The sequence below is a fragment of the Schistocerca serialis genome, chromosome 5, assembly GCF_023864345.2.
Source record: "Schistocerca serialis cubense isolate TAMUIC-IGC-003099 chromosome 5, iqSchSeri2.2, whole genome shotgun sequence".
Lineage (NCBI taxonomy): Eukaryota > Metazoa > Arthropoda > Insecta > Orthoptera > Acrididae > Schistocerca > Schistocerca serialis.
This window is the reverse complement of record NC_064642.1, coordinates 511,045,802-511,189,980: the sequence shown is the minus strand read 5'-3', so window position 1 is coordinate 511,189,980 and position 144,179 is coordinate 511,045,802. Positions and strand designations below refer to the sequence as shown.

Sequence of the window (144,179 nt, the reverse complement as noted above, 5' to 3'; positions counted from 1 at the left end):
TGAAGTAACAACTTTGCTGACTGACATGTTACACCATCAAAAAGTACACAACTTTTCTATCCCTCACACTAGCCTTTAAGAAGGCAATATACTAAAAACTAAACAGAGGTAACTAGGCACATATCTGAGATGACAACCGGTAACAAGATGGAAGGAGTCAACAGCAAACAAGTCTGAGAATTTATTATTGCGATGGTTTGCAGCTTTAAGGAAATGTTGGACACTCATGATTGCACGCTATTGTATTACTACAGGATTTATTACACAAATGGTGTCAGTCGTTCACAGCCACCTTCTGGTGTATTTCAGCACCTGACCACGATGTAAAAGTACACCATCTTCTGGAGTACAGGACTCAAACTCTAAGGACGAATCAACGTAAGGAGATCCCTGACAGCTAGCACTGCTGATGCCAGCTTTCAAATGCGGAGCGCCAGCGGTGGCAAGAGAATAATAGTCATCTACAGAGCAGCAAGAACAATGGGGCATTAAGATTGCTTTCCTGGCACCTTCTGTTCTCTAAAACTGCTGAATTTAGTACTCGGCTAGAAGGAAGCCATTTTGACAGTTGCCGGCCTCGGTTGCCATGCGGTTCTAGGCGCTACAGTCTGGAGCCGACCGACCGCTACGGTCGCAGATTCGATTCCTGCCTAGGGCATGGATGTGTGTGATGTCCTTAGGTTAGTTAGGATTCATTAGTTCTAAGTTCTAGGCGACTGATGACCTCAGAAGTTAAGTCCCATAGTGCTCAGAGCCATTTGAACCATTTTTGACGGTTAACTGCCACACTAAAGCAACTTTTTGTGTGTGCGAAACAACTGGGACTTGAAGAGATGAACTTTTTGATACCTCATTTGCCTTCCCAGGGTCTTCTATCTTGAAATATCCTAAATTTAGTATTCAATTCCAAGAAATGCTACTTTACAATGAAATATCTCAGCAATACAATTTCTTATGTGCATAGCGGACAGGTCTAGAAGAGATGAAGACCCTGACATCTCACTGACAGAGGTAACAGCACATGTTCATGAAATACTTCAATTTTCCCTCAAATCACTAATTAAGTTTTTCTCAATCATCTTGATTTCTTTGAAGCAATTAAATCTTCTTTTTCGGAAGTAGGTCTCAAGCTGGTCAATTTGATACCCCACTTGACAATTTATCACTCTTCTTTTAGTTTCGGACAAAAAATTTTACTTCAAATACTTAATTACGTTTTTCTTAATTAGCCTTATTATTTTCAAATACTTATACTCTGTTTTCAAAACTAGAGGTCACACTGGTAAATTTGATATCCTATTTGTCATTTTCCCCTCTCTTCGTTTGCTAACGATAATTAGGACAAACGCCAGTACTGTAATTTATAGGGAAAGATGATTTCGTTATACTCAAATATTTGGGCAAAAAGTGTCAGCAGCATTACACATTCTCGACAATATTTCACTACTTCGAGACTACGTACACATTTCTTTATTGTCACGATATTTTATTTGTCAAAAAATGTCAAATGCGTGTTAAATCTTATGAGACTTAACTGCTAAGGTCATCAGTCCCTAAGTTTACACACTACTTAACCTAAATTATCCTAAGGACAAACACACACACCCATGCTCGAGGGAGGACTCGAACCTCCGCCGGGACCAGCCGCACAGTCCATGAGTGCAGCGTCTGAGACCGCTCGGCTAATCCCGCGCGGCAGCTGTCCTTTGGATAGGACTCATGTAGGGCGATCTGAGTGGCCATATAATTCGCTCGAACTATCCAGAATATTCTACAAACCATAGTGAACAATTGTGGCCCGGTGACATGGCGCATTGTCATCCATAAAAATCCCATCGTTGTTTGGGATCATGAAGTCCGAACATAATTATTTCCAGTCAGTAATCTGTTCACTTGGACCAAGGGATCCACTCCATTACGTGCAAACAGAGCCCATGCCATTACGGAACCACAACCAGCTTTTATAGTGCCTTGTTGAGAACTTGGGTCCATGGCTTCACGGGTTCTGCACCATACTTGGACCCTAGCATAAGTTCTTACCATCTGGAATCTAGACTCATCTGACCATTCCACCGTTTCCCAGTCGTCTACGGTCCAATCGATATGGTTACGAGCGCAGGAGAGGCGCTGTAGGCGATGTCATGTGGTTAGAAAAGGAACCCGCTTCGGTCGTATGTTGCCATAGCCATCAACGCCAAACTTCGTCGCACTGTCCTAACGGATACCTTCGTCGTACGTCCCACATTGATTTCTGCGGCTATTTCACGCAGTGTTGTTTGTCTGTTAGCACTGACAACTCTACGCAAACGACGTTGCTCTCGGTCGTTAAGTGAAGGCCCTAAGCCACTGCGTTGTCCGAGGTGAAAGTTAAAGCCTCTTGACACTGTGGATCTTGGAATACTGAATTCCCTAGCTATTTCCAAAATGAAATGCCCCATGGATCTAGCGCGATCTACCACGCCGGATTCAAAGTCTGTTAATTTCCGTCGTGCGGCTATAATTACGTCGTAAATCTTTTCACATGAAGCACCTGAGTAGAAATGACAGCTCCACGAATGCAAAGACCTTATGTGCGGGATACTACCACCATTTGTATACACTAATCAACCTGAATACTATGACACCGACCTACTATCGATATAAGCCCGCCGAGACGACAGCAGCGTCACCTGGCGAGGAATGACTGCTAGTCAGGCACACACACTGTGCATGTAGTAGCAATGAGTGTGCTGTCCGTGTGTAGTACGGGAAAGGCACGTAATCTGTCTGGGTTTGACCGAGAACAGATTGTGATGGCCCAGAGGCTCGTCACGAGCATTTCGGAAATTGCGCGACTTGTCGGGTGTTGGAGAAGTGCTATGCAGATTGTCTTCAACACGTGGCGAAAGTAAGGTGAAATCACGTCCAGACATCGTGGGGTTGGGGGACCACACCTCATTACAGATGTCGCGGGTCGCAGGCTGGGCAGACTATTAAAACAGGAAAGGAGGCGAATTGTGGCGGAGTTAACATCAGGCTTTAATGCTGGCCAGAGTACAAGTGTGTCTGAACATACAGTAAACCGAACAGTTCTAATGATGGGCCTCCACAGCTGTCGATCAGTGCATGTGCCAGTCTTAACACCACCACATCGGAAATTACGACTGAAATGGGCACGCGACCATCGGCACTGGCCGCTGGCGTAGTGGCAGAGCGTTGCATGCTCGTATGAATCCTCATACCTTCTTCAACACACCGATGGGAGGGCACGAGTTCATTATCTTCCAGGGGAACAACTCTTTGTCACCTGTACTGCGGGACGGAGACAGGCTAGCGGCGGCTCCATTATGCTCTGGGAAACATTGACGTGGGTATGCATGGGTCAAGCGGAGCTCGTTTAAGGCACTTTCACAGCCAAGAAGTATCATCATACACTGTTTGCAGATCACGTACACCCCTTCATGACAATCACGTTTCCCGACGCACTGGCGTTTTCCAACAAGATTATGCGCCATGTCACAAGGTCGCAAATGTATGGCGTGTTTCGAGGAACATAGTGGCGAGTTCCAGTTGATGTGCTGGCTTCCCCATCTCGCCAGATGTGAAACCTACCGAACGCATCTGGGATGTGATCTTACGTGGCGTCAGAGCTCATCGCCGCCCCCTCCCTCCCGGAACTAACCAAAATTTGATGACTTGTGTGAGCAGGTGTGGTGCCAACTGCATCCAACGACCTACCAACGCCTCATTTCTCCCACGTTATGACGTGTCGCCGCTGTTATCCGTGCCAAAGGGGTACATATCGGCTATTAGGTAGGTAGTCATAATGTTCTGACTGCACTGTGTATGGGCATATTGCTATCCCATGACTTTTGTCCCCTCAGTGTGTATTGAGACTTCATTCTTACTTTATTACATCTTTTGCAGTAAACTATTCTTTAAATACATTAACAATATTGTAGCTCAAGATTCGAATAAAACTACAGCCTTCATAAATCATTCAAACCTGCATGACATTCCATCCTTGCGGATTAGTGTTCAATAATGTTTCGACACAGCAGCGTAAAATTCAGTACACTAGTTCGACATATTTGGTATATTTCGTCCGACTGAGTATTCATGACGGACCACATCTTGAGCCTCCTCTTTGCAACGCAATTCACTATCTTTTGGTCTCTAAGTTGATGTAAAGCTTATGCTTGATCTGTATAAAATATTGACTATTGCTTACTACGATGATGCAGTACTTCGTTTCTGACTTTACAAAAGTGTCTATTTCCGCTAATGAAGACTGGGGGTGGGGTGGCGGGGGGGGGGGGGGGGGGGTAGCGGGATGCACAAGAGGAGGCACTTTCCCCCTCCTTGCATTAGGGGTTTAGAATTCTGACAAGGTCTGCTCACTCGACATTATGGCTTTTCTTCGGCGCAGTGTTGATTTCGGCGTTGTCCTGTGTTTAAGGCAGATGTGACGATTTACACTACATCTCCGAAAGTACGCTTTGTCAATTCTTCATTTAGTCGTTATCTACGCCCAGAAAGGGCCAATCCAACACAGCATCAATTCCAGTGCCTATTGTTAGCATATCATAGATGTGGCTGCAGTATGTCTGCCCAATATTCTTCCCCAATTCCCACAAGGACACTCCCCCTACAGACGTTCACCTATTTCTGTGTGGTCAAAGACGACCTGCCACGGCTTGCTGAGACGACATTCAGTTTTTGATCTGCAAAATGTTCTGAAGAACCCTAGATATGTTCATCTGTACCTCTTCTACGAGCAGAATGTATCAATCCAAAATAAGAAACACAATTTTCTATGCTAGAAGAGAGGAAAAGATGTGTGAAAAAAATCTTCGAGAAACTGGATCTTCTCAAATTTCATGCATAAGATGCAGTCATAGAATTACGAATTAGCTGTGCAGTTGGCATGACTGCACGGTAGTTTGTCAAACTGGAGGAACAGGGGTAGAAGGAAGAGTAAGACTTACGTTAGTTCAATCGTAGGCTGTTAATTCTCGATTGTATGGGCCAGTTTGTCATTGTTTTGGGATGTTTCCCACGTTCTTCTGGTCGAATGATGGCCAGAGTTTTACTTTCCCCAAATAACACTAATATGTAGCTTTCAAAATACATCTAAATAATCTGGACTTAAGACACTCAAATTTAAAAAATTGAAGGCATGAGAATAATGGAAGAAAATACGGTAACATGATCAATTGTAAACTATTGTAAGCAGACGGTGATGGCGTTAAGATGAATAGGCGTTTTAATGTTTGTTTTCGGTTTCTTTACTTTGAGCAAGCAATGGCATATTTGCTGTTTATCTTTTTTAATAATGATTAGTAATTTCTATAGTTTTGTGGTATAAAAATGGAAATTTTAGAACATTTTTTCCTCCTCCATAAATTTCTGCGGACGCCCGTGAGCTCCATTCAGAGTATTGAACAATTACCTGTACTACGGTATAGCGGTGAGTACAAACAGCAAAGACACGGTCGTGAAAGGTGACGAGGTGGCAGCTGCTGGATGGTCCCGGAATATGTGACAAAATGGAAGACGTGGTGGCGACCAGACCTTTAACAGGCTGACTAGCGCCTCACGCCTGTATGCTTCCGACTTTAAAACATGGCGCCGGTGTCAACTTTGCGGGGAGGGCCGGCGGCTGACGGTCACCTGCTGAGGCACAGAAACTACACGCTCCCTTTTTGTCCAACGGATGGCATTTTTGAATATCTATGCGGTTCTTGAACAAGAAGACGCACCTTTTAAACTTGAATCGTTTTTAATGGTTCCCGGCGTCTTGAGCAAAGTATTAACTCCTCTGAAAATGATGGCAGCCTCAATCTGTTTCCAGCTTACTGTTCTCCTTATGTCAGGAATTATTATTTGTAATTTATGTCCCGTAAGCCAGATGAAATTATTTTGTCAATATAAATTGCTAAATTGCTCGCTGAAGGGACATATTACAAGAGCTGCGGCAGGAGTCAAATGATTGATAAAAATATTTAAAATGAGGTAGGCTTTAAACAAGACTGCCTCTGCAGCTGGTTCTGCGCTTATTATTGTCACCTCCTGTGTTTGAACTATTATATGCTGGTGCAGAGATAGCTGTCGAATAGCAATAAGTCGAGTGATGTGGACCGTGTGAAACTACGGTACAATGCCATGAAATATATCGCAGTGCACAGCAAGAAAAATCGGACTTCCGTTCAGAAAAAAATCAGACTGCAGGTTCTAAAGTGAACGGAGTAATGATTTGTGTAATAGTACGCGGATAGCAGGTGCCCTCATCACATCACCTAACTTACGCTTCATAGTAATTACGGCTAGATGAAACATAAAATCCATACATATATGTAATTATTGACATGGGACAGTTATGTTCATACGCAAAAATTATAACTTTTTCTTTCAGTTTAAGACAACTACAACAGACATCTTACATGCTGAAATGCAGGAGAGAGAGGCAGTTTGAAAGTCTCTAAGTTTCATTTATTAGCGATCATCTGATAAGCGAATCGATAAAAAACTAATTTTGTGCATACTATACAGTTTCTTTCGTCTCTGAAAATCCTTTAATCGTTTAATTTGTGATTGAATTTCTTGGTATTTCGAAATTAAATTCACGTATAAAATATGAATGTACCGGTAGGTTGATTACCATCAATGCGTCCTGAATCTGTCACCTGATGTATTACTTACTGATGTGTACTCGACTCTTCCTTTATTATCGGTCTCGTGCGGTCGCTCACATTCGTATCATGGCACGTGGTGGTCTTGGGAGCGTTTGTAACACATGCTGCTACAACCGCCCTCTCAAGAACTCTACGTCTGAGACTGGTATGTGAACTATCGTTCAGTCATTAACTTCGCTGTTGAAAACGCATTAGCTTTTGAAAATGTATGTAGCCTAAGACATGAATGTATCAACAGAATCCATGCACACGGTTGTTAAACCTGCACGTAACAAGAAATCTGACAAACATACTCTACTGGCCATTACAATTGCTACACCACGAAGATGACGTGCTACGGACGCGAAATTTAACCAACAGGAAGAAGATGCTGTGATATGCAAATGGTTAGCTTTTCAGAGCATTCACAAAAGGTTGGCGCCGGTGGCGACACCTACAACATGCTGACATGAGGAAAGTATCCAACCGATTTCTCATACACAAACAGCAGTTGACCAGCGTTGCCTGGGGAAACGTTGTTGTGATGCCATCACGTTTCCGACTTTGATAAAGGTCGGATTGTAGCCTATCGCGATTGCGGTTTATCGTATCGTGACATTGCCACTCGCGTTAGTCGAGATCCAATGACTGTTAGCAGAATATGGAATCGGTGGGTTCAGGAGGGTAATACGGAACGCCGTGCTGGATCCCAACGGCCCCGTATCACTAGCAGTCGAGATGACAGGCATCTTATCCGCATGGCTGTAACGGATCATCCAGCCACATCTCGATCCCTGAGTGAACAGATGGGGACGTTTCCAAGACAACAACCATCTGCACGAAAAGTTCGACGACGTTTGCAGCAGCACGGACTATCAACTCGGAGACCATGGCTGCGGTTACCCTTGACACTGCATCACAGACAGGAGCGCCTGCGATGGTGTATTCAACGACGCACCTGGGTGCACGAATGGCAAAACGTCATTTTTTCGGATGAATCCCGGTTCTGTTTACAGCATCATGATGGTCGCATTCGTGTTTGTCGACACCGCGGTGAACGCACATTAGAAGCGTGTATTCGTCATCGCCATACTGGCGTATCTCCCGGCGTGATGGTATGGGGTGCCATTGGTTACACGTCTCGGTCACCTCTTGTTCGCATTGACGGCACTTTGAACAGTGGACGTTACATTTCAGATGTGTTACAACCCGTGGTTCTACCCTTCATTCGATCCCTGCGAAACCCTATATTTCAGCAGGATAATGCACGACCGCCTGTTGCACGTCCTGTACGGGCCATTCTGGATACAGAAAATGTTCTACTGCTGCCCTGGCCAGCACATTCTCCAGATCTCTCACCAATTGAAAACGTCTGGTCAGTGGTGGCCGAGCAACTGGCTCATCACAATGCGCCGGTCACTACTCTTGATGAACTGTGGTATCGTGTTGAAGCTGCATGGGCAGCTGTACCTGTACACGCCAGCCAAGCTCTGTTTGACTCAATGCCCAGGCGTATCAAGGCCGTTATTACGGCCAGAAGTGTTTGCTCTGGGTACCGATTTCTCAGGATCTATGCACCCAAATTGTGTGAAAATGTAATCACATGTCGGTTCTAGTATAATATATTTGTCCAATGAATACCCGTTTATCATCTGCATTTTTTCTTGGTGTAGCAGTTTTAATGGCCAGTAGTGTACATAGAAGAATCAGTCAGAAGAATCAGTCAGTCACCTGTACACAGAACAAAGAATAACTTTTTCAGAACAATAGTGATTCACACTCTTTTCGTTCAGACTTGCTGATAGAGATACAAAGACCAAAAAAGAAATCATACATATCCATCAAAGCTGTCTTGGTCTAAAGACAATACACATTGTCTTGTACATTATACAATATTTACAATATGTTTGTATTGTTCTTGGATCTCCGGCTGGGTGCAGTCGTCTTCGTAACACGGCCGACGGGCTGATAAACAGAGATCATGGTTACACTATAAGCAAACCTAGTGCCCCAACGCTTAACCAACTAAAATCACTGCCGCAGCCGAGAGCCACTTCCGCGCACGAGGACTACAGCGTCACTGAGGGATCAGTGTTCACGCCCAGCATTCGGCAAGCCGTCCAACGCTCCACCTGACACGTCGTGCGGGTGGCTATTGGGGGAAGATGTGGGGAGAGATCAGTATAAAAGAAGCAGGACAGGGCCAAGACGCGCAGTATGCTGGTATCACCCGAAGATGAGGGCTAAGTACTATGTCGAAATATATTGTTACGGCTGGACACACGAGAATAGTATGAATAGTCGATTCCCTGGGAAACCCTAAGATCACACATTTAGAACATGAGTTAATACAAAGTACGGTTAAGAAAATCTCTGACCCCTACATTTATACTGAGACTTGAGAGTAGTTAGCAGAAACTCAAGTCGAAGATGAAGAGTTCTTAAAAAATAACTTTTTAGTGGAATAAGAGAAAAAATAACGACACTTGACCGACCCATCCCTTATAGCTGGTTTAGCGTGGGGGGGGGGGGGCAGAAGGCAGAATAAAAACTGCATTACCCGCTCACTTACAGAGCATAATGTGGCCTATGGATGTGCTCAGCACAGCATTACACAAATAGACGGAAGTGGGCATGGAGGCAGTCAGCCTTGGTGGGTATCATCTGGGGTTGTTTACATCACAGCGCTCCCCATTGAGTCAGGGTTCTCGCCGATGACGCAGGAGGGTGACACAGATGGCAGGTAGCCCTACTCATGTTGCCCACTCACAGCCCAACTGGTTGGGCCACCTGTTCACCGACCCGCATGACGCCCCGTCCGACATTGTAAGGAATTCTTTATTTGGTCTTCTATGTTGCAGCTCCAACTGCCACAGATAATGGTGGTTTACCATCTGATTCCTTAACTTCACTTCAAGGACAAGATATTTCACATTTACTCTAAGTTTCACACATTAATACATACTCATCACATTAGTAAACACTACAGTCTTGTGTCCAAGGAATTCTTGGTTCTTGGATTTCCAGTCACACTCACCGACTCCAAACTTCTAACGAATTCGGAAGACATATTTAAACAAATTGAATTTAAAAGTAAAATTACCCTCCAGTCTTGTAGGTGCTTGCGAAGGTCTGCTGCTTCTCTTCTTCCTTCTTAATGCTTAAAGTAAACATTAGGTCTTGTGTCTCTGAACTAATGTACACCCTGACAGCTTACGCTGGGTAGCATGACTGTACTTAAAATTTAGCAGAAGCAGGTATGAGCTCTATCACCCTCAGAGACGTTATTTGTATCTAATTATCTTACACATTCAGTGATAAGATGGCATGTAAACCTTCGATAACTGAGAAGTGTGGCTTAGAATACAAAGAAATTTTAATGCAATCTTGTTCTCTCGTCATACCGACTTAGCAGTACCCGATACTAAGACACGTGGCGCTGGAGGTTTTATGGGTTTTGTAAGTTTCTGGGGAGCAGCAGCAAGTGTATTCTTGTCGCAATGAAAGTTTGCTCTCTTCCTTATTGGTTTTCAAAAGCTATCAGTTGAGCGAGACTCCATTTCAACACAAGTAAAAGCTATATATCATAACTTCCTACATCAGCAAAACACTTTCACAATGTGTCAGTTACTTTACTGACGAGAACATATATTTCTCCAGTTCTACGGGATAGTTAACGTCTGACATCAGCCAAGTCCTACAGACCCTCTTGATCTTGTTGAAATGGAGTCTCACTCAACTGCTAGCTTTTGAAAACCAATACGGAAGAGAGGAAACTTTCATTGTCACTAGAATCATATCTGAGAGAGACACAATAACTTCAGTTATATAACTTTGTTGGTCTGTTTGCCGAATCTGAACTGTAACTTGCAAGCAAGGACCTATAGGGTCAATATTGCGAGAGTTTTCCAGTACTCTGCCTACTATGACTAAGAAACAAAAGCAGTCTGTTTGGAAGATTAGCTCTTATATGACTGGAGTTAATGGGTCTAAATTTGGATCTGCAGGACCAGCAATGGTATGTGACGGCATATTGGATAAAATTCAAGATTCAGTCTCGCAGAATACTTATTCTGGCTATAGTAATACAAGAAAAACTAAAAAAAATGATATGAAACACTAAGTTGATAACACTGTTATTCAAATAACACCTAGAAAAATAAACACATCTTTAAACAACCTACAATTCTGATGTGACACAGCTATAGAATAAAATGGGATCTCTAGTTGATTCTTTCTCTATCGAAATGAAAAATTTTTCAGGTTGCTTATGTCCCGGAAATTTTGCTTCAGAACCGTTCTCTGGATCTTCCACTATGTATGAATGGTCACCTACGATTTTCTTGATTTTATAAAGACCAAGAAACAAAAGATACATTTCACTATTGTTTCCTCAGTCACATAGAATTGTGAATGGTACTCAAAAGAACATAGTTCCCTACTTTTAAAGAATGAGCTTTAACTTGGCTGTGATAGCACTTGTTCTATTCTATTTCCTTTTTGTGTGCCTTATGAAGCTGTACCACCATCTTCATCCCAGGCTGAATTTGGTGGCTGGGATAAGCCCACAATTTCATTGATCGGCACTGTAACCTGAGTGTCATACATTAATCTGATGGCAGGATATCATGTTCAAGCATGTACCAGTTTGTTAATTAAGTATTCAGACTGTGGTGTAAACTCCAGCGGTGTAAAGTATCGTACATAAGAATGTGTCCTGGCTAATTTCCTTACTTCTCGTAAACACCGTTCTAAAGAATTTCCTGTAAGGTGGTAGAATCCAGTCCTGTGTACTGTGAAGTTCGGTTGTCGCACGTTGCCAGTCCAGAAGTGGGAGCTGAACTGAATGGAAAGCCTAGGCATTTCCTGTACTACCGACGGCACTTTGCTCTGCCAGAGCGACAAGTTAAACAATTATTGGGGGCTGACTAATATCGCCGGCATGATTTCGTTGTCACATCCGCTTTCTGTTCCTCTGTGAGTCTCCATTACCATTATCCGGTTCCTCTGCCGGTACTGCTGACGATTTTTAAGCAGCAGAGTGTTTTGTGTGGGTTGACTATTAGGACGTGAAATGTGGTGTGTACTGGGTTGGCTGTTGTCAGAAGACTGCTGCTGTGGCACTCGTGAGTCAACTGTCGTTAGATGTCTCTTTTCCCTTTCTGCTTGAAACCTGCCCAAACCGGAAAGGACTTCGAGAAAGTTCTTTATAGTTAAAGCAGGCACTGTCAGCAATCGCCTCTGAGCCCACTCAGACATTCCGTAATGGATTAGTGGAACCAATTCTTCCAGCTCCATAGGTGGCTCTAAGTGGTGCTGAAAATCTGCTGCTCTCGCAACAAGTCTACAAGGATTGTGAGACTTGTTGCGAGAATTCTTCTCACAAGCAGGTTTTGAGAATAATTCCATTCCTGAACTAGGAACTCCTTCATCAATTGGAGAAAGGTGCCATGTGTCTGGCTGGCTGTATCCCACCAGATGCGAGCCTCTAATGCAAGGTGATGATCAAACATGTTAGTTTCCTATCTCCGTGACAGTGGGAAAGAATCGGACAAATCTCCGAAGATGTTGACAGAATCCGCAAGGGGGATGTTTAAGTTTAATCCTTGAGATTTCTTCCAAGAAGGGTTTGGTATATGCGAAGCAATTTGTTAGGTCTTGCCCACATGTCTTGTATAGGGTGCCTAAGCGAAGTTGCGTTCTCGGAATCCTATACAACAATTCAAGCAAATAACATTAGCAGTTTTGTTTCTATAAAGCAGATTGACAATACTTAACTTTAATGTACAAAGGTGTCACAAGCAATGGGCGACATGCAAACAGTAAATGATCTTCACTATACACAAAGTCCAAGTAAACACTTGATATGGATCACACAATCTAATATGATATGTTGAGTGGCACTTAAGTAAATAAATTAGTGAAATCAAAGTGAAGTAGAAATTAGAATATAAATGAAAAACTTGGTTTAGTTTAGAGAGTTACATGCTGCCAAACAGCGGGCAGAACAGCAGATCAGAAGAGACAATGACTGTGAAGTCAGCAAGTTCCACATAAGCGGACGCTGTCGATTCAGCCGTCAGGGCATCGCCCGACCGGCTCACATGTTTCTAAGTTGTCACATGTGAGCAAAGGCCCTCGCCTACATTCCAAGAGCCAATGACCGACGTTAAGATGATTCTTTGAGAAGCTTTTCAACGTGACAGAAGAGGCAATGACCGGTTCACGTGTTTCTCAGTCGTCACATGTGATCAAAGGCCCTCGCCTACATTCCAAGAGCCAATGACCGACGCTAAGAAGATTCTTCTAGAAGCTTTTCAACGTGACAAAAAAAAAATGTTGCTCATGTCGGCACCAATGACTCCTGCCGTCTGGGTTCAGAGGTCATCCTCAGTTCGTACAGGCGGTTGGCGGAATTGGTGAAGGCGGAATGCCTCGCTCGCGGGGTGAAATCAGAGCTAACTATTTGTAGTATCGTTCCCAGAATCGATCGCGGTCCTCTGGTTTGGAGCCGAGTGGAAGGCTTAAACCAGAGGCTCAGACGATTCTGCGGAGATCTGGGGTGCAAATTTCTCGACCTCCGCTATCGGGTGGAGAAATGTAGGGTCCCCCTGAATAGGTCAGGCGTGCACTACACGCCGGAAGCGGCTACAAGGGTAGCGGAGTACGTGTGGAGTGCACATGGGGTTTTTTAGGTTAGAGAATCCCCTCCCTAGGCCCGACAAGACGCCTTCTGAGACGCAACAAGGTAGGAGTAGGCAAAATGCAACAGGGAATAACAATATTAATGTGCTAATAGTAAACTGCAGGAGCGTCTACAGAAAGGTCGCAGAACTGCTCTCATTAGTAAACGGTCACAACGCTCATATAGTACTAGGGACAGAAAGTTGGCTGAAACCAGACGTAAATAGTAATGAAATCCTAAACTCAGATTGGAATCTGTACCGCAGAGACAGGCTGGACAGTGAAGGGGGAGGCGTGTTTATAGCGATAAGAAGTGCAATAGTATCGAAGGAAATTGATGGAGATCCGAAATGTGAAATGATTTGTGTGAAGGTCACGGTTAAAGCAGGCTCAGACATGGTAATTGGATGTCTCTATAGGCCTCCTGGCTCAGCAACTGTTGTGGCTGAGCACCTGAAGGATAATTTGGAAAATATTTCGAGTAGATTTCCCCACCATGTTATAGTTTTGGGTGGAGATTTTAATTTGCCGGATATAGACTGGGAGACTCAGACGTTCATAACGGGTGGCAGGGACAAAGAATCCAGTGAAATTTTTTTAAGTGCTTTATCTGAAAACTACCTTGAGCAGTTAAACAGAGAACCGACTCGTGGCGATAACATATTAGACCTTCTGGTGACAAACAGACCCGAACTATTTGAGAAAGTTAACGCAGAACAGGGAATCAGCGATCATGAAGCGGTTACGGCATCGATGATTTCAGCCGTAAATAGGAATATTAAAAAGGGTAGGAAGATTTTTCTGTTTAGAAAAAGTGACAAAAAGCAGATTTCAGAGTACCTGTTGGCTCAACACAAAAGTTTTGTCTCAAGTACAGATAGTGTTGAGGATCAGTGGACAAAGTTCAAAACCGTCGTACATAATGCGTTAGATGAGTATGTGCCAAGCAAGATCGTAAGAGATGGAAAAGAGCCACCGTGGTACAACAACCGAGTTAGAAAACTGCTGCGGAAGCAAAGGGAACTTCACAGCAAACATAAACATAGCCAAAGCCTTGCAGACAAACAAAAATTACGCGAAGCGAAATGTAGTGTGAGGAGGGCTATGCGAGAGGCGTTCAATGAATTCGAAAGTAAAGTTCTATGTACTGACTTGGCAGAAAATCCTAAGAAATGTTGGTCTTATGTCAAAGCTGTAGGTGAATCAAAACAAAATGTCCAGACACTCTGTGACCAAAATGGTACTGAAACAGAGGATGACAGACTAAAGGCCGAAATACTAAATGTCTTTTTCCAAAGTTGTTTCACAGAGGAAGATTGCACTGTAGTTCCTTCTCTAGATTGTCGCACAGCTGACAAAATGGTAGATATCGAAATAGACGACTGAGGGATAGAGAAACAATTAAAATCGCTCAAAAGAGGAAAGGCCGCTGGACCTGATAGGATACCAGTTCAATTTTACACAGAGTACGCGAAGGAACTTGCCCCCCCTCTTGCAGCGGTGTACCGTAGGTCTCTAGAAGAGCGTAGCGTTCCAAAGGATTGGAAAAGGGCACAGGTCATCCCCGTTTTCAAGAAGGGACGTCGAGCAGATGTGCAGAACTATAGACCTATATCTCTAACGTCGATCAGTTGTAGAATTTTGGAACACGTATTGTGTTTGAGTATAATGACTTTTCTGGAGACTAGAAATCTACTCTGTAGGAATCAGCATGGGTTTCGAAAAAGACGGTCATGTGAAACCCAGCTCGCGCTATTCGTCCACGAGACTCAGAGGGCCATAGACACGGGTTTACAGGTAGATGCCGTGTTTCTTGACTTCCGCAAGGCGTTCGATACAGTTCCCCACAGTCGTTTAATGAACAAAGCAAGAGCATATGGACTATCAGACCAATTGTGTGATTGGATTGAGGAGTTCCTAGATAACAGGACGCAGCATGTCATTCTCAATGGAGAGAAGTCTTCCGAAGTAAGAGTGATTTCAGGTGTGCCGCAGGGGAGTGTCATAGGACCGTTGCTATTCACAATATACGTAAATGACCTTGTGGATGACATCAGAAGTTCGCTGAGGCTTTTTGCAGATGATGCTGTGGTGTATCGAGAGGTTGTAACAATGGAAAATTGTACTGAAATGCAGGAGGATCTGCAGCGAATTGAGCATGGTCCAGGGATTGGCAATTCAATCTCAATGTAGACAAGTGTAATGTGCTGCGAATACACAGAAAGATAGATCCTTTATCATTTAGCTACAAAATAGCAGGTCAGCAACTGGAAGCAGTTAATACCATAAATTATCTGGGAGTACGCATTAGGAGTGATTTAAAATGGAATGATCATATAATGTTGACCGTCGGTAAAGCAGATGCCAGACTGATATTCATTGGAAGAATCCTAAGGAAATGCAATCCGAAAACAAAGGAAATAGGTTACAGTACGCTTGTTCGCCCACTGCTTGAATACTGCTCAGCAGTGTGGGATCTGTACCAGATAGGGTTGATAGAAGATATAGAGAAGATCCAACGGAGAGCAGCGCGCTTCGTTACAGGATCATTTAGTAATCGCGAAAGCGTTACGGAGATGATAGATAAACTCCAGTGGAAGACTCTGAGGAAGAGACGCTCAGTAGCTCGGTACGGGCTTTTGTCAAAGTTTCGAGAACGTACCTTCACCGAAGAGTCAAGCAGTATATTGCTCTCTCCTACGTATATCTCGCGAATAGACCATGAGGATAAAATCAGAGAGATTAGAGCCCACACAGAGGCATACCGACAATCCTTCTTTCCACGAACAATACGAGACTGGAATAGAAGGGAGAGCCGACAGAGGTACTCAAGGTACCCTCTGCCACACACCGTCAGGTGGCTTGCGGAGTATGGATGTAGATGTAGAGGTCGTTCACCTCCAGTAAACTGAAGTGAATAAATACGCGAGACGCAGTGGGCCCGACGGACGAGACGAAGGAAGAAGAGAAGAGTAGCAGTTGTTTTCAGTCAGTTTCGGTGCAGAAGTCCGTCATGCAAGAAGAGACTACATCATGCACAGACGCTCCAAGTCCGCCGCTGTAATGGAATAGCAAACAGCAGCCTCGGCGCCAGAAGGCAGAAGGTAAAAGGTATTTGAAGTCTGATTTTTACGTACCCGGGTGACTCGTGAGGACGGGAAGGAGACGGCCTCACATCAGCAGTCACCTGTGAGCTGGGATGAAGATCTGACAGGCGAAGACTGGCAAGCGGGAGTCCGTTGTTGGAGTCCGGGACACTGGCCTTCCCCCGCCGCGCCGCACCGCTGGTCGACGCACTACACACGCGGCCGCTTAGAGAAGAGAAACACTGGAACGCCACATCCAAGGTATCACCATCCGATGCGCAACTTCGCTCGCAATAATTAAACGGGCCACCTCGCGCTGCGCGTCTCCAGTCAGCTGGGCGAGTCGGCGACACGAGATACACACTGCCACGTGTAATCAGACGCCGCCGCTGCCGCAGCAGAAGGCTTCGCAAACGACGCAGCTGCCGTTCTAGGAGCCAGAACATCGAGTAAGGAAACAGTTGTACGAAACTTGCAATAAAAGTTATCTTTTGTAAAAATGCTGTTTTATTCTACCGTCTGCAGCTCGTGGTCGTGCGGTAGCGTTCTTGCTTCCCACGCCCGGGTTCCCGGGTTCGATTCCCGGCGGGGTCAGAGATTTTCTCTGCCTCGTGATGACTGGGTGTTGTGTGCTGTCCTTCGATTAGTTAGGTTTAAGTAGTTCTAAGTTCTAGGGGACTGATGACCATAGATGTTAAGTCCCATAGTGCTCAGAGCCATTTTTTTTATTCTACCTCATACACGAGCCAAGGAAGAACCCACACTTCCCACATGTTGTTAAGAGAGAAAAATTAATTTATTTAGTATTTTCACCCTGACATAATGCTTTAGAATCAAATGCCCTTTGCAGCAATGCTCATCCTGACAATTGACTAGCATCAAAAGGGAAAACCCATTTACATTTAGTATCATAACTGTTACAGATAGCACTCTCTGCTAGGCCACACTAATACTCCACTAATGTCTACTACACTGAGCCGAGCTGAGTGGCCGAGGCTGGCATCAGGGACACTTATATTCACTTCTTGCAGTGTCGCTCCTGTCGTGGTGCAGTCCTAATCAGCGCGCCATTGGCCGACGTCGTTTCACCACCTTCTATGGTCTTGCGTTCTTCATCTTCGTTCCGGCGCTTGTAGTTAGGCCAGAAAGTTTCCCGTGGGGTCATCGCCTGTTCTATCAAAAATCGCGATGTCTGTCGCAGTCTTGTGAGGTGCATGTCTGAGTCATCCTGTAGCCAGGGGACAGAGGCAGTGAAAGAGAGCGGTCTTCCCTCCAGTCAGTACCAGCCCCTGGGAGCCATCACTCGCAGTGGATACAAGCTGCTGTCCTGGCTTACCAATCCAGTCGAGTTTGGGGCATCGCATCCAGGAAGGATGTGATGTCAACACTCTTCTTCACAGTAACCTCTGCATTGACTACAGGCCCTACTCCAGTTGGTACACGATTTGTAGTTCCTGTGTCACACAGCTACAAAGGAAAGCTTCCATTGTTTACTGTTTTATTCAAATTCTGCACTCACCATCCATTCGAGTGAGTGACTCCTCACTCAAAATGGCTCTGAACACTATGTGAATTAACTTCTGAGGTCATCAGTCACCTAGAACTTAGAACTAATTAAAACTAACTAACCTAAGAATATCACACACATCCATGCCCGAGGCAGGATTCGAACCTGCGACCGTAGCGGTAGCTCGGCTCCGGACTGTAGCACCTAGAAACGCACGGTCACTCCGGCCGGCACTCCTCACTCAGTGTAAGACATTTTCACTTACTACAGAACATAGAGTGGGCTTTAACTTCACCTCTATTCCATTGATACTAGATTTCACAGTCACATCTGCAGTATTTGATTCAAGATATGCTCTTGAACACTGTCTATCTGTCCATGCAAGGTTTCAAAGGCATCCATTCGCTTATTTACCCCACATTATTGACTTGCTTATGAAAACAGCCAAGCCTTCCATTTAACTCCAGTAAGGTCTTGACGTTTCCTAACGACATTCTTCCAACAGCTGGCCTTGAGAGTTTTGTCTACTTAGTTCGATCATTTGACTCTTAGTCTCACGATGGCCATGATCTGCTTTTTAAGAGAAATTTCTCTAGTGAGCTAGCCTTTTGGGCCATCGCCATCTGTAAGGAATCTAGGTTGTCTCTAGTGACTGACTGCAAAGCTCAACTTACCTGTGTGTAGGATTTCAGCTATAGATGGTGTGGTCAGTATTGTGACTTCAGCGACGACTGTGACGGTGTCGGCATCGGTAGTGTCCATCGATAGGCGATACTGGTGGTGTCGGTGGCATTGTCGACATCAGCTTTGGGACCTCAGCAGTGGCTACGTCAGCTGCTGCAGTTGCATTTGCGATTGCTTGGTTGCTTTTGCGATGCTTATCCCACCTCAGACCTCCACGTGGCGGCTTGAGGCAGTGACACTTAAATTCAGGATGGCCGGTTGGCCGCTGCCATGCCCAATGTTGTCCGTTGTGTCATAGCTGACGCTGACAGACAAGTGATGTTCTCTCTGCCTGCATTCTTACAACGCCAGCCTGTCCCCATTTGGCCATAAACCTTCTATCATGGCTCTTTATTATTTCTCTGTAAGTTAAATGGATTTCTTTGCCACTATCACTCTCTCTCCAAAATTCTGTAGCGGAAAGGTAAGCACACAGTCGTCAACAAAAGTTGAAAAACTTTTTTGTCTTGCATAGTATAATGCTGTCACTGCAGCTACATGACTCGTTTCTCAGGCAATGTCAGAATTCCAAGGAAGTCCTTCAACAGGGGGTGGGGTGGGGGAGGGGTGGGGGACAGAATGGGTTTCATAAGCTTCTTCACGCCTCATCTTCTTGTCAGTGAAAGGAGAGCACACGTGGTTAACGTGGCCCAAAATGGTTCATATTAGCGGTCGCTAAGATTGCGCTACAACATGTAAACTATCTGGCTCAGTCTCTGGCAATGTCCTCGCAATCCCAGGCAACATATATGATAGGAAACTTCCCCCAGCCTGCGAACAAGATAAATATTAACAGGTCGCGCAGCATTCAGTTCTATTTACAATTCAGTACATTGTGCAGAAAACTGTTCCTGGAGATTCACTATGACCGTGAATTTGTAATCAGAAAATGTGTAGAGAAAAACGACATGAAGTAAATTTATATTGTGTAAACCCCACGAACCCGTTTTACTTCTGGAAACTTCTGGAAACTTCAAAAGCAAGTTTCCAAATCCTGTTAAAGTCCTGATAATAATATCCTTTGATAGAGGAAAACGGTAAAACACTCTGAAGCTAATTTGATAAATAAAGACACAGTATTCTGCAATTTTGATTACCAGTAAGAGATAAATTTGCATCTAAACATAAATGAATGGGAATATGACATTAAGTGGCATGCAAACAAAGACTGTGTACTTTGACAACTGTCAGGTTCGAAGTTCCCTCCAATACGCTAACTTAAACCAATGGCGAATAAGCTACTTCTTTGTAATTGGTCGGTGTAAAAAATTTCAATAGCAGATGTCCCAACCTACAGGTTTGGCCACATTTCGTAGTGCAACACATAAATTTTCCTGTCTAAATTACTGTCTATACATATCGAAACACATCCTTCTAAAACACACATAAAACACGTGGACTGACTAGTACAAAAAACAGAAAAGCAAAAACAAATAAATGATGGCAATAAGTAATGTTAGTGTTGGGGTCAACAATCACTTAAAAGTGAACAGTCTTTACAATACACTTCTTTTTTTTTACAGAGAAACATTAAGAGATAATCTATTAGAAAGCATAAAGCAATTAAATTGGTTACAATTGTGTTTCTCGAAGAGAGGAATGTTTTTGATTCTTCTATATTACGGGTCGGCGTGATGTGGCGACGGCTGTAGATGCTGTTTGAAGTTGCTGATATGAATCCTATATGCTCATCCAGTCGTGTCCTTGGCATTAAAATATCCTCTTTCCTTACGTCCTGTTACGACTGGGTGGTAATAAGTTGTATAACATCCATTTGTCATAGGCCAGAACAAAGTAACTGCTTATGCAGCACCTGAAGGTCGTATTAGTTCAACTGTAACTTTCACACATGATAGTTTGGCACAGTGTACATGACTTGTTTAAATTAACACTCCGTTTGCTATAACTTCCCAATTGCGAAGTTAGACAGTCTACCTACTGTTAATATTCATTGTTCATAACAACACTGTTCCTGCGAAAACTGTCACTTACGTAGCAACACAGTTCACAGTTTCCACATTGGTACTTCGTGTTTTGGCACACGTCATATATCGTAGTCAAGAGAATGAGCAATATTAAATTCACAGTTTATGTAATGCAGCTCAACTGTAAACCGACGACAATACTGCCTACTCACGAGTGTATCGTTCTGCAATAACCAACAGCGTATGCGTAATACAACGTCCGTTTAGAATATCCATCACAAAGTCAAATTTCAAACGGTCTAACACAAAAATGTCTGGTATTAATATCCCGTTAAACGCATACAATTACTACACTCAGTACTTCCTTCCCTACCGCCGTGCTTACGGGCCATCTATTACTGTCTGCTCACCGTTCGACCCGACAACTATCGATACCTCTCTCGCTCCACAGTTCTTACAAAACTTCTGCCTACGGCATTCCGTTTCACACAACACATTTAATAAAACTATTTGAAAAATAACCAAAAGCAAAATCCAAATTTTTACATAAGGAACTCGCATAAAAAAGTAACACAGTAAACATAGTCACACACCTTTCATGTTCTACAGTATATAACCAAATGAAAAATATTCAACATCAGAGACATATCTATGGAACACAAAGAAGTAAAAGAAAGGAAAAAAAATATATCTCGTTATTAGCCATGGCATCACAATCTGAAAACGCATAAGGCATTGTCTACGTTCCTACTAGCAGGGAGCCATCTGTTTGTTTGAATGCAGTGATGAAGAGACAGACTATACTAAAAAGCCTTCCAAGTTTAAGTTCAAAAAGAAGCACTACTTTGGAACGTTAAATATAAATTCTCTTCTGAAAATAGAGAAACAGAAGGAATTGAATTTATTTCTACAGATGAACCATACACGAAATTTAGCAGTGCAGGAAACGAGATTCTTAGATGAGAATGTAGTTGTTCCATGACATTACAGAATTTATGAAGGTAAATCAGCGGTAAGAATAATGGAAAACATGCCGATGTTTGGAACAGTGTTTTATGTTAGCAAAAGAATCGTAGGTAATATAACTGAATTTATGTCGAGGTTAGAAATAATGTGCATGTTAACAATAAAGGTCAAAAATAAAAGCTATAAAATTATAAATTGCCATGTACATATAGAAAATGATAACAAAAAATATGCAGAAAGTAAATCAGTTTTGGGATCTTTTAGAATCTGAAATCTCCAACATACATAAAAACAACGTCAAAATACTTCTTGGTGAATTCAGTGCGCAAGCCGAGAAGGAAAAGAAATGAAAGAATATTGTAGGCGGATATCCAGCACAAACAGGAATGGTGAATGACTGATCGGTATGTGTCAAATGTTCCAGTTGAAACTGGTGTACACACATTCTCGCAAACTACCAAGAGAAGCCAAAACTTGGATATCTCCAAATCAAAAACTAGAATAATTTCAGTTGGAGCACATAGCCATGTCTAAAAGACATGTCATGGAAATTATGAACGTTAAAGTAATCAGAAATGGGTAATTTGATTCAAATCAATATCTTTCTAAGATTAAAATAAAATTTCTCACGTCTCAATCAAAAAATACAACCAAGAAAGTAATCACATATAACTCCACTACACCTAATACTAGGGCAAAAGATTCAGATTTAGAGAAGAAACTGAGATAGTAAAACACCGTTACTGGCATTAACCTCCAATACAAATTGCTAAAGTGGCAGGGAAAACTTTAGAACTGATCAAGAATAAAAAGGAAACAAATGTGGAACGAAGAGTACGAAGAAACTATAAAACAAAGAGCTCAAAAATGGATAGAATGAAGATGTTAAAAAAAGACAACGTGTAGAAGGTTCAGACAACAAAGAAAAGAAACATAAAAAACAATTCGAAAAATCAAAAGAAGCTTCAGAAAACCAACTTATGGAGGAAAAAAGAAAATTCTACTAAAAATAATACTAGAAATTTTTACCAAACATTTGAACATATACTTAAAGGGTTTCAGTCACCAGGTATTTGCATCAAAGATGAGAACGGTAAAACAGGATTAAATGACAAATAAACTGTGAAACTCTGGCAAAATCTTTTGACAGGCTTGTAGACTACCCAGTTCCAAAAGTTAAACTGAAATTTCCAGTAATACCATCAAATCTGGAGGAAGATTTCCCACCAACAGAGCAAGAAATTCATGCATGAAGCCATTAAATCGCTCAAACAGAACCAAAGATTATGAATGTCTACAACTGCTTTTTGAGAACATTTGGAAAATTAGAAAGATTCCAGAAGAGCGAAAAATAGCGTTAATCCACCTGCTACACAAAAAGAGAGACAAAAGAAATATCATCAATTACAGAGGAGTGTTACTTCTGCCAGTAGTATACAAAATATTACCAAAAATTCTCCTCGACAAAGTGGTAGAAACAAAAAACTCGAAGCGTAACAGGGGCCTTCGAAAGGGAAGATGTTGCGCAAAATACATTTTTGACCTAAAATCAATAATTTGAGATACAATGTTAACCAGCAAACCTATAATCCTATCATTTATTAATTTCATAAAATCATTTTATTCGGTAGACAGAGAGATAATACACAAACTCCTTAGAGAATTTTATGTTAAAGCAAAATTAGCACATATAATTCATGAAACTTTAATAAAGACGGTATTTAAACTCAAATTTATGGGAGCGCAATCTCAGCCATTTGAAATAAAAATTGATGTTAGACAAGGGGCCGGTTTATTACCTTTATTGTTTAACTGCGTTCTAGAAAAAAATTGTAATGATCTGGGATTTGGAGCTAAAGAATCACAAACTGAACCAATATTTTTAGGAAGGAAGAACATGGAATTAAGATAAAATGCCTGGCTTTTGCACACGATTTTGCAATAGTTTCAGCAAATCTGAGAGACGCAATTAGTCAAATAAATCTTGTGGAAGAAACAGCAAATAGAACTGGTCTCAAATCAGCAGTTGAGGAAAGAAAATACGTGACAAACATAAACAATGCACCAAAACTTATAGAAGCACAAATACCTAAAATATACTAAGTTAATTCAAATATCTTGGATAAACTATACAATAGTATGGACGGGAAAAATTTCCAGTAGATGTAAGAGTGAACAAAATGTAGAGAGCATATGATCTGACAAAGAATATTTATAAGAAGAAATGCAAATGCATACCTAGAAAAACAAAACTAAAACACTACGCCACAACGGTACGACCATAATGTTTATATGGATGAGAACGCCTAGCAATGAACTATAAGCTGGACAGAACAGAAATACATGAATAATGGATAGTTAGGAAAATAATGAGTGCAAAACAAACTAAACATGACTGATTACGAGAAGTAATGAGGAGAACTAAAAAAAATTAGAGGATATATGAGAATTAATCTTTTTTGGACACCTCTATCGAATGAGTGAGAACAGGGTCACGAAACAAATATTACTGTATTCCTGGAAGAAGAAACCGACAATAGCAAGGATTACAGAAATAAGGAAAGATTTAGAGAGAAACATCACCAAAGAATCTTTAATAACAGAAAGAACTCTTTTCAGGAATAAAATATTAAATTTAGAAGACTTTCAATGCAGAAGAAATAAGACATCGGAAACAACATGGACAGACGAAAGGAAAAGATAACATGGGGAGAAGACGAAGGAGTACTGGAAAAATAGAAAACAACTAGGAACGAAAAGGAACTGAAGGTCATACGTGATCCTAGTTGGTCAATACGAAAGTCAAAAAATTATAAAAGATGCTGAGATATATTCTGAAACCTAAATGGAACAACATACGGTTCAGCCGAGGCCAGGCTTCACTGGCATTATACAGAACAAGTATTTAACCCACAGCTATGCACACAACTAAGAGAGAGAATTCTGAACCATGAGAAGCAGATCAAGACGACACTGCGAAGAAACTTACTGTGTGTTAGCGCCACTGCATTATTCTCGTTTCGTGAAATAATCGTCATCACCAAGCGGTCGAAACATTGACCGAAAACGATGGACATTCCTAAGCTTTGTTCAAAATAATGAGAAGTTAACTGTACTGCAGCACGGCATGAAGGTCTATTGCAATGACACGGTCATAAACTCTGACGAGGCGGCAGCTCCTGTTCGGTTTTGGAAGATCTGACAAAATTGGAGATGTGACGATGACCAAACCTTTTAAAGGCTGACTGGCGTCGCACTCTGGTATGATTACGACTTCAAAAAATAACGGCGGTGCCAACTCTGCGGGAGGACAGGCGGCTGACGATAACCTGCTCAGACATACAAACTGGTTCCTTTTTATATACTAAGATGGTATCTGTTCTTTCGGACATGTCCGAAAGAACAGATCCCATCTTAGTATATATATAGTTAAGGCTCACCGGCCACTTGACCATCTTCTTCTTCTGTGCGAGCCGGCCGGTGTGGCCGAGAGGCTCTAGGCGCTTCAGTTTGGCACCTCCCGACCCTTACGGTCGCAGGTTCGAATCCTGCCTCGGGCATGGATGTGTGTGATGTCCTTAGGTTAGTTAGGTTTAAGTAGCTCAAAGTTCTAGGGGACTGGTGACCTCAGATGTTAAGTCCCATAGTGCTCAGAGCCATTTGAACCATTTTTCTTCTGTGCGAATGCACAAACAGAGCCCGAACTCTTACGGGAATCGGCAACGCTAAGCGAGTAATGAGTATAATGGGCGGGGGAACTATGAATGTAGAGCGGGACAATACGTTGAGAATGTATGTTTCACGGGAGGCGTGCCGGAGATAAATCCCTGCAGTCGCGCTATCCTCTGTGTCCTCAGTGGCTCAGATGGATAGAGCGTCTGCCATGTAAGCAGGAGATCAGGATTCGAGTCCCGGTCGGGGCACACATTTTCATTTGTCCCCGTTGACGTATGTCAACACCTGTAAGCAGCTAAGGGTGTTCATTTCACTGTAATTGCTTCCTTTTTGCCAAAGAGGTTTCCTACCCTGGCACGATCTCAGTCGTTGGAACGGCGGGCTTTTTTGTATTCCTACACATCTTATCGACAAGAAGACGCTCCTTTCGAACTTGAATCGTTTTTAATGGTTCCCGGCACTATTAACTCCTTTGAAGACGACAACAGCCGAAAGTTTTCGGTATTTACTACAAATCACCTTGTGATGTGACGTAGTTGTAGTATAGACATTGTACTCGTTTTTGTGATGAGTAGGGTTCAAATATCTGTGTAGCCATACTTAGGTGGTCTGTATCAAATGGTCTCGTTGTCGAATCGGCGTAAACGTGAATATTCTCTGCCAGTGCAGAAGTCATACAAGTCCATTCACGTATTTGCTAGACTGTGCCGTCAGTCGTTGCAAGGACTTAACAGTGCTTTGTAAGTTGGGGGATAAAACGTTGAAAATCTGAGCATGTGCCTAGTACACAGTTTACTGAACAGCTCTGATTCCGACGACATCAGAAGGTCCAATTGGATTATGACTGACATCAATGTATTCAGAAATGTACTTTAGTTGTAACCACATAACGAAAATCATCGATTATTTTGGATACAATGGTTATTTTGAAATCAAGAGCAGCTGACAAGCGATAAGAAAGAAGGAATGCTTCAAACCAGTTTCAAGGGATTTCAGGTCCCGTGGAACTAGTGCTTCCTTTACATAATAGAAACCATGCTAGAGCACTACACTTCAGTTGGAGTGGTGTAGACACAGGGTAGTGTGTTGAAAGTTTGCAGGATTACCAAGGGTGATTATGACTCTTCTCCTGTCCGGCTACTTCTCTGCAATGTCAAGTACTATGGTGTGAGTGTCTCCTGTCAAGTGATATATTAGGAGACTTGAGATCAATTTTGGTCATTCTCGACTTCGATGGCTGAATTTCATCACCTGTCTTCAGTCTGCGAGTATATACCGGCTGGTTAAAATTAAAGTACAGCTACTCACAGAGGTAGTTCAGGTATACATGACGACGTCGCAAGCTGAAGATAAAGAGATACAGAAAGTGCTTGAGAATATTTAAAGGGTAATACGGTAAATAAATGTCGTGTGACTGGGACCTCCCGTCAGGTACACCGTTCGCCACTTCAGTGACTTGCGCGTCGATGGGGATGAAATGATGATGATTAGGACAACACAACACCCAGTCGGTGAGCGGAGAAAATCTTCGACCCAGCTGGGAATCGAACCCGGGCCATTGACATTCTGATGCGCTGATCACTCAGCTACCGGAAGCGGACAGGGTAATACGGTACATAAAGGGAGATGAAAACCTAATAGTTATGGGAGACTGGAATGCAGTTGTAGGGGAAGGATTAGAAGAAAAGGTTACAGGAGAATGTGGGCTAGGGACAAGGAATGAGAGAGCGGAAAGACTAATTGAGTTCTGTAACAAATTTCAGCTAGTAAAAGTCAATACTCTGTTGAAGAATTATAAGGGGAGGCGGTGTACTTGGAAAATACCGGATGCTACGGGAGGATTTCAGTTAGATTACATCTTGATCAGACAGAGATTCCGAAATCAGGTACTGGATTGTAAGGCGTGCCCAGGAGCAGATATAGACTCAAATCACAATGTGGTAGTGATGAAGAACGGGCTGAAGTTCAAGAGATTAGTCAGGAAGAATCGATACGAAAGGAAATAGGATACAGAAGTACTAAGGGATGATAGAACATACTTGAAGTTCTCCAATGCTACAGATACAGTAATCATTAATAGTTCAGTAGGCGACACAGTCGAAGAGAAATGGACACCTCTAAAAACGGCAATCACAGACGTTGGAAAGAAAAACATAGGTACAAAGAAGGTAACTCCAAAGAAACCATTGGTAACAGAAGAAATACTTCAGTTGATCGATGAAAGAAGTAAGTACAAAAATGTTCAGGAAAATTCAGGAATACAGAAATACATGTCGCTGAGGAATGAAGTAAACGTCATGTGCGGGTAAGCTAAGACGAAATGATTGCATGAAAAATGTGAAGAGATAGAAAAAGAAATGACTGTCGGAAGGACTGGCTCAGCATATAGGAAAATCAAAACAACCTTCGGTGACATTAAAAGCAAGGGTGGTAGCATTAAGAGTGCAAATGGAATTCCACTGTTAAATGCAGAGGAGAGAGCGGAGGGGCTTCTATGAAGAAGGAACTGCTCGACAGTTGTGTTATGTGGGCTGCATTACACAGGAGAAATCTCTAACCAGGCCCTCATACTTGGTGGGAGATGCTATTCTCTACGCATCTTTACGTGCTCAATGTTCACTCAAAACTAAAAATGGTGACGCGACACGATCGACGGGCATACTAGAGATACTGCCCAAAATATCTGTGCAAAGCTTTACCCGATTTTCCAAGTGGTTTTCATTTCGCAACCGAACGGAACTTACCTTACAGACAACCCTCGTATCATCTACACAATTCGGAAGACTGCTATAGCTGACAAGTGCGAGAATTATCGCACAATGAGCTTAAGAGGTCATGCATCCAAGTTGCTCACAAGGACAATATACTGAAGAATGGAAAAGAAAAATGAGGATGTGCTAGATGACGATCAGTTTGGCTTTAGAAAAGGTAAAGGCACCCGGGAGGCAATACTGACGTTGCGGTTGATAATGGAAGCAAGACTAAAGAAAAATCAAGACATGTTCATAGGATTTGTCGATCTGGAAAAAGCGTTCGGCAGTGTAAAACGGTGCAAGATGTTCGGAATTCTGAAAAAAATAGAGGTAAGCTACAGGGAGAGAGGAGAAATACACAATATGTACAGAACCAAGAGGGAATAATAAAAGCGGACGGCCAAGAACGAAGCGCTCGGATTAAAAAGGGTGTAAGACAGGGATGTAGACTTCCCCCCCTACTGTTCAATCTGCACATCTAAGAATGATGCAAATAAAAGAAAGGTTCGAGAGTGGAATTAAAATTCATGGTGAAAGGATATCAATGATACGATTCGCTGATGACATTCTATCCTGAGTGAAAGTGAAGAGTTACATGATCGACTGAAAGGAATGAACATCCTGATGAGTACAGAATATGGATTGAGAGTAAATCGAAGGAAGAAGAAAGTAATGAGTGTAGCGGAAATGAGAACAGCGATAAAGTTAATATCAGGATTGATGGTTACGAAGTAGATGAGGTTAAGGAATTCTGGTACCTAGGCAGCAAAATAACCAGTGATGGGCGGAGCAAGGAGGACATCAAAAGCAGACTAGCACTGCCAAAAAGGGCATTCCTGGCCAAGAGAAGTCTATTAGTGTCAAACACAGGCCTTAATTTGCGGAAGAAATTTCTGAGGATGTACGTGTGGAGCACATCATTGTATGGTAGTGAAATAAGGACTGTGAGAAAACCGGAACAGAAGATAATCGAAGCATTTGAGATGTGGTGCTACAGGCGAATGTTGAAAATTAGGTGGACTGACAAGGTAAGGAATGAGGATGTTCTGCGCAGAATCGAAGAGGAAAGGAATATGTGGAAAACACTGACAAGAAGAGGGGACAGGATGATATGACATGTGTTAAGACATCAGGGAATGACTTATATGGTACTACAGGGAGCTGTAGAGGGCAAAAATTGTAGACGTAGACCGAGATTGAAATATGCCCAGCAAATAATTGAAGATCTAGGTTGCAAGCGCTACTACGTGATGAAGAGGTTGGGTTGGCACAGGAGAGGAATTCATGGCGGGCTGCATCAAACAGTCAGAAGACTGATGACCCCACACCTCCCCCCCCCCCCCCCCCCCCAACAAAAATTTCACAGTGGCCACCATGTGAATATCTGCCGCTGTGATTGCAAGAACCACATATAGACATATTCCACATGTATTATATTAGGAATAGGTCGCGGGGAGAAAAGTAAAACAAGTGCAAAAGGCGTAATGCTTATTTTATCATTAACCACTTACACAGTTTGTTTAGTGTGAGCAGCGGAGACGTTGACGAGAAACAGTACAGCGCCAGATTTGCACCTGATGGCCATAACTGGAACTAATTGGCCTTAATGTATTAGCAAATTTACCAAGTTTCGCTGCCATACCATAGATACAATCCACACAAAATCTCAGTGAGAAGTTGCACTTCAGTTATAACCACTCGGAAAATAACGGTTTGACCTTGGATTCTGAAACACTTTCAGACACTAGGGTTTGACGTTATTCACGAACTCTGGTTCGTTTCTTCTTTTGGTCTCTTGTTTACAGGTTACAAGTGACAGCTCTGCCGAGGACTTGTATCGAGATCGTGTTGTGCCTTCTATTCAATCTGTCATCACATCTTTTCATTGTAACTTCAGAAAACAACAAATATTATTAACGTTCGTATCTGGGGAGTTTGGTGGCCATCGGAAGTTTTTAAACATAGAAGAGTGTTCCTGGAGCCACTCTGTAGCAATTATGAATGTGTGTGGTGTAGCAGTGTCCGGCTTGAATTGCCCAAGTCCGTCGGAATGCACAATGGACATGAATGAATGCAGGTGATCAGAGAGGATTCTTACGTACTTGTCACCTGTCAGAAGAGTATCCAGACGTATCAGGGGTCCCATATCACTCCAACTGCGCACTGTCTACACCATTACGGAGACTTCAACAGCTTGAATAGTCCCCTGCTGACATGCAAGGTCCTCTCCATATCCGTACACGTCCATCCGCTCGATACAGTTTGATATGAGACTCATCGAACCAGGCAACATGTTCCCAGTCATCAACAGCCCTATGTCGGTGCTTAGGGGCGTAGGTGAGTCGTAAAGCTTTGTATTGTCCGGTCATCTAGGGTACACAAATGGGCCTTCGGCTCGGAAAGCCTATATCGATGATGTTTCTTTCAATGGTTAGCACGCTGAAACTTGTTGATGGCCCAGCATTGAAATCTGCAGCAATTTGCGGAAGCGTTGCACTTCTGTTACGTTGGACGATTTTCTTCAGTGGTCATCTGTTCCATTCTTGCAGGATCTTTTTTGAGGCCGCAGCCATGTCGTAGATTTGATGTTTTATCGAATTCCTGATATTCACACGGTACAGTTGTGAAATAGTCGTACGGCAAAATACTCACTTCATTGCTACCCCGGAGATCCTGTGGCCCATCGCTCGCGCGCCGATTATAGTTCCACGTTCAAATTCACTTAAATCTTAATATCCTACCATGTAGCAGCAGTAACCAATCTAACAACTGCGCCAGACGCTTGTTTTCTTATGTAGGCGTTGCCGACGACAGCGCCATATTCTGCCTGGTTACATATCTCTGTATTTGAATACGCATGTCTATACCAGTTTCTTTGGCACCTCAGTGTAGTCTCTCTAATGCGCAGCGTCAAACCTTAAGAATGTCAATGTCCTTTTTAAATGTAGACCGCCCGAAGGAAATAGTTGGATGATGAAAAATAAGTTGTGTAAGACCTCTAGTGTTGTTAAAGTAGTGCAGTTATAAATACAAAACCAGCTGAGGCTCTCAGTGGTGACAGAATAGTTTTGAAATAAACTATCTGATCAAAAGTATCCTCTTGTAGCGAGCTTCATGACTCGTAATCACTCGTTTCCAGTTGTTCACCGTGCAGTGTCGTCGCTCTTCACACCTCCTCATGCGCCACTTAGCATTGACTACAGAAATTTGTAACTTACGAGGAGCTACTCGGCCTTTGTACCCCCTTCTCTTTAACTCTATGATTGTGCTTGCTGGACTGCTGGCAGCACTTCGGAACGACTCCGTCCTTCCGCTGATTTCATGTGATATTTTGCAACCACACTCAGCGATACCCGACGATCCTTGCCCGCCTCCACATGAGGTATGCCTGGTTATTGCTTATCTGTGGCTGTTCCTGCGCGTTTCACGTCACAATTACGTCACCAATAGTCGACTTGGGCAGTTTTAGAAGGGTTCTGATGTCCATGATGGCTCTGTTACTCAGGTGACATCAAATTACTATTCCACAGGGCTACCCGTCTCATTTTATACTAGCAGGACTACCTCTCGTGATATCTGGTTGTCAGTTCCGCATTACACAGGGATGTCCGGATTCTTTTCATCAAGTAATACGGGTTCGAACTTGCAGAAAAACTGCAAGTAAGATTTAAGCAAAATACACAAAAATATGAAATTCACAGTTGAACATGAAACTAATAAAAGCATTAACTTTCTTGACCTATAGATAAGCAATAGTAACAATAAACATCAATTTAAAATTTACAGAAAGCCTACCACCACAGATGTCAGTATTTACAACTCATCTTGCCAACCCCGCCAACAAAAAATGAAATATTTCAGAGCAATGGTACACCGAATTAAAAAACTACCAATGAGTGACACAGACCAACAAAATGAAATCAATATAATTAAAAGAGTCGCTCATAATAATGGATATAAACCCATAATAATAGAAGAACTCCACAACAAAATGCAGGCAAAAACCACCGATCCGCTTCACAGTAATCAACACAACATGCACTCCAAGCCAAATAGGTGTGCCACAGACAGGTGTGCCACAGAAGCCAAACCTGAATATGCTACTCTCCCATACATAGGCCCACTATCATACCTAATAGCAAACTTATTTAAAAAGAAAAATATCACAATCAGCCATTCCACAAATAATAAATTACAACAAAATGTAATCCATGATGTAAATACCGCCAAGAGTCCCTATGGTAAATCAGAAATATACAAACTCAAATGTGATACATGCCCAAAATTCTACATTGGACAGACAGGCAGAAGTTTTGAAGTTAGATGCAAACAACACATTGATGCTTTAAGGCTTGGCAACTTGAACAAATATGCATTTGCAGCTCATATTGCTGAAGAAAACTATTCAGTGAGAAACAATGAGAACAACTTAAAAATCTTACATTTAGCAGAAAAAGGAGCCACTATGACAATTTTTGGAAGAAATTGAAATACACACACACACAGAAATGGCACCCCAGACTATATCCTTAATGAACAAACCGAGTTAGTTAACACCCCTTTCCTGAAAAATTTCCAAATATTATTTTCCACCCTCCAAAGCAAATAATATTCCTACGCCTATCTGCAGATCAAGTAGCAAATTTATATGTTACTACAATTATCATGATGCTAAATATAAATAAATAATGTACTATCTTACCAATACAGTACTAAAAAAATAATAATATTTTGGATCAACTTTGTGATTAACATAACAGTATTCGCTATAAAGCTCACAAAATCAGTCTCTCTGTACTAGTGTAAAAAGCGTTTCAGTTGCATAAGTGAATTTATGATCTTTTTGCAAACATCTTCATGATGTTACGGTATATGATAGCATCTTTGACACTCATGAGTTTGTAAGCACTTTGTATTGTATCAAAACATGTGGTGAGTGCTAGAAATCTTTTATCTGACAAATCTAACGTGTTTAGCGACAAAAATTTACGTGTGCAACGATAAGAGTGCAGCGGGAATGTATTCACACCTGTTGGACCAATGTATTGAAAACAAACACTCCAAACCGACATTTCACGTAAGTCATATCCAATGAAAATCTATAACGCAACCATCTGTGTGGTGTGCTTATAAATTATGTATTATTTATATTATGGAGCGATTAATCTGAAAAAAATGTTGTAACGAAAGCATGAACCGTCTGAAGATGAACCATAACGAATCAAGACCGCTAACTGTACCCTTTGAATAAAGGAACTGAAATTAAATTTGTGGCTGGTTGCTGTCTCAAAACCATCATCATCTGTCTTCAAATAACAGCCACTGTCTCCAACCATGTCATCATATGACAAAATTGCATTAAGCTTACCTCGCCAGGTAATGAGAAATATATAAGATTTCATGACACATAAAATTAACCTGATGAAAACGTCTCTTAACATTAAATTCAACAACGAGTGTATGTCATTTAAAGTAGTTCGAAATACGTCAAAGTCGAAGTTAACTGCAAAACTAAAGCTGCCAAGTTTGCTAAGCAAAATTGTGAAAACATATAGAAAAAACAGAGATAAAAATGCAATACAAGAAAAAAGAAAACTTAAAGAAGGTCATGTACAATTTGCATCTGCAGCTAGGACACAGCCTCTCACCCTTATAATTCTCACACATCCTACAGCACACAGACGATAAAGTAGATAAAGAACAAAAGATTATCTTATCCACACACAACAAGAAAATACAAGGTTTAAAATTTATGAACAATTCCGAGTGGGATAAAAACAAACAGCTAAGCCAACACAATTTCTTTGACAGTTATTAATACAACTGACATCAAATTCAGCAACAGTGAACTTCCTTTATTAAATAAAGGTCTGAGACATAATCCTGAAGCAAATCTCAATAACCACAGTGTTAAAAATCTCATAGCCTGCACAAAACTTGCATGTGATACAGCAAAACTAGACACAAGTGAGAAAAATGCACTTGCATACAAAACAAATAAAATGATAATGAAATAACTACAAACAAATAATACCCACAAAAACACTGAACTTAAAGATTTGAAAAATATTAACAGCAAACTATTTGAAAGTAAAGCACTCATAGTAAAAGCTGACAAAGGAAACTCTTTGCTCATAAAGCATGGAAGAGAATACATAGAGACAACCTTGAAATTTTTCCGTAGCAACAATATTACTGAAATAAAGCCAGATACTACAATAAAATTCCAAACTCAACTCCATAAGCTACTACAAAACTGTAACATTTTACTGAACAAATATGAAATACGTAACTGTATAGTAATGAATCCCTCAGCATCAAAACTGTGTGCACAGCAAAAGGTTCATAAAGAGAATTGTCTCTTCTGCCTGTTAACTCAAGAAAAAGCCACGTATACTTAATAAGCTGTAAACCAAAAGACCTCATTAGCAAATACCATACATTTGAAAATAGCTACACGATAAATAACACACATGAACTCATAAGCTTGATTACAGACATCCACATCCCACCAACAGCTAAATTAGTATCACTAGACACAGTCAATCTATACACAAACATCCCTGTCAAAGAGACTATTAACATTATAAGAAACAGTCTACTTGAATATAAGAAAATTATTATTGCAGAGCTCTGTGAACTCATAGAAATACTTTCACTCTACAAAGAGCATAATTACTTTAGCTTCAACAACAAACTGTATCAACAACATGATGGTTTGGCAATGGGAAGTAGCTTAGCAGGGATATTGGTTGATATTTACATGAACCATAAAGAATAAAATTTTTTCTCACTCAACCAGCGTATCACAAACAAAATAATGTACAACAGAAGATATGTTGGTGATGTAATCTTACCTTCTGATGGTAAACACAATGAAATTGATACATTAACAGCAGATCTAAGCAAAATACACAAAAATATGAAATTCACAATTGAACATGAAACTAATAAAAGCATTAACTTTCTTGACCTATAGATATGCAATAGCAACAATAAACATCAATTTAATATTTACAGAAAACCTACCACCACAGATGTCAGTATTTACAACTCATCTTGCCAACCCCGACAACAAAAAATGAAATATTTCAGAGCAATGGTACACCGAATTAAAAAACTACCAATGAGTGACACAGACCAACAAAATGAAATCAATATAATTAAAAGAGTCGCTCATTATAATGGATATAAACCCATAATAATAGAAGAACTCCACAACAAAATGCAGCAAAACCACCGATCCACTTCACAGTAATCAACACAACATGCACTCCAAGCCAAACCGGTGTGCCACAGTAGCCAAATCTGAATATGCTACTCTCCCATACATAGGCCCACTATCATACCAAATAGCAAACTTATTTAAAAGGAAAAATATCACAATCAGCCTTTCCACAAATAATAAATTACAACAAAAAGTAATCCATGATGTAGATACCGCCAAGAGTCCGTATGGTAAATCAGGAATATACAAACTTAAATGTGATACATGCCCAAAATTCTACATTGGATAGACAGGCAGAAGTTTTGAAGTTAGATACAAACAACACATTGATGCTTTAAGGCTTGGCAACTTGAACAAATATGCATTTGCAGCTCATACCGCTGAAGAAAACCATTCAGTGAGAAACATTGAGAACAACTTAAAAATCTTACATTTAGCAGAAAAAGGAGCCACTATGACAATTTTTGGAAGAAATTGAAATACACACACATAGAAGTGGCACCCCAGACTATATCCTTAATGAACAAACCGAGTTAGCTAACACCCCTTTCCTGAAAAATTTCCAAATATTATTTTCCACCCTCCAAAGCAAATAATATTCCTATGCCTATCTGCAGATCAAGTAGCAAATTTATATGTTACTACAATTGTCATGATGCTAAATATAAATAAATAATGTACTATCTTACCAATACAGTACTAAAAAAATAATAATAACTTGGATCAAGTTTGTAATTAATATAACAGTATTCGCTCTAAAGCTCACAAAGTCAATGTCCCTCTGTACTAGTGTAAAAAGCGTTTGAGTTGCATAAGTGAATTTATGATCTTTTTGCAAACATCTTCATGATGTTACGGTATATGATAGCATCTTTGTCACTCATGAGTTTGTAAGCACTTTGTATTGTATCAAAACATGTGGTGAGTGCTAGAAATCTTTTATCTGACAAATCTAACGTGTTCAGCGAGAAAAATTTACGTGTGCAACGATAAGAATGCAATGGGAATGTATTCACATCTGTTGGACGACTGTAATGAAAACAAACACTCCAAACCGGCATTTCACGTAAGTCACAGCTGGCCTAAGTGGCCGAGCGGTTCTAGGCGCTACAGTCTGGAACCGTGCGACCACTACGGTCGCAGGTTCGAATCCTGCCTCGGGCATGGATGTGTGTGAAGTCCTTAGGTTAGTTAGGTTTCAGTAGTTCTAAGTTATAGGTGACTGATGACTTCAGCAATTAAGTCCCATAGTGCTCAGAGCCAAGTCACATCCAATGAAAATCTAAACGCAACCATCTGTGTGGCGTGCTTATACTTATGTATTATTTACATTTTACGACGATTAATCTGTAAAAAAGTGTTCTAACGAAAGCATGAACCGTCTGAAGATGAATCACAACGATTCGAAAGCGGTAACGGTTCCCTTTGAATAAAGGAACTGAAAATAAATTTGTGGCTGGTTGCTGTCTCAACACCATCAACATCTGTCTTCAAATAACAGCCACTGTCTCCAAACATGTCATCATATGACAAAATTGCAGTAAATAAATCATTTATTTCTTAATTAAAACAGTAGACGAGTATGAGCACTCACTATAAATGCATTTATTTTGATTTCAGTGCAGCGTAGCCGATTCGTTACGTGCGTTAGTCTACTGCTAGTCCACTAGTATTAGAGCGAAGGCGGATAATCTAGCGTGCAAGGATCACTTTTCGTCTCTTGGGTTGATGAAATCAGCGAGAACGGTAGCTGCCACCGAAGCAGAAGCTGGCCTCATCTTCATTCATTGTTCGTGCGGGAAGGATCAGTAGCTGCGTATTTAGCATCAGTTGCAGGTGAGTTGTCAGCCAGGAGAGATTTTTCTTGTTCAGTGTCTGTGTTGCCCACCACTCTTGCCAGCGGTATGTTGTGTTGTTAGCGGCTGTTGAAGTTCTTCAAGAGCGCGTAGTAGGAGTATCCTGCGTTCAGCAACTGCAACAGACCAGCGGCGAATTTCCTTGAGCAAGCACATTTACACTGGGACATAGGTACTTCAACGTGAACATGGTCAGACTATTTGATTTATGTTGTTACCACAGGACTGATATGTTTTAACGTCCTCCATGCATCAGAAGACATTTGCTTAGCTAAAAATTGGTCTGAGGTAGAACATATTTTCTTTTTCAGTTAAGACAATCCTGTCTTTTTCATGCGACGTTGTTTGAAAAACTTGTAAGCCTGCTGAAGGGTAATTTGTGTTGAGAAGTAATGGTTAAAAAAAAACACTCGACACGTGCGCTCTTTCTGAGTTAATTTTCATAGAAGTTAGCCACTCAGGCCGTTTCGCATGCAGATTCAAGTGTCCCGCCGAATACAATTACTACCAGTTGTTCTCATAGCCCAGATGGTAGCCCACGGAATTACTCAGCCTGTAGCCTGGGTTCGATACTTACTACCGACCCAAGTCTTGTTTTTGTATTGCTATCGTGTTCGGCTTTACGAAACCAAACGAAGAACATGTCTGCTAATTAACTCTGAAACTCTGAAACTTATCGAATTTTTTGCTTAACAGATATTTCTCAGAACAACCTACCCTGCAATACCCTTACAAGCCTTTGCAGACAGTTTCTGACCACCTTGTATAGTCTGTTATTCGCTAACCTGATGCGTGAGTCCTATTACAGGATGGATGCCTGTCTTCCAGGGGCAAAAAAAAAATATTTTCATATATTTCATGTAATTATTTACGACGTATTACACTTAGAAACTGTGTGGAGGAGGAGGAGTAGATTAGTATTTATCATCCCGTCGACAACGATGTCATTAGAGATGGAGCACAAGCTCGGTTTAGGGACGGATGGGGAAGGAAATCGGACGTGCCATTGCCAAGGAACCACCCCGGCATTTGGCTGAAGAGATTTAGGGAAAACACGGAAAACTTAAATTAATGGCCGGACGCTGGTTTGAACCGTCGTCCTCGCGAATGTGAGTCCGCTGTGCTGAACCACTGTGCCAGCCTGCTCGGTAGGAAACTCTCTATACGTCTTGAGTCAGTGTAACTCACAGTACGCAAATAGCCAGAATACGGTCACCTAGAGTTTAAAGAGGGAGAGCATTTAAAGACTTGCAAAACACTTCGCACGTAATTTTTCTCTGTAGTACACCCCACTGACTGATGAAAGAAAACTACACTACTGACCATTAAAGTTGCTACACCACGAAGACGACGAGCTACAGACGCGAAATTTAACCGACAGGAAGAAGATGCTGTGATACGCAAATGATTAGTTTTTCAGAGCATTCACACAAGGTTGGCGCCGGTGGCGACACCTACAACTTGTAGACATGAGGAAAGTTTCCAACCGATTTCTCATACACAACCAGCGGTTGACCGGCGTTGCCCGGTGAAACGTTGTTGTGATGCCTCGTGTAAGGAGGAGAAATGCGTACCATCACGTTTCCGACTTTGATAAGGTCGGATTGTAGCCTATCGCGATGCAGTTTATCGTATCGCGACATTGCTGCTCGCGTTGGTCGAGATCCAATGACTGTTAGCAGAATATGGAATCGGTGGGTTCAGGAGGGTAATACGGAACGCCGTGCTGGATCCCGACGGCCTCGTATCACTACCAGTCGAGATGACAGGCATCTTATCCGCATGACTCTAACGGATCGTGCAGTCACGTCTCGATCCCTGAGTCAACAGATGAAGACGTTTGCAAGACAACAACCATCTGCACGAACAGTTCGACGACCTTTGCAGCAGCATGGACTATCAGCTCGGAGACCACGGCTGCGGTTACCCTTGACGCAGCATCACAGACATGAGCGTCTGCGATGGTGTACTCAACGACGAACCTGGGTGCACGAATTGAAAATCGTCATTTTTTCGGATGAATCCAGGTTCTGTGTACAGCATCATGATGGTCGCATCCGTGTTTGGCGACATCGCGGTGAACGCACATTGGAAGCGTGTATTCGTCATCGCCATACTGGCTTATCACCCGGTGTGATGGTATAGGGTGCCATTGGTTACACGTCTCGGTCACCTCTTGTTCGCATTGGCGGCACTTTGAACAGTGGACGTTACATTTCAGATGTGTAACGACCCGTGGCTCTACCCTCCTGCGAAACCCTACATTTCAGCAGGATAATGCACGACTGCATGTTGCAGGTCCTGTACGGGCCTTTCTGGATACAGATAATCTCCGACTGCTGGCCTGGCCAGCACATTCTCCGATCTCTCACCAATTGAAAACCTCTGGTCAATGGTGGCCGAGCAACTGGCTCGTTACAATACGCCACTCAGTACTCTTGATGAACTGTGGTATCGTGTTGAAGCTGCACGGGCAGCTGTACCTGTACACGCCATCTAAGCTCTGTTTGACTCAATGCCCAGGCGTATCAAGGACGTTATTACGGCCAGAGGTGGTTGTCCTGGGTACTGATTTCTCAGGATCTATGCACCCAAATTGCGTGAAACTGTAATCACATGTCAGTTCTAGTATAATTTATTTGTCCAATGAATACCCATTTATCATCTGCATTTCTTCTTGGTGTAGCAATTTTAATGGACAGTAGTGTAGTTTACCGCTTACTACATTTTAGTTATCATGCAGTAAAACTGTCGCATCACGCATGGCGTTTTAATTCATTACTCTTTTTCTACTAACTGTATTCATAACACATCGAGCAGACAGTATTAACATATGCCAGTGAATGTACCTAAAAAGTTATATTGTCGTACTGCACGTAACTGAGGATATATGACCTCATAAACGTTGAGATTCTTCGACAGCTAAATTTTGCTTAAAACAGAGCACAAATTACCCAGAGCAGACTCATTCAGTACAGTGAATTCCCACAAACTTTAAACATAATTTAAAAACTTTTGTATATTTTCTTCTCGATTACATGCGTAACGTTCAGTATTTAACCAAGTAACTCGTTTTTAAACAAATCAGAGTTTTGTAGCTATATGGACATGGGAGTTTGATCCTTTAAAGAATAAGGGGTTTATTGGTGCGATTCTAATGGACGTTGTTACTCCAAAACGCGAACGAGGTGAGATACATCTCGTGTACAGAAACAAGCGATGGCTCTCATGGTAAGATCAATATCGATCGGTATGCGTGCGAAAGCATGCTTACCAGTATGCTCCAAAATGCCAGGCATAATATCCGCGATTTTCCGCTGGTCGTATGGCGGGTTCTATTGTCGATAATGAGGTAGGATCAAGTGTTTTGAAAGCCCGTGGGCTAGGAACCATTTCTGTACGCAGCAGATGTATCATCTTAGCGTCACTATCCTACAGTACAGAGTCAAACTATGAGTATTAAACACTTCCTTCTGCTTAGGCAAACGGAACAAATCGATTTGTTCATTCTGCATTTGACGTGGTCTATGATAAGCATGATGGGACTTTTAGCGGCACCGTTAGTTCAAAGGCGGTTCCTTGGAAAACCACAAAAAAGTTTTTGTTTAGAACATTTTGAGCGTCCCCAGCAGACCAAAACCTAGGATCCAAGATGGCCATGCACAGCAAATATCTCAAACTTTTACGATATACTCCCAAGATTCTGATCTCGAACACCTTCAAAATTCTTTGATATACACATATCAAAATAAGTTTTGCATCAACTGGCAGCACCTGGCATCACCTGGCATTCACGTAACTTACAACCGTTACGGCGCCTTCCATGACCACCAGCGGCGCACGTCGGTTCCACAGAAATGCCACCCCAAAACAGCAGGGAACCTCCAACTTGTTGCACTCGCTGGACAGTCTGTCTAAGGCGTTCAGCCTGACCAGGTTGCCTCCAAACACGTCTCCGACGATTGTCTAGTTGAAGGCATATGATACACTCGGTGAAGAGAACGTGATGCCAATCCTGAGCGTTCAATTCGGCATGTTGTTGGGCCCATCTGTACCGCACTGCATTGTGTCGTGGTTGCAAAGATGGACCTCGCCATGAACGTCGGGAGTGAAGTTGCGCATCGTGCAACCTGTTGCGCACAGTTTGAGTCGTAACACGACGTCCTGTGGCTCCACGAAAAGCATTATTCAACATGGTGGCGTTGCTGTCAGGGTTCCTCCGAGCCATAATCCGGAGGTCATCCATCGCAGTAGTAGCCCTTGGCCGGCCTGAGCGAGGCATGTCATCGACAGTTCCTATCTCTCTGTATCTCCTCCATGTCCGATCACCATCGCTTTGGTTCACTCCGAGACTCCTGGACACCTCCCTTGTTGAGAGCCCTTCTTGGCACAAATTAACAATGTGGATGCGATCGAACCGCGGTATTGACCGTCTAGGCATGGTTGAATTACAGACAACACGAGCCGTTTAACACCTTCCTAGTGGAATGACTGGAACTGATCGGCTGTCGGCCCCCTCCGTCTAATAGGCGCTACTCATCCATGGTTGTTTACATCTTTGGGCGGGTTTAGTGACATCTCTGAACAGTCAAAGGGACTTTGTTTGTGATACAATATCCAGAGTCAACGTCTATCTTCCCGAGTTCTGAGAACTGGGATGATCCAAAACTCTTTTTGATGTGTGTATTTTAGAAGAGAGGATTCGGTTTCTTGGCCATTTCTCTACATTCTCCGTTTCGTTACCACTATGATCTCTGAGTGGCTATACAAGTAATTTCACCGCTAGGTACGATGACCATTTTGGGTGGCGCGTCCTTCAGAACAATTGTGGGAAGATTTCTGTTAGTTGAGTTATACCCTTCTTACATAACATGCTAAACTCAGTAGAGTCCTGCAGCCTAATTAAATAAACTGATGCACATGTTTTGTTGAATAGTCCCCATTTGTAGCATCACAGCATGTTAAACGAAGCAAAACTGACTGTTCAAGGAACTTTGGTGAAACGAAGTTTTATAATACAAAATAAGCATTCTTTGAGATACGTGTGACCCGTCACACCCTTCTAATAAAAGTGCCAGCCTAAGCAGTATAGAAGCAGAATCGCCAAGATGCAGGTATTTTCGTTTATTTGGTATTTATCGATGATTTACGCACTACTAAGACACCAGTCAATAGCCAATATAACTGTACCTACAGGATATTCCACAACGCTTGCATCAGGACACTACTATGGGATTTCAGTTCAGTTTTTCTCGACCACCAAAACAAAACACACAGAAACACAAAAGAGGGCAACTTTAGTGTCCCGTCATACAAACAAATAATGATAATTATCCTTGGGTTAACCTAGCCGGTTAAAGTTCTTAAATTTTATGCCTTCAATATTACATACTAAAATTTTGGAAACATAGTTTAGATATTTGTTTCAAAAACATGAAAGTGTGCTTTCTCAAAGTATAATGAAGTATTTCGTCTTGTATACTGCTGCATGAACATACGTGAAAGGGCCTGATCCTGACCAGTTGATGAAGAAAGTGGAAGTAGTTGATGGAATAGGCGACTTTGTAGACTCAAATGCAAGTAACTGGAAGCGAGTGAAATGTAGCCTCCCTTTGTCGTGGAAGGGGATCCAAACACTCTGGTAGTTATTAAATTGTTTCGTGTTTCCTGGAGAACACAGTCCTATCAATTCGTTTATTTTGCGACCTAAAGAGAGGAATCTGCAACTACACTCCTGGAAGTTGAAATAAGAACACCGTGAATTCATTGTCCCAGGAAGGGGAAACTTTATTGACACATTCCTGGGGTCAGATACATCACATGATCACACTGACAGAACCACAGGCACATAGACACAGGCAACAGAGCATGCACAATGTCGGCACTAGTACAGTGTATATCCACCTTTCGCAGCAATGCAGGCTGCTATTCTCCCATGGAGACGATCGTAGAGATGCTGGATGTAGTCCTGTGGAACGCCTTGCCATGCCATTTCCACCTGGCGCCTCAGTTGGACCAGCGTTCGTGCTGGACGTGCAGGCCGCGTGAGACGACGCTTCATCCAGTCCCAAACATGCTCAATGGGGGACAGATCCGGAGATCTTGCTGGCCAGGGTAGTTGACTTACACCTTCTAGAGCACGTTGGGTGGCACGGGATACATGCGGATGTGCATTGTCCTGTTGGAACAGCAAGTTCCCTTGCCGGTCTAGGAATGGTAGAACGATGGGTTCGATGACGGTTTGGATGTACCGTGCACTATTCAGTGTCCCCTCGACGATCATCAGTGGTGTACGGCCAGTGTAGGTGATTGCTCCCCACACCATGATGCCGGGTGTTGGCCCTGTGTGCCTCGGTCGTATGCAGTCCTGATTGTGGCGCTCACCTGCACGGCGCCAAACACGCACACGACCATCATTGGCACCAAGGCAGAAGCGACTCTCATCGCTGAAGACGACACGTCTCCATTCGTCCCTCCATTCACGCCTGTCGCGACACCACTGGAGGTGGGCTGCACGATGTTGGGGCGTGAGCGGAAGACGGCCTAACGGTGTGCGGGACCGTAGCCCAGCTTCATGGAGACGGTTGCGAATGGTCCTCGCCGATACTCCAGGAGCAACAGTGTCCCTAATTTGCTGGGAAGTGGCGGTGCGGTCCCCTACGGCACTGCGTAGGATCCTACGGTCTTGGCGTGCATCCATGCGTCGCTGCGGTCCGGTCCCAGGTCGACGGGCACGTGCACCTTCCGCCGACCACTGGCGACAACATCGATGTACTGTGGAGACCTCACGCCCCACGTGTTGAGCAATTCGGCGGTACGTCCACCCGGCCTCCCGCATGCCCACTATACGCCCTCGCTCAAAGTCCGTCAACTGCACATACGGTTCACGTCCACGCTGTCGCGGCATGCTACCAGTGTTAAAGACTGCGATGGAGCTCCGTATGCCACGGCAAACTGGCTGACACTGACGGCGGCGGTGCACAAATGCTGCGCAGCTAGCGCCATTCGACGGCCAAAACCGCGGTTCCTGGTGTGTCCGCTGTGCCGTGCGTGTGATCATTGCTTGTACAGTCCTCTCGCAGTGTCCGGAGCAAGTATGGTGGGTCTGACACACCGGTGTCAATGTGTTCTTTTTTCCATTTCCAGGAGTGTACATGTACGTTACGTGAGATATGTGTTAGTAATGACGACAGCAACACAAGTAACTGGTAGAAGCTCCGAAACGCACTGTCGGTAAGAATTTCTCCATTTCTGGATTCGTGATGTTTGACGGAAGCCCAGAGCAGAGTCACACGCTGGGAGGCGAATACTATTGCACCGAGTCACAGCCGCTCTACTGACAGAGAGACACATCAATGTGGGGCCAAATTGCGTGATGGAAGCAGACTGGGGTTTGAATGAAGTACAGAGGTATGTTGAGACGTATTACCTGTATCTACAGTCTTGTGAAACCCGAACCCAGGCAATGCTCACATCACAAGTGCTGTCACGAACTGCCTGTCAGCACTGATACCTCGAAAAACAATGTATAACGGAGCAATTACTGCTGTACGTAATAGGAAGGAAGGATGGGAAGAATTACAACTTTTTCAGTACGCAGAGTATTGCCTTTCATTATTGACCAGCTGACAGACACCTGTCGCACGGCCCTGCATTCGTCGGCGCTCGTGTCCTTCACTGACTGCCATCTTCAGCACTATTGCTAGATGAGAAACGCGCCAAGATAGCTGACAGCCACTTGTGCCACCCAGATGCCCCTGCTGGTTTGAGCTATAGGGCTCCATCCTCTCCAATCCACCCCTCCCCCCCTTCCAGATGTTTAAATGATTGTTCCTCTTCTTCAGGAGTACTACAGCAAGATATGAGATCCGCACTAGATAGAATTTACAGAGGACACTGAAATTCAAAATTTCGAAGCGCGGTTCATTCTGTGTTATCGCAAAATAGTGGAGAGAGTGCAAAGGATATGATGCGCAACTTGAGATGATACTCTTTCCCCATACAGACATGCGTACCGCCACTGGGACGTTTAGCGAACATAAATTTGAACTTTGGACCTCCAATACATGGAAGAAATCTACAGATATAGTCCAAATTTCAAGTCTTGTGACTTTAATAAGGTCGGTTCTGTCTACAAATTATAACTTCGAAAGGTCCATGCGGTGTATGGTGTAGAGTACCTCCGTTATTTAACTTCCACCTGCGTTCCATTCGCGACAGTTGTGTGGAAAGAATGATTGTAGGAAACCTCTGCCCACAGTTCTGTGAAGGGCCGCGTTTCCTCAGCTCACCGGGGTCGTTTCAGCGGGCATCTCTACATGTCACCTGTCTCGTATCCGCAGCGCTCTCCACTTCCATAGCTCACACAGAAAAGCAGTAAATACGGCCAGCATTAGGTTAAAATTAAAAAAAATTTTAAAAAATAGGAAATGAAATCAACGCTATCACTGTAATATTATTAATCCATCTAAACAAACTTAACTCCTCTCCAGCCGACTGTTAACGATAAATAAATGAAAGGTGAGGAGCTAAACGGCTTGTCACTTTTCAACAGTGATCACTCAATATTTGTCGCTGTTCGCACCCCTTATGTAGCCTTCGAAGCCTGGTGACAACACTAAACATGGACAACACTAGCCGGCCTTTGTGGCCGAGCGGTTCTAGGCGCTTCAGTCTGGTACCCGGCGACCGCTACGGTCGCAGGTTCGAATCCTGCCTCGGGCATGGATGTGTGTGATGTCCTTAGGTTAGTTAGGTTTAAGTAGTTCTTAGTTCTAGGGGACTGATGAACTCAGATGTTAAGTCCCCTAGTGCTCAGAGCCATTTTTTTTGGACAGCACTAAGGCAATCTGGTGGCCATACTACCTGTCACGGAAAATTACAACTCTGTCTTTTACATACCCGCCAATGGTGTGTACATGTATGAAGTTACATTGGTATCCAGTCATTTCTTCTGGGTGGTTCATTTTTTTTTTTTTCAGGCAGTGAAATTAAACACGAGCGATTTGTATGAATAACTTCTCGTTGGCACCCATTGACACTGTCGTTCAGTGGTCACAGGTTGCTTTACCAGTCATTTTTTGCATCACGTACACGTTACATATAAATCGCACATACATGACACAAATTCAAGTGATAACGTAGGTCTTAATCCGTCGGAACGTGTAGTGGAAAGAAGAAAAAGTGTGACCGGTTAAGAAACTTGGATTTTCAGTCGGTTTCTTTAATAGGCACCGTCAAGCCTCATCTAAAACGTTCGTATTTGATGTATGTGCTACGCCTGTAACAATAGAAGAGGATCTAATCACACTAATCCACGTTGCAACTGAAATACTGAACGCACAGCCGTACGTATTTCGGCAGTCTCTTCTCTGGCCAAATACCCTCTGCAATAAAATTGGGGATCAAATTTTATGCAACGAAAAGTGTAATATTATCAACACAACCAAACCGTTCTCTGACTATGTCATGAATTCCTGAACATTACTTCCTTCTTGAAAAATCATCAACTTGGCGTCTTGCAAAACATATTAAGCCTTGTTAGTTTTATTTTTTATGCACCCTACACGATCCTGTCTAATGCATGATGGATGGTAATGTTTACAAATTTTAGGTACTCGTATTTAGTTATCATATTTCACTAGCCTTCCGAGTAAGGGAAAAGTCACTATATGCAACTGTAGACGCCCTTATTCTATTCTGGTCTCCTGATTCCTCCAGGAGATAAATTACGATGCCAGCGGAATCGACGTACAATATCGACGTACAATCTTTCTTGACCAGTTTACAGGAGAAGGGTTCTGGAGGCAGCGTGGCCCTCTTCCAGAGATTCCCAATCAAGCTCCCTGTGAATCTTTGTCACACTTACGTTAAAGGCCCACCAACGTGTCTCCGATTTTTGTCCATGTCTACTGATACGCCGACGTAAGGTCCCCAAACGCTGGAGCAGTACTCTAGACCCGGTCGCACAAGCGTTGCGTATGTGATTTACTTTACCGATGCAGTGCACTTTCCAGGAAGCTTCTGTACAATATAAATGTTCGTTCTGCCAAGTGAGCTAATATGAACATTAGAATAAAAATACCTTACTGTCGAGATTTTGCGTAGTTATATGTACCAGCCAAATCATAATGACCACTGTCCACCGCGACGTTGGACGCAACCGGTGGAGTTGCGGGCACCTGACGCGTTAATGAAAGTATGCCAGCGGAACAGGCACACCCTAGCGAAGATATGGACTGCAAATGGAGAAATTCCTTGAGATACGCGACTTTGTGAACGAGCAGACTATTATTATACAGAGCCCGTGAACGAGTATCTCGTAAACGGCGAAACTGGTCGAATGTTCACGTGCTACTGTCGTGAGCATCTACGGAAAGAGGTAGAACGACAATGAAACTACCACTAGGCGCTAATTGGTTAGACGTCCACGACTCTTTACAGAACATGGGACTCGGAGGCTTGTCGTCTCTGTAATGTAGGATAGATGGTGATCTGTGACATTTCTGCTGGAAGAGGACGATTCTGGTGCAAGCATAAGTGTTTCGGAACACATCGTTGACCGTACATTGTTGAACATGCAGCTCTGCAGCAGACCACCCGTATCTGTTCATGTGTTGACCCAATGACATCGTCACTGCGTTTGCATGGGTCCTGTCGAAGTAATCGAAGACACACGACAGCTGCTAACCACCTGCATCCCTTCATGCTTGATGTCTTCTTCTAAGGCGATTTCATCTTTCAGCAGTATAATTGTCTGTGTCTCGGAGCCGGACCCGCGTTACAGTGTTCTCAGGAGCATTACAGTGAACTGACGTTGATGTCTCGGAGACCAGTTCTCCCTGTGTAAATCCAATGGAAGCCATCTGGGACGCTATCGGGTGCCATCACCGCGTAGCCAAATCAACAGCCTGTTACGTGAATTATATAACCTGTGCGTAGACATCTAAAGCCTTTAATTACGTAATGTATAATTCCATATGCAGTCAGCCAGGAGAGATGGCTGAAGGCTGACGTGGTCCATTCATACAGATCTCATTTGCATCCTACAGTCAGAGAAGAGTCATTCGATACTTCAAACAGCTAGTAAACTACGATGCGAGAAGATCTCTTAAGAAAGAATATGGAAGATTTCAGTATTTTTATTTCAAATGTATTAAATAATTCACATTTTTAAACCTGAAGTTACTGGAATTCTACCAAAGTGAAAATATTAAGTATACTGAATGTAAGTATTATTCACCTAGACCGCCCGTCTTAGTTTGTATTATCAGTGAATCACGGTAATCTCTGACGTAATAATTACTTATTTTTGTTGAACCAATGAGAATAATTAATTATGAATCAGTATCTTGTTCTCTACTTATATCTGTTGGAAGAACCTGCGAATATATGAGTAAAATACTTCATAACTACAAGAAAGGTGATATAATTAAGAGAAGCGAGTAAATTCAGATTTGTAATGCTTCAGCTAGTTTCTAAGAAGTCCGATGTACGTAAATTAATAGACGAATCCAGAAATGGATAAATTCTTACCGACAGTGCGTTTCGGTGCTTCTACCAGTTACTTGTGTTGCTGTCGTCATTACTAACACATATCTCACGTAATGTACATGTAGTTGCAGATTCCTCTCTTTTGGTCGCAAAATAAACGAATTGATAGGACTGTGTTCTCCAGGAAACACCGCATCTAGAGGCTACATTTATTTTAATTTTGTCCATAGATCGATGGTAGCAAGGTCATGGCTGTAATTTAAAAATTTAAGAGAAGAATACGGCTCAACCACGCGTAACTTTCTTCTGTTTCTTCTTCTGCACTACATAGTTAGACATTGCAGCCAGTTGGGCCTTCAAATTGTCCTCGATCTGTAATCCAACGCTACGTTAGGAAGTCTGATATTTTCCATTGTTTGTAAGTGGTCGATCCAATTCTGACGGGTATTTAATATTGTACAATGAAGTGATTCTGTACTCCTTTCTTAATATCATCTTTTCGTATCCTATCCATCCCAGCTTATCCTTTAACAATCCTTAACAGTCTCATTACTGCCGACTGTATTTTACTCAGTTGCTTTTGAGTCGGTACCTAGTCTTCGCTTGCACATGGCCCTGTGGATAGAACTATTACTTTATAAAATTTCATTTCATTTCTTTCCTAATTTTTATTTTTAAATGTTTCTTTAGTAGCCCAAATACAGCTTGAAATTTATTACTTTTTGCTCAAAATCGTTGTCATTATAAATAGCCCAACTTACCTCACAGCCGTCCGGAGTGGCCGAGCGGTTCTAGGCGCTACAGTCTGGAATCGCACGACCGCTACGGTCGCAGGTTCGAATCCTGCCTCGGGCATGGATATGTGTGATGTCCTTAGGTTAGTTAGTAGTTCTAAATTCTACGGGAGTGATGACCTCAGAATTTAAGTCCCATAGTGCTCAGAGACATTTTTGAACCTTACCTCACAGCCAAGATATTTAAAATTCTATACTGGTTCTAAAATATTGTTTTCTAGCACAGTCTTTGCTCTGGCTCGATCCTTCCCTCTAAAAACTAAAATTTTTATTTTATTAGTAGAGACTTTAAAATTCTAAGACTTGCATAGATTATTTAGAAGATAGTTGGAGTGTGTTCAAATGAGTGTGAAATCTTATGGGACTTAACTGCTAAGGTCATCAGTCCCTAGGCTTACACACTACTTAAACCAAATTATCCTAAGGACAAACACACACCCATGCCCGAGGGAGGACTCGAACCTCCGCCGGGACCAGCCGCACAGTCCATGACTGCAGCGCCTTGGCAGTCTGGAACCGCAAGACCGCTACGGTCGCAGGTTCGAATCCTGCCTCGGGCATGGATGTTTGTGATGTCCTTAGGTTAGTTAGGTTTAACTAGTTCTAAGTTCTAGGGGACTAATGACCTCAGCAGTTGAGTCCCATAGTGCTCAGAGCCATTTGAACCATTTTTTTGCAGCGCCTTGGACCGCTCGGCTAATCCAGCGCTGTGAAAGATAGTTGGATTTCTGTAACTGTCTTGTGTACTGTCCTTTCAGCAGCGGGTTGTTCGGAGTACTGGTGTTCCTCCAACGGAAAGCAAATATCTCTCAGCCGCTTCACGTGGAATTTTAATCTAAATAAAATCTGATGACATGAAACGGGATGCGCTTTGAAAGAACAAACTTCCATCATCAACACACAATCATAAGAATCAGAATGCCACATCCATTTGATGACCTGGATCTTAAGATGGAAGCTTGTTTTTTTGCGAAACACGTCAATATTAATGTGGTCAGATGTAACGAGGGTAAAGTTGTGAATGTGGTTGTGCTGAATTGTTCTTTTAAATTCGTTATATTTACACCTATGTTCATAGTTTCTTTTCCTGTATTTTGCTCGAAATAGGGGACACACCACGAATTCGTCTCGCTTATCATGAGCTAACGTGGTGACGAAAGATTCTGAGAAAACAGCGGGTTGATGCAGGTGATGAAAGATCTCTTCAGCTTAGGAGGTTAACTCTTACCTTCAAAGCATAGTTTATTACGACTGTACGTGTGCAGCATGGCAATGTAAAATAGGTTGTGGATAAACTAGTAAGAATATACTTGCAACATTTTAAAATTGGTTCAAAAGGCTCTGAGCACTATGGGACTTAACATCTGTGGTCATCAGTCCCCTAGAACTTAGAACTACTTAAGCCTAACTAACCTAAGGACATCACACAACACCCAGTCATCACGAGGCAGAGAAAATCCCTGACCCCGCCGGGAATCGAACCCGGGAACCCGGGCGTGGGAAGCGAGAACGCTACCGCACGACCACGAGCTGCGGATGCAACATTTCAAACATCATACGACAGCAAGGATGTTAAAATATTATGTGACACGTAACTGACACTAAGAATAAGTGAGGAAATCAGTCTGTGAAATATTCGTAATAGAAAAAGGAATCAGTTCGGGGAAATACATAAAGACGCTCAGAAATAGTTAATGTGTCGCAGTAAGAAGATAAAGGGTGGAAACATTGTAAGAACCTGAAGGAGATCGTAGTTAGGTATGTAGACAAGATATGAGAAGCACCAGATAGGAACAGCTGGAGGACCACATCAGAGCACTCGGCATTCTTTCAACGCATGGAATGAGAAAATGTCTATTGCCGAATTAGCTGAAGTCTATTATCTTCAAACAGCATATTGTCAACTAGCACACTTAAGGTATGTAGATGTTTTTCTACTTTGATTGTATCACAATATTTACATTTTATGTTACGTGGATACTAAATATATCACTTTATTACATGCACTGGTGACCCACATAAAGTGAATTAGTTGCAATCGCAAGTGATGGCGATTAAAGTAATAAATGAGGTACAAAATGCAGCGTTTAAGTCAGAAAAGTAACTGACGACGGCCGAAGCAGAGGTGATATAAAATGCTGAGTGGGAATGGCAAGAAAAGAATTTCTGGCAAAAGAGAAATCTGTTAAGAATGCATACAAATTTCGATACATATGTAATGTCTGCTCTTTCGGGCAAACTGATAATCTGGGACTGACGGGAGGCCAGCTAGGACAGTGCGTGCAGTTACAATGACCTCTGTATCCGGATGACTCGACGTTAAAGGCATATGCCCAGTAAGCAGGAGACCTGGGTTCGAATCCTGATCCGGCAGAAATTTTCCCCTTTCCCCATTGATTTCAATAAATGTCCGCTAGCAGCCAGTATCTATAATTCCCTTGGCTCTTGAAATGTTTAACTATCAGGCTGTTTTTTCTTAAGGTATGTAACCTTTTACGGAAGCGAAAGTGAGCGATAAAGATTTCAGACTACAAGAGAATAGAAGCTTTTGAAATTTGAGGGCTGAAAATTACTTTGGTGAACTGAATAAGAAGCGTAGAGTTGTTGAATCGAATGGGGGAAAAGAAACTTTGAGGAACAACTAGATTAAAAGAAGCGATCGCTTGACAGGACACACTTTGAGGCATCGGAGGATCGTCAATTTGGCAATGGAATAATATGTGTGTGTTTGGGGGGGGGGGGGGGAGGATGAAAAAAAAATCGAAGATTTGAGTACAGGAAGGAGTTTCAAATGGATATACACTGTCCAGTCACATTAGTGTCACCAACTGTCAAAAGCCTGAATAACAACCTTTTGCAGTTCGGAGCGCTACAAGACGTGAAGGAAGAGAGTCAGTGAGGTTTTGGAAGGCATCGAAAGTGTTGTGCAGCCATGCTCACTCCAGTGCCGTGACCAGCTGCGCTAAAGTTACTCTGTTGAGGATTCGTCGCGCGAACAGCCCTATCGATGTGGTCCCACAGATTCTCGATTGGGTTTAAGTCCGAGGAGTATGGTGACCTTGGCAGTACGGTAAATTCATGGTGATGGCACGTATACAGAGAGCTGCATTACATGTTGCATTGTCCTGCTGGTAGACGCCATCGCGCCAAAGAAAAACAGACTGCGTGTAGGAGTGGGTATAGTCCCCAAGGGTAGATGCAAATGTGTGTTGATCCATTATGCCTTCCAGGATGGCGAGATAAAGGAGGACGTGCCAAGAAAACTTTCCTCAGACCATAACGCTCCCTCCTATTATGCTTACAGACGTCCCATGCCATAAAGGTCTACGGCAGTCTGTGCGAGGAAGCATCAACGTGATTTGACCGAAAAGGTCCCCGGTGACTCGTAGTGGACGTCCAGTGGCGGTGTTGGTGTGCAAGTACCAGCCTTCGTCGCCGATGAACACCAGTCAGAATGTGTGCGTGAACTAGGAACCTGTTGAGGAGACCTGTATGAGCAACGTTCACTCAACTCTAATTGAAGAGACACTGAAACTTCCTGGGAAATTAAAACTGCGTGCCGAACCGAGACTCGAACTCGGGACCTATGCCTTTCGCTGCGAAGTGCTCTACCATCTGAGCTACCCAAGCATGACTCACGACCCGTCCTCACAGCTGTACTCCTGCCAGTACCTCGTCTCCTTCCTTCCAAACTTCACAGAAGCTCTTCTGCGAACCTTGCAGAACTAGCACTCCTGGAAGAATGGATATTGCGGAGACATGGCTTAGCCACAGCCTTGGTCCGGCACACAGGTTTACTCTGGCAAGAAGTTTCATATCAGCGCACACTCAGCTGCAGAGTGAAAATCTCATTCTGAAGAGACACTGTTGGTAGCCCCTTGATTCATGTGGGCAGTCAGTTGATCAACAGACGCACGTCTGTTCACCCGTACAAATCTCCACAGGAGTCGTTCATCCATGCTATCTATGGCCTAAGCTGCACCACAGCTGCATCGGTGCTGGTTTTGAATGGCACCATTTTGCCAAGCACGGTATACTTTAACCACAGCGTCACGCGAACAGTTTACAAACTTAGCCGTTTCGGAAATACTCCCACTCTTGGCCCGAAAGCCAATGATCGTCGGCTTTTGGCTGTCAGATAAATCGCTCTTTCCCCGCGTTACGGCAACGACTGCCTGGCTTCCCGCGTCCCCCAGGAGACACTATGTACCCTTCACTGTTAGTGCTCTCACCAGCCGTCTGTGAGTAGTTATTACACGTCGGCGTCGAACACACGGGGTGGTTACATCAATGTGACTGAAGCATGCAGATTGCCTTAGTTGTGTAGAGATGAAGAAGCTTGCACAGGATAGGCTAGCGTGACAGCTGCATCAAGTCAGGAGTGAAGACCACAATGCGAACAAGAGGTTGTTACTATATTTCATTTTTACTCTTTGTAACGAGTGTTGTCTTGAATTTATCGATGTTTAAAGGTAACTGTCATCCTGCAGCACAAATACGTGTAACAGGTGCAAAGATGAGGAAGTGTTGGTGCAGGCGCCGCGGAGCTCACCGAGAGGAAGGTGCTCCTCTCTATGGCGTAGATGCCGCCCGCGGTGAGCGTGAGTCGCTTCATGGCGCGCGCCATCACCACCAACAGCGCGTGCCGGCACCGCGGGCTGGCGTCCGGCCAGCCGCAGTCGTACGCCGCCTGCGACACCGCCTCGCTCTGCGAACACCGAGCAACACACTGCAAAGTGTAGCGGCCACTTAACGCTGGCCCGTCTAGATTTCAAAGCAAAGACACCGCTTACGAAAATTCATGCATAGTAAGGGAACATACAAAAGGAATTGAACTTTCTGAGGATTCAGCAGGTGCAACGTAGGAGTTAAAGTGCGGTAGCTCGTGCATAATCAGTACGATCAAGTGACACAGACTGATGTAGCTGTAGAAGGTGGCGAGGGTGTTTGGGGAGACTCGTGGTTTATACGAGACTAACATTACTATAATAACATGGAGAACAGAACAAGTAACAAAACTGGCACTAGAGGAACAAGTTCAAAAATGGTTCAAATGGCTCTGAGCACTATGAGACTAAACTTCTGAGGTCATCAGTCCCCTAGAACTTAGAACTACTTAAACCTAACTAACCTAAGGACATCACGCACATCCATGCCCGAGGCAGGATTCGAGCCTGCGACCGTAGCGGTCGTGCGGTTACAGACTGTAGCGCCTAGAACCGCTCGGCCACTAAGGCCGGCGAGAGGAACAAGTGATCACTACAGAGCGTGCGCACATCAATGTCTGTGTGAAACAGACGGAAATATTGTGTGTGTTTGTGTGAAAAAGAGGGAGAGAGAGAGAGAGAGAGAGAGAGAGAGAGAGAGAGCGCTTCAGTTTTGTCTTACATTGTCTGATTTTATATTTTATCATGGTTCTATCACAGCGGAGAACAAGGTTTCACAACAGAGAGCTGTATATTGATTCATTATTTATTGCCCGCATCTCGTGGTCGTGCGGTAGCGTTCTCGCTTCCCACGCCCGGGTTCCCGGGTTCGATTCCCGGCGGGGTCGGGGATTTTCTCTGCCTCGTGATGGCTGGGTGTTGTGTGCTGTCCTTAGGTTAGTTAGATTTAAGTAGTTCTAAGTTCTAGGGGACTGATGACCATAGATGTTAAGTCCCATAGTGCTCAGAGCCTTTGCATATAGTACTTGTCTTCAATCGCTAGAAAATCTCTATGTGTTACACAACGACTGCCTGGATTGTCTGTCAATGGAGCGTGATATGTATCCCCCATGCTCTGGCTAAGCCATATCTCCGCAATATCCTTTCTTCCGTGAGTGCTAGTCCCGCAAGTTTCGTAAGAGATCTCATATGAAGTTTGGATGGTAGGACATGAGGCCGTGGCGGAAGTAAAGCTGTGAGAGTGGCCCGTGAGTCGTGCTTGGGTAGCTCATGAGGAGAACACAGCAAGTGCCGTAGTCCGATTTCCCAGAAACTTCGTCCAGTGCCAGAGGGCCTACATTAAGCGAACACGTGTCTCGGCTGATCCGTAGATAGTCGACTATTTCTGTGCCTTTTACCACGCTACAATGGTTAGCGTAAGGACTTCTTAACTTTGTGCCCCATGTTCCAAATCTGATTATTATTTTTTTTCTTTTTGTTTTGCATTTATATATCCATGCCTGTAGAAAATTACGGATGTTTTCCAGTGTATACTGATATAACTCAGATGAACGAACTTAAAAAAATTAGAAAATTATTTGAAATTGTCTTCGATGAAATTGCTGTAGTGTATCTGGATTCATAATCAATTGCAACGGCCAGTTTTCGAAAAAGTAACCTGCCACGCACGGTCTGCCGTAAGATTATTGTCAACGCGTAAAACCTTCACCAGTATAAAGAAAAGTCACAGTGTCAATACTGCCTTCGCACGATGCTTTCGGTGTTCGGAATATCTGTATTTAAAATGTTTCTACTATCGGTATCATAGAAGAGAATGCGCCAAATCTTCCTGAAGAATAAGCATAGAAATAAAATATAAGAATTAGGAACAGACTGCAATATCAGAACAAGAGAATTTAGAAAGCTTGTAACCACTCAAAATACCGTTCACACATACAGTATATAGAAAATGTGTGATACTTATTGTGAAATCCAGTTGCAGTTTTACAGTTAATATAACGCCCTTGATTCCCCTAATTTGATAAGAAACATACTTGTAGTAACCTTCTGTGGACATGGGTAGATAAATGAAAATAATGAAAATGAAATAAAATAAATAAAAAAATCGGGTTTCGTACACTGGCTGCAAAATTAAAAACCTGCAGCTCTAATAACAGAGCCACCACTTCTGAGAAAATCTCGCTGTAGAGACACACAAGGTACCTCGAACACCTCTACGACTTTGACCGTCGTTTTTGCAGACACAGTCGAGTATCAACGAATAAGCCCAGAAAAATGTTCGCTTATTTCGGTTCCTCTTCCGTTAAGCGTAGTTCCTGGGAGATCGGATGACGGAACATGCCGTGATGTCCTCGTCAATTTATATAGAACTTGCCCACAAAAGGTAAAGATCACGAATTCGAGTCTCGATCGGGCATACAGTTCTATTCTACCAGGATGTTTCATATCATCCGTTAAGATTTTGCGGTTCTGAACGAATCCGTAACTGATCACATCGCCCTTCTTTGGATCTTTTCTGTCCCCTCTGTTAACCTACTTAGAAAGGTGGCAAACAAACTCAATAATATAACGGGTGTATTGTCAGCCGCTTTTTTCGTCGCTGAATTCCACTTCATTAAGGTCCATCCAATGAATTTCAGTTTGCGATATTTTTTCCACTACAACAAGATTTATGTGTGTGTTCCATAATAGATCCCTCCAGACCATTTCTCTCACGTATGTTATGGCCCATGCAGATAAATTTTCTTTTCCAGTGACATAATACAACTAAACTTCGGACTTACAAGTTATCTGAAATGTTCCTACTGAAGGACACTATATTTGTATTTGGAGGCTCTACAGCCATGCAAATTTAAGCTCTCTGTGATTGAAAGGACAAGGTCGATTTCTTCCCACATCTATCTCAGTCCAAACTTGGAATCAATCTCTAATACCTTTGTCGCCTATTTGGCATAGGAATTCCTTTCCTAAAGTAGGTAGGGGAACCATTTTCAATTCGTCGCCACAATATGTAAAGGATCTTATCGCATAGTGCTCTCTTCACCATAAGGACTACACATTTAACCGTTTCTTCACAGCTTTATACTTACTGCGGAGTGTGAGTTTCATTCTTTCTGTTTTCTGGATGACTCTGCATATTTCCCTAAATAGTGGTGTAACACAAAACAGATTCTCTTCTGCAGCTGTTGTGTCGTTTATATCTCATTATGCGAGAAAGATATATAAAAATAAATTACCATAACATGAATTAGAATCCTTTCGACATCACAATTTGGCTATCATGTGATAACTTTAAAGCAGCTGCTTCGTAATTTCTTTTGGGTTACTAAGCAGGGAAGACAAAGATTGAGAAGACAGGTTTATTGCTGTTTAATTGATCTGCAAGGGACTGATGATCTCACAGTTTGGTCCCTTTAATTCCAACAACAAACCATTTGATCTATGGCCCGTAAAAATTGTTCGAAATGCTCAAATATGTGTGAATTCCTAAGGGGCCAAAATGATGAAGTCCTAGGTCCCTAGACTTACACACTACTTAAACTAACTTATGGTAAGAACAACACACACCCATGCCCGATGGAGGACTCTTACCCCCGGCGAGAAGGACCGTCCAATCCTTCACATGGCGCCTCAAAACGTGCGATCATCCCGCGCGGCCCGTAAAAATTAACTGATACTACTCAGGGGCACTAACAAGCGTGTAAAATGGGTAATAGTTATATCAGGGCACATCTGAGTCTGGTTAGCATGTGTAATGTATTTGCTCCTGTTTTACCGTATAAAAATTTGACAGTAACTTGAAACACTCATTTAATTTTATGACGAAAATACTTTATCTCCTCCTTTCGGTTCTTCACCCAACTATTTAATGCATAGAAATATTCGATATGACATAACTTTATCGAGAAATTATTTGCATTCCTATTAGGAAGTTAGAGGACGTGTTGAAAAGAAATGCCTCAGAATTTTTATATGAAAACAGTTAATCCTTTTTAAATAAACATTATTAACATTCTACACCTTTTTTCTTTTATGTGCACATATTTATTTCTCAACATAGGCACCCTGGCGAAGAACATCCTTCTTCCAACGAGAGACCAGTTTGTTCATATCATCATCGAATGTTTTATTACCGCTTCATCACTATCAAAGTGAAGTCCTCGAAGATGTTCTTTAAGCTCTGGAGACAGATAAGAATTGGATGGGGCCAAGTCGAACTGTATGAAGACGTCAAAAATAAAGACGTCGAAAGTTAATAAGGTTTGTGTTATTTAAAAAGCTTTAAGGGTTTTCAGTACGCCCTTATAAAAATAAAATATAGTGGGAGCTATAATATTAAATGTTACGCAACAGGGTGTAGTCTCGGTAGGAAGAGTTTCATTGCAAACACAACTTTACACAGAGTATAAGAAATAGTCATACAGATTATAAGGACAAAATGCTTATATAAAAAGAATGCCCAGTCCTGGAAAGTGCTGAATTATTAATGAAAGTGTGGTTTAAACATGTTTCGAGATACATTCCAACAAGCCTGTAAATAATAGTTAAAATTTGTTTTGTTAGACAATTGGGTGACATTATCGATACTAGTAAACCTGTTGATTCAGTCGCTGTATCCTCGTGGCAACTTGTTGTTATGGTGACACTTTTAAATTTCAGATTTGTTTACCTTTGAGGTTAGTTTGTCTTTAATGTTTCTCGTGTGTAGAGTAGTGAGCAATTTAGTAAGTGTTTTGTTTTCTCTCAGCAGGATATTCATTCTTGAGCAGGAAGAAGTGATTTTTGTATTCAGCTATGGGGTCATCCAGTACTTGCTGTTGTGTATCCTCACGTTACTGGGTAAAGGTCTAGAGCCCTAGGATTTGAATACGGAGTAGGGTCGGAAACTAATGCTTAATAATTTGTTTCTCCGCTGATATTGCAGCTGGACTGTTAAAATTTCACGACGATATACAGGGTGATTCACGAAGATATGCAAATATAATATGAAGCCATCGCAAAACTGTGTGAGGTTAAAGAAGAGCACTATTTCCATTTATTTTGTTGTTATTGGTCTGGTAAATCTAATAAAACATGTCCCAGACGCGTATCTGCAGTAGTTTTCTAGAACATCCGGAGAAGCAAAGAAGTAATGTCGTAATTTTTTTAAATTTATTAACTACTTGACCCAATTTGTTTTTTAAACTCCAGACAATTGCACAAAGTTTTCAGCAGAAGTTGTAGAGAATTTAATTTTGGGAAAATGATGGTACTAACGTTAACTGAAACTGTATGAATGCGTCAAATAATCTGCTTTTATTAATACCGTAGCACACGTGAATTCATGTTAAACCGGAAAAAAGCTCAGTGTTAAGTAAGTTGTACAGTGTACATATAATTTCACAATACATTCACATGGGACATGTTTTTATTAGATTCACCAGACCAATAACAACAAAATAAATCGCAATCATGCTTTACTTTAACCTCGTACAGTTTTTTTTTTTTTTTCTTTATTGTTATTTTCAAACCCGTACAAACAGGCAGGCTGTCAGCAGCACAGTACGCCGCTCTTCAGCTGTAGAGGAGATAAAGAAAGAACAGAAAGAATACACAAATGTGACATAACGGTGGGTAATAGAACAGTAGACATATAAAGACAAACACGGAGCCGTTCACACTTGACGAGAATTCACTACAAACTGTTGTCACGACGCACTAACACTGAAGATGGCGACGGCACAGGTGAACGATGGAGTATGACGGGAACACTGAACACGAAACACGACGGCACTCACGAGACACTGATGGCGATGATCTCCGGCGCGCGAATGTCCACTCAGCGTGTACGAGTCCGGGGACCTGCCAAGAGAGGAGGTGGAGGAGGAGGAAGGGGAAATGGGAGAGGGGAGAGCAGAGATGCCATGGGCAAAGGAGAGAGGGGGAGGGAGGAAGGGGGAGTGAAGCCCGGAGGAGAGGGTAGGAGGGAGGGGGGAAAGGAAAGAGAAGGGAAGGGAAAAGGGGGGGAGGGAGGGTGCCTGAGGGAAAGGACACAGGAGGGGGGGGGAGGATTAAAGTTGATAGGAGGGGTAGATGCAGGGGAGGAGGACATCATCAGGGAGGGGGAGCTGGCGGAAGCCACCTTGGGAGAGGGTAAGGAGGGTGGAGAGATGGAGACCGGGTGGGACATGGGAGCTCGTACAGTTTGGCGACGGCTTCATATTAGTGAAGTTGCTAAATTTCAGGCAAAATCTTTTTTTAGACGTAACTCTGTAACTAAACATTTGCGGACCTATGTTTATATGAACTTTTTTCTTTAGATTTATTTGTAGAATAACATATTAAAATATTTGCATATTTTCCTGAATCATCACATAGCTCGAAGTTTGCGCAACACAGGGTATTTTGCTTTCATGCGCAGCTCTAGCGAGAGAAGCCTGAACTACGAAACAATCATGGTGCCCCTGTTACCGTCGTCAACTTGTAAAGAGCAGGGCAGTGTAGTTCGATATTTGTGGGCTAAAGGGCATAAACCGAGCCAAGTTCACATGAGTGTGCATGGCTTGTGTTGGGACGACTTCATGGACCATAGCAGTGTCTCCAGGTGGTGTACATTCTTCCCAGAGTGCCGTGTGAACATCAGTGATTCATCACGCTCCGGGAGGCAGGTAATATTTTCAACCTGCAGAACTTCGGGGCCATTGAGAGACCACTGTGAAAGTTTCAGCCTACATTAAAACTTTGGTTGAGTCATATCGTGCCCTTCGTGACAAACGGCACAGCATTAAAACTGACGGTGCCAAATTTCTTCATGAGAATGCTGGACTCCATGTTGCTGCTTCTGTTTGCGACAATTTCGTCAAATTTGAGTCGGAGGTGCTCCAGTATCCACTATACAGTCCGGACGTTGTACCGCCGGACTTTCATCTGTTTGGTTCCATGAAGAAATGCCTGGTTGGCCAATGCTTTGTGACAGATGCGGAAGTGAAATCACCAGTCTGCAGATAGCTATACTCCAACGAAAAGGACGTCTACGAACAGGGCATATTGAATCTGGTACCACTGTAGAAGAAACGTGTTGAGAACGTTCGTGACTATGTAGAAAAGTAGGTAAAAGATGTACGTTCATTAGTGATTTTTTATTTCATTACATATTAAACTTTTTGGTAATAAAATTCCGATTTCCCTCGTATTTCTTACGATTTCTCACTTGAGGACTTGGCAAACTGTAATTCCATTTATAATTTAAACATGAACGATTAAAAACTTCCTGGAAGGTTAAAACATTGCGTCGAGCCAGGAGTCGAACCAGACGTAACTTCTGAGGTCAAGGACTGTAATAACTCAGCTACCGAAGCAGGACTTAACGACCAAATTTCACAATTTGATTTCGGCCAATACCTCATCTCCTACCTTCCAAACACTACAGAAATTCTCCTGTGGAAGCTGTGAGAACAGGTCGTGAGTCATGCTTGAGTAGCTCAATAGGTAGAGCACTTTCCCGCAAAAGGCAAAGCTCCGGGTTCGAATCCCAGTCCAGTGACAGTTTCAATCTGCCAGAAAATTTCATTTTAGCGCACGCTATGTTGCAGAGTGAAAAATTCATTCCAAGAGCGATTTCGTTCATATATTTATAAGAGCCTTTTGTTGCATGGTATCCATCCCCTCCCCAAAGTTTGTCAAGTTGTTTGTAGTACATATGGTACAGAACTACAACACCCAGTATAGCTGGCCATTTACTATCACTAAATTTTATTGTATTAAATTTTTGTTGTTGTGTTGGACATCCTGTCAAACGCACAGTTCGTCAATTATTTCGTTACGTTGATTGCACAAGTGTCACAGCGGATTATAGTATGAAATTAGGAAGTTAAAGAAAGTAAGGAATAATCATAAGATAGTAACATTATGTGCTACACTTGAATCTGAACGCGGAAATTCTTTTCCCCACAAAGGTCTTCTCAGTGAGCAATCTAATGCGTCTCATCGCCCAGTTCTAATTATTGGCTCTTCTTTCTCCACCTCCAAGCCCCATTCTCTTTTATATTCGCGGCATGTTCACCTAAGCTCTCGCCCGTAATGGAATTTGTTTATCGAGTAAGGAAAATACCTTTCTCAATGTGTGTCAGTGATATTCATGTAAAAACTTCTCTGATGCGGCTCTCTCGCTAGATTACCCTGAGAAATCCTCTTCATGTGTGCAAAACTACAGTAACTTACACGGACTTCGACCTGTTTATTGTTGCTAAGTCTTTCCCTCTGCAGTTTTTACCTCTCACCCGTCAGTACCAAATTAACTATTTCATGACGCCTCAGAAAGTGTTTACTATCAGTAAACACTTCTTTTAATCAAGTAACACTATAAATTTCTTTTCTCGTCTTTCGATTCAGTACCCATGCATTAGTTGCTTGAGTTACTATCTAGTCAACATCACATTTGAAAAGCTTGTATTGCCAGCATTATTTATTGTCCATGTTTTCTTTCAATACAAAGATATACTCCAGATAAAAAAAATGTCTGTCACAAAATTTCGTCTGGCGAGTACATCAGGCAGAAAAACGACGTTAAAGAGTGGCAATCCGGCAACACTGTAACTACATATACGGTAACAACCTGTGTCAGCATATATTTGTCATGTTGTACAGTTGGTGCAGTGGATAGAGTTTTTGGTTAGCATGCAGTAGGTTGATGGTTCGATCCTGGGGTGACGCATATGTTTTTTATTTGGTAAGTGTAGTTCAGGTGGTACGGTATCTGACATGGTAATCGTCAACAGCGATTGCAGCGGGTCCTCTAGGAAACATTTGCACTTACATACTACAGTCGTAGAAATGGAAGATTGGTCAGCTTTGAAAGAAGCCCTTTGTACGTCGTAGACGTGAATTTATTCGCACTACTTCATCTAGTAGACATGAAACCTGTTTTCCCTGCACCCTCTTCCAATGGTCCCATATATTAGTACCAACTATGTTCTTGCCTTGTTCAGGTCCGTTAAATATCGTTAGGGCCTTATGTTACCAGTAGGACTAGCAACGTGCTTTGCAAATAATCTCTATGAACCGCGTTGCGCCTCGCATTGGTGCCGTTGGTACGTTGGCATCGTGTAATACGGATAGCGGCATCTCGTTTTCTTCTTGTATTTACTGGCGCCACTACGTTTGCTAGGATTGTCTGTCTGTGAGTGGCAGCAGCAACGGTTATCAATATCTAGTACGTTGGTACTGTCTTTGGAGGGACGTCAAGTGTTTTCCAGGTCAGAGTGTGTCGGAGAGTTCGGTGTGGACAGAGCAGCAGTAAGGTCCGGCAGTGCTAGGACATGGCGGGACCACTGGCGGCACACAGGCACTGCCGGATCGAGGGGCTGTAGTTGCGAGGGCCACAGCCTCGTTGTCTACCGGACCCCGAACGTTTGAGTTGAGTGAACATTAACACAGTAGTGAAACCTCCACCATTTTGAGATCACGTCATTTGTTCATACGTTGCTGCTCGCAGGGTCACTGAGATGAAGAGCAACGAGTGGAGGGAGTGTTTGGAGTTGGCGAAATTAATTAGCCGTCATACACTTCTTATTATTAATCATTGAATTCCTTGTGTTATTATTGGTGTATTTTTCTGCCTAGTGGCCACTAACACCCCAGTTACCTGCCCCGGTGGTTAGCGTATTTTCGCGGCAGTGTACCTTTCCTCGCCTTGCCGCTGCTGCCCAGTAAGACATGCAAATCGACAGCCTCCTTGATTGTGGTTGGGATATTTTATTTCTTTTGGACTACTTTGGTCATAGTGGTTCCTTCTGCTTCTGGATGTTCTAAACATCGGATTCTGAAGACACAGTGCTGTCCCTCAGTTCCGCCTTGCCTGGGTTATTCCACTGTTGTATTGGTTATCAGACGTTAGGTAGATTTTGCAAGAGTTTTGGTCTGCGTTTAAACTGTCACTAGATCGAGTTGCCATCCGGTTAAGTGGATACAACTCTTGGCTGCCTGTCTCATCGTTTACGAAGTAGAGCGACTTTCCCATGTCGAACCTTGGAGCACTGTCTGAGGCCCACTTCTCTCTTGATTTGGTCAGATTAAGATTATGGTTTTTTTATTATTACTGTTTGGGCCTTCAGCCAACAAAGAGTTAGAATTTCTTGTTAATAAGGCCTTCAGCTGTTAGTGTAGCTTGTCTTAAGAAATTTTAATTAGAAAAAATATGTTAACACTGAAATGTTGATTATTTTTCTTTAAATATCTCTCGAAGAAGTTAAATCGCTTCTCAAAAATTTGTTATCCAGGCCTTCATCCATCCAATTGTTTTTTTGAGTTATTACTATTGGGGCCTTCAGCCAAAAAATAATTTGAATGTCTGGTCAATAAGGCCTTCAGCTGTGAGTGCAACTTGCTAAGAATTTTTTTTAGTTAGACATTGTCTCTTAACAGTCAAATTTGATAATTGTGCCTTATTGTCAACTTTATTTGCAACTGTTTCCAAATAAAGTGTACAGGATTAAAGAAACTGAGGAATCAACAGTAACTGATTACGGCACCGTCCACCGAATCCTGCCTTTCCCTAAGTACCAGGTCTCAGTCCAAACGCGATACTATTTGTGTGTGTTATCAGCATGGTCCCACTAATTATGTCTTTCAACAGTGGTAGCCGGATTCTCTTTAGTATGTATCTCAATGCATAATTATTATTATTCTATCAATGGGATTGTGGAAGCATCACGTCCCTCACAGTTAGCGTAACAGCGTAATTCGAAACTGAACATTTCAAAATTAGCAGTGTCGGGATGAATCAAGCAGAACAGTATCTGTTAGAGGGGTAAAGCACGTCAGATGGAACAGCACGCAGGACTGACGGCGTGTTTATACTGTATGGGCTGTCCGTCAGACAGGGACTGGTTGCGAGCGGAGTAACGCGCCCGTGACAGTCTCAAGTGCACATGCGCACACGATCGAATTTTCTCATTGTAAACCTCTAAACCAAGGTGACAGACGTATGGTATACACAAACCATGAATATGTGGATATGATTCTGGTCCTTGGTGATCTGATAACCGGCCTGGTGTTGCCGCTCGTGAATATGCTACTAGATATTCTCGTCGGCTCCATCATTATAAAAATGTGTTTGGTTGTCTCGAGCTGCGCCTTCGGGTGTTAGGTTCTCTCCTTCACGTGTCAGAGGTCGTCCATGGACTCGCCGTACTCCAGCTACTGAGGAAGCTATTCTGGAGGTCATGCGTCATGCACCAAGAACCTCAGCAAAGTACACGCAGCGTAGCAAGGCAGGTGTGTGTCTCGAAATACATGGTCGTTAATGTACCGCAAGAGCATGGGCTGCACCCCAATCATTATGCTATCCCACAACATTTGCATCCTACAAATCACCATCAGCGTACGCAGTTCTGTGAATGGTCCCAACAACAACAGGAAGCTAACGATGACTTCGTGAACACCGTAATATGGTCAGATGAAGCAGCATTCACTTTTGAGGGTGTCTTCAATATGCACAATCCACATAATTGGTGTGAGGTTAACCCGCACGTCACCCACGACCGTGAGTATCAACGTCTGGGATGGAATACTGCACGACAGGTGCTTGGGCCCCTATATGTTGCCTGACCGATTGACAGCACGAAGGTATCATGCATTCCTCTCAAACTATCTGCCTGATGCGCTGGAAGATGTTTCATTAAATGTTTGACGGAGGATATGGTTCCCACACGTTGGTGCACGGTGCACCTACACACTCTAGAATTAATGTGCGACAGTATTTGGACATGAAAATGTCTCGGACGTGGAGGTCCACTTGAAGGGCCACCACATTCACTTGACCTAAATCCCCTGGATTTATTCCTGTGGAGACACCTGAAGGAGCACGTGTACTCTACTCCACCGCCGAATGTGGAAGAATTGGGAGCGCGTATTGATGCTGGTCTTGTTACTGTGGACATAGCTTTATTACGAAGGGCCTGGAGCTGTGTGATCCGACGGGTTTGCTCAATGTTTGAAAGTGCAGGGAGGTCGCTGTGAGCATCTGTTCTTCTGAGGACAACGTGCCGGCAGCTGCGGCCGAGCGGTTCTAGGCGCTTCAGTCCGGAGCCGCGCTACTGCTACGGTCCTAGGTTCGAATCCTGCCTTGGGCATGGATGTGTGTGATGTCCTTAGGTTAGTTAGGTTTAAGTAGTTCTAAGTCTAGGGGACTGATGACCTAAGATGTTAAGTCCCATAGTGCTTAGAGCCATTTGAACCATTTGAGGAGAACGTATTCTGTTGTGAAGGTCATGCAGTCATTAATATGGAAATTATTATTGTCACTGGTTGCTAATGTTCGACATCTGAGAGCCCATATTACATGTAGTATGACAAACAAGTGTTGTGTTATTCTACTGTGCCATCATCTTTAGCATTTCGGTATTGATATTGGTTTTGTAGTTATTCAGTCCTATGAGAGGTCATTTGTTTTAACTGTCTATTTCTTATTTGTCTAACCACGAATTTGTTATGTTCAGCGTTACAAAATGTGACCTAATAAATGGTGCATATTACAGTATGAAATATGGAAATGAAATTAGCAAATAAAAAAATGGTCCACAACCCAGGACCGAAACCTCGATCTCCTGCATGCTAACCTAATATTCTATGCCCTTTTTTTCCTCCAAAGCACTTATTTAAGACAATCAATTAAAATAGAACAAAAGAAGTCATTTCGACAAAAACAAAAGGTTAAATCAGAAAAACGTATGTTAATTTTAAAGTGCCCACACCTTCTTTCCTCCGTCACTTCTACGTCGTGGAACATTTAAATCCAAACAAGAACGTCCACAAAAAAAGCCAGGATTTCAACTCATCCAATTCCTTGTCGATGAAAAACGAGATACAGCATATTAGAAAAAAGCTAACGATAACGTGGCATCCTGAGCCACGCCCATTGCTGTGGCCATATATTGGAAAAAGGCACACGGATCTGCGTAATATCCACTCACCATCACGTGGTGGACATAATGTCCAACAAGCCACACGATGGCATTGTTCTACGACCGGGGAAAGAAGGTTGAATCGGGACGCTCTAGAATCTCCCCCGAGATAGCCGCCTCCGACGTTCAGAGGAGAGAAGCCAGTTGTCGGCGAAGCCATCTCCAATGGCCATGACTGCAGGAGATCAACCGATGATATAACGTATCAGTTTCATGGCAACGATTGCGACGATCCGTCACAATACGAAAAAGTCGCACTTTGGTAGGAACAATATCATGAACAACTTGGTACCACGAGGACGGGAAATTCGCGAGGCTAACGTTAGACCAAACAATATTCCAGTTCGTTTCTGGCGACAGGGTTTCCACGGAGGGAATACTATGAGGAATTGGCCAGCGGCTTAACAGCTTTTTTAGGGAGAGATTTGCGTGGGAAAGGATATTTACTCCTAAATAACTGACCTTAAGAAAAAATTCCTTAGCGTGCCGTAGTTTATAACTAATCCTACCAATATCTACTGCAGGTGTTAAGCTCGCCGGTTGGATACAGCCATTAAGACAAGCTGTAAGTGACCGGGGGAGGGGGGGGGGGGGGGGGAAGGGGACCTAGACATGTTAAAACGGTGCGACGGATATATAAGGCAGAAGAAGCCTTAACCCGAATGTCAGGGAGGCCCAAACCTCCCAGCAGACGGGGGCGCGTCATGACCTCATAACGTACGGGAAATATAGAGTTGCGCCAGATAAACCTGCCAGTTAAACTTTGCAACTTGCGGTACATCATCACAGGAAGTAGAAAAGTTTGTGCAACAAAATAAGCCTTACTTAACACATACATACGTTCCCATGGCCCGGACCTTATGAAGAAGTGAGAGGGAGCGACACTTGTGTTCAATGATCCATCTTTAGCGGACAACTGTCAGTTATAAAACCTAACGATCGATATCGGGTGACCTTCAAACCCTATGGAATTTCAATAGCGTCAAATCCTCGCAAACTGAGTAAGCGACATTTCTGGTCATTAACCCGCGCTCCCATAAGATGACAAAAGGCATCCAAAACTTCCTTCAGCAGTGATATATCATCATGAGTACGAAGAAAAACCATAAAGTCATCAGCATATGCCAGAAAGGTAAACCTTTCTCCCATCAGCGACCAGCCACCCAAACGAGCAGCTATAGATTGCAATAAGGGTTCCACAAAAACAGCACGTAGAGCAACATAGATAATGGACTCCCTTGAAGGACACCCTGACACACCGCGATGGGAGAAGTAAGACAGCCATTTACTTCAATGGACGCCCGAATACCAGTAATTAGAGAGCTAAACAGTCGTCATGCACCATCGTTAAAAAAAAAGTCGTCAATACTCGCGTAAGGAATCCATGATTAATGCAGTCGAACGCGTGGTGAAAATCAACGAAAAGCAAAGCGCTGGCCACGGGAATGGTGGAAGCAATCGAAATTAAATCACGACATTCAGCAACGGGAGTCAGGAGAGTACGACCCGAAAGACAACTTTGATGGCTCGCGATGATGGTAGCCAACAATACCGATAGTCGGCTATTTACCGCTCGCTCCACTATGTTATAATCATAGTTGAGGAGGGTTATCGGGCGGACCTGATCCACACGCCAAACGTCCCGGCTTTTTGGGGATCAGGACAATTTTAGCAGCCTTAAAGCTGGGCGGGAGAAGGCCTCCGTGGAGTACTTAATTCACCACAGAAGTTATCGTATCTCCTACCAGGGGCCAAAATCGAATGTAAAATTCTTTGGGAAGGCCATCGAAGCCAGGCGACTTGTGGGAGAGAGAACGAGCCACAATATCAAATATATCATCACGCTGGAATACAGAGAAAAGCTCTTCCAGGAGAGCTGGCGTAACAACACTATCAAGGAGGGAGATAAAATCAACAGACGGTGGTCCGTCTGAATCCACTTCAGTATAAAGTTCGGAAAAGTACTGGTCAAGTTCACGCATGATATCAGATTGGGAGGACCACTCACGCCCGTCGAGAGAACGAATGGTAGAAAGACACGTCCTTTGAGATCGCTTGTGAAGCCGAAGAAGAAGATAGGGAGAGGTCAAATCATCATCAACGAGGCTGGGAACGCAATCGGACACCATCCATTTGCCTACGCTTGAGTTGTAGAAGTTTTGCCTTTAGACGGTGGACGTTGACGACTCTCAAGGGGGCATCACGAACATTGTCGTAAAGAACACGAAGGACAGCATAATAAAATTCCCAGCTCGCCTTATTTCAGGCGCCTGTTCAGCGCTAGACTGCTTGAGTGTATTTTGAATCTGGGGTTTAGCACAAGTAACCCACCATTCTAGAAGTGAGGAATAGCGCGCCTGGGACTGGGTTGTACGTCGCCATACGTCTGCGATGATGCCTTCCAGAGAGGGGTCCGTGAGATGTAGAGTGTTTAGCTTCCATAAAGGGCGCGAAAGATGGGCCCGCTGCGGGACGTGGTTAACAGTCATTGAAACAGCACAGTGATCAGTGAAACTGGCAGGAATTACATCAATCAATAGAAGCTGACTACATATGGCGACAGATAAATCTTGAAGTGGCTGTAAAAAACGTAAACCGAACCAATGTAGGATAACTGCAAAGCCAAGCATCTTGGAGATTCAATGACGTCACATTATTATTAAGTTCATGACTATATGTGTAATTTGGGGTCTGATCTACACGACGTAAGAGCAGTTAAAATCGCCCCCCCAACAAAACCTTGCGCGGTCTCCGTCTGAGTAAACAAACAACTTCTTCCTTATAAAACCGCGCGCGATTGGATGAACGACCGGATCCAGACGGAGCGCAAAGAAAAACTGAGGTGAGGTCATAAAAACTACAGCCTATACCGCGATCGACCATCGTCTAGCGTTTCGAAGTCCGCCAGCGGGATTCCATCTCGATAAAGAATGAGTAGCTTCGACATAAGCGGCGCTGCGGCACGGAACGAAGTTAACCACGACCTGCTCGCTCGACGCGCAAGGCGACACGATGCACTGCACCAACTGTACAGTACGACTGATATGTGCTGACAGAGATTGTTACCGTACGTGTGGTTACAGTGTTTACAGATTACCACTCTTTAACGTCATTTTTCTTCCGGATGTACACGCTGGACGAAATTTTGTGAAAGACTTCTTTTTATCGCTGGCATGTGAGGAGTCGCTCTGCGAAATCCGAGTGCGTGAATTTCGCTTCACCCTTTATATCATTAGGTTAATCTGTATCTCCACAACCATGTTGTCCAATAATCTGTATCCCTTTTCGGGAAAGCTTTTCTTGTTGTTGACAGTCTACATTCTACATATATTCTTTACTTCGGCCACCGTTAGTTATTTAGCTGGCCAGTTAGAAAAATTCGTCTACCACTTTTAGTGTTTCATATACTCAGTGTCGGCTGATTTCATTCGAATACAACCCATTACCTGTATTTCATTTTTGTTGATATTTTTTGTACAATCTCTTTTCTAGACATTATTCATTCTGTTCCACTTACTCCCGAGCCGCGCGGGATTAACCGAGCGGTCTGGGGCGCTGCAGTCATGGACTGTGAGGCTGGTCCCGGCGGAGGTTCGAGTCCTCCCTCGGGCAGGGGTGTGTGTGTTTGTCCTTAGGATAATTTAGGTTAAGTAGTGTGTAATCTTAGGGACTGATGACCTTAACAGTTAAGTCCCATAAGATTTCACACATTTTTTATCACCCGAGTCCTTATAACAATCTCCCAGGCAAATCTTATAGTTTTCTTTTCTGCGAACATTAACTCGTTTTCAGAATTACTCCTTGGGTCTTTATTGGTGCTGACTGTGCAGACTGAACAAAATGAGGAATAGACTACAAACCTGTGCCATTTCCTTATGAACTAGAGCTTCGCTTTCATGCATTTATCTCGTATAACTGCAATCTTGTTTTTGACTGACCTTCTGGCCTTTGCATCGTATGCCTGATAACTTCAGAATATTTATCTACTGTGCATAACTGCTGTTACCTGTTTCACTTTCATAAACCAAAATTAACATGTTATGCCGCCATCTGACGACGTTGGTCACGCTACAGACACCGACCTGCTCCTGTACAGAGTGAGCTCCAAGGCAGTAGATGAGGACCTGAGCGCTGATGGTGGGCGCGCAGGCCACGCACTTGAGCAGCGCGGCGCCGCTCTCGGAGCTCTGTGAACACACAGACGAGGGGTAATGAGGTAACATGATAACAGTTCCACCAGGCAGGCATATGCCATGTTCTTTAAAATAATTTTTTTTTTTTTTTTTTTTTTTTTTTTTTTTTTTTTTTTTTTTTTTTTTTTTTTGCACGACAATTCTGTGGCATTACAGATCGATGCCACTCTCACTGGCGTATCACACTTGGCAACAGAGACGCACGTTTGCAACAGACGCTGATAGCGGTCGCACGGGGACCTGGCGGATCCAATGATGCGTGCGTGCTGAGCAACGCCGTCAGCTGCTACAGCTGCTGTATTTGCGCCACCTGCTGCCGCGATGGCCGGCAGCACCTGCACTCCGCAGTCTGAGTAGTAGTCTTCGACCGTCTTCAGTCTTAGTCAGCCTTCACAGACGCTTCGCCTATTGATAGTGGAAGCCTCACACTGCACGATGCTCTTTTGATTCTTAAACTGAACTTTATTGCTGTTTATTCTATTGTAAAGTTTCTTCGCAACTCTTGGAGAAAACTACAAATTAAGTAAAATTTCTGTTTACTGTATTTATGTGTTTGCTAATTATTTCTGATTCTGTCCATCTTCCCTACGATGAGAGCTGCTGCACCATTCTGTAGCCAATCTCTCCTTACCATTGTGTACGAATTAGTATGTAACACATTCCATCCCTGAAATACTATAGTTAAACACCAACAAAATATCTATCTACAACTACCATGACCATTTTGTTTCCTAGTTACACGTTTCCTTAGATGAACGAACACATGGAAGTCAGAGAGTATCAAACCTGTCAAAAATGGTGGATGTTCCAAAGATTCGTCGATTCGCGTTTTTCTACTAATTCAGTTTCCCATTGTCGAAAGATCTTTTATGCATCGTCCAAATGATTTGACTGCATATCACTTTCTTCTGCAGTCCAGGGCACTTCCAGATGTCGCGATTTTCCGGCTAGTCCCAAAACATTGTATAATATTCACAGAAATTATATCGCCCTGTACAAGATAATCAATGATACCAGTCCCTTTTGGAATTTCACCTTTCTTTCGCAAGGACGCCGTCTCCGTACAGTTCTGTGATGACTGTTTCATGTCTAGCAAAAAGTGATGAAGTCATACATATATGTCGGCGCACATATCTGCAGGGAGCGATCTGTCATCGGTGAATAGGAAATCTTCTGCAGGCAAGACCGCTTGGTATTTTTACTTTATTTTGCAATGACAGATTTCGACAGAATTTTGCTGTTTGCATCGGTTCTACAATGTACCAAACATAAAGTAGTTACAAAGAGAACTTATCACTGTGTACAAACTAGCATGTCAGTGATAAGATATACATAAGCATTAGTTTACGTACCTTTGGAATTTCTTATTACAAATACAATGGTAGCACTTTCCACTCATAAGGAACGACACAACATTCGTTTCTCAAATACATAAAAGAAATTTAAAATATCTACCAGCTGTGTACTCAACAGTGTAGGTAAACTAATAGAAAGAGCAGTTGTAGACCCAGCACATCAAAGAAAGAAGTAAGCGCGCTAGCAGCCTATGGCAGAGAGTGAATGTGAGATGCATGGGCATGTACTTATGTACCCAGCGCACTGGTTGTTCGCTGGTGATTTGGCTAATTCACCTTTAAGGAAAGGTCTTGATTAAATCATCCAGGCTATGGAGTGCAAGTCAAGGGGTACTGTACTAGTATATGATATGTGTTCTGCCTATTCATATTAGAATAAGCATTAGAACTGGCAGTATTTGCCTTAACTTCGTACCTATGTGGATGTCAAATACCCCCTGCAATATATATTGCATGCCATGGTGTAACGATTCTCCAGTGTAGTTGACATAAGAATGTCAATTAATAATTCCCCAGTATATTGCTGTAAGATGTAACATGTTAAGTATCATTATGTGCACGCGTACGCCACCTGTTGGCTGTTCAGGTTATGGGTCATACTGCTGAAGGCAGTGTGCCTGCCCAGTTCTTACTGTGGGCTGTGACTGCACTTTGTATATGTTTATCTACACTTCTGGGCATATAGTTGATGCAATGGATATTTTATAATGTTCTTTTTCATGTGTTTAACAAACCAATGTGGTGTCGTTTCCTATGAGTAGAAACTGCTCTCATTGCATTGTTGGCATGTATAGATGTTAATAAGAAATTTAAAAGACGTGCCCCGACACCACCCCTTCCTTCCGCCTCCTTGATTTTTATGTCACCATCCATGGCCATCCTATTCACCTCACCCCCACCCTCAAGTACCTTGGTGTCACCCTTGAGCGTTTGCCTTTCGTGGACCCCCCATCTCCAGACGATCCAAGCCAAGGCATGTTCCCGACTCTGCCTCCTCAAACTCCTTTATGGCCACACATGAGGTCTGGACCTCTCCACCATCCTCCACACTTACAAATCCCTCATCCACCCCATCCTTTGCTATGCCCATCCCCCCTGGATCTCCGCCCCTCCCACCTACTGTAAGTCCCTCCAAATCCTTGAACGCCACGTGCTCCACCTCGCCTATCACATCCGTCTCCCATCCCCCCCGCAGATCCTATACAACTTGATTACCTTCCCGCACCTTCTCCTTTTCCTCGAACGGATACGGTCTCTGACCGTCAGTACACGAGATCTACCTGGTCTTGATCAGCTGTGGTTGTTTCTTCGCATTTTTACTTCACCTACAGTCGACATGGCGACCTGTAGAAGGTTTGAAATGTCCCTGAAGGACTTGTTACTCGCATGGTATCCAATGGAAAGTCCATGTACTATATCATTGAGCTCTCCTGACTGACCCATTCTGTTGTTTCTGCTTCTCTACTGGGAACACAACACTCCCCGCTTCCTTTTTGACTGGAAGGTCCATGTTTCGTGACATCTACAGGTCGAACTTGCTTTATATAGAAGCATACGTATACTTTTGATTAGCTTGTGTACATGCGTACATTTTCCGCCATCTTCTTGGTCTTTTTTGTGTCGCATGCGTTCATAAGGTAAATACTTAACATTGAAAACTACATTAATTGTCGGAGTTGTTACATTATTGGTCTTAATTATATTACAGAATTATGTTCTTTATTACACCCACAACAATTTCATTGACATTCCGATTTCTGTTCTTTCACAGCCGTCTTCAGATTAAAAGTAACTGCAGAATACACTTCGTTCTGCAGAGTAGTAGTTAGCTTTGAAACAAATTACATGCTGCAGTGGTCCTTTGAATCTAAAGATGCTTCTTGAACATAGAAACCGGAAATCGATTAAAGTACTTTGTAATCAAGACAGATTTTTGTTCTGCAACAAATTCCACAATTATCATGGTTTCTAGTAGCATCAGCTCATAATTAAATAATAAACAACCTTGTGTAGAGTGCTGTCTCTCAGATGTACTTACAGCTGCTGTTGGGAATATCATCAAGCAACCGTTGGTCACTCCAGTAACTAATTGCAGAGCTGCAATAGATTTCATCACACTTTCCAGGTGTGCGGCAAAGCTGAAACAGAAGTTCGGTTACAGGAGGACGGAACATCAAAGTAAGAACTGCATTTTTTCCTCAAAATACAAGGTTTTGTTCGTGGCTTTAGAGTATCCATTAAGGAAAAGCACACATTACTTTCAGTCTTTGAAGGTCTGCAGATACTGGTAAACGTGTGAAGGTTTTTCTTTTTTGCTTTGATTCTGAAAGGAATTGACTTACCATTTCTTAAATTTTATCAGAGCTTCAGGGTCCACTGTTTCATATGTCTGAGAATTCTTCTACATTGCTTCTGAGCCACTTTCGGTCTGCCACAGCTTCTTCTGGCTGCACGAAAAGTGTGTATTGCAAACCACAGGTCTCAAATGTGGTTTACGGCGTATTTCCTTTTCTTACGTAAATATTTCATTGCACAAGTGAAGATTACGGTCTATTTTACGGTGATGATGAAGCAGTTAGAGAAAGGTTATAAACTTGTACAGCGACGGAAATAGTCTACATCGATTTAGGAAAACTAAGAGAAACTCAGACGTATATGACTGGACAAGAGCTTGAACCACAATATTCTTGACTGCTAATCCAGTGTCTTAACCATTGCTCCACCTTCCTCAGCATCAGCCTGGATAATCTGCATCATTCACGCTGGTTCTGATCCAGTCACTACCAGTCACTAGTGAATTACAAGTGTGCCTTGTTTCTCTTTCCTTCTTTTCGCTTCCTAATTTCTATTCACTTAATAGTACTGCAGGTTTTGACTCTTTAGATAATCTGATACATACTGAGTAGATCTGAACAAGTCGCTACCAGACTAAATTGCACAGGATGTTTGCACTGTTTCGACCATCATTCAAACAATCTAACAAAATAGTTCATCAGGATCCACAGGATTGTTCAAGAATCACTAAACAATTCCCAGGAATCTGATAAGAAAATTAAAAATATACAGTAAAACCCAAAGCTGAATAAATGAAAATGATATGTACAAATAGTATTGTCTACCATTGCAACGGTGAACAAAATAAAATTGCTATAGCAGTAGACAAAATCGTCTATAGGAGATCTAATATGTCCTATAATATCAGTAAAAGCGAAAGATTGAATGTAGGTAGTATAAATGAAAAGGTCAGCGAAGTTGCCGCCATAATTACTCGCATGTATTTCATCCCCCTCGCCCAGTGAGCGCGGGAGGTTGGCTGCCGGCAATACAATACACACTCTTCGGCCTAGAGCGTTCACAGAAAATAAATAAAGAAATGAAAAAACATATTTATGGACGCAAAACTTTAAAATGTTTTAAAATACGAGATAGATATTATTTCAAATATATGGTGTGACTTTCTTCCTTTGAAGTTTATGAAGGAAATAAAGAAAATGACATGTATGATAATTGTATGGAAACTGAACATACAAATCAATTTTGTGAGTTAAATTACATCGAAAGAATTGATAGGAATGTAACTATGGAGGGACAGGTAAAACTTAATAAAAGCTAAAGATATTTAATGAAATGCTTACACCGAGACGGATACAGCAACTTATGGTAAGGAACCCACATGCACCTGAGATTAGGGCCCAACATCAGATTCACAGGAAAGAAATACCAGTAAGACCTGTGGTTGATGGATGTGATGGTCCTTTTACCAAAGTCGCTAAAGTGCCTTTATTTTAAAAAAAAACACTAGCAATAGAGTAATCAGTTATGACTTAGCTAATAGTATTTGTGATGTACCAATAACTGCGGAAATCAAATTTGTATCACTGTATGTAGTGAACTTATTCACCAATATGCTGACTGATGCTACGGTTGAAATCAGTACGAGAAAATTAACTACACAGAATAAAGCATCCAGGGATGAGATTAACCAACTTATTGACTTGCAGTCTCTAATCCTGAAGTACAATTATTTTGCATGCAATGAAGAAATGTACAGCTAAACAAATGGCTGAAGTATGAGGAGTTCAATTCCTGGTGTGTTAGCAGACATTTTTATTAACTGCCTGTAAAACAGGCTTTTTCGCAAAAATGCGGATTCACTGCTTCAATTTTTTTAATAGCTTGGGTATGTAGACGATATGCCTTTCTTAATAAAAAAGGCAATCCTTTTGACATTAACACAAATGTTATGCTGTTTAAAAACTTATAAAGAAAAAAAGTTCAGATTTGAAATAGGGTACAATGATTCTGTAAATTTTGTAGCTTTGAAATTTAAGAATGAAAATGGGAAACACGCCATTGTGATCTGAAGGAAAAATGTCTTTACAGAGATATTCGCTCGAGCCACCCTGGCCAACACAAGAAAGTATTTCTTAGTTCTGCTATAAATCGCCTTTTTTGAACTTCCATTGTCATTCTGAGCAATAAACAGAGTTATATGTTATCAGTAACATCGCAAAAGCTAATAACAATCCTTATAAGTATGTAACTAATACCTACAATAAAATTGCAAGTAGAATGGGACAAAATACAAAAAGATAACCACAGTAAATTTGTTGTGTTGTCTTACCATGGGACTTGTTAGCACAAGAGTGGCGAAAGTTTTAAGGAATTACACAGTTACAGTATCTTTTCCGACTGTGAATAATTTTAATCAGTAACCATTAAATAACACAGAAAAAATAACATTTTTCATCGACCAGGTGTAGACGGTTTGGAGTGTTCAGACTTAATGTCTGTTATGTCGGCCAAATTGGGAGACAGCTCGAGGCCACATTCCGGGAGCATATGTTGCTGGGAGGAAAGGTCATGGCTAAGCCATCTTATTTTGCTGCCCATCTGGCTGACAGCAGACGTGACCTTGCAACTGAAATTGTTTCATAGAGATGAGAAGCGCCAGTTTTTAGATTTACTTCAAGAGATGGAGGTTTTGCGATCAGAGATCTCCTCGCCCCACATTGCTAACTAAGCAAGTGGCAGTTGGAAGTAACCATTATTGGGAGCTTTTCGGGTGCCACCTTCTTGGTAGAAGGTGTGATGGCTACACAGTAGTGACGCATTCATTGTCTTTTTTCTCTATTTTTATTTCATCCCCCTCGTCCGGTGAGTGCGGGAGGTTGGCTGCCGGCAGTACAATACCCACTCTTCGGCGTAGAGCGTTCCAGAAAATAAATAAAGAAATGAAAAAACGTATTTATGGACGCAAAAATTAAAAATGTTTTAAAATATAACATAGATATTATTTCAAATATGTGGTGTGACTTTCTTCCTTTGAAGTTTATGAAGGAAATAAAGAGAACGACATGTATGATAAAATATGGACCAGACATTTAAAAACTTTAAAATGAAACACCGGCGTTCATTAAAAAGATGCATTGCAGTTTCATCAAAACGCTGAAGTGCCTGCACTGGGTGAGGAAGTTGGGGGAAGTTAGGATTGTTCTTCGGTATAATTTATATCTCATTGCGTGGTATCTGTAGAAAGAGTGTAGGTGGTAAGATGGATGTTGAAAAAGACAGAAAGGAAGGATGAGTTTGGTGGGTGGGCAGAGCCATGGTATCAGGAGAGGAATAAAGTAAATGGAAAGAAGGGGTAGGAGAGAGGGGGGGAGCAGAGATGTGATGTGGAAATAGATGGGAAAAGCTCTAATTAGTAGGAAGGATAAATATCAGAGTAGATTTCATTGTCAGGGACAGGGAGATGGTTGAAGTTGCGTTGGGACAGGATATGGGGTGTGTATAGATTTGAGACTGGGGGATCTGTTTTTAAAGGGACAGCAGCGTACCAGCATTAGTGATGAGAGGGCGGACCAGTGGGATTATCAGAATCTAGTTTGTAGATAGTATAATGCAGAGGTGTTCGACATGGGTGCGGAGATGTGGGAATATGATGAGATGGCAGAAGATCCATGTAGGGGAGAACTAAACAGATACAGAAAGAAATACAGAGTTTATGGCATATGACGATCTGGAAGCTACATTTGTATAGCAGAGGATGAGTTGAAGAAGGGTCTTGTAGATGTGGAGAATAGTGGATCGCTGTAATCCTGAAGTTTCGCCTGTTTGTGGTTTTAGTATAAGGAGCGTTCAAAAAGAAACGAGCTGGTGTCTGGAATGCACAAACTGGTGACATATCGTGGCATGTGTAATGAGGTGTAGTTCCGACCAGAGTGTGGAAGTTCATAGCCCATTGCTAGAGGGCACATGTGCATCTCATGTGACTATACAGAGCTAGCCGCCGCGTGCATCCATTCTCCAATGCTGCCAGTCGCATTGCAGACAGTGACATGGAGGCGTCACAAGAAGAGCAAAGAGGTGTTGCTCGTTTTCTGACAGCAAAAGGAGTAGGAGGAACGGACATTCATCGCCGAATGTCACAAGCGTGCAGTGAACTCTGCATGTCCTTTGCAAAGATCAAGGCGTGGCACAAGCGCTTCAGGGAAGGATGGGTGTCATTAGCCAGTGATGCATGATCTTGAGCAGCACACCGCATTACCGACGGCATCGTACAGCTGGTGGATGCACTAATTACCCAGGGCCACTGAGTGAGAGCGAAAGCCATAGCCGCTGTGGTCGGATTGAGCTTCAGAAGTGTTCACACCATCATGAACGAACGACTGCACATGTGCAAAGAGTGTACCCAATGGGTGCCCCACAGTCTTCAACCACACCAGAAAGCTTGTCGAACAGCCCACAGTCTTGCTCATCTGCAGAACTGTGCTCAGGAAGGGAATGTGTTCCTGGTATGAGCGGTGGCTGGAGATGAGTCATGGTGTCATCACTTTAAACCAGAATCAAAATGACAAAGTCTCCAGTGGAAGCATCCAGGGTCACCACCGTCACCACAACCAAAATAAGCCAAGGCCATCCACATGGGTGCAGGAAAGGTTTGCTGACATTCTTCTTTGACCAAGATGGCCCCCTTCTGATTCACTTCCTGCAGCACAGGACAACAGCGAATGCCCATCTTACTCGCAAACCTTGACCACCCTTCGCCAAACGATCAAATCAAAACGACCAGGCAATCTCACCCATGGGGTCATTCTGCTACGCGCCAATGCAAAGCCTCATACGGCCAACACAGTCGCGGCACATCTGCAGAAATTCAAATGGGAGGTTCTCGGCCACCCTCCATACAGTCCAGACCTCTCTCCCTCTGATTACGCCATTTTTGGTCCTCTTAAAAAGGCTCTGAGAGGCAAACGATTCACCTCGCACAACGACATCCAGCTGTATGTGCGGAACTGGTTAACATCGCAGCTCTGGGAATTTTATGAGACAGCCATTACTGCCTTGTGTCACAGTGGAACAAGTGTCTCAACATCCAGGGTCAATACTTCTAACATACAGGTACAGGTTTCTGTAATTATGCCTCCAGCTCTTTTCTTTTTGAAAGACCCTTATAGTTTTAGTCATAAATGGTAAGGTAAAAGTCATGGAGCTGGAATATGTGGATGGTTTATCCTGTAATAATTTCCTGGGATTTTTAGGGGTTGTTCCATTGGTTACACCAGGAGGTAAACTGATTGAGGTGGAGTTGGAGGTATCATTGGGATTTCTGGAGTGTAGGATAGAGAGCGAGGAAGGCAGTGTCATCAGAACACTGAAGGTGGTGGACAGGTGGAGGTGGTTTGGGCATGTCAGCAGTGTGAAGAATATAAAGGAGAGGAGGGAGGACAGAGCCATGGGGCATTCCTGCAGTGGTATGGAAGATACAGCAATTGGTATTGTTAATAGTTACATAGGATGGGTGATTAGATAGGGAGAATGCAATAAGAAGGACGTAGTTAGAAGTGCTGGAGTTTGGAAAGGATACTGGAATGCCATGCATATTTGTACACTTTCTCTAGTTCAAGGGAGGCAAAGACAGCAGATTTACGGAACTTGAGCTGGAGGGGTAGGGGATGGGTGAGACGCAGCAGTTGGTCATCAGAGGTGGTAGTCGAATGGAAGTCACAGTGATTAATGGGAAGGGGGTGATTTTGGCTAATTTGTTGGTGGATGCGTCGAGAGAGAATTGGTTCGAGGACCTTGCTATACATTGAGGTGAGGCAGATGGGGCAGTAGGAGGTACCAGTAAAAGGTTTGTACAGTTTGACGAAAAGTAGGATGCTTCAGGTTTTCTGCAGTTGAGGATAGTAACTTGGGGAGGGGATAGTGGTGTAAAGGATTGCAAGGGTGACTAGAAACGAGAGGGAGCATTCTTTGAGGAGAGTGTCACGAGCGTCATGAGTGGGCAAAGTATTGCGCTTTTTGCGGAGTATTGGTGTATTTAATTTTGTTTGTGCTATGTTTGCCAAGTTCTGTAAGCTGGGAATCAGGGTTGGACAATGGTGTTTGCGCGTTCATGAATGGTAGGGTAAAGGAAGTAATTAAAATGGGGGTCATCAGCGATGAACCATTCACCCTAGCGGACCTATAGCTGTGTAGTAATGTTCTGACAGTGTACTATATGACTATATTCTGTATAATTACAAATCTGTGTCACCTTTCCAGTATATACAGACTGTACACCTCATAGATTAGTTTCTAATATCAGACTATGCTACCTTTGGCAGACAAGACACTGATTTCAAAACTTTCATTACATAGTGTCTACACACGTTTTATTGACAATTATACTTCATATTTAGGTTATAAAATAAAGAATGGGCTATTATAATTTTTATGCGACTTTGTTTACCCTGTTTTATATTTTATGGAATATAAAGTTTGTAATGCAATTTTATGTACCTCACGATTATGAATCAATGTCTTGAAATATTTATCACAATGCTTACATTAATTTATATGCCTCCTGACAAAATTGCATTTTACTATAATTATTATATGAACTGAATTTATTCGTATGCATAAATTTTATATTAAGCTGTGATTCTTCAGTTTCTCCTTGGGCATTTCTTGCTCAAACAGACTCCAGGTGCACTGCCGGTGAATAGTGTCCATCAGGCACAATATTTCAGTGATCAGACTTATCGCCATCGTCAGGTTCGCAGACGAACTGAACTTCTGAGAGTGAGCGGCCATCTTAAATCCCCTCCCCCTGCAAGGCGTTCTCTCTGCAGTCCACGCCCGCGGCCTCGCGTCAGCAGTCGCTGAGATGCTGGCGTCAGCGTTTGTGGTGGCGTCGGAGTATATGCCTCTTCTGCCCTGGTCGCCTCTTCGTTTTCTTTGCTGAGCGTCTTTTTAATTACACTCAGTGCTGGTTCCCATGCCTTGCTGAGGCTATAGCCGCAATCTCCGTTGATGAGTCCGTACCTGGTATGAATTTCGATAGTCTCTCTAACGACGCTGTCCCAGTACTTAGATGTCTGAACCAAGACCCTGGTATGTTTGTAGTCCATTTCATGATTTTTGGACAGTAGTGCTCTGCGATGGCTGACATCTTGGGGTATCTAAGTCTAGAGTGCCTCTTATTTTCTTGGCAACGATCTTCGATGGTGCCCACTGTCTATGCAATTTAAGTCTTCCCACACTGACACGGAATCTAGACGGCCGCTGTGGCCGAGTGGTTCTAGGCGCTTCAGTCTGGAACCGCACTGCTGCTATGGTCGCAGGTTCGAATACTGCCCCGGACATGGATGTGTAATATCCTTAGGTTAGTTAGTTTTAAGTAGTTCTAAGTCTAGTTGACTGATTACCTCAGATGTTAAGTCCCGTAGAGCTGAGAGCCATTTGAACCATTTTTTGAACGGAATCTGGTATATGCCGGCATTCCGCAAAACCGATATCGTCTTTGACACTTCCCAATAATGCTCGTGCTTTATTGGGTGGGCAAAAGACAGTTCCTACTCAGTGTATCCTCAACATTCGTCCTATTTTCCTCGATAGTGCGTCAGTATACAGGAAGAAAACGCATACCGACCTGTATTTGCATGCGGATAGCTGCCACCAACCTTCGCAGAGAAATGTGATGCTAAAAACACTGGTGTACAGGGCGCGCTTTATCTCTGATTCAGAGAGTCTGCACCATTAGCTGGAACACCTCAAAACTGTATTCCGGAAAAACGGGTACTCGGAATGGCAGATCAGATGCGCTCTCTGCCCCTCCTTTACAGTACAGTGGGTGGAGATAGAAGAAGTTACGGAGGAAGAGATAGCCACTGCCTATACACTGTATACTGGCGCAGTATCGGGAAAAATAGAACAAATATAGAGGAAACACCGAATAGGAACTTTCTTCCCACACAATAAAACACGAGCATTATTGGGAAGTGTCAAAGACGATCTAGGTTTGCGGAAGGCCAACATATACCAGATTCCGCGTCAATATGGGAAGACTTATATTGGACAGACAGTGCGCACCATCGAAGATCGTTGCCGAGAACATCGGAGGCACACTCGACGTAGGTACCCCAACAAGTCGGCGGTTGCTGAGCACTGTTTGTCCGAAAAACACAAAATACACTACCAACATCTAAATGCTGGGACAACGTCGTTAGAGAGGCTGTCGAAATTCATACCAGGGATGGACTCATCAACCGAGATTGAGGCTGTAACCTCAGCAAGGGATTGGAACCAGCATTGAGTCTAACTAAAAAGATGCTCAGCAAAGAAAACGAACGGGCGACCAGGGAGGAAGAGGCAATTACACTGACGCCATGATAGACGCCGACGCCAGCGTCTCAGCGACCGCCGACGCGTCGCTGCGGGCGCGGACCGCGGAGAGAACGCCTCACAGGGGAAGGGGATTTAAGACTGCTGCCCGCCCTCAGGAGCCCAGTTCGTCTGCGCACCTGACGATGGCGACAGGTCTGACCGCCGAAATATTGTGCCCATTGGACACTATGGACCGGCAGTACGCCCGTGGACTGTTTGAGTTTATATTAACCTGTTTTTCTGTATGAATAATGGAAACGGCGGGCTTTGGAAATGTAACATAGCGTAAACCGAGCTTAGCTCTACAAATCTGTAAACAGCAACCTTGGTCTGAGTGATGCTTGTAACTGCCAAAGTTCTGTTCCAGTGTTTGTCATTATAACTGTGTTGAGTCTACATGACCGCCGTAAACAGTAAGTAATTACGCAGTTGGCATTTTGTAAATCTGTGATACGTTACTTGGTTAGCGTGTTTCTTCAGTGTCTGATTCCTGTGTTATTTTTTAATTATGGAACCGATGGAAAATGCAGATGATATTATGATTGATGGTGAACTTCTTAATATCCTGGAAAAAATATGGTCTGAAACTTGTCACGTGTTTTGTTTCCTCGTGGAGGTTAGATAACAAATGTAGCTGTTAGATGGCACGTAAACATAGATTTGAAGTGGTATAGAAAATTTTCAAATTTTTTTTTAAAAGACTGTGAATACTTGCTTAATTGTTACCCAAATCCCACGAGGGAGTATGTATACAGGAGTAGCACAGGTATAAATCTGAGATGTTGGAACAACGGCCAGCATTAAGTTGGCGAACTGACACCACAGATCTTTCAGACTGTCCTCCTCTAGGCTAAGAGTAGACTGGATGAAGGCTCAGATTTGCCTCAAAACATCTTAGAGTAAAAGTATGCAAAGTAAACAATCTGTTGCGTCTCAGTTGAGAGACAACGGAGATTATTCCAGTTAAGAATGTCATGTGCGAGATGCAGGATGCTATACTTCCACGTGAGCTTTTCACGCATCTGCACTTCTCAGAATTACAAATAATCAACTTCATTGACTATTAGATGACATTGTCACAACAAAATTTGCCTTCTTGGAATATTGTAACAGAAATTGTGTGCACTAAACAAATGTATTATTATTTGTCACCACTATTTTTATCTCCTTGCGTTTATATCACATCGCGGCATACTTAGTAAGAATCAGAAACTGCATTTATTCACTTTTCGATACTCACATACGCCGTATCTGAAATAGTAGTTGTCTCAGATAGATATAAAAACGGAAGGTACAAACGACTACTCTCCATTGTTCATGATCCACAAGCTACAAGAAAAGTAGTTGTAAACGTTTCTTTCTGAGTTGCTTGAGGCTTTGATGCTATTCTGCTTTGGGCTTAACGTCAAAAATTACATAGATTAACATCTACGAACATCATGTGAACTGAAGTCTTCAGACCCAGTTGTTGTTATTTCCAAGGATTTCAGCTATGTTACTAACATCATATATGACTTCATTTTGCTGTTATTGGCTCTACTTTACTCTTAAAGTTCTTGACGTGCCATTTACTTCCATTCAATGCGAAGATGGTGAAGAGCACAGAGATGTGAAGAGCACAAAGACGTCTCTGGCACAGAAATGTCATCGATATCAGTCCAATATTATTTTGTGTTGTTGGTACACGTAAAAGCGGCCAGACGCGTAACTGTATGCTTGACAACCAAACTTGCGCAAGCGTGCACAAAATCCACGCGCCGCCACACGGCCCAAGCTGCTTGTACGAACAGCATTTTATTTATACTGAAAAACTTTGAGCTCAACCGAAAATGCGCTGGCTTTAGCAATTATTTTGCTCGTGATAAACAAAAAGGAAAAGAAGAAAAGTGATACTCCGACTAAAAAGTGGATTAAAAAAAACGAAAATCGTATTCCCATATAAACTTAATTCGATAGGCAATCATTCTTGGAAATTACCAAGGAACTGAAGATAAAGTCTCGTGGTTGCCATGATTACCTCAGGATTAATGAAGAAACATATTTTAATCTTTTGTCACTCTTTACGACTTAGATTGATAAGAAGAGTACAGTCAGTAGGGAGGTTATAACGCCACATGAAAGGCTAATAGCACCCCTGCGATTTCTCGCGACAGGAAGGAGTTATGGAGAACTCAAAGACAGTGCTATAATTTCACCACAAGCACTAAGTGCCATAGCGCCTGAAATCTGCCGTGCTCAAACATAATTCCTTAAAGGTAAGGTTATCTAAATGCCTTCTTGTAGAGAAAAAATAAGATTTTTGTTATTTTAGTGATTTTTATTTCGTATTTAAATTGTCTTTCCACTTTCCTACAAGCTTTTATTCTTTGATTACATTGTCCATACATAATAAGAATGCAATATTTTGCTGAAGGGAAGAGTAAACTAACCAAAGGTGGTGATGAAGTTTCCTGGTTCTGTGTAGACTAAACTTTATATAATTTACTTATTTTTCAGATCTATTCCATGAATTTACTACTGTTTGAAAGTAATTATGTATTTCAATAAATATTATAACACATTTTTCCGTTATGTTGTATAATTATCGTCAATTATGAATAAAAATTTTTGAACTTCAGGCACATTCACGCATGGAATAACCCTCTGCATAACAGTTGGAGCTTAACATCCTATTGGACCTGCTTACTATAGTTTAGACTTCTTCTTCTACTACACAGTTTGGTTCAGTGCCTCTTCATTATTTACTCAATCTATCCATCTCATCTTCACCACTTTCCTGTAACAACTAATTTGAAATGCTTCTATGCCCTTCTTGCCTGTTCTGTCTGTCAACTACTTTCCACATCTTTACAAAGCTACACTCCAAACAAATCCGTTTAGTTTTTCTGAAAGACTTCCTAACAGTTAAATTTACATTATCTGTTAACATATTTCCCTTTTTCACAAATGCTCCCTCGCCAATGCAAGATTGTCTTTTATATTCTCTTTACTTCTGCAGTTGTCAGTGATTTTGCTTTTCTACTTTCAGGGTTTCATTTCTAATATAACTGCCTCAGCATTAGTTCATTTTGATATTTCAAAGTAAATCTGCAATACTGTATTGTCTTTACTATCCGTATAAAGTTAACCTGAATGACAGTGAATGTCTGTAAGAGCATTAAAATTGAAATGCACTCTAACAGTGCTAATTAGTATGCATTTTCACTTTTTGAAAGACTCATTAACTAATTGTGTAAATGGTACCCTAGTTGACTGTACCATATAACACAAGAGAACTACATGAAAAAGAATTTAAAATATTGATTGACACCTGGTTGAAAGAAAAAAGCATTCTACAACAACAACAAAAATATATTTACTGAAAAACATTTAATGGAAACAAGAATGGTCTGTTCTTACAAATTTGTTTGTTACAAAGTAATAACTGTAGTATGGTTCACGAAAACGTGTAACAAGGCATTCAAGTGGCTCATGTAAGTCACTGAGCTGCCCACAGTTCCAACTGTTTCACAGTAATCATGCACGGCACATTAGATGCTGCACTTACATCACATATAGTGTGTGTTGGCTTCAACTACCCGATTTACGCCACCTGTATCGATCGTTAATTAATTTTTCAGCCACCAGTCTTTGCTTTTGGTTACAAACGTTCCTCATTTTGGCAGCTATCGACTTTCCAAACATTTCGTGTCTGTCTTCTTTTTTCTCTTTCTGTCTTCTAAAATGCTCACTTAAAGCTCCTAACATCGAGTCTGTAGCGGTGCATCTCTTTTTGTTGTGGGTCACCTTTCTTATGTTTTCATTATTGTTCCTTCCGAAGGCTCTTTTGAAGGGCTACTTGTACTATGCTAATTTGATATCTCAGATTCCTGTGGCTGAAAATCTAGTGGACTATCTGCCATCAAACTTCTTCAACAAGATGTGAAACAACTACCGTTTCTTTAGTAGTTTCGTTCCGCAAATAAGGCACAAAACTCCTAAATATTGAAAATGCTCTTATGTAATTTTTGGGTACCATACTTAAAATTAGGATTATTCATTTTTCAGGTTCTTAAAATAGAGTGTGAGTGCACTACAATTGCAAATGATTTTGGAAAGAGGTGGAATTTTCCACATTGTCTTGCATGAATTGATGGAAAGCATTGTGCCTCCAGCAGGAAATGGGTCATTTTAATTAGAAGCAACACACAGCATCGTCCTATTGCAGACGCAAATTACAGATTTATTCCGTTTGGTTCTGGCACAAATGGCAGAATATCAAATGGATGTGTTCTTCGGAATACTGAATATTTTAGATTAAAAAGTAACACACTCCACATTCCACAGGAGAAAAAAGTAGCAAGCAGTACACGAAAACTGCACTACGTATTTGTAGGCGACGGTATATGTTCTTTGAGGGCTGATGTGCTGAACAGTCAGACTGATTTTGGCTGCATGGAAAAAAATATACAGTTACAGATTATGCAGAGCTCGGTTAATTATTGAGAACGTTTCTGCGACCTTAACAGCGCGCTTTAGGATTTCCCACACAGCAATAAATTTGGAAGTCACCCGTATTGATAAGGTGGTAAAAGCAGTAGTTGCCGTACACAATTATTTAATGACCACTATAGGTCATACCTATGCTCCATATAATTCTCTCAACAAAGAGGACCTAGAATAAGGTATATTCTGTGATGGCTTAACATCGGACGATTCTAATATGCTACCATTACAAAGTTCTACTGCTGGAAATATTCCACTTAATGCTAACCATGTGAAAGAGCATTTCATGAAATATTTTGTAAACAGGACAAGTTTTCTGGCAACAAAAGTTTATGCATTAACATTGTGAAAAATATGTAAAAAACAATCAGTACTGAAATACTATACGACAATAAGGAGGCAAATATTTTAATTACAACAGTACTACTGGGAATAAATATTTCTGACCACCTCTCACTTCTGTTCCTTCTAGAAGACCATCTTTTGAGACTCTTACTCGTTTAAAAAGTGGAACAAATCAAAATACCATATAACCGGTTTGTGGATCTCATCAATAGCAACCTCTCTTTTAAAATCGTTTTCTCTTTTCTTTTCTCTTCTCCAATTATTTATTAATGAATTCGTCTTGTTCACCACAGTATCTTTCGTTGCTGTGAATCTAATTGTTTGACCCTCGCAAGAAGTACGTCGTAGGCAGCGTCTCTCTTCCTTTACATTTAGTGTTCCACGAACATTCAAGATTTTCATAAAGCCTAATAAATTCCTCTAACACGTCCGGTACACGTTTCTTACATCCGACATCGTTATGTAACGAAAGCAAACGAAAACATAACACGTTCACGCTACGCAAATTGACTCAGAATTTGAATGCTGTACAAGCCTCCTCATTGCTGTTAGAGACGCTCGACCATTCATACGTTTGAAAGCTTGCACAAGCACGTATAATACTCGTAGAAATTCAGTCAAGTATCAAGCAAATTCTACAAGCCTGATGTAAATTTATCATACGCTCGCTCAATAATGCTTGTGCATGCACATTTGTGCAAGCAAGCCGATCAAGAGTGCTTGAGCGTGTGTAGCCGACTTAACACAATAACGCAAGACGAGTATCGTTTCATTATTGAAACAGTTTTGTTTATACGGCTTTTGTAATAGACGTATCGTTGAAATTGATACACTACAATATAAAAATCTGTAATTTTTTGTTTTGAACTATTATTGCTGAAATATATCCATCCAGAGTTCGACAATCAGTGTGTTACTCATCTACAACAATTAAGGTATAGGTGAACGAAGAAATGTGCCCACATTTATCTTCAAGAAAATACGTGTAAGACGAACCAGAATTGCGATCACAGATGAAACCAGATACAAAGTGGCAAACATGGTTTTGGATGACCGCCCTATAAAGCTCTATTTATCTCTGTAGCAATATCAGGTGAGAGTAGAGAACATTTTATATGAAGAATTAATTATGAGCAAATTTTGTGGGAGGTACGCGTACATAACGCATTTATTGATGGCTCAACCGAAGTAAATGCAAAACGAATTTCTCAGAGTTTTCTTGATCTTCCTAAACAGAACACAGCTGATTTTTTTACTCAGATATTTCACTCTGGACGAGACGTGACACAAGCACTTCACTTCGAAAAATGAACAACAATAAAAGTGGTGGACGGATACTTGTGACACTGCACCAAAACAGGCGAAGTCCATTTACTCTACCAGAAAGGTTACTTTCACGGTTTCCTGGAATAGAGTACAAATTTTTCTTATTGTCTACCAGATATCTGAATAACTGGAATACAAGAGAAGAGGCTATATTGTAGAATGCTACTGCCCCGGTATTGCTTCGGTAATGGGAAAACTGATGGAATAAAACTTTTTGGGCTCCTCACCCCACTATCCAGTTTTGGCTCCCACTGTCTTCCAACTGTTCCCACATGTGAACAAATTTCAGACAGCAAAACGATTTGGTCCGCAGCTCGTGGTCTCGCGATCGCGTTCTCGCTTCTAGAGCACAAGGTCCCGGGTGTGATTCCCGGCGGCGTCAGAGATTTTTACCTGCCTCGAGATGTTTATGGATGTTTATGTTGTTCTCATCATTTCATCATCATTCATGAATGTGGCGTGATTGGACTGAGCAATGGTTGGGAATTTGTTCTGGCGCTGATAACCGCGCAATTGAGTGCCCCACAAACCAAACATCATCATCAAAACGATTTGCGTCCTTTTCAGAGGTTATGAAACCGTGGACGGGTATATGGCGGAGCTTTTAAAGTCTCTTGATTATCCAAATGTTGAAGAAGTGCAGTGATCTATAAAGAGACCTGTTGACCTAGAAATATAGTCATTTCTAGTTTCCTCCTTATCTCGTAGTCATTCTACTGTGCTTCAGAAGTCAACACACTTTACTTTCTCTTTCTCTAAGTGACACAGTTACAGTAAGGACCACAATTCTCTCTTTATATCGACAGATGATTGGTTTTTCACACGACATACTATCTATCGAAGCGGTGCTATTTTCTTCCATTTACAGGAGTAGCTAAGCCACGTCGACGTCGAGATTATGTCAGACTGAACTCTGATTAGACCGGCCAAAGATATGGCAAGCATCATTCATTAATCTAATTTTTTTGAACATGTGTGCACAGTTGCTAATTTTTTGAAAATGATTGCATAGCTGTCAACATCTTGGTTTATTTTTAGTACAGTTATACCATTTCGGCATTAACCACGACTGTTAACTTTTTTTATAAATAAAATTCCATAAGTTGATGGATCAGCTATTAATCTGCATTAGAATCCGGATATTCCTGGCACATTAAATCTATGTGCGAGATTGCGAGTGAAACCTGGAACCTTGCGTTTCACGGTCAATGCTCTTACCGACTGAGCTATTCAAGGACGACTCACCACCCTCCCCTTCCCCCGCAACCCTCACTGCCATATTTCCAGCCGTACCTCTCTCCCACCTTCCAAACTTCACAGAAGTTTTCTTGCATACATCGCGGAACTGGCACTCGTTTCTTCGAGGAAACCCGTAACGCACCCAGGAAAACTTCTGTGGAATCTGAAAAATTGGAGAGTGGTATTGCTGAAAATACAGTTCGAAGGCACGTCGTGTGTCGCCGATTGATCAATCGATAAGAGAATTGTCCACGAAACAGAAAGGTTGCATGTTCCATCTGCAGGCTACCTTTCTAGCGGCTTGCAGAGGCAACAAAAAATTGACTTTCAGTGTTTCGTAAAGTTACTGTCCAAATTTAAAAATTTAAAACTTTTTGCTCATTAAGAGCTATAATTTTATGTTAAAGGTTTAAAGCAATAAGTCAAATATTGCAGTTAGAAACTCTCTATGTCTCGAGGGAGTGCATGTCACAGCGCGCAAACTATGAAGATTATACTCTACCACTATTTTAGAATGAGAGCAGTTAGCGACATCATACGATCCGTACACATAATTTCGAAGTTTTTTCCCGCTGATGCACCACGCCCTCCCCTCCACCTCTCCCCCACACACATAATGATGAAATGAAATATCTTTATCGCTAACTACTTTTTCACCGTTCATACTGTAAATCTTTTATGGCAGGGAGGACGTTTTAATTTATTCCTTTTTTGCTAGTATTCTATATGCAACACAAATTTGAAGACGGTATCCACAATATCACTAAATGAGCCTGAAAAATTATTTGTCCTTAGGATAATTTATGTTAAGTAGTGTGTAAGCTTAGGGACTGATGACCTTAGCAGTTAAGTCCCATAAGATTTCACACACATTTGAACATTTGAAAAATTATTTCACTGTACAAAACATAGAGCGAGAGATATGTGGTTTTATACATGGCAGTTCGATTCTTTAAAGAATCGACAGATCGAGTTCACTGGTTAATCTCTAAACTGTTTGAAATGAGTGTGTTTGGTCATTAATTGAGAGGTTCAAACGGTTCATATGGCTCTGAGCACTATGGGACTTAACATCTGAGGTCATCAGTCCCCTAGACTCAGAACCACTTCAACGTAACTAACCTAAGTACATCACATACATCCATGCCCGAGGCAGGATTCGAACCTGTGACCGTAGCAGCAGCGCGGTTCCGGATTGAAGCGCCTAGAACCGCTCGGCCACAACAGCCGGCAATTCAGACTGATAACCGATGTATCATACGTCCAGCTATCGTACTGAAGGAACCCAATTAACAAGTCTTGTCAAAATTGGCTGAAGACCGAAACCGCACATTTGTAGTGTCAAAAAACCAAGACGTTGACAGTTTCAGGTGTTCATGAAGTCATTTAAACAATTCGTAGCAACGATGAACCGTCCAACTGGTTTTGAAGAACCCTCGAAAGCTCTCATTTTTGGCGTTTCCATTCAATATTATTTGGAAAATTTTAATCAAATGGTTCAAATGGCTCTGAGCACCTAACTAACCTAAGGACATCACACACATCCACGCCCGAGGCAGGATTCGAACCTGTGACCGTAGAAGTCACGCGGTTCCGGACTGAAGAGCTCAAAAACCGCGGCCGGCAAATTTTAATCGCTTTTATTATTTTTCAGTTCGATACAGAACATCTTCATAAAGAAATTGCATTCTTCTTCGAGATCGATTCATTCAAGAGCCAAAAATATACAGGTAAACTAACTGGTTACGCCTGAAGGAAGCCTACAGAGACCTAAATGGATGCCAAAAAGACAAAGATAAATTAACTAGACTGCCTGAAGTACGGTTACAGAGATCTAAATGCGTTGCCGCTATATTAATGTCCGAACAACGTAAGACTGATGGCAGCTGTTCATATAAATTTTTGTAATGTTTAAACAATGAAATATTATGTTACAGTAGGGTACTGTAAGAATTTAAGTGTAATGCGTAGCCCTTTATCTTTGTCAAAATTTAAGTTGAACTGAATTAGTGGAACTGGTAATTGAAACTTAAAACAATTTGCTACACGCGTCTCTCAGAGCCTCTTGGTTGCGGCAGATAGACTATGTATTATGTATATGTTAGTACTTTCGCAAAGTAACCAGGAAATAATATGGAGGGTGGCTAGTCCACAAAATATTGTCAACGACGGAATACCTCGTAATTTCCTGGTGAGTTCGGATGCAAAGACGCAGTTCTTCGTACACGTCGTCAGTCTCCGCAGCCTTTTGAGATTTCTCATAGACATCGGATCTTGCCTGCTGTTTTCGCCCCTCGTTATTCTGTCGGAGTTCAGCAATGCGCCAGGCCAGAATTCTAAACTGCGCAGCCGTGTGGATCATGACAGCCGTGAAGAAGCCGTCCAGACTGCCGCTGACCAAACTCATGTAGAGCATGCAGACGGACTGCAACAAATAGGATGCGATGTAGAGCGGGAAATCGTCCGTCTCCGACAGTGGGAGCTGCTGGAATGGCAACGGCCTCTGTCCAGGCGGGGCCATCAGCGGTATGAACACCCAGGCCAGTATCAGCGAAGTGTTGTATATGCGCAGGGCGTGCGTGAAGCGAGTGGCGCGCTTCTGGGCCCTGTCGAATATCGCCTGCAGCGGAGGTCGCTCCTCGCAGAACTTCTTCTGGTCGGCCACTAGAGCGTCCAGCCACCGCACCAGGCGCCAGTAGCCGGGCTCGTGGTGGAGGAAGGACAGAAGTTTGCCCGCGCTGGTGACGATCACCGCGTACGTGGACACGGCGAGCGTGATATCGTCGAGATTGAAGCGCACTAACCTGATGTGGATCACGGCTTCGACGGAGTACGCCACGACTAGAACGAGGATGATGCCCGTGTACGCTCGATAAACTCTCGTCACCGGCAGAGCCCAAACGCCTATGGCGTGCAGAATGCGCACGTCGAACTTGAGAATGGAGGCAGCCGTGTACTGCCACGTTAGTGGCTCGTCCTGCTGCGAATGCCAGCTCATGGGTGTAAGAAAATCAAGAATTGCTGGAAAAGCACAATTACACCTGTTGTTCCCGGAGTCTGTAAGGAAGTCGCGAGCAAATCGGACTCCACTCTCGCTGTGATTTCCTCCACACGATGTTTGTTCTTATAACTAACAGCTTCCGATCAATACTGAGAGCGACGCTGGTGTTCACCGCGCCTCTTACTGACTGCCTGGTTGACCTCAGCGGCCATTAAAGAGAATCCTTAATCAGAATCACAGAACCCAGACAATTAAGCGCGCATTGTACAAGGAATGAACAGGTCTTACGTCACTCCCGCAGCATCGGCTGTACACGAAATACTTTGTACCAATAAAAGTTCACAAATGGAGTAAAAGTCTGACGAACGATGCATGTCAATAGCGACGATCGGTTCGACCTTCAGTGGATATCGGATTCAAACAGAATATCCATTCTGTCACAACTCTAGATTCCCACGCTGCAGATGAGGAGATTCTTTGGATGAATAGTTAACCAGTCGCAGTTAAGTGTGAGCTCAACTGCCAGTCAATTGTAAACAACACCTAATTCTGTAGAGGCAGATCAATATTCTAGGATAATTAACAAATCTAGTTTATGGTCACGAATCATCGTTTCTCAGAATCTAAAGTGAAACTAGGCGATACTGCAGGATTCTCTTTGTTATCCACCAAAGTCATTTAGGCACAGAAACAAATGTTACGTAAGTGGCGGAAGTTACCCAGCTGTATATAAACCAAATCCTACTTGGAGGAGGTCTCACAACTGTGACTCTTAACGTTCGAAATCGCATCTGAGAATGCCGCAAGTGCATTACGGGTCTGAGACGTCCTTGGACGAGGAGAATCAAGTGGCAATTTTCAGTACGTTTGGTAGAATACGAAAAGGTCTGTATCCGCAGTCTGTAGCTAATACCAATAATTTTCATATAACTGTTGTCAGTGTGGGTAACTTGAGGCGGTCTAAATCAACGTCGTCAAACTCCGGCCGCTCGGGCCGCTTACGGCACGAATCAAGTAAGCTTGCGGCCCGTAGTTTTCATCCGTATTTTATAATAATATGAGTCTAACAACTAACAGCTGAATCCAAAAACGTCAACTGACTTTAAGAGTTTCTTAACAGTGTATTTTTCTTCCTGAGTACCAAACAAAAATACTGACAGAGACAGTAATGTTTAAACACGTGCTTAATTTTAATTGATGAAGTGAATTCAGCCGTGATTTAAGAGAAATTTGCCGCTTACGTCAGGGGCAAATGGGTATGGAGCGCGGCCACTTTGGGGGTTGATAGAAGTGAGAGTGGGGGCGGAATGTTTTATTGTTTGAATACGGACAACTCACGAGCTTGAGCCACTAGCAGCGTTCAACAACTACAGTATATATGTCGAAGGGAACTAACACGGATTCGTGAGAGAGCGTTATAGAAACGGTCATTTTCAAATGTGGTACGTGTTTGTAGTATCTAATAATAAATCAAATCTAGGCTGTTGTAATACAATACAATGTACAAAAGAAAAATGATAGTCAAAACATTTAGTAAACATTTGTGATCCTGTCTCATATAGCAATTACTTTATTTATTAATATAAAATATTACTTTATATTGATTACCAGTTAATATTAAGATCGGTAGAAGAAGGCGTGGTGAAGTACCCAGCAGGGGACAAGTGCCCATTGCAGATTTTCTGCTCTGAAAAGCGCTGCTACCTGATGGGGAGTGGCCAGACTAGTTCTAACACACATCGTCGTTGTGGTCAGTGACAATGACCGACGAAGTTTGTTCCGTTATTGTTTGGTAAAAACTTTTTTGTTTTTGAGTCATTTGACGTAAAATAAGTCATTTGTATTATTCTTGTTACGTCAACTTCATTTGACCTACATGTGCAGTTCCTTGTTATTTGTTTCAGGTTTATAGTTTCTTCGATGGATCACTAATGCCAATACGGCGTCCAATTGAGAAAAATAGTCGAAGTGTTCACACCAAAAGGAGCTATGTAGTTCCAAAAAACATACATAATAAAACAGATAAACCTGATTTATAAACGCTTTGGTATACAAAGCTGTCATCCACCATTCTATCCCCTTGTGACAGTTCTGAATTAATTAAGTTACGTTACTTAAAATTGTGTCTCTTCTGTTAAACTTGCCATAATACAGAAGTCCAATTGAAAACGTCTGCTGCAGCCGCTTTCTGTATTTTCAGATCGTAGAAAATGTACACGGAAATCAGAAAAACATATATGAAGACCTGTTGCGACGGCACTGGCCACAGAACCTGCCTAGCTACGGAAAATTGGTCACTACATAGGCCTCCATAAAAATACACGCAGTTCAAGTATATTATTTTATTTTCCATTTCAAAGTATTTGGTGTGATACTTTATAATGTGTGCACTGAAACTGTATAGGTGGTAAGCTCTGTCAGTAACTATGGTTCGGTGTAAACTGAATATCTTTTCGAGCAATCACCTCTCTGCGGCCGCAGGTGTAGCCCTACAATGTCAATATTTTAAGCAAAAAAGTTCGACGACCACTGTTCGATATACGCACTGCTTATAAATTATGTGATTCCATGCAGTTCTATAGATTCTTTTTTTCAACCATTAGTTGCCTAAAAGTGTATACCAACGCCAGAGGAACTTCATTCAGGTTGATCACTCTCAAATGTATCGAAGAGTCCAGAGGAAGCTTAACATGAAATCATTTACAACCATACGACACGGAAAATGTTTTTCTTTGCGGTTCTAGGCGCTTCAGTCTGGAACCACGCGACCGATACGGTCGCAGATTCGAATCCTGCCTCGGGCATGGATGTGTGTGCTGTCCTTAGGTTGGTTAGGTTTAAGTAGTTCTAAGTTCTAGGGGACTGATGACTTCAGAAGTTAAGTCCCATAGTGCTCAGAGCCACTTGAACCATTTTTTTTTCTTTGCGGAGACCACCTCTGCAGCCGAATGGTACTTGTTTGCTGTCGGGGAGAAAAATGTCCTTGATATCCTTGGTAACCTGCTATTCTTTTTAGTGGTATTAATAATAAATAAAAGAAAACAGAAAAGGAAAACAAATGGTTCAAATGGTTCTGAGCATTATGGGACTCAACTGCTGAGGTCATCAGTCCCCTAGAACTTAGAACTACTTAAACCTAACTAACCTAAGGACATCACACACATCCATGCCCGAGGCAGGATTCGAACCTGCGCCTAGAACCGCTCGGCCACATCGGCCGGCGGAAAATAAATAAATAAATCGTAAATGTTTTCTATGTCATCCTTGGTTCCGGAGGGTAGGCAACGGAACATAGAGACCAGGCCTTGGGTTCTTCACTTGTCCTCACCACTTCCTTTGCTCGCCGGGGAAGTTCCTTTGGGAAAAAAGGTAGATAATAACATGTTCCGCCAAAGACAAATTTCCGTGTTCGAGTGCCAGTCGGACACAGGGTTTGTGTCTGGCAGGAAGTTTCTAGTATGGTATTGTGTGAGAGGTTAGTAAAGAACACTAGAGAAGACGCAGATTAAAGAGACAAGCACAGGACTTACTTAGGTTTCAGCAGAACCTGAGCCGACACCCTTACTGGGTACGCAAAGTCAAGAGTCTAACTGGTGTAAAATCAACAGTACTCGAGACAAAGGAGTCAGATCGAAAAAAAATGGTCTTATGTTGGAACGTTGGTCTGAGAACTTAAAGGCTGCAGAGTCGAATCCAAACCAGGTCAATAAAAAAAATGGGTTATTGTCGCTGATGTCAACGTGGAAGGACCTGTATTCAATTACTGATGCCTCGCCAATTTTTTTTCTGAGGCATGGAGATGTGTAATAGGGTCCATTCAGCCCCGTGAGGCCAAATGAGGAGCTGCTTGAATAAAGAAGCAGCGGCACCTCTAGGATTCATCTACTGGAAATAACGGCTGCAGGGACTGGCGAGATGCTGATCACATGTCCCGCGATCACATATTGTTCCTCATACTGCCTTACAGTCAGTAGTCGGCCAGTCGGAACAGTCTTAAGGCATGGTCCATGAGTGTTGTTTATGTGGTGTCACCGCCAGACACCACACTTGCTAGCTGGTAGCCTTTAAATCGGCCGCGGTCCGTTAGTATACGTCGGACCCGCGTGTCGCCACTATCAGTGATTGCAGACCGAGCGCCGCCACACGGCAGGTCTAGAGAGACTTCCTAGCACTCGCTCCAGTTGTACGACCGACTTTGCTAGCGATGGTTCACTGACAAATTTGGCTCTCATTTGCCGAGACGATAGTTTAACAAAGCCTTCAGCTACGTCATTTGGTACGACCTAGCAAGGCGCCACTATCAGTTACTATTGATATTGTGAATCATGTACGGCCAAAACCGATGTTCATCATTAACGGATTAAAGTTAAGTATTCCACCAGCTACGTCCGTTTTTCTAAATTCTAATTTCCTTGTCCTGTTCCAGACCTCACGCCCGCCTGCGTGAGCTAAAACGCGTGCCTTTCGGCCTCCTCTAGTAGCACGGTGTTGGCTCTCCTGCCAACCAAAACAGTTTACATTTTGAAGCCGCCCGCGGTGGTCTCGCGGTTCTAGGCGCGCAGTCCGGAACCGCGCGACTGCTACGGTCGCAGGTTCGAATCCTGCCTCGGGCATGGGTGTATGTGATGTCCTTAGGTTAGTTAGGTTTAAGTAGTTCTAAGTTCTAGGGGACTGATGACCACAGCTGTTAAGTCCCATAGTGCTCAGAGCCATTTGAACCAATTTTTTTACATTTTGATTTACCTGTTTACCCTGGCCAGCCATGGACTCCCAGATTCTCTCTGAAACCGGAACAGACATCTTATATACATCCAACGGACCATGTTGAAAACTCAGGTCTTTACAGTTTTTGTTATTTCTCCTATAACTGCGGCATGCCTCTTTAAAATGTCGTATTGTCGCTCGAGTTTGTCCGATGGCTCGCAAGTGGCATGCTGACCATGAATAAGTAAACGGATGAAACACATCAACCAAGCCTGCTTCAGTCTACGGTTTGCTGGCGAAAGGGCAGTATAATTTTCAATCATTACAAAGCATATCAGCGGGAATATCCGTTGATGATCAAAAATTCATCCAGGCAAAAAGTTCCAAAACTTTTTCTTGTATTACTTCTCTGCGTAAGAGCGTAGAGTGCACGTTGGTTCTGATTTTTATTTGTAGTTCACTGTTGCCGGTTTGAGTTTACATACTGTCGTTTTGTCATTTAGAGATAGTGAATGGAGCTGTGCTCGCTAGGAAATGGGGTGCCAAGTGGAGAAGTCGGAACATTTCCAACATATTCTTCTGTTTGAGTCCATTAGAAGGATGACAGCAGAGGAGACAGCCAGAAACATTCGCGCCGTGTATAGAGATAATTTCATTGTACAGAGAGCAGCAATAAAATGGGTTTCTCGTTTATAGGAGTATCGTTTTGATATTAGTAACTTTATACGCTAAGGAAGAGCTTCCGGGATTGATGAAGATCGTTTACACGAATTAACCCAAAATGATCCACGCAATGTACTCGAGAACTGGCAAATGTGGTGAACTGTGATCATTCGAACATGTTGCGACATTTGCAAGCAGTGGGGAAGGTTCAAAAATCGGGTGTATGGGTACCCCATGCCATGAGACAAAATCACATAAATCAACCTGTTGCCTTATATGTATCTCTTCTTGCTCTCCATAATTTGGCTCGTCAACAACACTGGTCATTTCTTTCCCGTGTCGTTACTTGTGGCAAAAAATTGTGTCGTCATGCTAACATAAGGAAAAGAAAGGAACGGTTGAGCCCAGACAACAGGAGCTACCCACACAAAGACATGCGCGCATCCACAAAAGATAATGTTATGCATCTGGTGCAAAAGCGACGGTGTGGTGTACTAAGAATTGCTTCCCCGAGTTGCAACCATCACAGCTAATATTTATTGTCAACACGTGAGACGTCTTGCACACGCAGTCCAAGAACAAAGACCGGGAAGACTGTGAAGTGATGCTACTCCACGATAGCGCCCACCCGAATTCTGCTGGACAATGGTTCCCAGACCGGGGTAAAATGACTTTTTCTAGGGGTTAAATAGAAAAGACTTCAACTGGGTTTCGATCACGAAACTAAATAATTTTTGAAAGATAGTTACTATTATTGCTTTTAAAAAAATTGCCGATAGTTACATTTACGTTTCAAATACTAGCATTAAGATTGGACGCAATTTGGTGAAGGTTGCAACTTGTGAAACGATTTGCATGAACATCATCTTCCTCACATACTTTTTACTTTGTACCATGCATCTACGAGGGCTATTCGGAAAGTAAGGAACGATAGGTCGCGAAATGGAAACCACAGTGAAAATCAAAACTGTTTTATTTGCACCAGTTAGCTACAACTTCCAGCTACTTATCTTCATAGTCGTCGATCGGACTTAGACGTTTGTCGTAGCGTTGTACCAACTTTCCAATACCCTCGTTATTGAAGACAGCCGCCAGTGCTTTCCACCAATTCTCTACGATGCCCTACAGTTCGTTGTCTGTGCCAAAATATGTCTTCATAGTCAACGGTTCCTGTGAGGAGAGATGAAACTCAGAGGGAGACAGTTACGGGCTTTATTGTGGGTAATCCAACATTTCCAACTGAAAACGATGCAGGAGCATTTCATTGCCCCTGCAGAATGCGGCTGAGGATTGCCCTGAAGAAGAAACCGCACGACAGTTCTGTAATGTTGGCTGCATAGCTTCGGGCGAAATTTCTCACCAGGCCCTCGTACTTGGCAGGAGACACTATTGTTCCGGGTACCTTTAAGTGCTCCCTGTGTGCTCAGAACTAAAAAGAACGACATAACGCGATCGACGGGAATATTAGAGACACTGCCCAACACACCTGTGCAAAACTTCATCGGATTTTCACTGTGGTTTCCATTTCGCGACCGATCGTTCCTTATTTTCCGAATAACACCCGTATAACAGTAGAATTCAGACAAATATGTTATACGTTGCATATTCTCAAATACATCATGAAAATGTCTTCTCCCAATTGTCGGTAGGTCCTACATGGACCAGAAATGGTTTCATTACTTTCATCGCAGCAGATACATGAACGAAGTGACAACACAACATAACAATATATAATGGATACTACATTACTGCAGCACCTACACTGTGTTATTATTATTATTATTATTATTGTTATTGTTGTTGTTAATGGTGAGGGTCAGACACAAAACACTGGCTGCTTGAAGTCATGCAATTTCAGCCTGTTCAGTATTAAGGAGTCTAGCAATCAAGTGACTTACAAGCAATAAGTATAGAGCACACATTTTAATTTGGGGTATTTTAAATGGCGGCGCAGGGTGTAGGTGAAGTATGTACAGTACCAACTGCTCCACTGCTTCGCTAGTTCGTGGTTTAATAAATAACCTACAACAAATAACTATTACAAAGGCTATTTTTTTTTTCAAGCTCCGATCAGTTGCGAAACAAAACCACGGTGATAACCCGGTGAAACTCTGTGCATACGTCTCGTGCAGTATCTCTGACATGTTCGACTATCGCGTCACGCCGCACCATTCAGTTCTTAGCGCGCAGTGAACACGTAAACATAAATAGAGAATAATAGTGTGTTCCGCCAAGTGTGAACAGCCGTCTGAGAGGTTTCGCCTGATTTCATGCAGCCCACGTAACGTAACTGTCTTCTTTATAAAAATTCTCGTCCGTTCACTGCAGATGTAACGAAGACGATCCCTCAGTGTTTTCGATGGATAGTGTTTGATCACCCACCATACAGCCTGGACTTGTCTCCCTCTGATTTTCATCCCTTCGGTCACATGAACTGCTGACTATAACAGAATTCTTGGCACAGACAACGGGCTGCTGACCAGCGTAGGGAATGGCGCAAATCACAGGATGCTCCCCTTTACGACGAGGGTACTGGAAAGTTGATACTACGCTACGACTAATGTCAAAGTCGGAACGGTGACTATGTAAAGAAGTACGTGGAAAGTGAAGTTAATTGTTGCAGATAAAACATTTTTGATTTTCTCTGTTGTTTTCACTTCGCGACAGATTGGAGATTGGCGGAAAATGCCACCATATTTCTCCTTCGTCATTTCAAAATGAAAGCGTTTAAAGAAAGTTCTTTTTCGTTCAATAGCTTAGTTAGGCGGTAATGTTAAAGATGGTGTGAGGATGGAAGTGGGGTGGTGTTAGGTAGTAGTTAATATTTGATTGCACTCAAAGTAATGGTCTTAGATAGATTGGGAACCTCTGTGGTATACTGAAAAAACATTAAAGAAGAGTTGGATTGGGAAGTCATTCCGCAATCACCTTATTCACCTGATTTTGCACCCTCAGATTTTCTACTCTCTATCGAACAGTCTTCACGGAACTTCGTTTACGGATGAAAATGCTCTTCGAACATTGCTCGACCAGTATTTCGCCTCAGAACTGCGTGATTTCTACAGTCATGGAATCGAAAAGTTACCCCACTGTTGGCAGACTCCTGTAAATAGTGAAGGTGAATTATTATTGATGACTAAAGTCTCTGTTATTAATATCTGGTTCAAATTGCTCTAAGCACTATGGGACTTAACATCTGAGGTCACCAGCCCCCTAGACTAAGAACTACTTAAACCTAACTAACCTAAGGACATCACACACCTCCATGTCCGAGGCTGGATTCGAACCTGCGACCGTAGCAGCAATGCGGTTCCGGACTGAAGCGCCTAAAACCGCTCGGCCACAGCGGCCGGCTGTTTATATCTGTTGTGTTTATTAAACTTACCGGAAAACGCTACGAACTTTTGCGACAAACTAATAGTAACTCAGTTATTTTATTGTAGAGTTGTCAGCACCAACAATAAACAACAGAAAATATTATTTCCACTTTTTTAAGTAAACTATATCGTTTACTAGATATAAAATTTATCTCGCAACCATCAATTTTAATTTTGTGTTAGTGTGTGTGTGTGTGTGTGTGTGTGTGTGTGTGTGTGTGTGTGTGTGTGACCTAAAATAATAATAAATAGCTGTTTGAAACAAATAAATATTTTGATAGTTTGAGATATATACTGAGGAAGAAACTGTAGGATAGCATGACCTCAGTACTGCCACCATTGCGAAAATAAAGACAATGATTGGTTGCCTTATACAGGCACTCACCACAGATAAGGAATGAATTCTCTTGTCTGTACTATTTAAAAGTAAAGCTTTATATTTTATCAGAGTCTGACAGACATTGAGTTCTTGATTATCTGTACAACGTCCCAAGTGTCTATGACAATACTTTGGAAATGAATAAAACCGTGTGATTTTAGTACATCTTATTAACTCAGGAACACATCCCTGTGCGTATATTTTTCACTTGCTTTCAAACGGGCGCAACATTCCACGAAACTATGATCGAGTGCGCCTGCTGTTTTCCTTTTCCGATTTGGCATTTCTTCACAAAAAATGAGTGAATACATGAAACATATGCGTCTTATAGGGCTGTACACAGTAGGAGGCGAAATAACACAAGGAAGAGATACGGTGTAATTGTGGATAAGAAATGGTTATCCTAACATATAAAGAGATTTGAGAATATTTATGACAATGCCGATGACTGCGAAGTCTTGCGAAAACAATTTCAACAAATTAAGTATGAGAATCTATTTAAGATTAAGCATAGGTAAATGCAGATTGTTAAATTTAGCCATCTTGTCGGTAGAATACGATAGAACTGCTACACTTGACGTTAGTACCATTCTCAATAAGTTTTCTTCCTTGAAGCAAGGAAATTCGAAATTAAATTATAGTGGAACCACAATTCAAGGAAGTGAATTTTTCTTAACTCTTAATAGTTTACATTTACCTCAGTACTTCACAACCAATCACAGGGTGTGTGGCGGATCCCCCAGTCCTCGTTGCTGCATGGCGCCTGGGAAGAATAATTTTAGGTAAACCTCAGTACTAGCTCTAATTTTCTCGCCGTAGTCATTTCGCGTGACGTATGTGGGAGGAAGTAATATGTTGTCCGGCTCGTATGGAACGTAGTCCCTCGTAATCTCAATAGTAAACTATTTCGTGATACACAACGCTTCTCTTGTAGCTTCTGCCATTGGAGTTTGTTGAACATCGACGTAACACCCTCGCTCCGACTCAGAAACCCTGTGACGAAACGCAATGCACTTCGTTGCATTCTCTCTCTCTCACTCTCACTCTTCTGTTATACTTACCTTGTATGAATCCCAGAGTGATGAGCAATATTCAAGACTACGTCAAACAACTGTTTTGGAAGCCACTTCTTTTGTTGATGGATTAATTTTCCCTAAGATTCATAGTATTTTTCTGAATCTGGTATCTGGTTCTCCTGCTATTTATTTCAAGTGGTCATTCCTCCTAAGTTCGTTCCGGATGGTTATCGCCAGAGATTTTACGGTAGTTACTGTTTCCAACAATTTGGCATCAATGGTGTAGTTGTGCATAAGTGGATTTCTTCTCCTATGTATACGCAATATTATACTTCTATTTACGTTTCAATCCCAGCCCCTGCACCATTCATCAGTCTTCTGCAGGTCATTTTGCAGATCTATGTACTCTTCTGGCTTTGCTCCCTTCTTATAGACAACCGCATCATTTGCGAACAGCGTTATGGAGCTTCCGACAGTTTTCGCTACACTCATCAAAAAAGGTTTTGCAACACCCCAATTTCCATAACTCCTGAAGACAGGCGTTGACTGCGGATATTGTATCACAGACACAGTCTCTTTGACTGTTCAGAGATGTCACTAAACCCTCCCAAAGATTGCTGCGCGGGGTAGCTGTGCGATCTTAGGCGTCTTGCCACGGTTCGCGCGGCTACCCCGTCGGAGGTTCGAGTCCTCCCTCTGGCATGGGTGTGTGTGTTGTCCTTAGCGTAATGCATGAGCAGCACCCATTAGACTGAGGGGGTCCGACAGCCAATCAGTTCCAGTCATTCCACCAGGAAGGAGGAACACGGCTCGTGTGGTCTGTAATTCAACCATGTCTAGACGGTCAATACAGCGGTTCGATTGCGTCGGCATTGTTACTTTGTGCCACGAAGGGTTCTCAACTAGGGAAGTGTCCAGGCGTGTCGGAGTGAAACAAAGCGACGTTGTTCAGACATGGAGAAGATACAGAGAGACAGGAACTGTCGATGATATGCCTCGCTCAGGCCGTCCAAGGGCTACTACTGCAGTGGGTGAGCGCTACCTACGGATTGTGGCTCGGAGGAACCCCGACAGCAACGCCACCATGTTTAATAATGCTTTTAGTGCAGTCACAGAACGTCGTGTTACGACTCAGACTGTGTGCAATAGGCTGCATGATGCACAACTTCACTCCCAACGTTCATGGCGAGTTCCATCTTTGCAACCATGACGTCATGGAGTACGGTACAGATGGATGCAACGACATGTCGAATGGACTGGTCAGGATTGGCATCACGTTCCCTTCACCAGTGAGTGTCGCATATGCCTTCAACCAGACAATCGTAGGAGACGTATTTGGAGGCAACCCGGTCAGGCTGAACGCCTTAGACACACTGACCAGCAAGTGGAGCAAGGCGGAGGTTCCTTGCTGTTTTGGGGTGGCATTATGTCGGGCCGATGTATGCTGTTGGTGGTCATGGAAGGCGCTGTAACAGCTGTACGAATACGTGAATGCGATCCTCCAACCGATAGTGCAACCATATAGGCAGCATATTGGCGAGGCATTCGTCTTCATGGATGACAGTTCGCGCACCCATCGTGCACATATTGTGAATGACTTCCTTCAGGATAACAACATCGCTCGACTAGAGTGGCCAGTATGTTCTCCAGACATGAACCCTGTCGAACAAGCCTGGGATATATTGAAAAGGGCTGTTTATGGACTGCGTAACCCACCAACCTGTCTGAAGGATCTACGTCGATTCGCCGTTGAGGAGTGGGACAATCTGGGCCAACAGTGCCTTGATGAACTTGTGGATAGTATGCCACGACGAATACAGGCATGCATCAATGGAAGAGGACGTGCTACTGGGTATCAGAGGTATCTGTGTGTACAGCAGTCTGGACCACCAACTCTGAAGGTCTCGCTGTATGGTGGTACAACATGCAATGTGTGGTTTTTATGGCCAATAAAAAGGGAGGAAGTAATATTTATGTTGATATCTATTCCAATTTCCTGTACAGGTTCCAGAACTCTCGGAACCGAGGTGATGCAAAACCTTTTTTGATGTGTGTAACTGTGTTACTTGATCATTACCTTGAATTGATAGCTAGCTGGTTTATAATTCACAGACAATTTAAGATAGGTGTTTCAGTGGCATAGTAATTTGGACAAAATTATTGACATTGCTGTAGAAATGAGGAGGGCGAATTGTCTGGGATATAATTCTTATGGTTACAGATTGCTTGAACATGAAAGATTACAAAATGAAATGAAATTATTGAAACTGAGATGAGGTGATTGTTGGGAAGACAGATCGAAGACAGGGAACACAGTGCTGCTGATTTACTTGGGATGATTGGACACGTTATATGTGTAAATAAAATATTCTAATCAGTGTCGGATGGAGCCTTTGTAATAGCAGTTGAGTTGATTGCATTCGTCACGTCCATTATAAGCCTTAGCAGCGCACACATCGAAGTAGCGTTACCTGCGATGTGACGCACGACATAGCAAACATTGGGTTAGCGCATAAGTTTTCCGTAAGTTCAATTAACACAACAGATACACATAATAGAGACGCTGAGGTTACTTTTAGATTCCGCAACTGTAGATGGTTGTATCTGGTTTTAAAATTTTACACCATTGTTGGAGCAGATCTCCATCTTGGCTCCTACAGAGACCAAGAATTATTTTTCACTTGATGAATTTTAAGAAAACCTGCACTCACAATTTTATATTTCAGTTTTTGTTTTTTAACATTTTAAATAGATATCACGAATTTACAGTTGTTTACACAGATGGCTCACAACAAGGGTGCTCACTTAGCCGTTCAGTCATATTCCCCGGCCGTGACTTCAGATTTCGCCTTTCTCATTGCTATTTTGTGTTTTCTGCAGAGTTCCATGTGATACCGACAGCGTTGGAGCAGACGGGGCGTCTTCAGGACAAACAATTTCTCATCTGCTCCAGTTTCCTTAGTGCCCCACAAACGTTCAAGCACATGTACCCAGCGCAGAAACTGGTGCACCTCATACATGACCAACTGTACTTCCTACATCAGCACGGAAAGTATGTGTTATTCTGCTGGATACCAGAGCACGTGGGAATTTGGGAAAACGAACAGGCTGAAAAAGCCACGACGGAGCCCTGCAGGGGAGGTAGCGTTACAGAATGCTACGTTCACCTGCAAGCTATTTTGCTCGTTGGTCACAGATCCGTACAGTTTATGGAGGAGGGTTGTCTGGTAGTTACGGACTATAACCTGTGGCTGTGAAACCAACTGTCTGTCTGTGGCGATCCTCACACCAATCGCTTCGGCGATATGAGGCTGTCTTGATCCACCTCTGAATTGGGCACTGTCTCTTGAGACATTGGCCTTTCACTCCAGCGAGGGCAAGCCCCTGTCTGTGATGCCTCCGGTATGCATCACAGTGTACGCATATTTTTAGCTGAGTGCATTTTCTTTCACGACAAGCGGACAGAAGCGATATCGTTGGGAATCTACTCTCCATTTCATCTGTGAAGAGACAAATATGGTCAAACTTTTAAAATTTTGTGATGTATGGATTCTCGCCTAAGTTTTTAGGCTGGAGGTTTTAGTTTATTGTGTAGCGGCTGGCTAATCCCCTTTTATTCCAGTGATGAGCCAGCCGCAGGTGTCTGATGTCTTCTTTCAATTCTTTCCACTGCCTCCTCCTTTTCACCGTGTGTTAGATCAGACTATGTGTGTGTGTGTGTGTGTGTGTGTGTGTGTGTGTGTGTGTGTTTGTGTGCGTGCGCAAGTTTTCAGAACTTCCTCTACGTTTTTATTCTGAGATCTGATTTTCGTAATTTTACGATCTTCCTCCACACTAGTCTCACTATATTTTCGTGCGGGCGCTAAAGTCCATGCTGTCGTGCGCTTCCAAAACCTTATAATCATTGTCATCATCACCATACTTTTGACAAAACACTAACGCGACTTCTTTACAGACGAATGGAAAAACTGGTAGAAGCTGACCTCGGGGAAGATCAGTTTGGATTCCGAGGAATATTGGAACACGTGAGTCAATACTGACCCTACGATTTATCTTAGAAGAAAGATTAAGGAAAGGCAAACCTACGTTTCTAGCATTTGTAGACTTAGAGTAAGCTTTTGACAATGTTAACTGAAATACTCTCTTTCAAATTCTGAAGGTGGCGGGGGTAAAATACAGGGATCGAAAGGCTATTTACAATTTGTAGAGAAACCAGATGGCAGTTATAAGAGTCGAGGGGTATGAAAGAGAAGCAGTGGTTGGGAAGGGAGTGAGACAGGGTTGTAGCCTCTCCGCGATGCTATTCAATCTGTATATTGAGCAAGCAGTAAAGGAAACAAAAGAAAAGTTCGGAGTAGGTATTAGAATCCATGGAGAAGAAGTAAGAACTTTGAGGTTCGCCGATGACATTGTAATTCTGTCAGAGACAGCAAAGGACTTGGAAGAGCAGTTGAACGGAACGGACAGTGTCTTGAAAAGAGGGTATAAGATGAACATCAACAAACGCAAAACGAGGATCATCGAATGTAGTCGAATTAAGTCAGGTGATGCCGAGGGAATTAGATTAGGAAATGAGACACTTAAAGTAGTAAAGGAGTTTTGCTATTTTGGGAGCAAATTAACTAATGATGGTCGTAGTGGAGTGGACATAAAATGTAAACTGGCAATGGAAAGGATAGCGTTTCTGAATAAGAGAAATTTGTTAACATCGAGTATTGATTTAAGTGTCAGGAAGTCGTTTCTGAAAGTATTTGTATGGAGTGTAGCCATGTATGGAAGTGAAACATGGACGATAAATAGTTTAGACAAGAAGAGAAATGTGGTGCTACAGAAGAATGCTGAAGATTAGGTGGGTAGATCACATAACCAATGAGGATGTATTGAATAAAATTGGGGAGAAGAGGAGATTGTGGCACAACTTGACAAGAAGAAGGGATCGGTTGGTAGGACATATTCTGAGGCATCAAGGGATCGCCAATTTAGTACTGGAGGGCAGCGTGGAGGGTAAAAATCGTAGAGGGGGACCAAGAGATGAATACACCAAGCAGATTTAGAAGGATGTGGGCTGCAGTAGGTACTGGGAGATGAAGAAGCTTGCACAGGATAGAGTAGCATGGGGAGCTCCATCAAACCAGTCTCAGGACTGAAGACCACAACAACAACAATAACACATATTTTTGCTGAAGAGATGCACACCTGGGCAGAATAATTGTTCCGTAGGCAACCGGAAACATTTTTCCATGAAGGCACTGACCACCATGCGTCTCAGTGGGAGAAATACATTAACAGTTATGGCGTTTACTTTTGAAAAAATAAACAGTTTATTTATTTCTTTTCCATCTGTCTCGTTTTCGTTTGTCTGTCTCTTGTATTTTAAGGATTTTAAGTTTTACTGTAGATATGTTCATTTAATTAAATATTCATAAATTGCTCAAAAATTAGTTTTATATTTTGTTTCATCCTATCAAAAACGTCATTGAAATTACGATACAGTACCGTCGCAGTACATGTCAGCAGTCTGCTACAGTCTGAAATCCAGTGCTACAGAATCGCAGCTCGCCGCTAGAGGAGCCAACATAATGGGGCAGCGCACTGATAAAGTGAAGTATCGTGTGTTAACACGTCTTCTATGTTTGGGGGGGGGAAGCAGTTCCGCAACAATCCATCATAGGATGGTGAAAATGGCCGATGACACTGCACCGTCATATGGTACAGAGGTCATGCAGCACAGACGTTTCAAGTGCAGCTAAACAAGTACGGGCGGCGAAGATTATGGTGCCTCCTGGGCCTTTAGGGGCGGGCGGATAACGGACCCCAGTGGCGAGGAACGAGGTGGTCGTCCGTTCAGTGTATGTTGCTCGTCACGGATTCGCGAAGACAGCGGCTGAGTACACGCGGCATCACAAGCATAGCGCCATCTGGAACAGCAGAGCAAAGTTGTACCGATTATGATTGCAGCAGCAGTGTCTGACACAGGGCAGGAGTCGTGTCAAAGTCGTGCTCTACTTGTGATCTCTGCTGGTCTGGTCGTTTAAACACTGTGCCTGGCGCTGACCACGTATAAGACGTACCACTGTCATGTTCCTGTGTACACGGAAATTTCTCAAAAGATGGTAAGTCTCTTTGATGCGGGTGTTGCCGCGTTGTAATAGCTTGAAGCGTGGAAGTACCTCGCTGCTGCGTGGCGGTTGCGATGTTGGCAGGTCCCTAAGTGTGGTGATCAGTAGCCGGAGCTCAGCGCTCTGAAAGTGGTCCTGCGGTCTGTATGTAGTCTTCGTCGCTACAGTTTTTTTAATTCATAATTTTTTTTAAATTTTACGCTATCTGACGTCGTTCCACGCTCTGAACAGAGAACGGAAAACTGGAAGATGGAAGGAATTTAGAGGCCCTATACAAGGTGTAACCTCCCCACGGATAAAATTATTATATCATTCACATTTAGTGTAACCTCCCAACAGTTAATTATTCCGTAACCTCGCAGTAAAAACGTGACTAACCTCTCAATAAAAAAAATGCGACTCACATATAACCTTTCAATAATTAACTGACTGTGAATCTAAATCTTAAATTTGGACGTCAGCAGTGCTCCGTCATGGCCCTGAAAGATCATTCTGAACAAACTGAAAATTCTTACCTCAATGAAGTCGCCGGGTAACGCGTATATATCAGCTCCTATAAGAAATTTTTCTGGAACAGCCAAGTACAATGCTGGCCGCTAGATTTGTCATGTATAAAAAGAAACAACTGATTTTTTTTACGATAATCGGGACCATTGATAGGAGAAATTAGTAAAATCTTTAAATTCAGATGAATGATTGTCCAAAGTTAATTTTATAAGAAAGATTATTATTAAAAGATTTTTTAAAACATTTACATGAGACCTGATATAACAGTACTACAAATTTAGTTGTAACAAACTACATATGCGCACGGCTGCTTTTACCTTATACTACATCGCTCAGGCACCGCCATCGCTCCCCACGACCGGTCCCGCCAACTCCATACACCAGATTACTAGCTACCACTTACTCCTTCTGACACTGCTCTTACTGCAGTCAACACTGCTCTCTTGTCTGAGATTCTCTTATAGCTTAAATATCGCAGGCAGCACGTGAGCAATCCATCGAAATTACATCTGCTCGAGTGTGCTAGCAATAAATTCCTTAGTCATGGACCTCTTACAAAGGGAAATGAAATTGACGGAGATGTTATACACTGAAGAGCCAAAGAAACTGGTACATCTGCCTAATATCGTGTAGGACCTCGCTAGCACGTAGAAGTGCCGCAGCACGACGTGCCATGGACTCGACTACAGTCTGAAGTAGTGCTGGAAGTAATTGAAACCATGAATCGTGCATGGCTGTCCGTTAATCGGTAAGAGTACGAGAGGGTGGAGATCTCTTCTGAACAGCGTGTAGCAAGGCATCCCAGATATATTCAATAATATTTGTGTCTGGAGAGTTTGGTGACCAGCGGAAGTGTTTAAACTCAGAAGAGTGTTCCTGGAGCCACTCTGTAGCGATTCAGGACTTTTGGGGTGTCGCATTATCCTGTTGTAATTGCCCAAGTCCGTCGGAATACACAATGGACATGAATGGACGCAGGTGATCAGAAAGGATGCTTACGTACGTGTCACCTGTCAGAGTCGTATCTAGACGTATCAGGGATTCCACGTCACTACAACTGTACACGCTCTACACCATTACAGAGACTCCTTCAGCTTGAACAGTCGCCTGCTGACATGCAGGGTCCATTGATTCATGAGGTTGTCTTCATATCCGTTCTCGTTCATCCGGTCGATAGAATATGAAACGAAACTCGTCCGATCAGGCAACATGTATCCAGTCATCAACAGTCCAATGTCAATGTTTACGGGCCCAGACGAGGTGTAAGGCTTTGTGTCGTGCAGTCATCAAGGGTAGACGAGTGGGCATTCGGCTCTGAAAGCCCATATCGATGTGTTTCGTTGAATGGTTCGCACGCTGACACTTGTTGATGGCCCAGCATTGAAATCTGCAGCAATTTGCGGAAGCGTTCCACCTCTGTCTCGTGGAACGATTCTCTTCAGTCGTCGTCTGTTCCGTTCTTGCAGGATCTTTTTCCGGCCGCAGGATGTCGGATATTTGATGTTTTACCGGATTCCTGACATTCTCAGTACACTGCTGAAATGGTCGAATGGGAAAATCCCCACTTCATTGTTACCGTGGAGATTCTGTGTCCCATCGCTCGTACGCCGACTATAAACCAGTTGAAACTCGCTTAAATCTTGATAAGCTGCCATTGTAGCAGCAGTAACTGATCTAACAACTGCGCCAACACTTGTTTTCATATATAGGCACTGCCGAAACCACCGCCATATTCTGGCTGTTTACGTATCTCTGTATTGGATTATGCCTGCCTATACCTGTTTCTTTGGCGCTTTAGTTGTAGAAAGCCAAGAGGAAGTAGGTGACGGAGATATTGGAGCTATGATACAGGAAGAACAAATTGACCTAATTCAAAATAAGACCATTGGAGTAGACGACTTCCTCTGACAACTGCTGATATCCTTTGAGCAGTCGACTGTGACAAAACTATTGCACCTGGTGAGAAAGTGTAACGCTGCGCTAATGCACACGATACTCTTTAAAGCCTGTACTATGAAATACAGGCGTGTGAAAGCGACGCAGACAACACTTTCCAAGTGTCCCACGTCACGTGGCGAAGAGGCGGCGCAACCCCAGCCAGCAGAGCGGCGCAGTGGAAGCGTGCTGGGCCCATAACACAGAGGTCCGTGGATCGAAACCACGCTCTGCTAAAATTATTTCTTTTGCGGACTGTGTCGAGCTCGATTATTACGCCCACAGTTGACGGGCTTCACCTTAAGAGAAAGGATTTTGGTATATATGTTGACCGCGTGAACCTGAATGGAGGCAAAATCAGACTTACACCCACTCAGTAACAACAATGATACGCCAAGCAAGTCTGAAGTGCAACTACACGTTAGGATGAACAAGAAACAACACAGCAGATGCTACCAATTGTTAATAATACGGTCGCCAGCCTAATTAGGCATTAACTGAGTTTCTTCCCTGTACAAGTGGATGTACGTTCAGGCATAACAACACGTAGTAACACTGCATTATATGGTAAATCTTAGAACCGGAAATCTACTGAACTGATAATTTCACTTTCTGTACCAATATGGATAAATCATAAATACATAACATTACACTATAATGCTTACTACAAAACTCCATACTGTCCATTGATCTGATTAAAATCGGTCATAAGTTACCCTAGAAATAGCACTTTCGAAACACATACAAAATGTCAATCTTCATAAATGTAAAACACTGATAAATTTTGGTTTCTATTGTCTATTGACTTTAACTTTGCTGGTCAAATCAGTTCAGTACACTTCAGAATTCAAATGAATAAGAAAGAAGGGGGGGGGGGGGGACCCTGAAACTGTTATGATCACTGTATTGAAAATTTTAATTATTAAAATCATTAAGTGCTCAAAATTTCCACTATATGAGTTACTACTCTTTTTTATCTTATTTCCTGCTCATTTAACTACCATTATTTTTGTCTCAAATTAATTAAACTTCATTACTAAACCAATTTCAACATTATCTTCCAACTTTGTCAGACCTATATTATTTACCTATAGATTCATTTACAACAAAGTTCTTTAAACATCATTCTAACGTAACTAGGTCTGCAGGTAATTATTATTAACATAAACTTTAAATCTACATCTCGGGACACTAGGATTGCACAACATGTGGAAAGGACCCTGCCTAGGTTAGTTGTGAGGATAATTAAATGATAGTACGGTTCTGGTAAATTTTAAGTTGTTATTGAACAGTATGGAACAAAAATAACATTGGTCCACACGAATACAGTACTAAAGGTTTCAACCTGATCGTATCGATGCGGCGGTTGGCGGGCGGCGAGATGGCGAGGCACACAGCACACATACAATCACAGAATGGCTCTTGATGTATCGGCACTTTGCTTCTTCTTAGCGTCGCAATACTTTTCCGTTTAGTGCCTATGGAATATTGCCATGCTGTATAGGCGTCGGAAACGGCACATCCGAGGCTTAACGAAATCACGTTTTCCAGGAGAGCCTCCTCGATCCAGAACGTGTTTCTCAGACCGATGCCCAACTCCGACTACTACTGATGAGCCCGTTATGCCGTACAGCGCCCGTGTGCATTTTCCCGCGCTCGCCTGCCATCCACCTTTTACCGCTCCCCTACAGACAGGGTATTCACCCGAGGTTTTGCATTCTACATATCCTAACACATTGCCTACGTATGGACCAGGGGCACAATTACACCTTCGACATGTTACAATAGTTTCAACGTTTCTTACATTTCAGTTCTGTTATAACATTGCTTGAAATTTGACATAAATATTAACATTCACATCGAAAATTGTTTACAGTTTCTTTAACATAATGACAAGAAAAGAAAAGAAATGAAATCAGAACATCGATTACACTAATTTATCGAAAATGAGAAGAAAAAATTATCATATGTACAATAGTATAGCGTTGGTGTTGTTACAAACGGTATATGAGACAGCGGAAATACCATCAGATTTCTAGAATAATGTAATAATTCCAGTTCTAAAGAAAGCAGATGCTGAATGGTATGAATATTATCAGTTTAATAAGTCGTAAAGAAATCAATCATACTTTTTTTTAGTGTAGAGTTACATGAGAAGAAAGAGTATTCAAACCTGTTAGGTCTTATGAATCTATAAGACTGAAATTGTCATACACTATAATACTTTGTAACGAGCCAAACATTTTAAGCGTTTAAAATGTGACAGCGTAAATATGAACATACAAACAATAATTTCCAAGTTTGTTAATAAATGTGTAAAGATAAGCTGGTCTGTAAGTAACAAAACATAAAACATAAGTCGGCATCAATTTCGTAACGATATTACTATAACACTGGTATTTTATTGAAATGAATTATCGGTTACAAATGAACAAGACAGCAACCGTTATGTTACAGAATTAGTTTAGTATAACCATACAGGTAAGGCAGAATTTTTGAATGGATGTTAGGAAAAACATGAGCGTTGTAGCCTACACAATAAAATTCAGGACAACATAGGAAATGGGGTGAACATAATAAGCTCTGACGGAAACTGAAAGTGTTACGCCATGAGCACCTTGACCAAACGCTACTACACTGATAGTCTAGTGTTTACACGCCTGTGGGATATGTTGATAAAAATTTCAACTTGATGTAAGCTTATTTTCGATACACAAAAAAACAGTTTGTCTCGGATCTCCCTAACATTACTGGAACTTCTCAGGTGGAGATCCCGGTGTGCCCTGCGGACGTGCACGTGTACGTGCAGCTTATTGCCATCTTCTAGTCACTGACAAAGGTCGCACCCTTAGTAGGAGAGGCATGGGAGCTTCATAGCCACAGATTTCGCAGACATTGTAGTGCAAAGAGTGTAGAACGAGTGGCGACGTGATCGACTCAGGTCGACAATGTGGCAAGAAGAGTAGGCAGAAGGACTACGCCTCCTGATCACAGGATTGTTCGACTGGCTCTGACGAATAGATGGATGACCACAGCTGATACACGTGCAGAAGTTGTGCGTAGAGCGTAACCACGAATCGTCAGAAACGTGTTACTGGAGGCTGAGTTGAAATCTCGCGTTGCCATACATCGCTTACTGCTGACAACTAAAGACTTGTGGAGCAAGAGTCAACGGGGGCACTGAGCGGCATTCTGTTGACCTGAACGATGAGTCTTGCTTCTGTTTGTGGCGATCAAATCGACGCCAACTTATCTGTAGACCGCCTATTTAGAGGTCGCATGAAGCAACGGTTCTCTAGACCCACATCCCTTAGACTTCAGAAATAATGTTCTGGGTAGCTATTGAATATGACATTAGGACTGATTTTGTCATTATTGAAGGGAGGCAGAATGCTCGCCACTCTATGGCAAGAATGGTAAACCCTGTTATCTTGGCGCTCATGGCCAACATACCAAATGAAGATTCCACGAGGATAATGCAAGACTCTACACAGAAGTTTACACCACAAATGTCATGAAGAATCCGCGGATCGTTGACTGGACTGAACGATCCTCTAATGTGTCACCTATACAGCATGTCTGGGACGCGATGTGAAGAGACATACTTTCATAGCAGCCTCCAGATTTTCATGAACTGACACAGCATGTGTTTAAAGTATGACAATAAATTCTCCAAGCTGACATTCGCAGGCTGTCAGTCTCCAAGTCATAAGCCGAATGGTTCTAGGCGCTACAGTCTGGAACCGCGCGACCGCTACGGTCGCAGGTTCGAATCCTGCCTCGGGCATGGATGTGTGTGATGTCCTTAGGTTAGTTCGGTTTAAGTATTTCTAAGTTCTAGGGGACTGATGACCTCAGAAGTTAAGTCCCATAGTGCTCAGAGCCACTTTTTTCTTCAAGTCATAACGAATATTAAAAAAAAAAAAAAGTGGTTCAAATGGCTCTGAGCACTATGGGACTTAACATCTGAGGTCATCAGTCCCCTAGAACTTAGAACTAATTAAACCTAACAAACGTAAGGACATCACACACATCCATGCCTTAGGCAGGATTCGAACCTGCGACCGTAGCGGTCGCGTGGTTCCAGACTGAAGCGACTAGAAACGCTCGGCCACAGCGGCCGGCACAAATATTATTGACGATCGCCACCCGTGGGATAACATCTGCCGACCGATGTGGCCGAGCGGTTCTAGGCGCTTCAGTCTGGAACCGCGCGACTGCTACGGTCGCAGGTTCGAATCCTGCCTCGGGCATGGGTGTTTGTGCTGTCCTTAGGTTAGTTAGGTTTAAGTAGTTCTAAGTTCTAGGGGACTGATGACCTCATATGTTAAGTCCCATAGTGCTCAGAGCCATTTGAACCATTTTTTTGATAACATCTCATACCCATTTTGAGGATGGTCATCAGGTCTGAATGGAATGAAAGTTTAATCGTCTAATATCCTTTAAATGCGAACATTTTTGGCTAGGCTTTACCGTGACTATTACTGGAATTAAATGAAGCAACAAGTTTACTGTTACCATTCACTGTTTACAAAATATAACAGTATACATTTGATATGTTGCTACAGTGAATGGAACCTGTGACCACTGGAGGTACTCTATTTTACTTATTTTATTTTTACCGTTAGATATACGTTTAGTTTTTTTTTTATAAAAGGAAACCCAATTCGTGTTCTGATGCGTCTGGTGCATATATTTGTATGAAACAGAGAATGAGGAAAGAAAGGAAATGGGTAGGTGGGAATTCGTGACTTCCAGCCGCCCGAGGCATTGTCGTAATGCAGTGCCGAATGTTGAAAATTTGTGACGGATTCGAACTCAAGCCGGGATTTTCCTCTTGACATGAGCTGTTGCCTTAACCGCTTCGGCCATCCTGACATGGTCCCCGTCCGACTCAACTTATCGCACGTTGCAATGGAGCGTTCCGTATTCATCAGCCCCTTCTCGCAAATTATTGATTTCCGTAAGAGTTAGGACAATATTAGCGCATCCGCACTGAAACAGTCAATGTGCCTTCGCGCTTTTACAAAAATGTGTCTACATGTCCGACAGGCCTGATGACATGGCTGATGCATATATTTGTATGAAACAGAGAATGGGGAAAAAAACGTAAGCACTATGGGACTTAACATCTGAGGTCGTATGTCCCCTAGACTTAGAACTACGTAAACCTAACTAACCTAAGCACACCACACACATCCATGCCCGAGGCAGGATTCGAAACTGCGACCGTAGCAGCAGCGCGGTTCCTGACTGAAGCGCCTAGAACCGCTCGGCCACAGCGGCCGGCTATAAGTAATACTGAACAAAAAATTTTACATGAACATAGGTCCGCAAATGCTTCGTTAGGGAGGTATCAGTATTGAAAAGAACTTTAATTCTGCAAAACTGATGTGCACAACGTGAACGTATCACAATACATCTAGACCGTAACGTGAATTTCTTGAAAAAGTGTTACAGAGAAGTACAGTTATGTTACACATTTTTACTTAATGTTTGTTTACTTTGCATTTAGTACATAATACATTAAAACATGCATGTTACATGTATTCAGTTGAAAAAGACGTACCACGTCTTTTACAAACGGCTTTAACACTTATCGTACAGATATAGTACAGTTCACAGAACAGGTTCGAATATCCCACCATGAACGTCAATGTACTTTTGCGCTCTAGCGATAATACGTTGTGTTGTTTGTTCACTTGCCTGTGGTTGGTTCCTAATCAATTCAGCAGCGTCCATGAGCCGACGACGCAGTTCATCTCGTGTATTTACCTTCACTTTGTGCACCTCTGATTTCATCCAACCCCATAAATAGAAATCTAAAGGTGTAAGGTTAGATGATCTTGGAGGCTACTTAATAGCACCGTCACGGCCAATCCAATGATTAGGGTAGGTGCGGTTGAGATGGTTCCTCACACGTAAGGTAACATGTGGAGGGGCAACGTATTGTTGAAAGTTCTTTCCAATTCGCTTGGCTAAAGGAAGGTCTCCCAGTAGCTCCACAAATGAATTTTCCAAAAAAAAACAGGTACCTCTCTCCCGTCAATCACCGATTGATAATAAATGGACCTATCAAAAGGTTACCGATCATGCCGAGCCAAACATTTATGGCAAAACGACCTTGAAATTGCTATCCAGCTAAGCGTGCGTATTATCCCGTGACCATCGATCATTATTGCACGTGTTGTTTATTCCATGTCGTGAAAACTGGGCATCGTCAGTGAATAGCAGGTATGGAAGCAAATGACTATTCTCATTTACCCAGTGACAGAATTGAAGTCATTGGACATTGCCGCCAGCGTGGAGATTTTGGACAGGCTGTATGTGAAATGGATACAGGTTTTCCGCATGTAATGTTTCCCACATACGTGTCTGTGAGACATTCACACGCAGGGGCACACTTCGTATGCTCGTACTGGGACTTCGCTCAGCACTTGCATCAATTTCTTCCTGTTCTTGCAAAGTTTGTTGACATGCACGCTAGGACGAAAAATGTCAACTTGGAAGAGAGCCTGTTGCATGCAAAGTGATAAACGCTTTGGTAAACACCCTGCGATCAGGTAATCGTCGAGTCGGAAAGCGCCTGTCGTATTCTTCTCTTGCAGCGGTAGCACTTCCGTCGCAGAAGCCATAAACATACACCACATCTGCGTATTCCTCATTACTGTAGACATGTGGCATTCTTAGCAGCGCCTGAAATAACACAGTTAACACCATACAGTACGCAGCTAACCGATCGGTCGCCGATACACTACACAATGCGGCTTACACGGCACAACTGCTCAAACAACGGGTGATTGTACTACGTACATGACCATAATACGTGGTAGGTTGCATAGCGTAAACATGGCATGTACCGGTGCACGGTTTGCAAGAAAACCAACTTACGGTCCAGTTGTACTGCATATACGTTCACGTTGTGCACATCAATTTTGCAGAATTAAAGTTCCTTTCAATACCCATGTCTCCCTAACGAAGCATTTGCGGACCTATGTTCATACAAAATTTTTTGTTCAGAATTACTTACACTATCGCTGTTTAAAATATTGACCTTCCTCCCCCCCCCCCCCTAAACACGCTGTATACAACACGGGCAGGCGTTGCCCCGCTCGCGGAACACAGACACCTGTCCACACTGTATCAGAGTGCCACTTTTTTTGCCTCCCTCCTCCTCTCTCAGCCCATCCTCACTCTCACCTTTTCTTGCCCTGTTCGGCTAGCTTCTATCTTTCAGGTCTTTTTTAAAAATGTGTAGCATGGTGTAAACTAAAAGAAATATCCGGGGTGGCATTACCGCATTACTGCCATCCCTCTGGATGAAATCATCTGACTCCCCATCGTCGTCGGCTTTGATAAGTTCGTGACTTTTCACTGTTCGATCTTTTTCTGGTGTCTGATCGCAACTTCCCCCGACGGTCTGCGAACCTGTAAATTTCTTCTTCTCAGGCTCCCTTGTCTTCACTCCCGTGTATTTCGGTCATTTTACTCTGTCGTTCTCCTTCCCTTTCTTTCCTCAGTCGTCTTCTGCACCTATGTGCTCTCCAGTTCGCTGGGAGATCCATTGTTGCTTTTACGATAAAGTTTGCGTATGTAGTGCTGTAATATGGGATTCTATGACGCCGATGGTGCTGTGTTTTCAGATATGTGCAAAAGTCCCTAGCAGTACGTTCCTTACTGGAGAGAATATAACATGCTGCCTGTCCTTTCAACCAACTGACGGCGTTTATCTTCGCATTAGGGTAAAGGTCATCTTCAGAGACTAATATATGTGATGGTGTGCAGTGACGTACACTGGAGAAATGCTAAGAGATTCCTGACCGCTTTCCGTATTTCACGCGCCGTTGCACACACAAATTGGTGTTCATCAGTATCTTGCACGTGACTGTTACACAGAGGAGGGAGGGAGGAGGGAGGGGGATGGGAGGGAGAGCTCTGCCAAACGAATCGCTTGCAATTGCGAATTCGTGGGGAGTTTTCTATTGACCACTCGTTATCAAACGTAGGTGGTGGATACTTTTCCATATGGTGCTCAAATCAACCTCCCCATACTTCTCCTTTATATAGTTCCTGGCGTACGCTGCAAAAAAATGGTTCAAATGGCTCTGAGCACTATGGGACTCAACTGCTGAGGTCATTAGTCCCCTAGAACTTAGAACTAGTTAAACCTAACTAACCTAAGGACATCACAAACATCCATGCCCGAGGCAGGATTCGAACCTGCGACCGTAGCGGTCTTGCGGTTGCAGACTGCAGCGCCTTCAACCGCACGGCCACTTCGGCCGGCCCGTACGCTGCAATCAGATATTTGTACACTTCTCGGTCTGTGGCTAGCTGCATCTCGGGAATCCCCATACTGACGTAGCTGCATTCAACCAAAAAATATACCAAAAAATATTTAGTCATTTGGTATGTGGCGAACGTCTACTGGCGTTTCAAAGTTGGCAGGAACTATATCGTTCAATAAAAAGGTGGCAATACTCTTCGACGAATGATTTCACGTTTTGTATGTGGTGGAACGTACATGATTATATGTTTTGTATGTGACGGAACGTAAACAAAGAGCCCGTGTCTTCGTATATACGTCGGTGACGTTTAGTCCGCCTACTGCAGTTGGAAGAGTCAACGTAGAATATTTGACCTTGAAAATGTGGCCGAGGCTGACAAACTCGTCGAAGGTAGCTAGCAATCAATTTGCAATCGTCCTGCGTAGTGGGAGCACTCGTGCCAAATAATTTACTTTAGATTACAGATAAACATTTACCAAGGCCACCCGCTGCAGTTCGGCCAGGCATCTAAGGCTACGCTGATATATACAAGCGCGTACTTCATTACATAAATCATTCTAATTAACTGCAACAGTGCCTTGAATGTGTCGAGTGAGTTTCACTCCCATGCACTTCTTTACCGTGATCCCCTTTGTCTGTCCTTCTACGGACGCCCCTAGTCCGCGGCCGATATTCAGAACACCTAACTTCATCACATTCAATTTAGCTCCCGTCGCCTTCCCACACTGCCCTACTCTGTCCATCGCCGTTTGTATCTCGGTGGTGGTTTTGACTAGAAAGGTCACATCATCTGCGTAGGTGCGGCAGACGAACTTATGACCCTGTCTTAGCACTCCCTGGGGTGGATTGTTCAACGCAGTTAACAGTCGTTCGATTAGCAGATAGTCCCATTGACAACATGCATTCTTGTTTAACTGAGCTACCGATTACTATCGGCCCCACCGGTTGACCGTTAATCAGTATTGTGGACTGCGAGTTTCGCAGAAGACGTGCGATGACTGTCACGACAAGTTGTGGAAAATTCATTGCCTGCATGGTTTTCAGTACATACTCATGGTTTACCCTGTCATTGGCCTTGTTAAAATCGATAGTAACTATGGCGCACGGGGCCGCTACTGTGACTTCATTACGATAATCACACAGGATATCGTGAATACGGTGGTCTTTGCCGAAACTAGTTTGTTCCGGGGCTATGACTGTGTTCGTTACCGGTTAGCAAATATCTTGTAATCACTATTTAAGAGGGTTAATGGACAGTAATGTGACGATTTCCCCATAGACATTTTAGGAACTGGTATTATAATATCCTTGCTGAAATATTGTGGGTTGTCTTTTTCTGGAAGCGTCAATTCCCGGCATATTCAGTCTGGTTTCGGTAACATGTGACGTTTAAATTTACGGTACATTTCCACCGGTATACCATGTGGTCCGGGTGACTTCTCTGGGCCTTTCATCAGCGCGTCGTCCGATTCCTGTTTCGTCAGTTCAGCCAGCAAACTAATTCTCTTCTCCTGGTCGATCTTGCTAGTTACTCTCGATAGTAGGTCTTCCATCGCCGCCCGGTCCAGATGTGTGGTCGTATAAAGCGTCTCATAATATCTCTTCATTTTAGCTCCAATCTTTTGCTTTTGCAGCAGCAGTCACCCCGTCCGCCGTTCGTAGTTCATTGATGAGCTACCTCCAGCTTTCCTTTCGCTCTTTAATCATCTGATATATGGAACGTTGTTCGCTTTGGACATTGACTCGATGTCGCTCACACTCCTAATTTTTTTTACAGATTAACGCTGTAGTCGTGTCCTTTACGTATTGTATTCCCTTGTGATTGTCGACCTCCGATGCGTCTGGCCGGAATAAGTTACAGACAACCTGGAAATAGATGTTCGCTGTACGGTTGGACCATTTCTTCCTCTGACGGGAGTTCCTCATATGGGCCTTCCTGATCGCCGATTTTGCACAATTTAACAACCACTCTAGCGCCGAGGCGTACTGAGGAAACTTTTTTTTTTCACAAGCTGCCCATGTCGTGTGAAATATCTCAAGGTATTCTGGTCCGTCCAAATACGAGACGTTCAGCTTCCAGTATCCCCTCCCACTACACGTCCCTTGTCTTTGTATTGTGATTCTACGAATGCACTCCGCGTGGTCATAAAGAAAATGTCTCTGCCTGCAAAATTTGGGGATTTACGGCTAGTATCACGTAAATGTGGTCAAATCCGCTTGCAGAGAGGTCCGTGACATGTGTAAACCCTGGCCGATCGCCATTTACGTGCTTCGAAGTATCTATCAAAGGCAGGTGCCGTATCATAGTGCCTAGTTCAGGGCTACTGTAAAATGTGGCGCCCGGTTTTTCATGACACAATTGTAGTCATCCCCGAAGATAATGTGGTCGTAATTGCCACAAATAATTGGGCTATTTCTTCTTTGAAAAATGCCGCCCATTTGAGTCTATTTCCAGACCCTGAAGGGGTGTAGATGTTAATGAGGTGTGAGAAAGTCCCTGAGCTTCAAGCGCTAATAGAAAGCACAGAAGCTGAAATCGTTATAGGTACAGAAAGCTGGCTAAAGCCTGCAATAAGTTCTGCAGAAATTTTTACGAAGTCTCAGACGGTGTTTAGGAAAAATAGATTAGGCAGAATTGGTGGTGGAGTGTTTCTGTCTGTCAGTAGTGGTTTATCTTGTAGTGAAGTCGAAGTAGATACTCCGTGCGAACTGGTATGGGTGGAGGTTATACTTAACAGCCTAAGTTAATAATTGGCTCCTTCTACCGACCCCAGACTCAGATGATATAATTGCTGAACAGCTCAGAAAAAATTTGAGTCTCGTAACAAATAAATACCCCACTCATACGGTTATAGTTGGTGGGGACTTCAACCTTCCCTCGATATGTTGGCAAAAATACTTGTTCAGAACCGGTGGTAGGCAGAAAACATCTTTCGAGATTGTCCTAAATGCTTTCTCCGAAAATTATTTCGAGCAGTTAGTCCACGAATCCACGCGAATTGTAAATGGTTGCGAAAACACACTTGACCTCTTAGCCACAAACAATCCAGAGTTGATAGAGAGCATCATGACTGATACAGGGATTAGTGATCATAAGGTCGTTGTAGCTAGGCTCAATACCGTTTCTTCCAGATCCACCAGAAACAAACGCAAAATAATTTTATTTAAAAAAGCGGATAAAGTGTCACTAGAAGCCTTAGAAGCCTTCCTAATAGACAATCTCCATTCCTTCCGATCTGACTATGCAAATGTAGACGAGATGTGGCTCAAATTCAAAGATATAGTAGCAACAGCAATTGAGAGATTCATACCTCATAAATTGGTAAGAGATGGAACTGATCCCCCATGGTACACAAAACAGGCCCGAACGCTGTTGTAGAGGCAACGGAAAAAGCATGCGAAGTTCAGAAGAACGCGAAATCCCGAAGATTGGCTAAAATTCACAGACGCGCGAAATTTGGCACGGACTTCAATGCGAGATGCCTTTAATAGGTTCGACAACGAAACATAGTCTCGAAATTTGGTAGAAAATCCGAAGAAATTCTGGTCGTATGTAAAGTACACAAGCGGCAAGACGCAGTCAATACCTTCGCTGCGCAGTGCCGATGGTGCTGTTACCGACGACTGTGCCGCTAAAGCGGAATTATTGAACGCAGTTTTCCGAAATTCCTTCACCAGGGAAGACGAATGGAATATTCCAGAATTTTAAACACGAACTGCTGCTAGCATTAGTTTCTTAGAAGTAGATACCTTAGGGGTTGCGAAGCAACTCAAATCGCTTGATACGGGCAAGTCTTCAGGTCCAGATTGTATACCGATTAGGTTCCTTTCAGATTACGCTGATACAATAGCTCCCTACTTAGCAATCATATACAACCGCTCGCTCACCGACAGATCTGTACCTACAGATTGGAAAATTGCGCAGGTCGCACCAGTGTTTAAGAAGGGTATTAGGAGTAATCCATCGAACTACAGACCTGTATCATTGACGTCGGTTTGCAGTAGGGTTTTGGATCATATACTGTATTCAAACATTATGAATCACCTCGAAGGGAACGGTCTATTGATACGTAATCAGCATGGTTTCAGAAAACATCGTTCTTGTGCAACGCAGCTAGCTCTTTATTCGCACGAAGTAATGGCCGCTATCGACAGGGGATCTCAAGTTGATTCCGTATTTCTAGATTTCCGGAAAGCTTTTGACACCGTTCCTCACAAGCGACTACGAATCAATCTGCGGGCCTATGGGGTATCGTCTCAGTTGTGCGATTGGATTCGTGATTTCCTGTCAGGAAGGTCGCAGTTCGTAGTAATAGACGGCAAATCATTGAGTAAAACTGAAGTGGTATCAGGTGTTCCCCAGGGAAGCGTCCTGGGACCTCTGCTATTCCTGATCTATATAAATGACCTGGGTGACAATCTGAGCAGTTCTCTTAGGTTGTTCGCAGATGATGCTGTAATTTACCGTCTAGTAAGGTCATCCGAAGACCAGTATCAGTTGCAAAGCGATTTAGAAAAGATTGCTGCATGGTGTGGCAGGTGGCAGTTGACGCTAAATAACGAAAAGTGTGAGGTGATCCACATGAGCTCCAAAATACATCCGTTGGAATTCGATTACTCGATAAATAGTACAATTCTCAAGGCTGTCAATTCAACTAAGTACCTGGGCGTTAAAATTACGAACAACTTCAGTTGGAAAGACCACATAGATAATATTGTGGGGAAGGCGAGCCAAAGGTTGCGTTTCATTGGCAGGACACTTAGAAGATGCAAGAAGTCCACTAAAGAGACAGCTTACACTACACTCGTTCGTCCTCTGTTAGAATATTGCTGCGCGGTGTGGGATCCTTACCAGGTGGGACTGACGGAGGCCATCGAAAGGGTGCAAAAAAGGGCAGCTCGTTTTGTATTATCACGTAGTAGGGGAGAGAGTGTGGCAGATATGATACGCGAGTTGGGATGGAAGTCATTAAAGCAAAGGCGTTTTTCGTCGCGGCGAGATCTATTTACGAAATTTCAGTCGCCAACTTTCTCTTCCGAATGCGAAAATATTTTGTTGACCCCAACCTACATAGGTAGGAATGATCATCAAAATAAAATAAGAGAAATCATAGCTAGAAAAGAAAGGTTTAGGTGTTCGTTTTTCCCGCGCGCTGTTCGGGAGTGGAATGGTAGAGAGATAGCATGATTGTGGTTCGATGAACCCTCTGCCAAGCACTTAAATGTGAATTGCAGAGTAGTCATGTAGATGTAGATGTAGATGTGAGTCCTGTATGGTGAGCGTAGTATCTCGGGCTGTTGCCAGGTACTCCACATCTACATCTATATTTATACTCCGCAAGCCACCCAACGGTGTGTGGCGGACTGCACTTTACGTGCCACTGTCATTACCTCCCTTTTCTGATCCAGTCGCGTATGGTTCGCGGGAAGAACGACTGTCTGAAAGCCTCCGTGCGCGCTCGAATCTCTCTAATTTTACATTCGTGATTTCCTCGGAGGTATAAGTAGGGGGAAGCAATATATTCGATACCTCATCCAGAAACGCACCCTCTCGAAACCTGGCGAGCAAGCTACACCGTGATGCACAGCGCCTCTCTTGCAGATATGTTAAACATCTCCGTAACGCTTACCAAATAACCCTGTGACGAAACGCGCCGCTCTTCTTTGGATCTTCTCTATCTCCTCCGTCAACCCGATCAGGTACGGATGCCACACTGATGAGCAATACTCAAGTATAGGTCGAACGAGTGTTTTGTTAGCCACTTCCTTTGTTGATGGACTACATTTTCTAAGGACTCTCCCAATGAATCTCAACTTGGTACCCGCCTTACCAACAATTAATTTTATATGATCATTCCACTTCAAATAGTTCCGCACGCATACTCCCAGATATTTTACAGAAGTAACTGCTACCAGTGTTTGTTCCGCTATCATATAATCATACAATAAAGGAACCTTCTTTCTATGTATTTGCAATACATCACAATACATTACATTACAATACATTACAATACATCACTCCAAGTCTTTCGCCACAATTCCTTCCTTTGTGAGTACTGGCGTCTCAAGGACTTGTGCTTTTCCTGGATGAATGACAGCTGTATATCCAATAATATTGCGGAGGTCTATGTTCGACACCTCTTGCAGCAAGCTAACATTTAACTCAGTGGCATGCAGTAAGTCAAATAAAGTGTGAAAGTTATTGCTGCTGCTTATGCTGTTGATGTTCATCTTCCATATTTTGTATGCTCGAGCTGGAATCAGTTTTTGAGGGCAGGCTGAGTGTCCCTGCCGTTGCCTGAGGCCACTGTTCAGTTTGTCCCACACGGGGGGGCACTGTCCCGTCCATGTGTCCTATGATCCCGTGCACTTCCCTATACCGACACTTACCGTCGTTTCTTCGTTCATAGCTTCACCTCGCATTCCACTTCATCTGCCAATTGGGAAAATTATTGATGGCCGTAGGAGTTTGAACGATATTAGTGCATCTGCACTGAAACAACGTCAATATGCCTTAGCGCTCTTAAGAAATGTAGATATTTGAGTGATGTCTCTTCTGAATGATACGTCGGATAGAACAGATTGTATATACACACTGAAGAGCCAAAGAAACTTGTACATCTGCCTAATGTCGGGTAGGGCCCCCGTGAGCACGCATAAGTGCCGCAACACGACGTGGCATACACTCGACTAATGTCTGAAGAGGTGCCGGAGGGAACTGACACCATGAATCCGTAAGAGTACGAGGGGGTGGAGATCTCTTCTGAACAGTGCGTCGCAAGCATCCCAAATTTATTCAATAATGTTCATGTCTGGAGAGTTTGCTGACCTCGGAAGTGTTTAAACTCAGAAGTGTGTTCCTGGAGCTACTCTGTAGCAATACTGGACGTGTGTGGTGTTGCACTATTCTCCTGGAATTGCCCAAGTCTGTCTGAATGGATGCAGCTGATCAGACTGGATGCTTACGTACGTGTCACCTGTCAGACTCGTATCTACACGTATCAGGGGTCCCACGTCACCACAACTGCACACGCTCCACACGATTACAGAGCCTCCAGCAGCTTGAACAGTCCCCTGCTGACATGCAGGATCCATTAATTTATAAGGTTGTCTACATACCCGTACATATCCATTCGCTCGATGCATCTGAAACGAGACTCGTCTGACCAGGCAACATGTTACCAGGCATCAATAGTCCAATGTCGGTACACGAGTGAGCATTCGGCTCCGAAAGCCCCTATCGATGATGTTTCATTGAATGGTTCGCACGCTGACACTTGTTGATGGCCCAGCATTGAAATCTGCAGCAATTTGCGGAAGCGTTGTACCTCTGTCTCGTTGAACGATTCTCTTCGATCATTGTTGGTTCCGTTCTTGCAGGATCTTTTTCCGGCCACAGCGATGTCGGAGATTTGATGTTTTACCGGATTCCTGATATTCTCGGTACACTCATGAAATGGTCGTACGGGAATATCCCCACTTCATCGTTACCTAGGAGATGCTGTGTCTCATCGCTCGTGCGCCGACTATAAACCAGTTCAAACTCACTTAAACCTTGATAAGTTGCCACTGCAGCAACAGTAACCGATCTAACAACTGTGCCAAACACTTGTTGTTTTATGTAGGCGTCGCCGACCGCAGTGCAGGATTCTGCCTGTTTACATATCTCTGTATTTGAATATGCATGCCTATACCAGTTTCTTTGGCGCTTCAGTATATTTCAATAAGAGCACTGTGGCTCCTTGACGCCTGTTTCAATGCGGATGCACTAATATCGTCCGAATCCGATGGGAATCAATAATTTGTTAGTAGGGGGTTAATGGGTGAAGGATGCTGCACTGCAGCGGGCGATAAGTTGAAAAAAACTTGAGTCGTTCAGGGACACAGTCCACATGGCAGTCTTCTTGTTGCAGGCGAACTGCGCCGACATACCCTGTTTACGTTCCCGCCGTTGGAAGCCAAGCGACGAGGCAACTAGTGGGTAAACTCTAAGGACACCCTGTAACTTACTTTTGACGATCACTACGCACGGCCAATGCCTTTCGAAGTAGAGATGTTTTTGCGAGATGTGGTGAAACTAAGCTTTCACGAAACGTTCGGGATTCACTTGTCATTGGAAGCCGCACGGTCTATGTGAACGAGTCATAGCCTCAACCTGGGTATTATATCTCTTTTAAAAAAATAATGTAACTATTTATTTAGAGGAAACACTCTCCTAGTATATTTGTTTGTCCCTTGATTTATCGTGATCTGTTACTGTATTTTGTGGAGTTAGTTTTTACTTTTAGCTTTCAAAAAAATACAAAAGAGATATAATAAGCAAAATAATGAATTTCGTAGGTTGCCAATTACGTATTATATCTGGTTTTATCGAGCGCCAGGCTCCCTACAAATTACTGTAAATGCAACAGCGTAGTATTACTCAGCTTCAGTTCACTATCACAGAAAATAGACAAGTTTTAATAAAATTATTTCACTGGATTACTTCAGTTAATCTCACTGAATATTTTTACATAATTTCTTCCGCTCTGGCTATCAGACATTGTGCTGTGAAAAAATGTTTTTAAATGTACCGCGTAATGGCGGCTAATTGTTAACAATCAGAGATCACTGTTACTCGCTCCGCAGCGGCTGGAAACATGCTAAATAATTATCATTAAATATTCTTTTCATAAGATAAATGTGGCATAGATTCTTGAAATAACACACGGAGATCACTTTATACTAATATATTCTTACTAGGACACAGTTTATACCATTAAATATTTGCAATTACGTTACGACAGAAAGAAATGCTAGCGCAGCAGAATAGTTTGCGTACCTTATTCCAGCTAACACCAGAACGAACAGAACAAAACAGACTAGACAGAAGAATGAACATTGCACTGTGTTTTATACTCTTACAGAGATGATAATACTTCTTTTACTTACTTACACATTATAATCTCATACACTAAAAATAATGTCTTTTCTGCATCTATCGATCTATATTGTATATTTTTACAGTTAGTGTTATTACCTTTCGCAGATAAATCGATGTTTGCAGTTCATTTTCGGTCACATACAGTCATTTTTATTTATGTTTCGCCTCGATAAGGGTGAATATTACAAAAGGAACACTACAAGGGGACAATTTAAACACAACAGTTGTGACAGGAATGTGGGGAGGTAGCAGTAGAAATGGCAGGATTCTGGATCAAGACCAGAAGGAGCTTGGAACTTCCCTTCAAAGTGACTCCAGAGCTGATCAATTCAGTCCTCAAAACATACGGCAAGGCCCTCAGTAGCAGGGTAAAAAATGGACAAGCTTCCAAACCTTCCCTTTTCTAATCCGTGTTAGTTTAATACTGGCTTCCAGCGACATGTCTCGGCAAACAGTAACTTCTGCCCATGTAGAGCGATAGTAATGTACGAAGGGCAGCCCTGAAAATGTTCAGAATGTGGCAAGAAAGGACATGTACGATCTGAATGTGTGCACAGGAAGGCAGCGCAATTAACAGTGGGAGAAGCAATTGGCCCAGCACAAATGTCGACACTACCAGTGACTTACTTGCAGTGGTCAGGAGGGGGGAGGGGGAAGGGGGGCAGAAATAGAACCTTTGGAAGCCAAGGAGAGGATCTGAGCGACAATGGACACGGATCAGACAAAGGCGACAGAGTCATCCCCAGGATCAACGGATCAACAGGCAGCCAGTGATGGGGTAGAACATCTCAGAGAGGTCCTTGTTGAACATGTTGAGCGACAGGATGTGGATGACCCGAAGCCGCCGGAGACCTCGACACTCACCACTAAAATACAAAATACAAAGAATAGCGCCCCCAAAAATACGAAATACAACTAATAGCGCCCCCAAACGCAGATCAAAATGCGAGGGAAATGCGTGAAATAGCGCAGAGGGTCCCCGGACCCTGGGAGGAAAATCGGACGGCCACCAATACGGAATTCACAAGGCACCTCAACCGGTGGCCATCCCTGGATCGGTCGAGAAAGCGTATCTACGCACCCATGAGACAGAAGTGGACGGGGCACTAGGAACGACATTGAAGGGGCTAATAGCGCAGTTGCGGAACGCATCGAGTGCCTAACACATCACTCAAACATCTACATTTCTGAAGAGCGTGACGGTTCCTTGACAGTATTTCAGCGCAGATGCACTAATATCGTTCCAACTCCTATGGGGATCAATAATCTGCGAGTAGGGGGATAAATGACGAGGGACGCTGCATTGCAACGGGCGATAAGTTGAAAGCGGGGCAGTTGGAACTGTTTCTGAATGTCTACATCTACATCTACATCTACATCCATACTCCGCAAGCCACCTGACGGTGTGTGGCGGAGGGTACCTTGAGTACCTCTATCAGTTCTCCCTTCTGTTCCATTCTCGTATTGTTCGTGGAAAGAAGGACTGTCGGTATGCCTCTGTGTGGGCTCTAATCTCTCTGATTTTATCCTCATGGTCTCTTCGCGAGATATACGTAGGAGGGAGCAATATACTGCTTGACTCTTCGGTGAAGGTATGTTCTCGAAACTTTGACAAAAGCCCTTACCGAGCTACTGAGCGTCTCTCCTGCAGAGTCTTCCACTGGAGTTTATCTATCATCTCCGTAACGCTCTCGCGATTACTAAATGATCCTGTAACGAAGCGCGCTGCTCTCCGTTGGATCTTCTCTATATCTTCTATCAACCCTATCTGGTACGGATTCCACACTGCTGAGCAGTATTCAAGCAGTGGGCGAACAAGCGTACTGTAATCTACTTCCTTTGTTTTCGGATTGCATTTCCTTAGGATTCTTCCAATGAATCTCAGTCTGGCATCTGCTTTACCGACGATCAACATTATATGATCATTCCATTTTAAATCACTCCTAATGCGTACTCCCAGATAATTTATGGTATTAACTGCTTCCAGTTGCTGACCTGCTACTTTGTAGCTAAATGATAAAGGATCTGTCTTTCTGTGTATTCGCAGCACATTACACTTGTCTACATTGAGATTCAATTGCCATTCCCTGCACCATGCGTCAATTCGCTGCAGATCCTCCTGCATTTCAGTACAATTTTCCATTGTTACAACCTCTCCGTACACCACAGCATCATCCGCAAAAAGTCTCAGTGAACTTCCGATGTCATCCACAAGGTCATTTATGTATATTGTGAACAGCAACGGTCCTATGACACTCCCCTGCGGCACACCTGAAATCACTCTTACTTCGGAAGACTTCTCTCCATTGAGAATGACATGCTGCGTCCTGTTATCTAGGAACTCCTCAATCTAATCACACAATTGGTCTGATAGTCCATATGCTCTTACTTTGTTCATTAAACGACTGTGGGGAACTGTATCGAACGCCTTGCGGAAGTCAAGAAACACGGCATCTACCTGTGAACCCGTATCTATGGCCCTCTGAATCTCGTGGACGAATAGCGCGAGCTGGGTTTCACATGACCGTCTTTTTCGAAACCCATGCTGATTCCTACAGAGTAGATTTCTAGTCTCCAGAAAAGTCATTATACTCGAACACAATACGTGTTCCAAAATTCTACAACTGATCGACGTTAGAGATATAGGTCTATAGTTCTGCACATCTGCTCGACGGGGATGACCTGTGCCCTTTTCCAATCCTTTGGAACGCTACGCTCATCTAGAGACCTACGGTACACCGCTGCAAGAAGGGGGGCAAGTTCCTTCGCGTACTCTGTGTAAAATTGTACTGGTATCCCATCAGGTCCAGAGGCCTTTCCTCTTTTGAGCGATTTTAATTGTTTCTCTATCACTCTGTCGTCTATTTCTATATCTACCATTTTGTCATCTGTGCGGCAATCTAGAGAAGGAACTACAGTGCAATCTTCCCCTGTGAAACAACTTCGGAAAAAGACATTTAGTATTTCGGCCTTTAGTCTGACATCCTCTGTTTCAGTACCATTTTGGTCACAGAGTGTCTGGACATTTTGTTTTGATCCACCTACCGCTTTGACATAAGACCAAAATTTCTTAGGATTTTCTGCCAAGTCAGTACATAGAACTTTACTTTCGAATTCATTGAACGCCTCTCGCATAGCCCTCATCACACTACATTTCGCTTCGCGTAATTTTTGTTTGTCTGCAAGGCTTTGGCTATGTTTATGTTTGCTGTTAAGTTCCCTTTGCTTCCGCAGCAGTTTTCTAACTCGGTTGTTGTACCACGGTGACTCTTTTCCATCTCTTACGATCTTGCTTGGCACATACTCATCTAACGCATTATGTACGAGGGTTTTGAACTTTGTCCACTGATCCTCAACACTATCTGTACTTGAGACAAAACTTTTGTGTTGAGCCAACAGGTACTCTGAAATCTGCTTTTTGTCACTTTTTCGAAACAGAAAAATCTTCCTACCCTTTTTAATATTCCTATTTACGGCTGAAATCATCGATGCCGTAACCGCTTTATGATCGCTGATTCCCTGTTCTGCGTTAACTTTTTCAAATAGTTCGGGTCTGTTTGTCACCAGAAGGTCTAATATGTTATCGCCACGAGTCGGTTCTCTGTTTAACTGCTCAAGGTAGTTTTCAGATAAAGCACTTTAAAAAATTTCACTGGATTCTTTGTTCCTGCCACCCGTTATGAACGTCTGAGTCTCCCAGTCTATATCCGGCAAATTAAAATCTCCACCCAGAACTATAACATGGTGGGGAAATCTACACGAAATATTTTCCAAATTATCCTTCAGGTGCTCAGCCACAACAGCGGCTGAGCCAGGGGGCCTATAGAGACATCCAATTACCATGTCTGAGCCTGCTTTAGCCGTGACCTTCACCCAAATCATTTCACATTTCGGATCTCCGTCAATTTCCTTCGATACTATTGCACTCCTTATCGCTATAAACACGCCTCCCCCTTCACTGTCCAGCCTGTCTCTGCGGTATACATTCCAATCTGAGTTTAGGATTTCATTACTATTTACATCTGGTTTCAGCCAACTTTCTGTCCCTAGTACTATATGGGCGTTGTGACCGTTTATTAACGAGAGCAGTTCTGGGACCTTTCTGTAGACGCTCCTGCAGTTTACTATTAGCACATTAATATTGTTATTCCCTGTTGCATTTTGCCTACTCCTACCTTGCCGCGTCTCAGGAGGCGTCTTGTCGGGCCTGGGTAGGGGATTCTCTAACCTAAAAAACCCCCATGTGCACTCCACACGTACTCCGCTACCCTTGTAGCCGCTTCCGGCGTGTAGTGCACGCCTGACCTATTCAGGGGGACCCTACATTTCTCCACCCGATAGCGGAGGTCGAGAAATTTGCATCCCAGATCTCCGCAGAATCGTCTGAGCCTCTGGTTTAAGCCTTCCACTCGGCTCCAAACCAGAGGACCGCGATCGGTTCTGGGAACGATACTACAAATAGTTAGCTCTGATTTCACCCCGCGAGCGAGGCTTTCCGCCTTCACCAATTCCGCCAACCGCCTGTACGAACTGAGGATGACCTCTGAACCCAGACGGCAGGAGTCATTGGTGCCGACATGAGCAACAATTTGCAGTTGGGTGCACCCAGTACTCTCTATCGCCGCCGGCAGAGCCTCCTCCACATCTCGGATGAGACCCCCCGGCAAGCAGACAGAGTGAACACTGGCCTTCTTCCCCGACCTTCCCGCTATTTCCCTAAGGGGCTCCATCACCCGCCTAACGTTGGAGCTCCCAATAACTAATAAACCCCTCCCCCCGTGTGCCTGCTCGGACCTTGCTGAAGGAGCAGCCACATGTCCACTCACAGGCAGAGCGGGCGATGCCACACGGCCAGCCTCCACATTGACCCTCCGCCATGTGCGCCGCGAACGCCGCTGAACCCGCCACTCCCCTTGGGGAGAGGGTGGCCCAACCGCGCCCAGTACACGCGAAGATGTCTCGACAGCAGGTACAGTGGGTGAAGCATGTAACACCTGGGGTGTTCCTTGCGACGCACCAGACTCCCCACTGCCGCTGCACTCCGAGGCAGCAGCCTGAAGACGGCTGACCGCGGCCATCAACACGCTCAGCTGTTCGCGAACAGGTTTTACGCGTTGACAATAATCTTACGGCAGACCGTGCGTGGCAGGTTACTTTTTCGAAAACTGGCCGTTGCAATTGATTATGAATCCAGATACACTACAGCAATTTCATCGAAGACAATTTCAAATAATTTTCTAATTTTTTTAAGTTTGTTCATCTGAGTTATATCAGTATACACTGGAAAACATTCGTAATCTTCTAAAGGCATGGATATACACTCCTGGAAATTGAAATAAGAACACCGTGAATTCATTGTCCCAGGAAGGGGAAACTTTATTGACACATTCCTGGGGTCAGATACATCACATGATCACACTGACAGAACCACAGGCACGTAGACACAGGCAACAGAGCATGCACAATGTCGGCACTAGTACAGTGTATATCCACCTTTCGCAGCAATGCAGGCTGCTATTCTCCCATGGAGACGATCGTAGAGATGCTGGATGTAGTTCTGTGGAACGGCTTGCCATGCCATTTCCACCTGGCGCCTCAGTTGGACCAGCGTTCGTGCTGGACGTGCAGACCGCGTGAGACGACGCTTCATCCAGTCCCAAACATGCTCAATGGGGGACAGATCCGGAGATCTTGCTGGCCAGGGTAGTTGACTTACACCTTCTAGAGCACGTTGGGTGGTACGGGATACATGCGGACGTGCATTGTCCTGTTGGAACAGCAAGTTCCCTTGCCGGTCTAGGAATGGTAGAACGATGGCTTCGATGACGGTTTGGATGTACCGTGCACTATTCAGTGTCCCCTCGACGATCACCAGTGGTGTACGGCCAGTGTAGGAGATCGCTCCCCACACCATGATGCCGGGTGTTGGCCCTGTGTGCCTCGGTCGTATGCAGTCCTGATTGTGGCGCTCACCTGCACGGCGCCAAACACGCATACGACCATCATTGGCACCAAGGCAGAAGCGACTCTCATCGCTGAACACGACACGTCTCCATTCGTCCCTCCATTCACGCCTGTCGCGACACCACTGGAGGCGGGCTGCACGATGTTGGGGCGTGAGCGGAAGACGGCCTAACGGTGTGCGGGACCGTAGCCCAGCTTCATGGAGACGGTTGCGAATGGTCCTCGCCGATACCCCAGGAGCAACAGTGTCCCTAATTTGCTGGGAAGTGGCGGTGCGGTCCCCTACGGCACTGCGTAGGATCCTACGGTCTTGGCGTGCATCCGTGCGTCGCTGCGGTCCGGTCCCAGGTCGACGGGCACGTGCACCTTCCGCCGACCACTGGCGACAACATCGATGTACTGTGGAGACCTCACGCCCCACGTGTTGAGCAATTCGGCGGTACGTCCACCCGGCCTCCCGCATGCCCACTATACGCCCTCGCTCAAAGTCCGTCAACTGCACATACGGTTCACGTCCACGCTGTCGCGGCATGCTACCAGTGTTAAAGACTGCGATGGAGCTCCGTATGCCACGGCAAACTGGCTGACACTGACGGCGGCGGTGCACAAATGCTGCGCAGCTAGCGCCATTCGACGGCCAACACCGCGGTTCCTGGTGTGTCCACTGTGCCGTGCGTGTGATCATTGCTTGTACAGCCCTCTCGCAGTGTCTGGAGCAAGTATGGTGGGTCTGACACACCGGTGTCAATGTGTTCTTTTTTCCATTTCCAGGAGTGTACATGGCATACTGATTTTTGAAGTATTGTTACGTACTGTTGGCATTTAATACATTTAGAAAGGGTCGATTGGAACAGTCTATTCCCATTGTTATAAACCCAGGCTTTACAACAATTTTCTTTTTAGAGGAGGAAGATGAAAACATTTCTGCCAGATGTTAGGTGGTCGCACTTATCCATTCTATTAAAGAACCTCCAGTTTTATCCGAATCCATAAGCTAACAGTCACTATTAAAGGCCATTCAATAGTGTAGGCTGATGATTCATTTTAACTTAAAGCAGTTCCGCGTTAGATGGATTCCTTATATTCCTGCTGCTTCCATATCAATTTCATCCTGGGTTCCTTCTGCTCCTGGCTATAGGAAATGGTGCAATGTCTCTAGAATGCATATACTCCGTCTTTTAAGGTAGTGATATGTGACATCATCACTTTGTCATAGTGGGCCCCCCAGGGTCCAGAGTAGGTCCAGGTAGAATTCAAATGTGGACCCACCACGAGTTACTTCTGTGATAGGCAGGTGCAGAACTGAATTTAAAGGTGGATCAACCACGCGTAATGTCTGGTACAAGTAGATCCAGAATAGAATTGAAAGGTGGATCCACCATGCATAACGTTCAGGACAGTTTTCCATGGTGAATCGTCTCACGATGCATCTGCGGTGGTGTCTGAAGGTGGATCCACCTGTGATACATTTTGGGTGCTGTCTGTAGATGGATTCATCAGCAATACATCTGGGGCAGTGTGTGAGGGTGGATTCATCTGTGATACATCCAGGACAGTGTCTGAAGGTGGATCAAACAGCGGTAGGTCTGGGGTAGTGTGGGGAGGCCATCCCCATAATAAGCCGATGTACACACATACATGAATACGGCCCAATTCCGTTAAGTGTTCACAGCTGTATTGCAGTTACAAACAAATGTATAGTCCTTAATCAGAAATCACGCGAGTGGAAGCGTCGGAATCTCGGTCCTTTAGAGATGACTACATGCATAGGGAGCTTTGAAAGCAGGTCGCTCTGTAACGAAGTGGATGCCTGATGGTGTTGGAAGAGTTATATCTTTGACAGTGTATCTGGGTTGGATTGAACTGTTTCTTTTGTACAAAACTTGTAACCTGTGCAGACTGGAGATACACCTACATTCGTCTTTTATGCACTTCAGCATGTGATGTGCAGGATGTTAGGGTAGCCCACACTAAGTGCAGAACATACAATGCGAGGCTGGCATCCTCCGAATGTTGGTCTTTAGATGCTAACAAGGGAACTCCCCATCGCATCACCCTCAGGTTCAGTATTAAGATGACCCATAGGATAGCCCATCATAAACTGAACACAGATCAAGCACGAAAAAAGAAGGTGTATTGAACAGTGAAAAAAAGAAGAAACAAATTAGAAACAGTGAAGGGTCCAAGCTCAAGATGTGCAGCATCGAGCATACTTACGTAGCTACGGTCTCGTGGTCATGTTGTCACAATGTTGAACTGCAAAGGGCGAGATATGTGTTCAAATCTGGCTTGTGACCCAAATTTATTTTTCACAGAATTATGAACTTACATTGACGTTTCTTTCCTCCTCCTGCATTCTCGGCAATTATCATACTATACATTGGTTATAGAATATGTCATGTGGTAAGAATATATTACCGTCACAAGCAAATGTGATGAATAACGAGAGCAGGCGACATGCCACACCAACCTTCCGCAGAAATGAAAACAACAAATAAGAAGGTGTTAACTAAGTTACAACAAAGGATCTCAAAAGTCAAAATTTCCAAAACGAAAAAGCAAGAGCAATAACATGTGCCACTTGTGTAGAACAGATAGGAAGTACGTACGTCTGGAAGTCCCTTTCTTACACCTCACTGTTGCCAACGGACGTTACACCATGATGCAGCCACAAATTTAAATACAGCGAATAGACACGTCAATAACGGGACGGACGTATCATAATTTTGTGAAAGAAAACTGTGGCATGGGAGAGATTTGAACATGGATCTACCCCTTCGCAGTCAAACACCGTAACGAAATAACCAAAACGCTCTGAATATGTGACTGTGCACGATGTTGCACATCATGCGCTTGGACTGTTCATTGTTTCTATTTTGCTTCTTTTTTCAGTTCAGTACACCTACCTGTTTTCATGTTTGATCTGTGTTCAGTTTTTGACAGTCTAAACAGTGCCCATCTTGCTATGAAATCTGAGGAGGGTAGGTTGGGGTGTTCCCCGTGTAAGCAACGTACTGACAAACCAAGTGAATCAGGATTCTGTTATATAGGTGATGGAGATGAAACCATGTGGTGGAGAGTTGAAATTTTAGGATGAAACGAACAACCCACGGGTTCAACGTGCTGTGTTGTTTTCCATGTGGTTATTTTGTGCTTCTTGCTAACGGTAAGAATTTTGTGAGTCACATCTGTCAGAATAAGGGAGCTAAAATTACTGCAAAGGATGTACCTAATATTAAATCTCCATCAAATCTTCTGAAAGCAGCATCAGAACACCATGTGACAGAGCTTTTGACGATGCTCGCCTGTGTAAAATCTGTTTCCATGGGGAACACGGAGTACTATTCTCTTCCTGCAGACATACTTCTGATTGTATTAAATGTGGACATACCATTTCCTCGAGTGTTGTGTGTCAGAGAGGCCAGTTTTAGCTATAGTAAGGGCATTTTTGATGAAAACAGCGATGTTCTAAGAGATAATATTATTTTCTTACACATTTTTGTATATGCTTTAATAGCCATTGTGAAAAACAAAACATTTTCGTTTAAATGCATTCTTTTCTTGTTTTTTCCTACATCAATCAGACTCAGGTTTTCTCGTAATATATAATAGCTATGATTACATTATGATCTTAACACTTCCTGACCTATCTTGAAGAATCGCGATTTTTTTTAGTGCAGAAACATAAAATTGCAGAGAATACTACAATTCTGCCAACGTATGCAGTCTCCGATGGGGTTAAAGAAAATCATTTCACCCCTCAGCAGAGTACGACTGATAAGAGCTCTGCTACACAGTTGCATATGATCTGGTTGCGACTAGATTCTATATTGGGACATACTGCAGAGAGAAAAAGAAAATTTGAGTTCTGTCTTAAAATACGTACGGACGCTGATTCATGAAATGAATTCAGATGTATTTCCTTTCTGTACAAACTATAAGTATCTGAAACGCCCGCTAAACCCAATGGGCAGAACAGGTAGTTAGGATTGTGGAAAGGGTCAAATGAGGTTGGGGTCAGTTTCACCTTCTAATTGTAATTTAATAACACATTTACAACCAAAGCGGCACATAGCCGAACCTTTACCAAATGCAAGTCTTTCACGGCTGAAGGCCCCCAAACAACAAATCTTAAAAATAACAAGATAAAAATACAGTTAAAATAGCAAATAAAATAATTTAAAAAAACATATATCACAGCTGGGTGGAACTCGCATGGGACGGTGCCCTAAAAATGCCACTGACCTTGTTTTCGTGATAGATACGTTCAGATTGTATTCTCCGGCTATTTTACTTAAATTAAAGACAGGATCTTGTTAGTCATTTTCGTTCTGACTAACAGTTAGCTGGTCGTCGGCAAAAAGTAGTCTACGAACACTGTCTATACCGAAGTTTTGGATACATCGTCGATATACACACTGATGGAAAAAAATTGATATACCAAAAATAAAATTAGTGTAAAGTAATGAAATTTCTGAAATACATTTGTCTAATTAATATATTGCTCGTACATTAATAACAGGTGTAACCGCTAGTATTTTGAATGTTAACATGCAAACGTGCATCCACTGTGTTGTACAGATACCGGATGTCAGTTTGTGGGATGGCGTTTCGTGCCTGTTGCACTTGGTCGGTCAATACAGGGACAGTTAATGCTGTTTGTGGATGATGCTAGAGTTGCCGTCCGATGATGTTCCGTACGTGCTCGATTGGAAACAGATCTGACGACTGAGCAGGTGAATGCAACTGCACTATGCGTGCGAGCGTTATCCTGTTGGAAAACTCCCCCTAGAATTCTGTTCTTGAATGGCAGTACAACAAGTCGAATCACCAGATCGACGTACAAGTTTGCAGTCAGGACGCATGGGATAACCACAAGAGTGCTCGTGTTGTTATACGAAATCGCACCACAGACCATAACTTAAGTGTGTGTAGCATGCAAACAGGTTGGTTACAAGACCTCAACTGGCCTCCTTCTAACCAACAGTCGGCCATCACTGGGACCGTAGCAGAAGCAGTCATCATCACTAAACACAACATATCTGCATCCTGCCCTCAAATGAACTGTCGCTTGACACCACTGGAGTCGCAGATGCTTGTGGTCTGGTGTTATTGGAATACACGCTATAGCGCATCGCTCGAAGCTGTCCTTGAAATAACAGATGTGTAACATTTCGTTGTCACTGTGGTGCCAACTGTTGCTCAAATTGCTGCTGCAGATGCAGCACACCTGCGCCAGAGCCAAACACGATGGTCTTCCCTCTCGTTAGTGCCACGTGGCCGTCCGGAGAGCGGTCTTCTTGGGACTGTAATTCTACATCTACATCTACATTTATACTCCGCAAGCCACCCAACGGTGTGTGGCGGAGGGCACTTTATGTGCCACTGTCAATACCTCCCTTTCCTGTTCCAGTCGGGTATGGTTCGCGGGAAGAACGACTGCCGGAAAGCCTCCGTGCGTGCTCGAATCTCTCTAATTTTACATTCGTGATCTCCTCGGGAGGTATAAGTAGGGGGAAGGAATATATTCGATGCCTCATCCAGAAAACGCACCCTCTCGAAATCTCGATAGCAAGCTACACCGCGATGCGGAGCGCCTCTATTGCGGAGTCTGCCACTTGAGTTTGCTAAACATCTCTGTGACGCTATCACGCTTACTAAATAACCCTGTGACGAAACGCGCCCTCTTCTTTGGATCTTCTCTATCTCCTCTGTCAACCCGACCTGGTACAGATCCCACACTGATGAGGAATACTCAAGTATCGGTCGAACGAGTGTCTTGTAAGCCACCTCCTTTGCTGATGGACTACATTTTCTAAGGACTCTCCCGATGAATCTCAACCTGGCACCCGCCTTACCAACAATTAATTTTATATGATCATTCCACTTCAAATCGTTCCGCACGCATACTCCCAGATATTTTACAGAAGTAACTGCTACCAGTATTTGTTCCGCTATCATATAATCATACAATAAAGGATCCTTCTTTCTATGTATTCGCAATACATCACATTTGTCTATGTTAAGGGTCAGTTGCCACTCCCTGCACCAAGTGCCTATCCGCTGCAGATCTTCCTGCATTTCGCTACAATTTTCTAATGCTCCAACTTCTCTGTATACTACAGCATCATCCGCGAAAAGCCGCATGGGACTTCCGACACTATCTACTAGGTCATTTATATGTATTGTGAAAAGCAATGGTCCCATAACAGTCCCCTGCGGCACGCCGGAGGTTACTTTAACGTCTGTAGACTTCTCTCCATTGAGAACAACATGCTGTGTTCTGTTTGCTAAAAACTCTTCAATCCAGCCACGCAGCTGGTCTGATATTCCGTAGGCTCTTACTTTGTTTATCAGGTGACAGTGCGGAACTGTATCGAACGCCTTCCGGAAGTCAAGGAAAATGGCATCTACCTGAGAGCCTGTATCTAATATTTTCTGGGTCTCATGAACAAATAAAGCGAGTTGGGTTTCACACGATCGCTGTTTCCGGAATCCATGTTGATTCCTACAGAGTAGATTCTGGGTTTCCAGAAATGACATGATCCGCTAGCAAAGAACATGTTCTAAAATTCTACAACAGATCGATCTCAGAGATATAGGTCTATAATCTTGCGCATCTGCTCGACGACCCTTCTTGAAGACTGGGACTACCTGTGCTCTTTTCCAATCATTTGGAACCGTACGTTCCTCTAGAGACTTGCGGTACACGGCTGTTAGAAGGTTAGAAGAGGGGAAAGTTCTTTTGAGTACTCTGTGTAGAATCGAATTGGTATCCCGTCAGGTTCAATGGACTTTCCTCTTTTGAGTGATTACAGTTGCTTTTCTATTCCTTGGACACTTATTTCGATGTCAGACATTTTTTCGTTTGTGCGAGGATTTAGAGAAGGAACTGCAGTGCGGTCTTCCTCTGTGAAACAGCTTTGGAAAAAGGTGCTTAGTGACGTGGCCACCGCTGTCAGCAATCATGCACAGTGGATACATTCGTGCCAAGTCTTCCTGCAATGTCGCTGAAGGAACATCCACCTTCTCGTAGCCCTATTATACGACATCATTCAAACTCAGTGAGGTGATGATAATGGCGTCTTTCTCTCCTTAAGGGCGTTCTGGACCAACAGCAACTCATCACGAATCATCTCAAAGGTAACTAACGCTCACGCCCCTAAGAGTGTATTTAAAGCAAACTTGATTTGCAACCTCATAGTGGCGCTGCTACCGCTGCTCTTATGCGACTGGTTCGAAATTTGAATAGACATCATCTTTCAGACAAAGAAACACACCTACCAGCTTTCGTTTATGTCGCACAACTCCTTCTTGGTGTTGGAATCTTTCCATTAGTGTATATTAAAAAGAGTGGTTCAGAGGTGTCAACGTTGTCTAACTCTTTGGTTTATTTCAGACATACTATGCCTGCTGCCCGCTATCTGTATTTTGTTATTCATATACACACCCTGTGCAACTCTTATAAAATGATATGGGATCCCTCTGCTTCTTAAAATTTCCCACTGTTTCGATTTACTATATCAAATACTATTTAATAGTCATTGTCGTAGAAATATTGGTAAATTGAATTCACTGTGTTTAGCTGTTAGTTGTGTCATGGTTCAGATACAGTCCAAGCATGATCTGCATTTTCATAAACCATGTTGGGCATCAGATAACACAATTTACGAGATAAACGATTTTAGTTTAGTTAAAATTTTAGTCCATAATTCCTAGTACAAGTTCAGAAGGTTTGCACCTCTGTAGCTCTGACATTCATGTTGTTTTCTTTCTTATAAATCGAGGATGTCTTGGGTATATTCCATTCTTCGGGTACATGACCACGTTCCCAGTACATACTCATAAATCGAGTATTTTTATCAAGTGCGAACAAATGCCGCCTAAGGATTTGGAATAAGTGTCATGTAGCTTTGACTAGAAATTTTCGAGTTTGGAAACAGACATTTCGAGCGCTAAGCAAAAGTTATAAGAGAATTTGTAAGTGTACAGAAGAGAACACTCACCTGTCACATGAGCTTACCTTTAAACAGAACATGATAGCTTAGCAAAGGCGGTGTCTGTGGTGAAAACTAGCATGTCAGATTAACGCAACACATACGGTGATTTATCCGATCAAGAACAAAAAATGTGGAAGGGTATTGAATTTCTTGAATGAGAACTGAAACGCATTAATAACGATGCGCAAAACTTAAACGATCGTGCTGATGGGTTATTTTGACACTGATGCTACACTTGCAGGAAAGGTGGCAGAGCAACGTCGCACTCACCTTGCGGAAGTCGAAGGGATGGTAACCGAAAGGAATGTTACGAGCTCTGCACCACTTGTTAGCAGCAGACACAGTGGCTGCGCCAAAGACTGAGACGGCGTGGAGTTTTATAATTATTTATTGAACTTTCTTTACAATTTCGCCGTCGTCGTCGCTGCCCAGCCCTGCGGATCCCTCCGCCTGGCTGCTGCTGTGTGGATTCTCCGACAATGCGTGCAACGTGCTGATCGCACTCGGGAGCCTCAGGCCACCAGTGCTCCATGATGCCCTGTGGTTGAGATGAACTCGTCGGCGCTCGGCGCCCCCGTGCGGCACGCCCACGGAGCCGCTTCGCCGTGAGGCCAGCTGCCGACGCCTGCTGCACCGGCGGCTAGGAAGCCGTCAGTCGCGATGTCCGCGAGATCCCGTCATGGACGGACCACGCGCCGTGGGGCCGGGTTGCCGTGAAGTCCGGGCATCAGTCCCCGCCGGCGCCTGTGACCAAGA

At 43.0% G+C, this 144,179-nt stretch overlaps 1 protein-coding gene across 1 annotated transcript; it reads right to left on the bottom strand.

Annotated features, from left to right (window-relative positions):
- Positions 1 to 36,847: 36,847 nt before the first annotated feature.
- On the bottom strand, positions 36,848 to 93,594 carry LOC126482273 (uncharacterized). Its single transcript, XM_050106259.1, has 4 exons — positions 92,725 to 93,594; positions 74,538 to 74,637; positions 71,034 to 71,138; positions 36,848 to 37,172 (listed from the first exon to the last, which is right to left on the bottom strand). Exons 1-4 carry the CDS (start codon positions 93,543 to 93,545, stop codon positions 37,116 to 37,118), a joined length of 1,083 nt encoding a protein of 360 aa, XP_049962216.1. The 5' UTR covers positions 93,546 to 93,594; the 3' UTR covers positions 36,848 to 37,115.
- Positions 93,595 to 144,179: the final 50,585 nt, after the last annotated feature.

Coding starts and splice junctions, on each gene's coding strand:
- LOC126482273 (XM_050106259.1), bottom strand. CDS start 93,545: ATGAGCTGGCATTCGCAGCAGGACGAGCCACTAACGTGGCAGTACACG. Junction 74,638..92,724: donor ACTCACCAGGAAATTACGAG/GTATTCCGTCGT, acceptor CTTCTGTTTCAG/CTTTGCCGCACACCTGGAAA. Junction 71,139..74,537: donor TGATATTCCCAACAGCAGCT/GTAAGTACATCT, acceptor GTGTGTTCACAG/AGCTCCGAGAGCGGCGCCGC.